Consider the following 142,478-nt stretch of genomic DNA (forward strand, 5'->3'; position numbering starts at 1 on the left):
AGGGAAATTGTCAAATTCACACCCTTATCAAGATAACACCCCTGGTCATCCCCACTGCCTCTGATCTGGCGGACTCACTAAACATATGCTTTGTTTGTAAATGATGTCTTAGTGTTGGAGTGTGCCCCTGGCTATCCTTAAATAAATAAAAGAAAATCATGCCATCTAGTTTGCTTATTTATTACAAGGAATGTGAAATGATTGATACTTTTACTTTTGATACTTAAGTATATTTAAAACCAAATACTTTTAGACTTTTACTCAAGTAGTATTTTACTGAGTGACTTTTACTTGAGTCATGTTCTATTAGGGTATCTTTACTTTTACTTTTAAGTATGACAATTGGGTACTTTTTCCACCATGAGTAGGTATAAATTTACAGACGACTTCCTGAAACATAAATCTTGCCAGGTGATAAAGTGATCAGTGGACGAGAGCTGTGCTTGTTCCAGTGAAAAACTCTTCCTTTATACAAAGTAAAGTAAGTAGGTCAGTGCCTCTTCCTAGAAATTGAACTGCTAAAGAAAATGAGATTCAACCTCTCAATGATGGTGAGACAAGCTTAAATGTTAAGTCCCCTATTTAGGGGACTATGAGCAGTTCTTGGACCGGTTCCGAATGACATGTGTACGAGCGCTCTGAACCGCGCAACATGTACAAGCGGAATCGATGTAAGACAATGCTGAGATCATAGAGATCCTATTAAATTAATTCCTAATTCTATGGCTGAGATGCAGTAGATGAAATATGACACCTAATTTGCATAGAGAGCAACATGTCACATTTTCTGGCCTATCCAGACAAAGGATCGATTTCCTCTGGCTGTGAACCTCGCAGCTCAGCTTACAATATGGCATATGAAACGGGAGAGCAAAAGCAGTGTCATCTTGCTGTGATGATCACAGATGGATTTAGACATCAACATGAAAAAAAAATTTGTTTTTGTAGAATTCAAACAAGAGCACTTTTTCTTGGTCACAGAGGGACTAAATCACTTTGTGCTTAAAGCTGAAGTTGTAATGAGTTAGAAGGCATTTGAATGGTGTCTCTGGGCAGAACATTGGTGTCAGTTATATGAAATGGTGCCAATTTTGTACTGTCTCTAAGTATGATCATATTTATTTTATAGTTAGAAGGTGAAATATTATAGTAAGTCGTTTATAATTTGATTGTTACTTTATTTATAAAGCATTTCCAGCCCTATTCCCCCACTTTTGTTGAATAGGGGGAAAATCATATATGATTTGTCATATTTGTATCATATTTGTACTGTGTACATGAGCTTGTGTCCTCAAAAGGGACTACACCTCAGTAAATTCTAACTATTTTGACCAGAAAGGTGAGATTTTAATCTTTCTGGCAGAATAAGCATTACTTGGTATTGTGTATGGCCCTCTCATGATAAATAATTACTTTTGGTTAAGTCTATTTATGCGGAAATCTACATTTTGATATTACATTTAACTGGTTAAAAATAAACTAATAAATCACAGAAGACCAGCAATGGGTACAACAAATTATTTATAGAAGTAAAAATAGCAATTCAGTAACTGATAAAAGGATATTTCACAATTCTATGATACACAATCTCAATCTACTTTTATCATATTCCAACTTACACTTTGGCCATTAACAAAACCACTCTGGAATCCCAGGATAGACCTTGCGCCCACAGAACTAGCAGGATTTCCATCTCTACCCTAGCAGACCTTAGCAGACATTAGTTCAGTGTTGAATATCATTGTCCAGATCCCAAGGGCATGAGTTGGCTGGGGGTGGTGTCTCCAGACAGGCTCTTGTTGAAATTCAATTAGGATGACCCATGATGTGGCAAGCAGTTGTTTATAACAGACAAGCAGCAGATGGTGTAGATTTGGCATGTAAGACCAGGGGACAGGGTCACCTGTTGTGTCAATTGACTTCAAGCCTCTGTCCTTTCACTAGAACGAGGTCACAGGACGACACAATGCCTCTTCTTCGTACGGTGTTTTGCTCTGCGGCTAGATGCCAGGGCTTTTTTAGTGGCCTCTCTGAAAATGTCCTCCACGTTTTCACGATATTTGGCTGAACACTCCAGATAAAGCTCAGCACTCATGTGCCGCCTGGTCTCCTCACCCTGTGGAACCAAACAAAGAGCATTCATTGGAAGACAGGGGAGTACTGGATCAGAATTGGAGACTGATACACAGGGCAAATCAGAGAAGGTGTACTAGGATCAAACATTTGAGAGGCATTTGAAGGTCATGATCCATAATTCAAATGAAATGGTTAAAGTCAAAGCTGCACACTGCAAGTTATGTGGATAAACCTGTCATCAGGAGGACAAGTTGATCCTCACCTGTGTATAAGTAATGGGAGCCTGGTCCATGGCTTTGAGCCTCCTGGTACGCTCCTTATCCTTTCTCAAGTCAGTCTTACAGCCAATTAGAATGACAGGAACATCGCGACAGAAGTGGTTCACTTCCGGGTACCACTGCGTGAGTCAGCAGATCATAAAAGTGAATGTAGAGGTCAGAGGTCAAGGTAGGAAGGAAGGAGCTCAAAATATCACATTGGGATTTCAAAAAATACTCCATAGACAGGTTGTTTGGTTTGGCTCCACGTCCATTGCATCCCACACCCAGGTATCGGTTCTACAAATAGGTGTGTTTTCTTTTGTGTTTACCACACCCCTCCCTTGCTGTGGTGTTTTATGCTTACAATGTCTCACTCTGACTGCATTCCCCATGTCTTTATCACCCTGTTTGCATTCATGGCTCTGTATTGACATTTCCCTGCTCATTGAGGGAGGCTTCCAGCACAGTCCCAGTTTGTGCTGTGGTTGATTCACATGTAGCAAGGGGAGTCAAAAGAATGTACACCACTATATCAAAGTCAATCATTAACAATCATTCATCAAACTAAATTCTTACCTAGACATGACGTCAAACCACTGATAAGAGGTGAACTCACACAATCCTTTTCCACCTCTCTGTGGTGACTAATGTTGGGCTTGTTGTACAAACCACACTCAGTTAATGTTAGGTTTATTATGCACTGTACTGGGATCCTAGCAACACACACTGGCCTGTCAAATTCACTCTGGTTAGCTGCTTTAGCGTTGGCTATTGTTGGGCAGAATATGAATGTCATTGGCTGTCACTGCATAATGTAATATCGTTGATGAATCATGGTCAGTGAGCTTACTTTGATTAAGACATTTTCAAAACTGGTGGGGTTGGTCACATCATAACAGACTAACAGCAGGTTGGCATTCTGGTAGGAGAGTGGCCTCAAACGATCATAGTCATCTTGGCCTGAAAAAGGTACACAGAAATACACAATGTAAGTGTTTGGTGAACTTTTAAAAAGAAAATAGAGACAATAGTAAACAAGGATATGATCCATTGGGCTTATCCTTGCAGTCCAAGAATGTAAAAAAAGAATAAGGCACATTCATAAAATAACAATGTCAAAAGTATGTCAAATTAAAATGTTCCGCTCTTCTCTAAAACAACCTCTAGTATGGAACAAGTTGATACAGAACCATACTGGGGGTGAGTTATAAAACCACATCCTGGCTTCAACTTCCATTTCCTGTAAAATAAAGTGTCTGGTGCAGCAGTTAGGCTAAGCTGGTGACTCATAGTGGACACTGTGCTGGGACGTGATACTATGTTCCAGGGACAACCTAAGTAGATCATTCTGCCACTGTTATTAGTCAATACGTGTCATTTACATATCTAGAGGGGAGTGGGAGTGCAATATCCAGTATTGATAGAGAACAAGTATAAAGTAATTTCTTAAACTAATTTCTCAGGAAGCCAAGTATCCTACGAGTCTGGATAAAACCCCAAGATCCATAACAAGGAGCTGAAAGAACAGAAAATCAAGTTTGACAATCTTAATCAAAGAAAAAACTTTTCAACAGAGTAAGGCATTATCTAGAAGCGAGTTGCAAGTAAGGAACAATAAAATAAGTGTGTCTGCTAAATGACTAAAATGTAAAACAAAGATTTTCAATTCAATATCTAGCCACTTCAGCTGATAATCAGAGGTTTCGTTGACAATGTCTAGGTAAAAGTTTCAAAGACCACTCAGATGACAAACACAGATAAACAACATTTCTGTCTATAGATGAGCCTCAGCCACATCCTGTCACAACAGCATTCTGCAAAACTGCTGCTTGTCATTGCATCAGTGCTGCAGGAGGGCCAGGTGTAATTCTCTGTGATATGTTGTGTCATACTCATAGTTGACCTTTTTTATTTTTTATTTGATTAACTACAAAGTCAGACAGTATTCTACAATAATCCACTATGACATTTCAACACAACACCTTGTTTGGAAAAAAGGAGCCAGTCATAGAGAAAGTCATAAGACATGTTCAGTGCTCCTAGTCCAATGTTTGTTTTTACTGCTTATTCTCCAGAAAACAAGAGCATATTTTTTAAAACTGATGGCTATATTAGTTTCTAATGGAAACCCTTTCATAATCTCTGTTTTGAACCCATTGTTTTGAATGCATTGACCTCTGACACAATTATATCCTTCTCTAACTTTATGTTCCACCTAGCTGATCAAAGATCTACTATCAGAATACCTCTGCTCAAGCATGACAGGCAAGGTGACTCCACACCCACACCCTGCATACCTGCCCATGTGCAGGAACGTAACCCTCTGTTAGATCTATAGATACTTAATAATACTTGTTGGATAGAGGAACTTACCAGCTGTGTCATAGAGGTTGAGTCTAATCTCTTTCCCTCCATATGTGACTGTGGTGACATATTTCTCAAACACAGACGGAGCATACTTCTGTTAAACAGAAATGACAAAGGGAGAAAGAAATTCCGTATTTCAATCATTTTGCATTTCCTCCACAGGATAATATTAATGCACATAATTGAGACATCAATGCCATAGATTTTGAATACATGTTGTGTTCTATTGTAGGACAATACGCTAATTATGTTACAAATCATTATCTTTGGCGAAGGAAGAAGGCCCTCGAAATTGTCAAAGACTCCAGCCACCCTAGTCATAGACTGTTCTCTCTGCTACCGCACGGCAAGCGGTACCGGAGTGCCAAGTCTAGGTCCAAAAGACTTCTCAACAGCTTCTACCCCCAAGCCATAAGACTCCTGAACAGCTAATCATGGCTACCCGGACTATTTGCACTGCCCCCCCACCCCATCCTTTTACGCTGCTGCTACTCTGTTAATTATTTATGCATAGTCACTTTAACTCTACCCACATGTACATATTACTTCAACTACCTCAACAAGCCGGTGCCCCCGCGCATTGACTCTGCACCGGTACCCCCCTGTATATATAGCCTCCCTACTGTTATTTTATTTTACTTCTGCTCTTTTTTTCTCAACACTTTTTTTGTTGTTGTTTTATTTTTACTTTTTTGTTAAAAATAAATGCACTGTTGGTTAAGGGCTGTAAGTAAGCATTTCACTGTAATGTCTGCACCTGTTGTATTCGGCGCATGTGGCCAATACAATTTGATTTGATTTGATTTATTTTTGGAATAGTGTTACTTCTCTTTTCTCACTTACCATGATTTTGTTTTGGAGAGTTAATGCAGTGAAAAAGGAATATATTTGCCTAGCTTAATTATTTATTCAAAAGGTTCATGTTTATGCTGGAACTTTGGCATTACACGCATTTCAGTCTGAACTTGAATAATGAACTAAACATAAATCTGCTGACCAAAACTTTCAATAATGGAGATGTCAATATAATTGTTTTATTTGTATTAAGAAATGTTAGTAAGATTAACTATATAAACAATATACTTTTATATTAATTTCATGATAGAGGAGTGGAGAAAATCATTAGGCTACTCTTAACATTTTAGTTTCACAGCCAACCTCTGAGTATGGCTTGGTGATGTCACCCTCAAAAGGGCACAAATGAATAATGACTGCATGATTCAATATATATTTTTTAAAGGGTGATTATCTTAATCTAAACAATCAAATTAAAAAACACACTTACTTCCTTATTCTTATACTCTTACATTTCAAGAGATGCCATGCTGTCCTTACCTCTGGAAAGTCTCCTTTGGCATAGACCATTAGAAGGGATGTTTTCCCACATCCCCCATCACCCACAATAACTATTTTGAGTTCTTCTCCCTTCTTAGCAGTGCCATTGCTTGTCATATCTCCTCTGTACGGTTCAACCGGTCGCCGTCAGACAGAAGTCAGGGTAAAGTCAGTTCCTCTAAACTGAGTCTAAACACATGTCAGTGTTGCACGATAAGTTCATTTAAAGAAACTGAGCTTGGCTAAGTGAGAAGAATAAGTGAGTGAAAAAGGGAAAGGAAGAAACAAGTTCAGGCTCATCTTAACCAGGTCTTTCACTCTGCTCTGCTCAACACTTCCTGTTCCTCTCCTAATTGAATTATTTCCTAGTGACCCTGAACACTTCTAACCCGCATCACTTTGTTCACCGGAAGAGTCTCTGTGGTAAGACCTAAGTCATGCAATAGTCAGTCTACAGCTGCGCTCTCTCTCTCGCTCACCCTCCCGCTCTGTAGTCATCTGGCCTGTCCCATAACATCACATCACTAGGTGGGGCTGAGGCTTACACAGAGGCACTGTCTCTATTTAAAAAGGTGTATTGAGTGTGCTTACGCAAAGTTCTGAGTAGTTCGCTATCCTCTGCGCCCTCCTCCTCCCTCTTAGAGAATAAATCAATAATGATCAGTGGTATCTGAGAAGTATTGGTGCTCTGTGATAGAGGGCTATTATTGCAAGGACTCTGATGAAGAGTGGGGTTAGCTGGGGTCAGGGATCACACAGGCCTAGTAACCTTTGACTTGATGGATCTGTGCCACCTTGAATTCTAGAGCTCTCTTATTTTACTTAAGAGTTAGGGATATAACCACCATGGATGAAAAGGCTATTCTATGTCACCCTGTGTGCCTTCACTGGGCCTCTGAAATTATACTGAAAATGTGACCACTAAACCACACTAAATGTAAGTTGGCAGTTTAGCACTAAAGATACTTTTTTTCTTAGCGTAAAGATGCAATTTTCTTTTACAAATCATTGTCTCTTTGATGTCTTCTTCATTTTGACAGTTATCAGTAATTTACACAACCATCAATGTCAAAAACGCAAAGACAACATAAGACAGACATCTTATTGATTTATATTTATTTGCAATTCAAAATTATATTTTGATGAACATTTCAAAAGTAAGAGCAAGTATGAAAGACCATTAGGCAAGCAAATAAAATTAAAACAATTTCTTACAAAAGTTACATGATATTTTGATTAACATTTGAAAGACCATTGGGTAAACTGTTATATATATATGTATGTTTAAAATGTATCATTTTATGTAACTCTTTTCAACCTAGTGCTTCATTGCCACCTACAGGAATGCCACCAAAAGGGATATTTAATTTGGTATTCTGACTGGCAGTGTGTGTGTGAAAAACAATAAGGAGAGAAAAACGATATTAAAACATTATTTGGTTTAGATAGCATAAAGTTTGTGGCAAACTAAATAGACCCAAAGAAAAATAATGGTAATTTCAATATACACACAATATCTACATTTATTACAGTGGATTTTGGCATGTTTTTCTAATCTAAATGATGGGATTTATGTGAAGTGATATGTTATGTGAATAATAACGTTGGCTATATTCTGTTATTATTGCGCCAATATCAATAACAGTTGAACAATTTCTCTTATATTTATTCAGCCCTTTGGAGAAGATAGGCAGCTGCCCTTTTGAAGGACTAGGCCTATAACACTCCTATGCTCTCAGGCGGTTATGGAGCAGGGAAAAGGCTATTCAGAAAAGAGAGTGAACGCATATGAATAATGTAGGCCCTAGATTGAAACACATGCATAAACCTTCAATATTCGCATTAAATTGGAGTCAAATATAGTTGACTAGCGGTACTAAAATGGCCGCTCTCTCTCTTCTGTCCATTTCGTACTGTGTGCAAATGGTGACGCTGCAGTCGAGGACAAACTCGAGGAAATCCTGACAGCCTCCACAGAAAATTACAAAATGAATCCCATGGATAATTTTGATTTGGATAGTGTTGGAGGCGAATACATTTTTTAAGCAACATTTTTGTTTTAATCTTAACAATTATATATGTATTTTCCTGTAACATAGGCCTACGGACTTAAAACCATTTATGAGCTAGAATGCCATTGTGCACTCAACAGAAATCAACAGGAGTAGCCCAATTTGATCATTATAAAGCCCTCCCTATAATCTATTATATTTCTGTGGGTCTGAAATCCAGATTAGAATGGTGAAAATTCGATTATAAAAATAGACGTGTTGAATGTATAGTCTATGTTAAACGTTTATAACGGTAAATATTATACATTTTGTAACATTTAACATTGACTAAATTACCCTGGGTCGATTTATGTTGAAGTCAATTGTATTTTGTCTACAGGTTACAGGCGATGAATGCTGGTTGAATAAATGTTAAATAAATTATTCTAAATGAAATACTAAAAAATGGTGCAGTAGCCTATCAAATGTCCAGAACCTCTCAATGTCCAGTTTTACAAATACATAAAAATAAACTATCGAAAGCAGCATTATCCTATTTTATTTTTTTATGAATTGAGTTATGCTGTCATTTAATAGACTTATCATTTTAACAAAGGCCTAAATAGATCCTCATCTTGCTTGCACAGAACAGTTTGCCGTGCAACGGTCCGAGTATAGGCTCTGTATTTACGAATACGCAAAGATAAATAGTTTAGCCTACTGTACTGCGAGCCGTCGTTGGTCTTCTGCACAAGAGGCCCATTCCCTTTTTTCCCCCTGGGTGTGCGTTTGTGTTCCTTCTATGCTTGCGTAATGCTAGCATTGCACAAAAACAGCTGGCCGGCTTTGCCATACAAATGAACTTTTACTATGATTCAGTCGGATTTTTAACAGTGCTCTGCCTGTCATAGAAAGACATTTGGGTAAAAAAAAAAATACATTCTAACTTCCACTCTAGTTGCTTCTATAATAGCAAAAACACGCCCTGCAAGAATTTGAGCACTGAGGATTGAATGGAATGGTCTGCATGGTTCTATTCTATTCTGCATGTTCTATTCTCTACGAGAAAGGCCCATCAATTGCTGGTATCTGGCATGCCCAACGCATCTATTTTGTTTTCAGAGGGTGTAAACAACACTTTGTTGGATGGCTAGTTTAGCCTCGTGACCTTATGGTTTGACGCTCCTTTTACCCTTGGCCAATTACGCAGCAATTGTGCAATAGGTATTGAACCCTTCCTGGAAAAACCAGCTCCTTTACAGTTTTCTCTAAAACAGTTCCGACATGTAGACTATGCTCTCTGTTTTTGACAGTGAGGTTGTTCAACCGCTGTGTTGATCAAGAGACTAAGATTGATCAACATTATGCATGACATAGCCTACTGTACATATAGCAACTGTAGCCAGGCGAGCTCACCTGGAGACCCTTACTCAGGAAAACACCCTCACACACACACACACAGGTTTGTTCCTATTGTTCTGCTTTACCTATAGGATGGATTACATCTTGCTTGTCTGACATGTAAAATCTTCTGAGTAGCTGATCAACACCTCGAAATACAACATCGAAACATTATCTTGAAGGGGAGATAGAGAGCACGAAGAAGTCTGAAATCCCCTTTGAGTATCCTGAACGAAATACAGCCCTATGTTCGAAATCGTTTCTTCTGACCTTATATGGCTGTGTGGGTGCAGTTCTCTCAGACGCGTGGCAACCGGCCAGATTCTCAAATTACTGTCGTTTGCCAAAACCGGTTTAACTGCCAGCAACTAGACTGAATGTGCAATGTTTCTCCGCTCTGTCGTTTGAATTCTGCTGTAGCCTACACTCTTATACACACACACACACCCGTTGAAGTCATATTTCTTGCGCACCATTGATATGCTACATTTCCAGTGAGCAAACAGAGACCTGTGTGTGAGACTCAGTTATTTTTTGCGACTGACTATTTCACCCTGCAATGGCGCAGCAACAACCAGCAGACATTGATCTCGTTTGTCTGTGAAGAAGCCATTTTGAAATTGAGAACAGAACAGCAGAGAGAGAAGCCATTAGACAACAGTACATATAAAAGCTCGTTTTTGGACAAGGGGGAGCAATGAGATGTCTACAAGATTAATGATCCCTTAAAGCATTTCAGTGCTCCCAATAAGATATATTTCTATTGGATTACATGTTTAATTAACTGTAAGTGTATGATTAGTATTTAATTCCAACAATATAATTTCACGTTTATTTCAATATAATACTTGTTAAGATAAACTTGGATAAATACATCCTTGGTGAACCTGCATCTTAAAACAATCAACTTTCCCATTACTGTTGTTAAGAACTACAGCCTATGCTATGAGACAGCTCAAAAACCATTACCTTTAAAATGACAAGGTTTCCATGGCAGTATGTTATATCGTGTAGCTTCACTTTTAACATCTTCAAATTCGAGGGTGAGGGATTTCACTGCAATTCTGTCTTCAGGAAGAGAGAGGGGAGTTGGTTTGCATACTGCTCTCACTGATGCTGATGGAAGATTTTCAGCATTTGTTATTCGTTGGTCAAATAGCAGTAGACTAAGTCAAAAGCTTCAAGTGAAATAGTTTTGGGCTAATTGTTTTCTTCCTTTTTAGGAGTTGCATCCCCACCCCTCCCTTAAGCCACTATTAGAGGATCAGAAGATGGGAATGAACACGTTCCATTTCCCCCTGCATTTAGGCCTGATAAATGTATTTCATCACAATGTTAAGGTAAATATTTTCATTAGTTTCATTTTTCATCTGCTTCCTGTTGGATTCAGTATCTATGTGGTTAGCCTTTGAGGATACTAATAAGTAGGATTGTGTCTGGAATTCTACAGAAATAAAATATGCCCTTGACGCAAGGTCAGGTACATTTTACCCTCACATTCGTTCTGTCTAATGCCAAAAATAATGTAGGCCTATAGCCTTCTTACTATGAGCTATTAAAAAACATTCATCATTTGACACATTTAGTGCATGAGCCATCATTTGAAAGAAGAATACTTACTGACTTTCAGGGAATTAAAGGTCTCTGTTGTGTAACTAGATGGTGTAGCCTACCATGTGAAAGATGATTAGCAACCACTCTTTAATGTAGAAAAAGTAAAGGGGGTTAGTTGAGAACAAACAGCCAATTTCCAGATTCAGCATTTTTGAGAAAGGCCATTTGCTCTCTGGCCTGTTTTGTGCTGACATTAGAGCAGCAAATATACTTAGCCTCTGATGGATATAGTTAAAACAGCATGCAAATGAATGTATTGAAGAGAGAAGGTGACAATTCTACTGACGCCATTACTCCTAAATGATCAATGTATGATAGAAGTCAATGAATAAACAGAATTGTGATATTTTAATAACAGTAACTGCACATTTCCTAGATTTTTTTTATTTACAAAAGTTAATTAAATGTAACTTACAAATGCTATAATCATACATGGCCATTTACAGTGCAAAATGCCATTACAATGTCATTATACTTATACTTTCTCTTCATAGCAACTTTCAAACTACAAGCTGTTTATTCACGATTTTTTTTTTTTTTTTTTTACTTTAGAATCACAAATACTTTTATATGGGTGTGCCATGACCTAGTTAGGACAAAGATGGATTCCAAGCAGAGGAGAAAAAAGGTTAAAAATGTCAAAGGAATAACATCCAGTATTTTATCTTCCTTCTTCTCAATCCTGTCAATGAGGAATCATTGTAATTTATCATAGTCCATAAAGAGATGAGGAAATAAAGTATAAGATCCCTTTTGGAACAAAGGAAACCCATATTGGCCATTGAGTCCCATTTCAGGAAAATGGCTGCTGAGAACGCGCTCAGCCCCCTCTCTGCACACTGTTGAAGGATTCCTCAGCCGTGCCTCTTAATAGCAGAAGCTAAAATGGTGCTTCGCTCTGATTGGCCAGTGGAACTGCTACTGTTAACCAGCCAATTGCCCAAGCACTACAAAATATCAAGCAATGGATGCCACATCTCCTTAGCCGACTTAACACAAAAGCTCAAAAAGACAATTGAACAGATTAATAATGCAAAACGTGTCGGCTAAAATAAATGGTTACTTTCAAATCTCCCCATATTTGGCCTTTGGATATTATAAGGGTATTACAGACTATAAGTGTATAGGTTATAATGTAGGCCTAGTCTGCAGTCTCAAAATATTTTTGAGTAATGTTTTATTTATTTAATATAGTGTAAACAGACCCAACAGTTTTCCTGAGAAGTTGCCCATTATCACAGCTCTAGGGTCAGGTTTTAACATTCCTATGGTTAACCTTTTCAATCAAGAATTAAAACGTAATACTGACCCTAGATCTGTGCTTAGACAGAACTTGCATCGACCTCCTATGTCCATCTTGTTTGCCGTTTGAGTAAATGTAGGCGGTAGATTCAACACTTAGTACATGCCCAATGTGCGAGCTAAAGAGCCACTATACAACGACTTTTAATATTTACAGTTAAAATGCAATACATATCTTGATTTAGTAATGTGATTTTGTGTTTAAAAATGTCCAATAATATTCCAAAATAGACGCATACGTAAAGAACCTGAATCGAAAGTGCGAATGGTATGAGGAGTAGCGAAGCTCAATAGTGGTGTATTGTGGGAGAGACAGAAACCCCAGACTGGAGGCACAATATGTGTTGGCTCGCAAAAAGGAGGCAGTATCCTTTAAATCATGTAGTGTAGTCAGTGGGAGGTAAACGATCTCGCCGTTTGATTATTAAAATATTGTTCGATCGGATAAATCATGTCCAAGCCAGGGGAAAGAAACAGGTTAAACGAAGACCATGGCAGAAAGCAGAGTTCAAGTAAGCCTGCTCTTTTTTTCCTTTCCTCTGTAATGTCTGTTTCGGTTACTGGGATACTCTTCTGAACCCCATTTTCTTCCTCAGTATTTGCAAACTCAAGCATCTACTACTGTATGCTATCGCTACAATGTAACGAGTGTTCGTGCGTGAGTCTGTGTTGCTTTCATCTTCTTGATATTTCTACACAGGTTTGGCGAACGGCATGGACAACCACCATCCCGTTTGCAGTTCGGGGGAGAAACGAAGTCACCATTGGAGAAGTTTCAAGTTGATTATTGACCCAGCGTTGAAAAAGGGATCGCACAAACTGTATCGCTACGATGGAAATACTTTTAACATGCCGGTAAGCGTAACATCCGTATTCAAAAAGAGGAACACTTTCGGTACATTGTTGCAGAGTGTTCGCCTCAACGATTGACACAATGTACATTGTTAGTGGGCTGGACACGTTACTTTCTGCACCTGACACAGTGCATCAAAAGTGTCACTATCAAGGGTTTATGTAAAAAAACTCCAAACAATTTGATTGATCGACAATTGGCCTGTTATATTATTCCTGCTTGTCATAACTTTGACTTTGTTAGGCTACATTTTATCATTCATTCTACAGAACCCTGGGATGCCACCCGTGGATATCGTCCGAGATCCGAGAATCGGTCGTCTCTGGACGAAGTACAAGGAGACCGATCTGCCGATTCCGAAGTTTAAGGTAGGCTAATCAGTCACAGCCCCTCTAAGATCTTGACAGAATGTGCAATTATTTAGACATTTTGGGGCTGTTACAGCCTTTTTCTAATGTTCCGAAGTTTTAGGGAGCCAGACACACCCCCTCGCCGATGTTGATTGTGTCATGTTTTTTTATTTAGGATGTAGTGCTCCAGGCAGGCAACGAATGCTACTGTCCCTTATAGAATACACATTTTGCATGTTGTAGCCTACATCAACACCATTCTATCATGGTTATTTGGTTTCTCAAAATGTGAACAACAGCTCTCCTAAAAGGATGATATTTAATCAGGTATACATGCACTTTATTTTTGTTTGTCACATTGAAGCCTGTAATTCAGGTTTGAATGGCTAATGGATAAATATGCTGTAGCCTAAATAAATGTAACATTCATCATTTAATGTAACTATTTTCTTTCTCTAGATTGATGACTGTTACATCGGCCGTGTTCCGCCCAAGGAGGTGACCTTTGCAAGGCTGAATGATAACATCAGAGAAGGTTTTTTGACTGACATGTGCAAGAAATTTGGAGACATAGAAGAGGTGGAAATTCTATACAATCCGAAGAACAAAAAGCATTTGGGAATAGCTAAAGTTATTTTTGGAACTGTAAAAGCAGCCAAAGATGCTGTCCAGACTCTTCACAACACGTCTGTCATGGGCAACATCATCCACGTGGAGCTGGATCCTAAAGGTAAGCAATCTTTGCATGGGCTAAATATGAGTATTTATAAATAATGTGCAATTAATTCTCAGTTGTAGAAACTACATTTACGCATATGTGAACTTGATCCTTTATTTATAAGGTGTCACTAATTGAACTTTTGGAGGAGAACGTTTAGTCACGTGTATACATTTACGCTGGTTGCTTGGTTACCAGAGTAATTGCATCTGAATGTCAGTACGATCTACATGAGACGACTAGAATAAAAATTCAAATGAAACGCTGTTAGGCCTATATCGGTTTTGACTTGTTTGGTTTATTTGATTTATATCCGATTATTGCAGTAATCAATGAATTAGTTATACTAGTAGTTGTTTATTTCTTCTTTCTGTGCACAGGGATGGCCTATAATCAACTCCTATAATAACAATTATGCTTGAATTTGTTAAACTATAGCCAAAATATAGTCGCTTCATTTCAGCTTATAATGAAACAATATTTTACCTGTTCATGCTAGCTGCATTTTACAATCTTAATATATTTGGCTGTAGGCCTTAATATAATTTTACATTTTAGTCATTTAGGACTTGTGCATATTTCAAAACGGAATATCATGTATCTTATTTTGAATTGACCCTTATCAAGAACCTGCAACAGTTGTATTCTCTTAAAGAGACAGTGGTTCCTCTCATGTCAGCAGAGTCATGGGGAAGTGCTCAGTGATGCTTTTGATTTATAGGCCTACTGGTAGCCTATTCAACAGCCTATGTAGAGAGGCTGGAGATCAAGCAGAAAATCTTAGGCCTATTGAGTACTGTCAATTTGTTATTATATTTTCACCTGCCAGCAATAGTAGGCATATATCCCTGAAATGGATTTTTCAATTAGGCTAATGACCTCCATGTGTAGCTGCTGATTTAAAATGTATAACTTCCATGAAATGTCACTAGAAAATCTGCCTTGTTATAAATCATGCAGAAACTCCTCAAAACCATCATTTCCTTTTTTCACGTTTTATAAAAAATAAAAAAATGAATAAAACAGTCTTCAGAAAGTATTCATACCCATTGATTTATTCCACATTTTGTGTTACAGCTTGAATTCAAATTGGATGAAAAAAATAATAATTTTCACCCATTTACACACAATACCCCATAATGACAAAGTAAAAACATGGTTTTAGATATGTTTACAAATACCTCATTTACATACGCATTCACACCCCTGAGTCAGTACTTAGTAGAAGCACCTTTGGCAGCAATTACAGCTGTGAGTCTTTATGGGTAAGTCTTTAAGAGCTTTCCACACCTGGATTGTGCAACATTTGCTGATTTTTTTATTATTTTCAAAATTCTTCAAGCTCTGTCAAATTGGTTGTTAATCATTGCTAGACAACCATTTTCAGATCCTGCCATGGATTTTCAAGTAGATTTGAGTCAAAACTGTTACTCGGACACTCAGGAACATTCACTGTGTCCTTGGTAAGCAAGTCCAGTATAGATTTTGCCTTGTGTTTTTATGTTATTGTCCTGCTGAAAGGTGAATTAATCTCCCAGTGTGTGGTGGAAAGCAGAATGAACGGCAGGTAGCTTAGTGGTTAAGAGCATTGTGCCAGTAACCGAAAGGTCGCTCGTTCTAATCCCCGAGCCGACTCGGTGAAAAATCTGTCGGTGCCCTTGAGCAAGGCACTTAACCCTAATTGCTCCTGTAAATCGCTCTGGATAAGAGCGTCTGCTAAATGACTAAAATGTAAATGTAAATTAACCAGATTTTCCCTCTAGAATTTTGCCTGTGCTTAGCTCCATTCAGTTAATTTTTTTATCCTGAAAAACTCCCCAGTCCTTAAAGATTACAGGCGTACCCATAACATGATGCAGCCACCACTATGCTTGAAAATATGGAGTGTGGTACTCAGTAATGTGTTGTATTGGATTTACCACAAACATAACACTTTGTATTCAGGACAAAAAGTGTATTGCTTTGCCACATTTTACTATTACTTTAGTGCTGTTGCAAACAGGATGCATGTTTTGGAATATTTGTATTATGTACAGGCTTCCTTCTTTTCACTCTGTCAATTAGGTTAGTATTGTGAAGTAACTACAATGTTGTTGATCCATCCTCAGTTTTCTCCTATCACAGCCATTAAACTCTGTAACTGTTTTAAAGTCACCATTGGCCTCATTGTGAAATCCCTGAGGTTTCCTTCCACTCCGGCAACTGAGTTAGGAAGGACGCCTGTACCTTTTTGAATTGGCTGGGTGTATTGATAAACCATCCAAAGTGTAATAATTAAATTCACCATGCTCAAAGGGATATTCAATGTCTATTATTATTTTCTACCAATAGATGCCCTTCTTTGCGAGGCATTGGAAAACCTCCCTGGTCTTTGTGATTGAATCTGTGTTTGAAATTCACTGCTCGTCTGAGGGACCTTACAGATAATTGTATGTGTGAGGTACAGAGCTGAAGTAGTTATTGAAAAATCATGTTAAACACTATTATTGCACACTGAGTCCATGCAACTTATTATTTGAATTGTTAAGCATATTTTTACTCCTGAACTTTAGGCTTGCCATAACAAAAGGGTTGAATACTTATTGACTCAAGACATTTCAGCTTTTCATTTTTAATTAATTTGTAAAAAATTTCAAAAAACATAATTTCACTTTAACATTATGGGGAATTTGGGTAGGCCAGTGACAACTCAATTTAATACATTTAAAATTCAGGCTGTAACACAACAAAATGTAGAAAAAGTCAAGAGGTGTGAATACTTTCTGAAGGCACTATATATCACACATTATTGCATATACATTATTGTGTATTTATTGCTGTGAATGATGTTCTTCTTACTCACCTCTAAGGCGTCAACTAAAGGGTAACTGAGAAATATAATTTTATATTTCAGTAAGGTGCCACCAAACCCTTATTTTACCATATCTTAACCTTATCCATCCAGGTGAGAATCGCCTTAGATACTTCCAGCTACTTCTGAATGGCACCTTCACCCCTCGGACACTTCCGGTGGGAGGAGAAGTGTCCCCCCGTAGCCTGGCAGAGGCTCTTCTGGTAAGACCACCACTTTTGTGTTGGATGTTTAGCAGCACTTATGTTGTATTTGAGAAAATTTGCAAGTGTTCCAAAACAGGCTCACAGGAAAGGTAAGCATGTTTTTAATTTGTCAGAACATTCTATTTTATGTACCATTGTAGTACTAATCTCACTGCAGTGCCCACTGAGAGACAAGGCCCTTGTCCCTTGAACAGATTGTAAAATTCTGAGCATAATCCTGTGTCTCCCCACTTTCAAGGAAAACTCCACCCCAACAATTATTTTTGGGTATTTGTTTCATTTGTCAATTGTTGACATAGTCCCAAAATGTTTTGCTTATCAGCAATCAAGTTTTCAAGATATGCAACTTTCAAAATCCAGAAATCATCCCCGAATGTTCCACGGCAGAACAGCCAGTATGAGTTTATTGTATGTCACCAGAAATGTATTTCAGATGAAGACATAGTTAAGTAATTACTGTCAGTAGTTTTTCCAGCTTCAAAGGTTTGTTCTGTGAATCATTTTGCTCTATGCCTGAATCATTTACCCATTTCAGACAGAAGATGTGGTATATTACCTCTAATAAATACAAATATAAGGCAATGTTTAGATGACCCCCTTTCAAACGGCCCCTTTACCATGTTCCTGCAAATTGTAACTAAAATTGTGAGGGGTGGGGTGTGTTGTAAAACCATGGTGGCTGTTTGCATTTCAAATTAGGGAGGTGTTAAATGATGGAAGTGTTAATACATTTACCTACAAAAAAGCACAACCATTTACACAGACCCAATGCCTGTATTTTGGTTACAGGGTCTGTGAAAAGGCAGGAATCATGTCTAGGTCTTTAGGTGGCTTTTCATTTGCCATGTTTTTTTTTACCCCCTACCCCTTTCAGATCTAAAAAGAAGCAGGCATGGTAAATTAGTGGGATTTTGATCTGTGTATGAAAGGGATAATTGTTACTGCCCTGTACTCTAGTGAGTCCCAGTGAACCCCTAGCCAATCTAAACTGACACCATTATCTCTAATCTCTATCAGTGCAGCAGGTGGTAAAATGGGGCCCAGGAAGGAATGTTGTCAAGAACCTCTGCCTGCCTGCAGAGAAAAGGGTCTGCCTGTACTTTGAGCCATAGCCCTACCGCACAGCTGCTCCTGCAAGCACTGCTAGGCTGTCTTTAGCTGTTTTAATTCATACATATTGGGAAGTGTTGCAAAAACTCAAATCTGACCATACATCTTTAGATATAACTATTGGCCTGTTAAGTGAAATCATGACTCTGGCTGTGTGCTCAAGATGCATGAAGTTGCATTATTTTCCCTTTAAAACCTGAACTTGATTGTGACATTAAATGGGCAATGCAGCCATGCTGATAATCTGATGTTATATACAGTCAGGTCCAAAATTATTGCCACCCTTGATTAGCAAAAAAATATTGTATAAAATAAGTAATACATATACTGAGCTATATTGTATGCAAAACATTTTTTTAATAAGGAATATTTCTTTTTAATGGGGGTCAAAATGAATGGCATCTTTGTTTTCAATACCTCACCATGTGAGGATAATGGCACTGAGCCTTTAAAAAATTTTTTTTATGAGTTTGGAGAACACACCTGGTGGGATCTTAGACCATTCCTCTATACAGAATCTTTCCAGATCCTTGATAACCTTCGTCTGCACTTATGGCAGGGATGTCATTTCAGCTAAACCTAGGGTATGGCAAAGTGACGGGGGGGATCCCCCCAATGGAATTCTTACTGTACTTCTACACAATTTAAAAACTCTAAAATGCAATTTGGACAACAGCAAAAACCAGCAAAATTGATGAGACATTATCACCTTGTTGCTGTAGCTTCATTCTACTCAGTCAATAGGGGACTTAAAGGGATGCTTTGGGATTTTAGCACTTCCCCAGAGTCCAATGAACTCATGGATACCATTTTTATGTCTCTGCGTGCAGTTTGAAGGAAGTTGCTAACTAGCACAATTGCTAACTAGCGTAAGCGCAATGAGTGGAAGTCTATTGTATCTGCTAGCATGCAGATACCATAGACTTCCAGTCATTGTGCTAACGCTGGTTAGCAATTGCGCTAGCACTAGTTAGCAACTTCCTTCAAACTGCGCACAGAGACATAAAAATGTTATCCAGGAGTTCATCTGACTCTGGGAAAGTAGATAAGGGCGTTGCCAAAATCTCGAAGTATGCCTTTAACATTCTACAAACACATGCCATACAAGAATTAGCAGCTATGCACTAGCTCAGCACAGGATTCAAACTCTAGTCTACAGCCATCTTTACCTCTTCACTGTTTTGAGAAAAAGTTGCGCTGTTCCCTGCACCTGTGTCAATGCGCTCTCATAAAGCCAGCCGGCCATACAAACAGCCCCCCCACTCCCAGGCATGGTCCTAAAGTCGGCCCGCTAATACGGCTAAACTGCATTTGCCTTTTAATCGGGATTGGAATGATTTTAGTAGCCTATTTTAAATTGTTGGTGTTGAGCTAGGGTATGTTGACTGCCATAACCAATTTACGCCTCTGGCTTATGGACTGCCCTCTTCAATTCAAACCACAGGTTTTCAATGGGGTTCAAGTCCGAAGACTGAGATAGCCATTGCAAAATGTTGATTTTGTGGTCAATTAACCATTTCTTTGTGGATTTTAATGTGTGCTTGGTTATTGTCTTGCTGGAAGATCCACTTGCGGCCAAGTTTCAGCCTCTTGGTAGAGGCAACCAGGTTTTTTGGCTAAAATGTCCTGGTACTGGGTAAAGTTCATGATGCTGTTGGCCATAACGCGGGCCCCAGGACCAGTGGAAGCGCAATAGCCCCATACCATCAAAGACCCACCCCATATTTTACAGTAGATATGGGGTTATTTTCTGTATATGCATCCTTCTTTTGACGCTAAACCCACCACTGGTATGCGTGGCCAAAGAGCTCTATTTTCATGTCATCCAACAAATGTAAACGCCTGGAGATTGCTAAACGGGATAGACACTTGGATTTGAACCTGTGCAATGGTCAGATGACATGAAAATTGAGCTCTATGGCCACACAAACCATGTTATCATCCACAGTTTTTATGCAAATAAACTCATATCGTATTTTTAAAAAATCACAACAACTGTGATGGAAACAGGAGATTTCGGTACAATTTTCTAAATGCCGACAGATTCATTGTTCGTTCGACCTGGGATCTTTTTGTGTCTGTAAAATGAGTTATGTGAGAAATGGCGGTGGAAATGCCTTTATGCGCAAATATAATTATATTGTCCTCCCACTACGACTCGAGAAACCATGCAGTTTATTAGACTACAGATAAAATTAAGTTATGATGAACTTCACAGGGTGGTGAAAGTGCATGGTGATGAGCTTGATGCTCCTTTTTTCCAATAAATATCGAGGGTCTTATTCAGGTGACATGATGATCGATGCTTGACTGCCATTTGACAAATACAAAAATTCTCGCTCTTATCCATAATGATCTCATGTAGACTAGCCTACCCACACTGTATCTGCAAGTTCTTGGCTAGAGCGCACTTGCCATGACCAGACATGAGCTATTTAATGCAACAGTTTTTGTTAAACTATCGGTAGAGTTGAAAATGCGATGGAAACACATTGAACTTTATATATTTCTTCGGTACATGAAAACGTAAGCGAAAAATTACATTTTGTGTGCACTACGTCATCACACTGATTTTTATCCGCAAGTCAGAGGGCAGTCCATAAGCGCAGACTAAGGATATCAAGGATCTAGAAAGATTCTGTATGGAGGAATGGTTTAAGATCCCTCGCAATGTGTGTTCTCCAATCTCATAAAACATTTTAGAAAAAGGCTGGGTGTGCCATTATCCTCGCAAGGTGAGATATTCAAAACAGGGGTGCCAATAATTTTGACCTTTTTGAGAAAAATATGTATTGCTTGTTAAACAAAATATATTTCTCTGAGCAATTGTATTAGTATAAAATAATATAATTACCCAATTTTGTTTTTAGCATACTGCACAATAAAGCTCAGTATTTGCTTTATCAAGGGTGGCAATAATTTAATTAATTTGACCTGACTGTAGGTTTCAGCAGTTGAATGTATGAAGTGTATGCAGTGCCTTCTGTGAGTGTGTTTCCTAAGCAGATTTTGGTGTGTCCCTCCCCAGGCCTATGAACCCTTGCGCCGGCTCTCTGAGAGCAGCTCGTCTGCTGCAGTGGGAGGCACAGTGACCCCCAGCAGCGCCGGCACCAACACCACCCCTCTGTCCCAGGACACGGCTTACTCTAGCCTAAGGCAAGACACGCCGCAGTCCCAGGGCACCCCTCATACCCCTCGCCAGACCAGCACCCCCTTCTCTCAGGACTCCAGCTATTCCAGCAGGCAGGGCACCCCAGCCTACCAGTCTAGCCGGGCTGAAGGCTCCGGAAGCTACAAGTCTCGCAGACACGAGAGCAAATTCCAGGATGCCTACAACCGGAGACCGGAGAGGCGCTACGTCCATGGCACTGGGGGATCGGGATCCTCCTCATCCTCCTCCTCCTCTTACCGAGGCAATTTCGAACAGTCTGCCTTTAAGCAGCACCAACCTGCCCCACCTGAACCCCCTCTCTCTGCCTCATCCTTTGCCCACACACCTCCTCCCCCTACCAGTGCCAGCTTTAAGTCGGCCTTCTCCCCCTACCAGCAGGCCCCCATGCCCCCTGCGTTCCCCCCCTCAGAACCTCCGTTCCACCAGCCCGTCCAGCCCCCCATGGCCCCTGCCACTGACTTCATGCCAGTCAAGGACAAGCCAGGTACTCCACCCATTCCAGAACCCCCACCTGAACCCAAGGCCCAGCCCAGCACCCCCCTTGCCCGGACACCCGAACACTGCCCCCCATCCCCTGGCACCCCCACCCTGGAGTCAGAGCGAAATAGCCTGGACTCCCGTATCGAGATGCTGCTCAAGGAGAAAAGGACAAAGCTTCCCTTCCTTCCTGGAGGCGACTCATCAGACACTGAGGTGCGTATGGAGGGCAGCCCCATCTCCTCCTCTTCCTCTCAGCTGTCCCCCATCCCTCCTTATGGGGGCACCCACACCTCTCGGCCCTCTAGCACGGGCCTGGAGGATGTCAGCCCCACGCCCCTGCCTGACTCAGATGATGAGGAGCCTATCCCTGGAACAGGCTTGCTCCTCGAGAGGGTCATCTCCCCAGACCATCTCCATGGGAAGAACGCCAGTGACCTGAAGGATGGTCGCCTCGGAAACCACACACCCACAGACAAATTGGAGGTAAGAACTAACAGTATCATCCTAACTTTGGGTAGAAGCACAGTTTAGAAAGTTAGGGATGGAAATGGGGAATAGATAGTCCATTCCATACATGACATGTTATTGGCCACAGTAGTATTATTGCTGTGGAGATGTCTGCTTGCAGCTTGATCTATTTGGCAGTTATAGAGGGGGCACAGGAAGTAAACAGGCCTGCGCTTTCTCTTTTGTTTCATTCTTCTGCTATTAGAGGAAATTGTTTATTCTGGTTTCACAGCAAACAGTGACTGTAATTGTATGGGTCAATTCCAAACTTTGTATGCTGTGAAGTTATCAACAACATACAGTGATACAGAATGTTTGAGTGGTTTGTTTTTCCCCTGCCATTGGATCTCTCAAAGATATACACTTCATATGTTTGATTGGCTTTGTGTTTGAAAGCCATGTATTAATAATTTAGAAATAAATGCAAAGCTCCTAAAGTTGCTAGTTAATTCTCTACATGGCACAAGAAAACATTGCACCCAACACTCCGAAGTGTGGACATGTATCAGAGAAACATCAAGCAAATGCTTTAAAACCTGATCCCAGAGCAATTTGACAGTCAAAGTAAGTGGCAGTACAGTTGCGGTACAATTCTAGGGCCTAATAGGCTACCTATCGGTTCAACTAGTCTTTGATAGTCAAGGAAAAATACTTTAGGAAGTAATTCTTCTCTTGATGAGTAAACAGTTATTTTCCTCATGTTTGGTACTCACTGTTTGTAACTAGCCTGTGCCCTGGTAGTAGTAGACTCACACCCAGTGCTGTGACTGGGAAAGAGAAACCTGACTCCTTCTGCTGTTGGGGAATAGAAAACACTTTCACTTTCTCTTTCTAAAGCTCATGGGACTCATTGTCAGGGGAGGAGTAGCCTACATGGCCTGCTGGCCGTTGGTCCCATTCAACACTCACCACATACTGGTTCTGTTGAACCTGACAATCAGGATTGATCACACAGCCCTGTATGTTTCATGTTATCATAAACCAACATTTCAATAAGATGACCAATTTGGCACACACACGCCACTCCTCATGCTTTTTGAGTCTTTGTGATTTTGTTTGTTTCATGAATCATGATTTCATTGCCACCCAGATATGATTTGTTTAACAATGATGGCTAGGATTAATGGGTTGGGGCATACATTTGTAATTTTATTCATTTATGTTACTGGGGCGATTCCAGTGTTTTGGACAATGCATTTTTCGCGCAAAATCACAACTTTAATGTCTCACAGAATGGACAAATATGGATATTTTTGAAAAGATTGCCATTTACATTATTACTATAGAGAGGAAAATCAACCATAATGGATGTTACACCCTCCGCTATGGATGTTAGAGTCTGAAATAGACATTCAAATCGTAAAGATTTCATGATCAAAATCTATCATAGCACATTTGTTGCCATTTGGTATGTTTTTAAAATGTCAGCAGAATGCATAGTAACTCATGACCCCTTGACTTTTTCCACATTTTGTAACGTTACAGCCTTATTCTAAAATTGATTTAAATTTGTTTTTTTCCCCTCATCAATTTACACTCAATAACCCATAATGACAAAGTGTCAAATGGCTGAGGTTAATGTGGTGTGGGAGTCAGGCGCAGGACACCGAAGCTTAGTCCAACAAATTTTACTAGTGCAAACCAAAGCACAATACAATGAACGGCCTCAACAATAAACAGAGGCAAGCGATTACGCAAACTGTGCGTAAACCAATAAAACAATAAACAGAGAAAAAATACGCAGCACTAACGGACAGGCGGATAACAACACACAACCTAACCAACACCAAACAGGCAACTTATAGGACACACAATTAGACACAAACGGACACAGGTGCAACAGACAGACAAAAGCAATCAAACATCGAAACATTCAACGGTGGCAGCTAGTACTCCGGGGACGACGAACGCCGAAGCCTGCCCGAACAAGGAGGAGGAGCAGCCTCGGCAGAATCCGTGACAGTACCCCCCCCCCCTTGACGCGCGGCTCCAGCCGTGCGCCGACCCCGGCCTCGGGGACGGCCAGGAGGACGCGGACCCGGGCGCGTGGGATGACCACGGTGGAACTCAGTCAGGAGGGATGGATCTAGGATGTCCCTCCTAGGCACCCAGCACCGTTCCTCCGGACCGTACCCCTCCCACTCCACGAGATACTGGAGACCACTCATCCGGCATCTCGAGTCCAAGATGGTCCGGACCCTGTACGCCGGAGCCCCCTCGATGTCCAATGGGGGCGGAGGGGTCTCTCCTATCTCATCTTCCTGGAGTGGACCAGCTACCACCGGCCTGAGAAGAGACACATGGAACGAGGGGTTAATATTCTTATAATCAATAGGCAGTTGTAACCTGTAACACACCTCGTACAATCTTCTCAGGACTTTAAAGGGCCCCACAAACCGCCGACCCAGCTTCCGGCAGGGCAGGCGGAGGGGCAGGTTTCGAGTCGAGAGCCAGACTCGATCTCCCGGTGCGTATACCGGTCCCTCACTGCGGTGGCGATCGGCGCTCGCCTTCTGTCGACGGATGGCCCGCTGCAGATGGACATGTGCCGCGTCCCACGTCTCCTCCGAGCGCCGAATCCACTTATCCACCGCAGGAGCCTCGATCTGGCTCTCGTGCCATGGTGCCAGAACCGGCTGATACCCTAAAACACACTGGAAAGGTGTTAGATTGGTGGAGGAGTGGCGGAGAGAGTTCTGTGCCATCTCTGCCCATGGGATATACCTTGACCACTCCTCCGGCCGGCCCTGGCAATAGGACCTCAGAAACCTACCCACATCCGGGTTGACTCGTTCTACCTACCCATTGCTCTCTGGGTGGTAACCCGAGGTAAGGCTCACCGAGACCCCCAAGCGTTCCATGAACGCCCCCCAGACTCTGGAGGTGAACTGGGGACCTCGGTCAGACACTATATCCTCGGGCACCCCATAGTGCCGGAAAACGTGGGTAAATAGGGCCTCAGCGGTCTGTAGGGCAGTAGGGAGACCCGGCATTGGGAGGAGACGACAGGCTTTGGAAAACCGATCCACAACGACCAAAATAGTGGTATTCCCCTGGGAGGGGGGAAGGTCTGTCACAAAATCCACCGAGAGGTGGGACCATGGTCGTTGTGGAACGGGCAGGGGGATGTAACTTTCCCCTGGGCAAATGTCTAGGCGCCTTACACTGGGCGCACACCGAGCAGGAGGAGACATACACCCTCACATCCCTAGCTAACGTTGGCCACCAGTATTTCACGCTAAGGCAGTGCACTGTCCGGCCAATACCTGGATGTCCAGAGGAGGGTGATGTATGAGCCCAATAAATAAGGCGGTCACGAACCTCGAGCGGAACATACGTCCGCCCCACCGGACACTCTGGGGGAGTAGGGTCAGTACGCAGTGCCCGCTCGATCTCCGCATCTACCTCCCACACCACCGGAGCCACCAGACAAGACTCCGGCAGTATGGGAGTAGGCTCAATGGACCTCTCCTCTGTGTCATACCACCGGGACAGGGCATCTGCCTTACCGTTCTGGGACCCTGGGATGTATGTGATCTTAAAAACAAACCGGGTTAGGAACATGTTCCACCTAGCCTGACGAGGGTTTAGTCTCCTAGCTGCCCGGATGTACTCCAGGTTACGGTGGTCAGTCAGAATGAGGAAAGGGTGTTGAGCCCCCTCAAGCCAATGTCTCCACACCTTTAGGGCCTGGACTACAGCTAACAGCTCCCTGTCCCCTACGTCATAATTACGCTCCGCCGAGCTGAGCTTCTTAGAATAGAACGCACAGGGGCGGAGTTTAGGTGGCGTGCCGGATCGTTGCGACAGGACTGCCCCAATACCGGCCTCGGACGCGTCTACCTCAACTTGGAATGGTAAAGCGGGATCCGGATGCGCCAGCACCGGAGCCGAAGTAAACAGGTTCTTTAGTTTAACAAATGCCCTGTCCGCCTCAGCTGACCACTGCAAACGCACCGGACCCCCCTTTAGCAGGGACGTAATGGGAGCTGCCACCTGTCCAAAGCCCCGGATAAACCTCCGGTAGTAATTAGCAAAACCCAAAAACTGCTGCACCTCTTTTACAGTGGTTGGAGTTTGCCAATTACGCACGGCCGACACACGGTCAACCTCTATCTTCACACCAGACGCGGACAATCGATAACCCAAAAAAGGAGACGGACTCCTGGAAAAACAAGCATTTCTCTGCCTTGACATACAAGTCATGCTCCAACAGCCTCCTCAACACTCGGCGCACCAGGGCTACATGCTCGGCTCGTGTAGATGAGTACACTAGGATGTCGTCGATGTATACTACCACACCCTGCCCATGCATGTCCCGGAAAATCTCGTCAACAAAGGATTGGAAGACTGAAGGAGCATTCATTAACCCGTATGGCATGACGAGATACTCGTAATGACCCGAGGTGGTGCTAAATGCTGTTTTCCATTCATCCCCCCTCCCTAATGCGCACCAGATTGTACGCGCTCCTGAGATCTAACTTTGTGAAGAACCGCGCTCCAGCGAATGACTCCGTCATAGTCGCAATCAGAGGAAGAGGGTAACTGTACTTAACCGTGATCTGATTGAGACTACGGTAATCAATACACGGGCGCAAACCCCCGTCCTTCTTCTTCACAAAGAAGAAACTCGAGGAAACCGGGGAAGTGGAGGACCGTATGTATCCCTGTGCCCAAGGACTCGGCTATGTAAGTCTCCATAGCCGCTGTCTCTTCTTGAGACAGGGGATACACACGGCTCCGCGGAAGTGCCGCTCCTGTTTGGAGATCTATCGCACAATCCCCCTGTCTATGAGGTGGTAGCCGTGTTGCTCTCGTTTTGCTGAACACAAGTGCTAAATCCTCATATTCAGGGGGAATGCGCATTGCGGGCACTTGGTTCGGACTCTCCACCGAGGTCGCCCCTAAGGAAACACCTAGACATCTCCCTACACACTGGGCAGACCACTCCATAAGAGCTCTCTGTTGCCAAGCAATGGTAGGATCATGGGCGCTTAACCAGGGAAGCCCCAGCACCACGGGATACGCAGGAGAGTCGATCAGATAAAACTGAATGATCTCCCTGCGTCGTCATCTTAAGTGGTGCTGTGACTTCTCTGATCAACCCCGACCCCAGCGGCCGGCTGTCTAGGGCATGAACAGGAAAGGGGGCTTCTACCGGCCGAAGGGGAATTCCTAACCTATAACAACATTTACGATCAACAAAGTTCCCAGCTGCGCCTGAATCTACTAGCGCCTTATGCTGGGAATGAGGTGCCACCTGTGGAAATCTCACAGGTATACACAAGTGACCAACAGAGAGCTCTGGGTAAGTGGGACGCCTACTCACCTGAAATGACTCCCCAGTGCGTGACCTGTTGTCCCCTCTCCCAGGAGACCCTCCCCAGCACCTAGCCGCAGTGTGTCCTCCACGGCCACAGTTGGTGCAGGGGATGGCCCCCCTCGGGTTCTCTCTCCTCCTCTCCCTAGCGCCAGCACCCCGAGCTCCATGGGAACCGGCTCGGAGGTGCTGGAGGGTGGAATGGACGACCCCACTCGGGGACGTCCGCGGGTAGCCAGCAGGGTGTCGAGACGGATGGAAATGTCCACCAACTGGTCGAAGGATAGGTTGGTGTCCCTGCAGGCCAGCTCACGACGAACGTCCTCTCGTAGGCTACACCGGTAATGGTCGATGAGGGCCCTCTCATTCCACCCCGCATCCGCCGCTAGAGTCCGGAACTCCAGGGCGAACTCCTGTGCACTCCTCTTCCCCTGTCGGAGGTGGAACAGACGCTCCCCGCCGCCTTCCCCTCAGGTGGATGATCGAACACAGCCCTGAAGCGGCGGGAGAACTCCGCGTAGGTGATGGTGGCGGCGTCTATTCCTCCATTCGGCGTTGGCCCACTCCAACGCCTTGCCGGATAGACAGGAGATGAGGGCGGAGACGCTCTCGTATCCCGAGGGCGCCGGCTGTATGGTGGCCAGGTAGAGTTCCACCTGCAGGAGGAACCCCTGACACCCGGCTGCAGAACCATCATATGCCCTCGGGAGCGAGAGCCGAATGCCACTGGGTTCCGGTGCTGGGAGAGGAGGACTGGCCGATGGTGATGGTAAGGTGTGCGAAGGCGTGGGCACCTCTCCCGTAACCAATCGGCGCAGCGTGTTGGACACCTCGTTCATGGCGGCCCCAAGTTGCCGGATCATGGTGTCTTGGTTGCTGATCCGATCCTCCAGCGACTTGGGGCCCGCCGCTGCTCCTGCTGACCTTATAAGAGGTGTGTTGTTCTGTCAAATGGCTGAGGTTAATGTGGTGTGGGAGTCAGGCGCAGGACACCGAAGCTTAGTCCAACAAAGTTTACTAGTGCAAACCAAAGCACAATACAATGAACGGCCTCAACAATAAACAGAGGCAAGCGATTACGCAAACTGTGCGTAAACCAATAAAACAATAAACAGAGAAAAAACACGCAGCACTAACGGACAGGCGGATAACAACACACAACCTAACCAACACCAAACAGGCAACTTATAGGACACACAATTAGACACAAACGGACACATGTGCAACAGACAGACAAAAGCAATCAAACATCGAAACATTCAACGGTGGCAGCTAGTACTCCGGGGACGACGAACGCCGAAGCCTGCCCGAACAAGGAGGAGGAGCAGCCTCGGCAGAATCCGTGACACAAAGCAAAAACTTTTGCACATTTATATATATAAAAAAAAGGTTACATAACATTTACATAAGTAGTCAGACCCTTTACTCAGTACTTTGTTGAAGCACATTTGGCAGCAATTACAGCCTTGAGTTTTCTTGGGTATGACGCTACAAGCTTGGAACACCTGTATTTGGGGAGTTTCTCCCATTCTTCTCTGCAGATCCTCTCAAGCTCTGTCAGGTTGGATGGGGAGCGTCATTGCACAGCTATCTTCAGGTCTCTCCAGAGATGTTCGATCGGCTTCAAGTCTGGGCTCTGGCTGGGCCACTCAAGGACATTCAGAGACTTGTCCCAAAGCCACTCCTGCGTTGTCTTGGCTGTGTGCTTAGGGTCATTGTCCTGTTGTAAGGTGAACCTTCTCCCCAATCTGAGGTCCTGAGTGCTCTGGAGCAGGGTTTCATCAACGATCTCTCTGTACATTGCTCTGTTCATCTTTTCCTCGATCCTGACTAGTCTCCCAGTCCCTGCTGCTGAAAAACATCCCCACAGCATGATGCTGCCACCACCATGCTTCACCGTAGGGATGGTGCCAGGTTTCCTCTAGACGTGGCACTTGGCATTCAGACCAAAGAGTTCAATCTTGGTTTCATCACTCTAGAGAATTTTGTTTCTGATGGTCAGAGTCCTTTAGGTGCCTTTTGGCAAACTCTAAGCAGGCTGTCATGTGCCTTTTACTGAGGAGTGACTTACGTCTGGCCACTCTACCATAAAGGCCTGATTGGTGGAGTGCTGCAGAGATGGTTGTCCTTCTGGAAGGTTCTCCCATCTCCACAGAGGAACTCTGGAGCTCTGTCAGAGTGACCATCGGGTTCTTGGTCACCTCCCTGACCAAGTCCCTTCTCCCCAGATTGCTCAGTTTGGCTGTGCAGCCAGCTCTAGGAAGAGTCTTGGTGGTTCCAAACTTCTTCCAGTTAAGAATGATGGAGGCCACTGTGTTCTTGGGGACCTTCAAACCTGCAGAAATGTTTTGGTACCCTCCCCCAGATCTGTGCCTCGACACAATCCTGTCTCCGCGCTCTAGGACGATCCCTTCGACCTCATGGCTTGGTTTTTGCTCTGACACGCACTGTCCACTATGGGACTTATATAGACAGGTGTGTGCCTTTCCAAATCATGTCCAATCAATTGAATTTACCACAGGTGGACTCCAATCAAGTTATAGAAACATCTCAAGGATGATCAATGGAAACAGGATGCACCTGAGCTCAATTTCTAGTCTCATAGCAAAAGGTCTGAATACTTATGTAAATAAGGTATTTATGTTTTTTATTTTTAATAAATGTGCAAAAATGTCTAAACCTGTTTTTGCTTTGTCATTATGGGGTATTGTGTGTAGACCGTTGAGAAGGAAAAAAACGATTTAATCAATTTTAGAATAAGGCTGTAACGTAAGAAAATATGGAAAAAGTCAAGGTGTTAATGCTTTCTGAATGCGCTGTAATTACAGGTAGCCTGAATAGTATACAAGGCCAGACGTCATAGGTTTTTTCTCTTTATATGTATCAAAATTAACCCGTACCAGTTGAATTTAGATGCACATATATAACAACAATTATATTCAAATTTTTCTGAAATATTGTAACATTATGCAAATGAGACATTATAGATGTGCATACACTGCCAATCCATTTTTCAGGACACTGATGAAGTCAGCATATTTTGGGGTGCTTTCATTTGAAAAAGACACTCCAGGACTATTCACAGATTGTTGAAAAACACTTATCTTGCTATCTAAGAAACAATACTGCCATGTATGAGAAAGGCATTTCAGCATCTATTTTCCAAGAGAATCTTAGCTAGAACACATAATTTTCAAGATATCAATTGCTTCATTAAAAGGCCTGAAGAGTGTCCCAGAACAAGCACACAAAATATGGTGAATGCACAAGCTTCTGAAGCGAAGATATGATACATCAATATCATCACATAATGCTGAAAAAGGATACTGCCAATGAAGAGAAACCAATAGACCATATAAAACCTTGATGAAAGTTTCAAGATGATCCGATGTAAGGTGCTTGTTATACAAAATATTTTCCTAAAAAAAACTTGATGGATGTTAACATTGCCTGTCCCAGTCAACCCCTATCTTTACAAGACTAGAACAAGCAAACAAAACTCAAGACATTTCAATTTGGTCTGTATTGCTTCATTAAAGGTCCAATACAGCCATTTTTTATGTCAATATCAAATCATTTCTGGGTAACAATTAAGTACCTTACTGTGATTTGTTTTCAATTAAAATGGTCAAAAAGAAACAGAAATAGCTTCTAGCAAAGAGCAATTTCGGAAGCAAGAATTTAGCTAGGACTGTCTGGGAGTGTTCTGAGTGGGGAGGGGAAAACTAGCTGTTATTGGCAGAGAGGTTTGGAACGCTCTTTCTTATTGGTCTATTAACTAATTTATCGCCTGGTGATGCCACCAGGCTTGCCAAAACTCCATCCCACCAAATCAGGTTGAAATTTCAGGCGGTCTTTTCAAACACCTCTTACACTAAATGGGCGTTATCATTATTTTCACAATTTCACTGTATTATTCCAACCTCAGTGTGGAAATATTTATAAAACACAGGAAAATGATGTTTTTTTTACATCTCCTCTTCATCACTAATACTGGGGGACAGCTATGAGTGGAAAAACAAACACTCTGTGACTATTCTAAAATTCATTAAATAAGATTACAGTGAGGGGAAAAAAGTATTTGATCCCCTGCTGATTTTGTACGTTTGCCCACTGACAAAGAAATTATCAGTCTATAATTTTAATGGTAGGTTTATTTGAACAGTGAGACACAGAATAACAACAACAAAATCCAGAAAAACGCATGTCAAAAATGTTATAAATTGATTTGCATTTTAATGACGGAAATAAGTATTTGACCCCCTCTCAATCAGAAAGATTTCTGGCTCCCAGGTGTCTTTTATACAGGTAATGAGCTGAGATTAGGAGCACACTCTTAAAGGGAGTGCTCCTAATCTCAGTTTGTTACCTGTATATAAGACACCTGTCCACAGAAGCAATCAATCAATCAAATTCCAAACTCTCCACCATGGCCAAGACCAAAGAGCACTCCAAGGATGTCAGGGACAAGATTGTAGACCTACACAAGGCTGGAATGGGCTACAAGACCATCGCCAAGCAGCTTGGTGAGAAGGTGACAACAGTTGGTGCGATTATTCGCAAATGGAAGAAACACAAAATAACTGTCAATCTCCCTCGGCCTGGGGCTCCATGCAAGATCTCACCTCGTGGAGTTGCAATGATCATGAGAACGGTGAGGAATCAGCCCAGAACTACACGGGAGGATCTTGTCAATGATCTCAAGGCAGCTGGGACCATAGTCACCAAGAAAACAATTGGTAACACACTACGCCGTGAAGGACAGAAATCCTGCAGCGCCCGCAAGGTCCCCCTGCACAAGAAAGCACATACAGGGCCGTCTGAAGTTTGCCAATTAACATCTGAATGATTCAGAGGAGAACTGGGTGAAAGGGTTGTGGTCAGATGAGACCAAAATCGAGCTCTTTGGCATCAACTCAACTCGCCGTGTTTGGAAGAGGAGGAATGCTGCCTATGACCCCAAGAACACCATCCCCACCGTCAAACATGGAGGTGGAAAACAAGGGGACAGGACAACTTCACTGATTTTTTTGTTGTTGTTGTTATTCTGTCTCTCACTGTTCAAATAAACCTACCATTAAAATTATAGACTGATCATGTCTTTGTCAGTGGGCAAACGTACAAAATCAGCAGGGGATCAAATACTTTTTTCCCTCGCTGTGACTGAAAAGCCCTTGACTCTTGGCCAAAATTAATGCAATTTCCTACTTAAACCTTTCAAATTAAGTCTGAACAACATATAGACCTTTTTAGGAAAGTTATGGATAACGTGGTTTCATTTGGAAATTTGTGCATGCTCAGGTTGACTTTTACATGAATCGATCAATTGGTAGAGCATGGCGCTTGTAATGCCAGGGTAGTGGGTTCGATCCCCGGGACCACCCATACGTAAAAATGTATGCACACATGACTGTAAGTCGCTTTGGATAAAAGCGTCTGCTAAATGGCAATTATTATTATTATTATTATTATTATTATTATTATTATTATTTACTCATAGCCTGTTTTCTTGTTTTTGCCTTTTGATGTAGATTTTAGATTTATTTGTATGAGTTAGTTTCACAGCTATTCAAGGACATTAAATCAACAGCTGTGTTTTGTGTACTTGACTTAAAGTCAAGGGTATATTTGATCATACTTGTGCTAACACTTGGGGTGAACAGTATTTAGACTTGGCTCATCCATCAAATGCTTGAAGTACAGTGAGGGAAAAAAGTATTTAGTCAGCCACCAATTGTGCAAGTTCTCCCACTTAAAAAGATGAGAGAGGCCTGTAATGACAGACAAATTGAGAGAAAAAAATCCAGAAAATCACATTGTAGGATTTTTAATGAATGTATTTGCAAATTATGGTGGAAAATAAGTATTTGGTCACCTACAAACAAGCAAGATTTCTGGCTCTCACAGACCTGTAACTTCTTCTTTAAGAGGCTCCTCTGTCCTCCACTCGTTACCTGTATTAATGGCACCTGTTTGAACTTGTTATCAGTATAAAAGACACCTGTCCACAACCTCAAACAGTCGCACTCCAAACTCCACTATGGCCAAGACCAAAGAGCTGTCAAAGGACAGCAGAAACAAAATTGTAGACGTGCACCAGGCTGGGAAGACTGAATCTGCAATAGGTAAGCAGCTTGGTTTGAAGAAATCAACTGTGGGAGCAATTATTAGGAAATGGAAGACATACAAGACCACTGATAATCTCCCTTGATCTGGGGCTCCACGCAAGATCTCACCCCGTGGGGTCAAAATGATCACAAGAACGGTGAGCAAAAATCCCAGAACCACACGGGGGGACCTAGTGAATGACTTGCAGAGAGCTGGGACCAAAGTAACAAAGCCTACCATCAGTAACACACTACGCCGCCAGGGACTCAAATCCTGCAGTGCCAGACGTGTCCCCCTGCTTAAGCCAGTACATGTCCAGGCCCGTCTGAAGTTTGCTAGAATGCATTTGGATGATCCAGAAGAGGATTGGGAGAATGTCATATGGTCAGATGAAACCAAAATATAACTTTTTGGTAAAAACTCAACTCGTCGTGTTTGGAGGACAAAGAATGCTGAGTTGCATCCAAAGAACACCATACCTACTGTGAAGCATGGGGGTGGAAACATCATGCTTTGGGGCTTTGGGGTTTTTCTGCAAAGGGACCAGGACGACTGATCCGTGTAAAGGAAAGAATGAATGGGGCCATGTATCGTGAGATTTTGAGTGAAAACCTCCTTCCATCAGCAAGGGCATTGAAGATGAAACGTGGCTGGGTCTTTCAGCATGACAATGATCCCAAACACACCGCCCGGGCAACGAAGGAGTGGCTTCGTAAGAAGCATTTCAAGGTCCTGGAGTGGCCTAGCCAGTCTCCAGATCTCAACCCCATAGAAAATCTTTGGAGGGGAGTTGAAAGTCTGTGTTGCCCAGCGACAGCCCCAAAACATCACTGCTCTAGAGGAGATCTGCATGGAGGAATGGGCCAAAATACCAGCAACAGTGTGTGAAAACCTTGTGAAGACTTACAGAAAACATTTGACCTGTGTCATTGCCAACAAAGGGTATATAACAAAGTATTGAGAAACTTTTGTTATTGACCAAATACTTATTTTCCACCATAATTTGCAAATAAATTCATTACAAATCCTACAATGTGATTTTCTGGATTTTTTTCCCTCATTTTGTCTGTCATAGTTGACGTGTACCTATGATGAAAATTACAGGCCTCTCTCATCTTTTTAAGTGGGAGAACTTGCACAATTGGTGGCTGACTAAATACTTTTCCCCCCCACTGTATTAGGAAATAACCACATGCTGCAAAATGCTAGTAAGGATTTTTAGACACTAATGTCAATGTTTGTGTTAGACAGCCTAGGGCCATACTTGCGAACATTAGAAAAAGTTGACGTTTTATTTCAAGTTTAAGCATTTGCCAGTTTAAAATAATTTACGTAGTTGCACGTGATCAAAGGCTACATGTTAGCTGTTCCCATTACATAACCTGGAACATTTAGCTCTATGCTAAACTCACCAGTTGATAGTGATTATTTCCTGTTTCAGCCTATCAAAGATCTTAAACTTTTTATCCACAAAACAATGGCATTCCTTAAAATAGGTATACTTGGCCACCAGAAGGATATATTTAAACCTCAAAATTCAAGGTTTACTTTTGCTCCCCTTCAGACTTTTTTGCTTATGACAAAATCCCATGTTTTTTCCTATCCGTTTCACATACATTCATGTTCTTTCACAGCAATAAAGATGTAGGCAGATTATACAACATGTAAATTTAATTCGTACATCGTAAAAAAAAAGTAGAAGACGCTCGTGATGTTGTCAAATAGCTGTAATTTACCCTAGTGCATCACGCCACCAATTAGTGATAGCCGTATGTCGGTAAGCCCAGAGACGGCGAGATACAACGGGCGCAAGTTCGAATTCCCCTCGGGCAATGTTTTTAAATTGTTTATATATATATATATTTTAATGCTCCACTGTTGATCCTCGTCAAATAATGCATATGTGACAAAGTAGATGATTATCTCGGATGAGGACAAACTTGCCGCAAATGGCGAAAATCACCAGGGACAGGCTTGCAACACTGAGCTAATCGTCCAGTTTAAAAATTGGTGTATGTTTTAGCGACTTCGATTAGCATATGGTGCCGTGTAGCTCAGTTGGTAGAGCATGGCGTTTGCAACGCCAGGGTTGTGGGTTTGATTCCCACGGGGAGCCAGTATGTAAAAAAAAAAAAAGAAAATGGGGGGAAAAATGTATGCACTCACTAACTAAGTCGCTCTGGATAAGAGCGTCTGCTAAATGACTAAAATGTAAAATGTTTGACTGCTGTTAAGGACGCTCTAAGGAAAAAGTGTTCTAACACGTCCAACTACATTGGCGATTGTAATTGGCTGATATGGAATTTGAACCGGATATACAGTGGATTCGTAAAGTATTCAGACCCCTTGACTTTTTCCACATTTTGTTTTGTTAAAGCCTTATTCTAAAATGGATATATATTTTTACATCTACATACAATGCCCCATAATAACAAACTGAAAACAGGTTTTAAGATTTTTTTTGCAAATGTATTAAAAATAAAAAACACACACTACCGGTCAAAAGTTTTAGAACACCTACTCATTCAACGGTTTCTCTTTTATTTGTACTATTTTCTACATTGTAGAATAATAGTGAAGACATCAAAACTATGAAATAACACATATGGAATCATGTAGTAACCAAAAAAGTGTTAAACAAATCAAAATATATTTTATATTTGAGATTCTTCAAATAGCCACCCTTTGCATTGACGACAGCTTTGCACACTCTTGGCATTCTCTCAACCAGCTTCACCTGGAATGCTTTTCCAACAGTCTGGAAGGAGTGCCCACATATGCTGAGCACTTGTTTGCTACTTTTCCTTCACTCTGTGGTCTGTCTCAGCCCAAACCATCTCAATTTGGTTGAGGTCGGGGGATTGTGGAGGTCAGGTCATCTGATGCAGCACTCCATCACTCTCCTTCTTGGTCAAAATTTGGACTCCAGACCAAAGCACAAATTTCCACCAGTCTAATGTCCATTGCTCGTGTTTCTTGGCCCAAGCTAGTATCATCTTCTTCTTGGTGTCCTTTATTAGTGGTTTCTTTGCAGCAATTCGACCCTGAAGGCCTGATTCACACGGTCTCCTCTGAACAGTTGATGTTGAGATGTGTCTGTTACTTGAACTCTGAAGAATTTATTTGGGCTGCAACTCTGAGGCTGGTAACTCTAATGAACTCATCCTCTGCGGCAGAGTTAACTCTGGGTCTTCCATTCCTGTGGCGGTCCTCATGAGAGCCAGTTTCATCATAGCGCTTGATGTTTTTTTTGCGACTGCACTTGAAGAAACTTTCAAAGCTCTTGACATTTTCCGTATTGACTGACCTTCATATCTTAAAGTAATGATGGACTGTCATTTCTCTTTGCTTATTTGAGCTGTTCTTGCCATAATATGGACTTGGTCTTTTACCAAATAGGGCTATCTTCTGTATACCCCCCCCTACCTTGTCACAACACAACTGATTGGCTCAAATGCATTAAGAAGGAAAGAAATTCCACAAATTAACTTTTAAGAAGGCACACCTGTTAATTGAAATGCATTCCAGGTGTACCTCATGAAGCTGGTTGAGAGAATGCCAAGAGTGTGCAGAGCTGTCATCAAGGCAAAGGGTGGTTATTTGAAGAATCTCAAATATAAAATATATTTTGATTTGTTTAACACTTCTTTGGTTACTACATGATTCCATATGTGTTATTTCATAGTTTTGATGTGTCCACTATTATTCTACAATATAGAAAATAGTACAAATAAAGAAAAACCCTTGAATGAGTACTTTTTAACAGTAGTGTACCTTATTTACATAAGTGTTCAGACCCTTTGCTATGAGACTCGAAATTGAGCTCCGGTGCATCCTGTTTTCACTGATCATCCTTGAGATGTTTCTAGAACTTGATTGGAGTCTACCTGTGGTAAATTCAATTGATTGGACATGATTTGAAAAGGCACACACGCCTGTCTATATAAGGTCCCACAGTTGACAGTGCATGTCATAGCAAAAACCAAGCCATGAGGTCGAAGGGAGTGTCCTAGAGATCCAAGACAGGATTGTGTCGAGGCACAGATCTGGGGAAGGGTACCAAAACATTTATGTAGCATTGAAGGTCCCCAAGAACACAGTGGCCTCCATCATTCTTAACTGGAAGAAGTTTGGAACCACCAATACTCTTCTTAGAGCTATCCACCCAGCCAAACTGAGCAATCGGGGGAGAAAGGCCTTGGTCAGGGAGGTGACCAAGAACCCGATGGTCACTCTTGACAGAGCTCCAGAGTTCCTCTGTGGAGATGGGAGAACCTTCCAGAAGGACAACCATCTCTGCAGCACTCCACCAATCAGGCCTTTATGGTAGAGTGGCCAGACAGAAGCCACTCTTCAGTAAAAGGCACATGACAGCCTGCTTGGAGTTTGCCCAAAGGCACCTAAAGGACTCTCAGACCATGAGAAAGAAGATTCTCTGGTCTGATGAAACCAAGATTGAACTCTTTAGCCTGAATGCCAAGCGTCACATCTAGATGAAACCTGGCACCATCCCTACGGTGAAGCGTGGTGGTGGCAGCATCAAGCTGTGGGGAGGTTTTTCAGCGGCAGGGACTGGGAGACTAGTTAGGATCGAGGGAAAGATGAACGGAGCAATGTACAGAGAGATCCTTGATGAAAACCTGCTCCAGAGCGCTCAGGACCTCAGACTGAGGTGAAGGTTCACCATGCAACAGAACAATGACCCTAAGCACACAGCCAAGACAATGCAGGAGTGGCTTTGGGACAAGTGGCTGAATGTCCTTGAGTGGCCCAGCCAGAGCCCGGACTTGAACCCGATCGAACATCTCTGGAGAGACCTGAAGATAGCTGTGCAGCCATCCAACCTGAGAGGATCTGCAGAGAAGAATGGGAGAAACTCCCCAAATACAGGTGTGCCAAGCTTGTAGCATCATACCCAAGAAGAAGCGAGGCTGTAATCGCTGCCAAAGGTGCTTCAAATAAGTACTGAGTAAAGGGTCTGAATACTTATGTAAATGTGATATTTCAGTGTTTTCTTTTTATAGTTTTTTTGCAAACATTTCTAAATACCTGTTTTTGCTTTGTCATTATGGGGTATTATGTGTGTGTGTGTGTGTGTGTGTGTGTGTGTGTGTGTGTGTGTGTATATTGATGAGAAAATATTTTTTCACAAAAATCTATTTTAGAATAACATTTACATTTAAGTCATTTAGCAGACGCTCTTATCCAGAGCGACTTACAGTTAAGTATAAGGCTGTAACGTAAGAAAATGTGGAAACAGTCAAGTGGTCTGAATACTTTCCGAATGCACTGTAATTATGGGCGGCCACCTGGTGAGTGAAATCGGGCTAAATGGGCCATGTTATGTAATGGGAACAGCTAACATCACGTGCAACCTAATTTCTAATGTTCGCAAGTTTCCATGGCCGAGCAGCCGCCCATAAGCCTAAGATCACCATGTGCAATGCCAAGCATCAGCAGGAGTGGTGTAAAGCTCGCTGCCATTGGACTCTGAAACAGTGGAAACACGTTTTCTGTAGTGACGAATCATTCTTCACCATCTGGCAGTCCGACGGATGAAAATAGGTTTGGCGGATGCCAGGAGAACGCTACCTGCCCGAATGCATAGTGCCAACTGTAAAGTTTGGTGGAGGAGGAATAATGGTCTGGGGCTGTTCATGGTTCGGGCTAGGCCCCTTAGTTCCAGTGAAGGGAAATCTTGATGTAACAGCATACAATGACATTCTAGACGATTCTGGTCATTTAGTGTATCTGCAATGTTGTAGACCAGTGTTTCCCAAACTCGGTCCTGGGGACCCCAAGGGGTGCACGTTTTGGTTTTTGCCGTAGCATTGCACAGCTGATTCAAGTAATCAAAGCTCGATGAGGAGTTGATTATTTGAATCAGCTGTGTAGTGCTAGGGCAAAAAACAAAACGTGCACCCCTTGGGGTCCCCAAGACCGAGTTTGGGAAATGCTGTTGTAGACGATAACCATTTGATAAAGTGTTTGTTAACTTGCACAAGCTGCATTTGAAGTGGCATGGGATCGTATCCACTGCTAGGTAAACAAATATGTTTCTGATGTCAAACTGCACGTGCAACATTTCATGACACGGCCGGGAAACGGGTCTGTAGGGATGAGTAGAGAAGCTGGAACCTGTGCTTATTGTGTGGATGCTTTCCATTTGACTCTATCAGGTCATGTATTGTATAGAGATATCCTGACACCTTGTCCTTTCCATCTCCCACAGAGCCATCAGTCCTCTGGGGAAGACATGGAGATCTCGGATGAGGACGACATGCCAGGCACGCCCACGCACAGTGGCGACTGTGCCAAAGGCATCGTGGTCAACTCTGCTGTGTCCCCCATGCAGTCCATGCCCCTCCCACCCCCCGGCTTCCACCCTCTACCCCCTCAAGCAGGTTTCGGTCTTGCACACCACCTCTCTGCCGTCCCAGGCCCACACCTGGCACCTGGAGTGCCCCACCCCATGCTGCCTCAACTCTACCCCCATGGCATGGTGCCCATGATGCAGATGGAGCTGATGAGCTGTCTGCCTCAATGGGGCAGCGTTCACATGTCCTTCCAGATGCAGACTCAAATGCTGAGTCGCATGGCCCAGACCCGGGGGCCCTACCCCTACCCACACTTCATGAGCACAGGAGGGACGGCTTCAGCTGGGTCAGCAGCCATGCAGTTTGGGGGTCCCTACCCACCCTTGTCCATGAGTAGCACCCCAGCTGCCAGTGCAGGGGGCCATGGGCAGCAACCCTGGCCCCACCCCAGCATGCCCAAGTTCAACCCTGCCGTTCCTCCACCGGGCTACGAGGCTAAGAAGGAGGATCCTCACAAGGCCACCGTGGAAGGGGTGCTGCTGGTCATCGTCAAGGAGCTGAAGGCCATCATGAAGAGGGACCTCAACCGTAAGATGGTGGAGGTGGTAGCCTTTAGGGCCTTTGACGAGTGGTGGGATAAGAAAGAACACTCAGCCAAGGTGAGTCATACTTCAAATCCAGCTCCTATCTAGTCTCACTTCAGTCTCATGTAAACAGTCAATTCTGAGATTATGTGGAATTTCTTTTACATTTAATGAAGCACAGGCCTGTCAATGTTGGTTTAGCTCAAATATATATCCCTCAGTCTTTATGCATATTTCTAATGGTAGAATATGGCCATTGTTGCTTGGATACAAAATAATGTTTTTGAGGAAAGCCTCATTTAAAACTCCTGGAATGTTTTGTATCAGAAAAGCTCAACTAACCTTGAATTTTTGCGAAGTTGAGGTTATGAGTGAGAATTTATTTGAATGTGTTGAAATTATGGACTCTATTGACAACAAGGTAGGCATATCAGAGTGATATATTTAGAGAATTTGGTTAGTTGAATGAGTTTGGTTAATTAATATGGGTGAAATTGTTGAGTACAAAGGACATTGCTGTGTGAACTGGCTAGGTTGTTGTACTTTGCTATTTCACAAACTCTAGCTACCATTTAATTGTAATGACATGACTATTCTAGCCAGCTATTCTCCTGCGTTAACTAGCCAGATAACAACCAGGCTTTCATATGAGTACCATGTTGTTGTTCGTCCCCAAGGCGTCCCTGACCCCGGTGAAGCATGGAGAGGAGGAGAAGCCCAAGCCCAAAGAGACCATTGGCTCCAGTCTACTGGAGAACTGGAACAAGGGAGAGGGCCTAGGCTACGAGGGCATGGGCCTGGGCATCGGCCTCCGAGGAGCCATCCGCCTGCCATCCTTCAAGGTACCTCCAGACACTTTTAGGATTGACTAAGAAGGGCTCTGGCGCTTTGTAAAATAGTTCTATCATTTTATATTTGGCAAAATGTATTTGTCACAACTCATTGGGAGAGATTATTAATGTGTGTGTGTTCAGGTGAAGAGGAAGGACCCTCCTGATGCTACCTCCACCGGGGACACTAAGCGAGCGCGGCCCTCCACGCCTGTGGATGATGAGCTAGCGGAGCTCCCAGAAGATGGGTCCAGGATGGACGAGGACAGCGCGGCGTCACGGAGACGACATGCGCGGCCGCTGGAGCTGGACAGCGAGGGAGAGGAGGAAGTAGAGACTTCTGGGAAGGAGGAGTCCCTGTCCGATAGGGAGGAGGAGCCTGACGAGACGGAGGCCTCTGAGAGGTTGTCGTCGGGCAAGGTGAGCTGTCAATCAAATGACCACATGTCCTAGAATGGGAGATGAAGTGTTGACCATCACAACCTTCAACAGGTGCTTCAGCTCATTGGGAGAAGGCAACCTGAGGCATCATACTGTAGAACAATGTTTTTAATAATAGCTTTTAACATCTGGGATTGGACCTTTCAGGAGAGTGGAGAGGATGAGGACGAAGATGAGGCGGCATCATCCAGTGATGGTGAATCATCTGAGTCGTCAGATGAGGGTAAATCCACGCTGATGATGTCAATGACTATAGTTATTTGCTATTCTGGTGTGTAAACTCCTCTGTAACTTGTCCTATTCTCTCTCCTCCTCGCTCCCACAGACGTTGCCAGTTCAGCGTCCTCTAAAGTCGACTCTGACTCCTCTGCGAGTGGGGACTCCTCTGACTATGAATCCAGTTCAGAGGAAGAGGCAGAGGAGGAAGAGGAGGAGGAGGAGGAGGAGGAGGAGGCAGTGGTAGACGTGGAGAGTCTACCGGATAAAGACGAGGACCGGGTTCGGACCTCTTCGTCCTCATCCTCCTCTTCATCTTCCTCATCTGAGGAGGAGGTGGAGCCTAAGGCGCCCAGCACGCCCCTAGGTCCTCCCCCAGAGGACGAGCCCTCAGAGCTGGCTGGTTTAGAAGAGGACCAGACGCCTAGGGAGGGGCTGAAGCTCAAGCCCAACCACAGATGCCTCAGTGAGGTGGAGGGGGCAGCGGAGCCTGGCCGGACCAGCCTGGAGGACCTCAGGCCCCCTTCACCCAAAGGAGTCCCAGGTCTTAACCCTCTCCTGTTACCTAACCACACAAGCCTTGTGTTTCAGATGCCATTTCAGATGTTACACTCTGCATATTGCTTTTAACTGACCGATTGTCTTGACATGTTGGTTGTCTTTCAGCTGAGGAGCCAGACATTGACCTGGAAGTCACCATCCCTGTATCGAAGACGGAGCCCCAGGACGATGTTACTAACCTGCGGCCGCCCACCCCGACAGGCTCCCTGGCTGACAGCGACCAGGACTCTCGACCCAAGGCCCACACAGAGGACAAGGATCTGCCCTGTACACCAGGTAGAGGGGCTTCCATATCCCTGGAGCCCGACACAGCCCTCCCTAGATCCCTAGTCGTCCCACCTATGCTCCTCCCCCCTACCCTAGCCATGGGAGGCCACTCCCTCCTGCTGCCGCCTCCCGGCCCCATTCCGGACCTCCCCCTCCCCTTTAGGGCCAGGCTGTCCACAGACGAGGATGTGCCCCGCACCCCTGGCAGAGACCTAAGGGGCCTGGGCAAGTCCCAGAACAGCACAGAGAACGTGCCCGTCACGCCTGGCAGCGATGCCCCTCTGACTGGCAGCAGCCTGGCCAGCCTCAGCTCCCCCCACATATCCGGCAGCCCCTTCTCCTACCCTGCCCAGTCCCCCATCCTGAGTACAGGTATCCCCCGAACCCCCGGCAGAGATCTGACCTTCACCCCTGTCTTCCCAGACCACACAGCCCTGGCTGCTGGCCTTCCCATCCACCGGAAAGCCTCTTCAGAAAGCCCGCTGTTCAAGGAGCCTCCACTCAGCACCTTGGCCAACCAGACCCTGCCCCCCGGCTCCCTCCAGGGACAGGCCTTAACCAGCGTGCAAAAAGACCTGCCTGCTGTCCCGGCCTTAGACCTCCCGGTGCCCCCTGACGCATCCCCGCCTAAGAGGAAGCCTGGGCGACCCAAGAGTAAAAAGGCTGCAGCACTGGCAGCTCTGGCAGCACTGACTTCTCCTAAGACTGAGTCTATGGAGCTCTCGGTGACTCCCACCTCCATGCCCCCCTCTTTGCCTCACGATGCCCAGCTCAGAGAGCTCTCTGCAGACACGGCTGCTGCAGCCACTCTTCCTGACATCCCCAGGTGCGCTGGGCTAGACACCTTCACTGTGGGCCTGGACTTCCGGGAAGGGGCGTCAGAGCCGCAGACGGCTCTGCCCCATGACGACCGGTTCCTCCCCTATGAAGAAGAGGAGCGCGTGCAGAAGCCAGCCCGTAAGGCGCGGCGAGGGTGGGAAGAGCTGCTGCTGGCCAGCCACTCGCCTGCGACCACGCCGCCGCGGCCCCACTACGTTCCGCGCTCTGAGTTTGAGGAGATGACCATCCTGTACGACATCTGGAACGACGGCATCGATGAGGAGGACATCCGGCACCTGCAGGTCACCTACGACAAGATGCTGCAGCAGGACAACGGCAACGACTGGCTCAACGACACGCTGTGGGTCCAGCACCCTCATATCCTTTACTACTGGCTGTTGATAATATTACTGCCCATTTTTGCTAGAACATTCATTTTTGCCTGTAGCTGTATAGCAACTATAGCAATGAAAGGGCCCTCTACTGCCTCTACTCGATTACAAACAAGTTAGTCTCTTTTTGTCCTAAAGTGTTGTTCCTTTGTTGTTCTTTTTAGTATTGCTTAGTCATCAAGCATTTTAGATAGTAGTAAATTAGAAATGTTTGGTCATGGTTCTACCAACCCACGGTTTAGCCTTCTCCAAAAGCCTTTTGGAATGATTTCCCTTGACTCCCCTGTACCTACCAACATCCCGGCGGTGAAGAGGAAGAGGAGGGACGATGGCATGAGGGATCACATGACTGGCTGTGCCCGTAGCGAGGGCTACTACAAGATCGACAAGAAGGACAAGATCAAATACCTCAACAGCAACAAACACCTACTGGAGGAGGGGCCTATAGACATGCAGGTGGGTTTTAGCAGAGAGTGGGCTGATGGGCTTAAGTTCACATCAGCAAGGGTGTCTGTTCATCTGTTTGTGTCTTGATGCGTCCGTTTGCCTTAAGGTGTAGTAGGAGCTTGTGGAGTAGAAGCTCATTGTGTTTTCTTTCTTAATTTCCCCTCTCTCTGTCACTATCTCCTTCTCTCCCTTCCTCCGTCTCTCTCTGCAGGGCATGAGTATTCCCGCACAGCCCCTAGTCTCCACCAGAGCTGGCTCTGAGCGTCGGTCTGAACAGCGCCGCCTGCTGTCCTCTTTCAGCTGTGACAGCGACCTGCTCAAGTTCAACCAGCTGAAGGTACCAAAGGCCAAATACAGCCCACACACAACCACTATGTTCGTTGACACTGAATGTCAGTGCAATACTGTCACTTCAAAAAAAAAAATGTTTTATTTGTATTACTCTTCCCCAGTTCCGTAAGAAGAAGATTCGGTTCTGTAAGTCGCACATCCACGACTGGGGCTTGTTCGCTATGGAGCCAATTGCTGCTGATGAGATGGTGATTGAGTACGTGGGGCAGAACATCAGACAGGTGAGTAGAACACAACTGTCTTCTCAGTCTGAGGGAGGTTATGTGCAGACAGGAAGCATTATAGAGATTATCCAACAGCAAAAACATGTACTTTGTGCGGGCTGCAAATCATAATGTCATACAGGTGAGTGGTAACAGGCTGAGTGTAAACCTATCCAATCCTGTGACCAGGTGATTGCTGACATGAGGGAGAAGCGTTACGAGGACGAGGGCATCGGGAGCAGCTACATGTTCCGTGTGGACCATGACACCATCATAGACGCCACCAAGTGTGGTAACTTCGCCCGCTTCATCAACCACAGCTGCAATGTAAGTGTCTCCTCTCAATCAAAACGTATTCTAGTCAATGAATTGACCCAATTTCACATTGCTAGGCTAGCAAACACATTGATGCTAACACCGCTGTTTTGTTCATCTTCTCAGCCCAACTGTTATGCTAAGGTGATCACAGTGGAGTCCCAAAAGAAGATCGTCATCTACTCCCGACAACCCATCAATGTCAACGAGGAGATCACCTACGACTACAAGTTCCCAATTGAGGACGAGAAGATCCCCTGCTTGTGTGGGGCAGAGAACTGTAGAGGAACGTTGAACTAACGTTAGTCCCTGGCCAAGGGGAAAACCTCCCGGAAAACAACAAGCACTGTCCCAACCAACGTTGTCCCCATTCCCTGGACACGCACACAGAGACACCATGCTAAAAACACAAGGACAAAAGAGTAGGGGTGGAAGAACCAGGAGATGGAAAACAACCCATCATCTGGATACAGCGCAGCTACCTGTCTGGGACTCTTTTTATACATGCAGATGTTAACTCAAGATTGTTTACGATTCCAGGTGCTCTTTAAAACGGACATAAACTTGGGTTTTCTACTACTCTGCCAGTGACCCTTGAATTTCCACAATGCTGTATAGCATCTGGCTTCCTGGTGCAGCACTCTTAATTGTTTGTCTTCCATTCAGGATGGTTCCTCCCAGGTCTGGTCTTGGCTTGTACAGTTTTACCTACTCCCACTTTCTCATAAGCTTTACGGAGACCACACGTGGTACGTAGCCCCCCATTCTATTTCTATATATATAATATTACACACACACACACACTTCTAGCTGCTCATTAATACTGTTGACACTCACAATTAAAACTCTTGGTCGTGAGAGGGACACCGCTTCCCCCACGGAAGATTACACTATTCTCACCCTATGGTGGTCATAGTGGCACAGACAGGAAGTAGGTTTGGGGTCCTGAGAACTGGGTTTGCTACCCAAGGAGAAGCCTGCGGGGATGCCTCCATTTGCTTAACCCCCCTTTGTTTTTATAGTAAATGCAGAAAACTGATATAATTGAAGAGACAGAATGGTTCATTGTGTCCTCAATTCACAAACGTGGATATCACTGGAGTGCAGATTAATCCACACCTGCTCATACCAGCAAAGAATATAGAGTATACTGCTGTCTGGTACTTTATTTAAACATCAAGGAATACCCTTTCAGAGATTTATAAATGGTTATTCCAGTGGTTTTGCCATCCTTTCTGTTGTCACTCAGAAATTACCCTCCCCCAAAAACACTATTGTATTTTGTGTGCATGAGTGAATGTGCTGCCCTCTGTAGGCCATACTGTAGAAATAGTGAATTGGAAAATAATGCAAGATGGGGACTTTTTAGAAATGTAACACAATTGAACCTTTACACCATAGTGTAGTATAGTGATTCCAAAAGCAACCATAGGCACATCATTCCTTCCATAACAAACTTTATCACTGCACAGTAAGACTGCTGATGCAGATTGTATTGAAATGTTTTTGACTTCATGATGCCTTCTCACCTCCAACATGACATCCATCCATGTCAAGCTGCTTGCTGAGGTTACCATGTAGAAGGGTTATAGAAGTGATTCACCATTTAAAAGACTGTGTTCTAAGAAAGGGTTCAGATCAGTACAGCTGATGAGTGAATAGCAATTCAAACTAGTATTATTAGGTTTAGGCATTTCGTCATGCTTAGATTTATTCCTAAAGCGCATCCAATGCTGTCTGGAAACCATACAGATGTCCATTGCATTTCCAGTGTTAAATCTTGAGAAAAGCATTTATTCAATGCACTATAAAGTTGACAACAGGATAATGATAGTAAATATAGGTGAAACCTAGGTAAATGTAACTCCAAGGTTCTCACATGACTGCAATGAACAGGAACTTTTTACATGATAATTACCTTGACAAAAGCCTTGGAATGGGGGGGGTGGCTAGAAAAGAAGGCAGTTTATACATTTAAGTTCAATCACAAGTGCCATATCCATGTCTAGGCTTCTGGGGTTTCCATGACTACAGGGCAAAAGTGTTTCTGAAATCTGCCGCTTGCAACTGTGTTAATGCGCATGCACTATTATGAAATGCTGTCTATTTTCGCCTGTGTGAATGTGTTAGTATTGTATGACATTAATGTGTGTGGTGTACGTGATATTGTTTTCCTTCACTGGCTGGTGGTGTGTTGGTGATGACTGGTTTTGGTGTTCTCACCCCATGGTGCTTCTTTGTAACATGTAAGGGCCCTCACCGTACAAGTTAGCTCAGTATTCTAGTCACCATATAGAAGTGTTTCTAATCTAAAACAACCCAACAGACCTTGCACTATCACCACCACACTAAGAACCCCAAGCGTCAAGCTTCTGTTTGTGTATGTTTGTCACGTGGGTATTGTCTCTTGTCATTCAGTTTCATGAATCATTGCTGTTTGTGAATGCACTGGAGGCTTGCACTTCTGCTTACGCCCTTCCTAGCCAATCAGATGTCTGACAACCAAGTAATTCATTGCTTCTCATTCAGTTGGATAGCTCATAGTAGTTTTTTTTTTTTTTATACAGTGATGTTTATATTGTACAGGATCACTTGTATAGAAAAATACCTGAAGCTTTTTTTTATCGTCACAGGGAATACTTAAAATGATGCATCTTTTTTTATTTTTTAACAAAAAAGATTGAGTATTTGAAGTGGTATTTTCAGGGATCAGTAAAAAAAAAAAGGAATCTTTAAAAAGTATATAAAAAAAGAAACATGGGTTGAATTGTTTATTTAAAGCAAAGGTGCATCTTGTACAGAAAAATAATCTCCACTTCCCTTTGAAAGATTGTTTCTTGTAGAAACTTCTTCATTTTTTCTGCCCATTTCCTTTGTAATCTTAAAATGTATAAATACTTTAACTGTGAATATATTTTTGTTCCTGGGGATTTGCTACAGAAATACAGCTGAGAGATCTGTGTCAGACAGAGCTGGTGAACGTGAAGCTGGTGGCAGTATTTTCAGCTTGTGTCAAGCTTTATTTTGTATTTTCTGTTGTAAATTCTATGAAAACTTGCAGTGTGGAGAAAGGAAAACAACATGGTGCAGAAATGACATGGGAATGGGGTGGAATCATCAGCCTGTTTCTCATGTCTATTTATTACACAACAAATGTATGAAAAATTAAATCTGAGAAAATAAAGGATTTTATTTTCTTCGAATTATTGAGTTAATTGAACTAAATTGGAAGAATACATTACATTTCAGTGTTCAGACAGAGCAATAACTGGATGATCCAGTTTTATGTACAGTCGTGGTCAAAAGTTTTGAGAATGACACAAATACTAATTTTCACAAAGTCTGCTGCCTCAGTTTTGATGATGGCAATTTGCATATACTCCAGAATGTCATCAGATGAATTGCAATTAATTTCAAAGTCCCTCTTTACCATGAAAATGAACTTAATCCCCCAAAAACATTTCCACTGCATTTCAGCCCTGCTACAAAAGGACCAGCTGCCATCATGTCAGTGATTCTCTCGTTAACAGATCACGCTGTCATGCTGATTGAGTTAGAATAACAGACTGGAAGCTTTAAAAGGAGGGTGGTGCTTGAAATCATTGTTCTTCCTCTGTTAACCATGGTTACCTGCAAGGAAACGTGCCGTCATCATTGCTTTGCACAAAAGGGGCTTCACAGGCAAAGATATTGCTGTTAGTAAGATTGCACCTAAATCACTGACTGATATTCTGCAAAAGGTACAGGGATTGGACTGCTGAGGACTGGGGTAAAGTCATTTTCTCTGATGAATCCCCTTTCCGATTGTTTGGGGCATCCGGAAAACACCTTGTCCAGAGAAGACAAGGTGAGTGCTACCATCAGTCCTGTGTCATGCCAACAGTAAAGCATCCTGAGACCATTCATGTGTGGAGTTGTTTCTCAGCCAAGGGAGTGGGCTCACTCACAATTTTGCCTAAGAACACAGCCATGAATAAAGAATGGTACCAACACGTCCTCCGAGAGCAACTTCTCCCAACCATCCAAGAACAGTTTGGTGACAACCAATGCCTTTTCCAGCATGATGGAGCACCTTGCCATAAGACAAAAGTGATAACTAAGTGGCCAGGAAACTCCCCAGACCTTAATCCCATTGAGAACTTGTGGTCGATCCTCAAACAAAAACCCACAAATTCTGATAAACTCCAAGCATTGATTATGCAAGAATGGGCTGCCATCAGTCAGGATGTGGCCCAGAAGTTAATTGACAGCATGCCAGGGCAGATTGCAGAGGTCTTGAAAAAGAAGGGTCAACACTGCAAATATTGACTCTTTGCATAAACTTCATGTAATTGTCAATAAAAGCCGTTGACACTTATGGAATGCTTGTAATTATACTTCAGTATACCATAGTAACATCTGACAAAAATATCTCATAACACTGAAGCAGCAAACTTTGTGAAGACCAATACTTGTGTTATTCTCAAAACTTTTGACCACGACTGTACAGTAAACCATTAGTATCAACTGACATAATTGAATAAATAACATTTCAAGTTTGAAACCTCAATGGAGAATGCCTGCATACCTTCACCCATGATAAGCAACATGAATAAACCAACATTCAGAAATGGAGAGCAGCTGTCCTTGGATAAAACAATGCCCTACTGTCTGTGTCAGTGTGTAGGCTACAGTTTGGTTCAGGACCAAATCATGTGATTTCTCCCCAATTTCAAGCAGTCAGGCAGTGTCAATTCTAGGGATCCTAATGACTCCAACAGTATTACATCAATAGCATCAACCACTTAACAGGTATGGTCAGTAAAGAAATGTAATAAAACTACATATGATTGAGGCCCCCCATGATGCCAGTGATCTCATTCTCACCCAGCCAAGTCCTGATAGTCACACTCCACCATCCGGACAGACACAGAGTGGCCTCTGTGTGTTTGCCCTCTGCCACACCAAGTCAGTGACAGGAGGTGGATGGTGTGACCAGCAGTATGGGGACAATACAGTCAGCATGGATACACAGGTCAGGCTGTCAGGCTACCCGGGATCACTATTCTCTTTATCATATTGGATTTGGTCAACCGCCAGAACTGGACAAAGTGTCCGATTTTGTAATGCCACTACTTTATCAATCTTCATCTCACTCGTACAACCCCACAGTATAAGCATGTCACACCAATCACTCTGAGTGAGTCACCCCTGGTAGTTGCAGAGCAGTGGTGTGGCGTGGGGAAGTTCTTCTGATGACAGTTTCAAGTGGATCAAATTCATGCAAAATAAAGGGAAGGCAGGCAGGGAAATAATATCTCTGCTACTTGCCCACAGCAGTTGCTGAGGGAATATACAGCAATGTCATATGGCCACCAGGGGGAATGTAAACACAGAGTTCAAATTCAATTATTTGTTTAATTAATACAGTAGGTCAGGTAGTGATTGAATGTAGTACAATCAGAGATGCATACACAGTAGCATTGATGAACTACATTTTAGTACTGTTACCAGTACTAGATCTAGTCTACACAATGTTATGAATTGAACTGTTAAACATGTAATGAAACATTAAACCATTTCTAATTGAATGCAATGACAGTAATGTGATGAAAACATACAGTGGTCAATCACCGTAAACAGTACACTTATTTTTCACAGTATTTTATGTATCCTCTGTAAAAAATATATATATATTCTACGGCATTGGTTTCTTGGCCTTGATGCTGTCTCAAGTAGAGAGTGTGAAGCTAGCATCAACAAAACAGCCCTGCGCAAAGAGCTAGAGCCCGTAGATGAGCCCAACAGTTGAAGTCAGTTGAAGGAGAAGTATTGAGAGTGCTGGGCTATAGAGGTAACTGGCCGTCGCTGTAATCAGCTTGGCATTTTTGGAGGCGTAGATGCTGCGACTGAAGGTGGGATGGATGTGTCGGAAGTTGTCATGGAGATGTGCGACAAGTTTTTCATCCTCCTCTGTGCCGAAAATCCCAGTGGCAAACTGTTCAAACTAGGGAAGAAAAAACACATTTATGGGGTGGTTATTTATCAACTGTGATGTAATTAAGCATGATCATTCATCAGATTCATCAGATCATTCATGGTATTGTTTTTCATCACTAGTAAGAATCCTAGTATAGCTGTTCGCCCAGGGTTGTTCCATGGTGACAGTATCCTGGTGGAACCAGCCTGATCACTACGTTCACCATTCTATTTAATAGAATGGTGAACACAGCAATCAGGTTGGTTCCACCAGGCTATGGTGAAAGCACTTGAACTTGAAAATAGATTCAGGACTTTTTCGCTAGCACAGACTGGAATATGTCCCGGAATTCATCCGATGGCATTAAGGAGTTTACCACATCAGTCACCGGCTTCATTAATAAGTGCATCAACGACGTCGTCCCCACAGTGACCGTACGTACATATCCCAACCAGAAGCCATGGATTACAGGCAACATCCGCACTGAGCTAAAGGCTAGAGCTGCCACTTTCAAGGAGCGGGACACTAATCCGGACAATTACAAGAAATCGCGCTACACCCTCAGACAAACCATCAAACAGGCAAAACTTCAATACAGGACCAAGATCTAACCATACTATACCGGCTCTGATGTTCGTCGGAAGTGGCAGGGCTTGCAAACTATCGCGGATTATAAAGGGAAACTTGGCCGCGAGCTGTCCAGTGATGCGAGCCTACCAGACGAGCTAAATACCTTCTATGCGCTTTGAGGCTAGCAACACTGAATTATGCATGAGAGCACCAGCTGTTCCGGACGACTGATCTCGCTCTCCGTAGCCAATGTGAGTAAGACCTTTAAACAGGTTAACATTCACAAGGCCAGACGGATTACCAGGATGCAATCTCTATTGCACTTCACACTGCCCTTTCCCACCTTGACAAAAAGAACACCTATGTGAGAATGCTGTTCATTGACTACATACAGTACAGCTCAGCATTCAACACCATTGTGCCCTCCAATTTCATCACTAAACTGACCCTAGGATTAAACACCTCCCTCTGCAACTGGATCCTGGACTTCCTGACGGGCCGCACCCCGGTGGTGAGGGTAGGCAACAACACATCCGCCACGCATCCGACCACAAGGCGCTACACAGAGGGTAGTGCGTACGGCACAGTACATTGCTGGGGCCGAGCTCCCTGCTATCCAGGTCCTCTATACCAGGCAATGTCAGAAGAAGTCCCTATAAATTGTCAAAGACTCCAGCCACCCAAGTCATAGACTGTTCTCTCTGCTACCGCACGGCAAGCGGTACCGGAGCACCAAGTCTGGAACCAACAGGACATCCACCAAGCTATAAGATTGCTAAATAGTTAGTTAAATAGTTAACCAATAGCTACCTGGAATATCTGCATTGACCCTTTTTGCACTAACTCTTTTTGACTCATCACAAACACTGCTGTTACTGTTTATTATCTATCCAGTTTCCTAGTCACTTTATCCCTACCTATATGTACATATCTACCTCAATTACCTCGTACCCCTGCACATCGATGCAGTACTGGTACCCCGTATATATAGCCAAGTTATCGTTACTCAATGTGTATTTATTCCTTGTGTTATTATTTTTCTATTTATTCCTTGTGTTATAATTTGTATATTTTTCTACTATTTCTCTTTTTTTTCTCTGCATTGTTGGGAAGGGCCCGTAAGCAAGCATTTCACTGTTAGTCTACACCTGTTGTTCACGAAACATGTGAAAAATACAATTTGATTTGATTTGAGATTAAACCCATTCCATGACTGTCCTTCCTTTCAGTAGTGCTTGCTTACCTGTGACCATGAGATATAGATGGGGACTTCATACAGGGTCCATAGAACGGCTTGAGAACAAGGTGGAGTGGTGAGGCTCCCATGGTAGCGGTAGTACTGGGACAAATGGCTCTCAGGCAGAAGGCCGATCAATGGGAATGGCTTGACTGTCGCCGTTTGACCTAGAGGAGAGGGAGAAAGACCTTTATTAAACGTTTATTAAACCCTACACAGGACTGAATCATGTTCACAGTCACCACACTATATCTATACTGTACAAAAATATAAACGCAACATGCAAAAATGTCAACGATTTTACTGAGTTACAGTTCATATAAGGAAATCAGTCACTAGGCCCTAATCTATGGATTTCACATGACTGGACATAGGCCCACCCTCTTGGGAGCCAGGCCCACCCACTGAGGAGCCAGGCCCAGCCAATCAGAATGAGTTTTTCACCACAAAAAGGGGACAGAATTACTCCACAGTTTCATCAGCTGTCCGGCTGACTGGTCTCAGACGATCCCGCAGGTGAAGAAGCCGGATGTGGAGGTCCTGGGCTGGCGTGGTTACACGTGGTCTGCCGATGTGAGGCCGGTTGGTCGTACTGCCAAATTCTCTAAAACGACATTGGAGGCGGCTTATGGTAGAGAAATGAACATTCAATTCTCTGGCAACAGCTCTGGTGGACATTCCTGCAGTCAGCATGCCAATTGCACATTCCCTCAAAACTTGAGACATCTGTGGCATTGCGTTGTGTGACAAAACTGCACATTTTAGAGCTGCCTTTTTTGTCCCCAGCACAAGGTGCACCTGTGTAATGATTGTGCTGTTTAATCAGCTACTTGATATGCTACACCTGTTAGGTGGATGGATTATCTTGGCAAAAGAGAAATGCTCACTAACAGGGATATCAACAAATTTGTGCACAAAATTGGACAGAAATAAGGTTCTTGTGTTTATGGAAATTTTCTGGGACCTTTTATTTCAGCTCAGGAAACATGGGACCAACACTTTACATGTTGCGTTTATATTTTTGTTCGGTATACATTAGAGCACTAATGTTTCTACCGACCTTTGTAGGCAACGGCGGGAAGTAGTCGTGATATGCGTCCAAAGTGTACATTTTCAATGTAATTAAGCTGCAAGAAGAAGTTAGAGGTTTAGAATATATGACTTCATCATGACCAAATAAACGGATAATTTTATAAATATGCTCCAAAATGAACAACATAAAGTATTTAAATATAGTTTACATCAATAAAGAATCCAAGAACTGCAAGGCCAGTTGGGTCATCCAAGGCAGATGTCAAATTGGGGTGACTCGACTTCATGTTGACTATGTGCATCTGCAAAAGAAAATGCACTGTCAATTAAAGAAATAGCAGCAGTCAGTGCCTGCATCCTAGTTTTATATTTTGTTCACCAAAGATATCCACCCTTCAGTGTAACGTTGACTGGATGTAGAGGCGCCCATCACCCACCTCCATAGGATACCTGTGCCTGTCCACAGTGTGCTCTGAGCCGTTAGTGTTGAGGCTTCCCCAGTGAAAGTGGAGCTGGATTGTGTGGTACGTCCCTGGAAGACCTCCACCACTCACAGACATCCCATTCCCAACCTCCAACACAACTGCATACAAAACACACAGACCACTTCTAAACGTATACACAAAATGCACAACCCATTCACCCATACATTCTCACAAGCACACACAGAGTTGTCCTGTGATTAAATAAGAAACGGGACACGAAGGCTAAAGTCTCTAAGTAGAAAATAACTACTCAGTAGATACACCTCCTCACAAATCTATTTCTATGGTAATGATATGGGCTACTCACCAGAGTGCCCATTGTTTTTCAGTTTCCAGTGTCCTGTATGAACAGTATGAAAACCATCCAGATGTAAAGCCTCCAATGACTCATTTCTGGTCATATGATGATCCAGGTTGATTGGAGAGTGATGCTCTTCAAGTATTGGGTGGCAGGATGGGAACGTGTCTCCCCATGCATATGGATCTGAGGAGGACACAATAATGCATGCTGATGACATTCAAAGTGTGAACTAGTCTACAGTCACAGTCACCATAGAGTTAACACGATAAGAACAGTACTATATTTTTATTACAATATCAATTTAAAATCAACCTAAATAATTTGAGAAAAAGCAACATTTAAAAGTACATTGTCTCTACTTATGATACATTGAATAAACATTGACACTTACCACAATGACCCTCATCATAACAGAAGTCCTCTGAAATAGTAAAAAAAGGAGGATATCAATTGTAAAGCATTCTTACCCTCCATGACATAATACACACTCAAACAGAATGTGAGCAGAAATAACAATAACAGCTGCCTACCTTGGAAAATATCAAGGACAAGCCTGATACTCACCGGTGTGTGAACCTGTAATAAACATCACTAGGAAAGTTATGATTGCCAAAATCATTTTTGTGCCAGTAAATGAGCACAGCACTTCAATAGGTCTAATTAATGTCTAAATAAAAATCACAGAGGCAGGCCTAATCGGTGCTTAGGGATCTGTGCAAATGCCAAGCTTAAATAGGACTGGGAAAGTGAATGCTGAGCGCTTTTTTCCCCTTCTCTGTTTGGTCAGTGGAGTGTGTCATTGCCAGTGGTCTTTACTGATGAATGTCACATAACGGGACATTGATGCGAGGAAAGCTTGCCAACTCTCGGCTGAGCACCGATGCCCCCAAGCGGGCAGGTCAATATTTTTTATTTATTTTAATTTTTTATAAAAACGATTAAGTAGCAGGTTGGAATATATCTTATTAAAATGTTAGCACTGTTTATTTTTTCAATGTATCTCCTATATAAGTCGCTCTGGATAAGAGCGTCTGCTAAATGATTTAAATGTAAATATACTCTTGCCAAGTGGTCTGCCGATATAGGGTACCTGTCGAAGGAACGGACAGGTATAGGTGTATAGGCCTAAGATCATGGGCAAACATATGCTGCAATAGGCTACTGATGCTTGACATGGTCTGACTAATACATCTCTTTTGGTTTCAGCCTCACTGCTAAGATAAGTTGCCTTTTTGGAGCGAAGATGGATAAGCCCATCTCCTATAGCCTGGGAGGGGAATTCATTAACTTACAGGAATCCCCTTCTCTGTCAGCAACACACAACTGACCGTTTAGGGATTTCCCACATCTCATCTTAATCCCCCTGACATTTGGTTACAGCGGCTGAGGGATTTCCTTGACAAATCAAGAGAACTCAGTGAAATGCCAAGACTGATGAAACACATAGCGTAGGCAGACACAGGTAGCCCTATTCACCCACTGCGGTCAAGCGTGCAGTCATCCATCCTAAGGTCTCAAGTTCTCTGCTACTACTAGGGGCCTAACCATCCCAGAGTCCTTCCCCAAATTGAGACACAACAGGCATCTGTCCTTCATGATACAATTTATTTGGCATTTGATTAGATGTACATCTACCTCAGAAAAATACATAAGAGCCCCCTGCAAAAGAAGCAAAAAAAAATACAATTTAAAAGCTATGAACTTAAAGAGAATACAACTAAATGTATCAACTGTTGCATTTTACATACATCATGTTCTAACTCATTGAAAGTTTATTTTACACGCCACCATTGTCTATCATAACAAATCAACTACAGTGCAAATCCAGCAGTTGGGGTTGGAGCAGGGGTTCCAACGCATTTATCTACATCAACCTGTAGGTAAGCCTCTGGGCTAAGCCTGGGCCAAGATGAGTAGAACTGTTTAAAATTATAAATCTGTTGGAAATATGTTCTCTCAGCATGCCTAAAGACTAAAACATGCACTATAGGTCCTAAAAACACACTCAAACCAAAGATGGAGAGCTGACCACCAAACACACATGCACACACACCAAAGTTTAAGATACATTTTTGTAACAATTCAAGACATGATTTCCTTGGATAATCCCCAAAAGGATTGTCTATGCTAAAAAAAAATGTAATACAAAACAACTTGAGACCTACCAAAGAAAATAAAAAAACAAATGTAATGCTACATACATACAACTGTACACAAACACATGGTACACACAAAGCTGCAATTCTCAAGATGGATCTTCAGCCATTTCAGTGCTGCTGGTGATAGACTAAAGCCATATAGATGAGCATGCTATGCAGATCCTGGCTGGTAAGGGCTTGGACCAAACTGGCTCCAAAATCCTTATAGGGGTCTTTGTGCTTTCATAGGCCTTCCATTGTAGCCTTCCAACTCCTTTGACCTTTCAACGCCACAGGTGAACAAATAACAGGGCTCTCACAGGTCTAGAGTATATACCTCATGACTGTATATAATGATTGTCATAATGGGATCAAATTATGGTTTTCCTAGTAGTTTTCACACTACTGCATTAGACTTTCCTGTCTGTCATCATGAAACAGGAGAAATGGGGTTAACCACCCAATGCCATTTAGGCTACTGTTAAAATCTAAACAGTTAAATCTCCAATGTCATGTTATAGTCTGAATCTTAAATACACTGAGATGACAATGTACATTGGTAAGAAAAGAAATACAGCGGATTCAATGATGGCTTCCAAAAATGACAATTGATGAATTTGTGTACATACAAACCCTCACACATACGTACAGTCAAGTAACAGACAGTTGAAGACATAATTAATTTAGTATTAATTGTTAATATGATTTCATGAGGAGAACACTATCTTAAGAAGTTTACTTTTACACATTTCATGATGGGGTATAAAACAGTAAGTAACCATTACACATTGCTACGAGCTACAAATGAAAAGCTAACCTTAATTCACACTCATCATTCATTGACATTCTCTTCATGAGGTGAACTCATTGACTAAGGTGGGGGACCCATCATCAATGTTCAGATCCCACAATAAACAATTCACAGCCTACTTCCTCCCCAAGAAAAGGGCACAATACTCAACCTTATTCAATTAGAACTCATAAATGAAATTCAATATTGTAGCAAGATTATTTGAAAAGTTGTAGCATTTATTTCAAAAAACACAGTAAGTTCGAGTGTTAGTTGGAGTTAACACTAACCGTACCTAAATATTTTTGCAAGGTTAAAAAACCTTTTGTAGCAGAAACTTTAATTTTCATATTCAAATTTGTGCCATCAATCTGGAAGACGTCTTAGCATATCAGATTGATTGGAGAGTGCAGAAATCCCAGTTCGGAGGCGGTGCTTGTGATGGAAAATTAATGCATTTCATTCATGGAGGAGACTTGGAGATGTAGTTGGGAGGGAGAGCAGAAGCACACGGCGCTTCGAGTCACGCGTCATGCTGTAAATCCAACAAACAATAATCCAAGCTCTGTCTCAGCCTCTACCTCCAGGACATAAGCAGAAAGACGCAAGCCATCTACCGCCTCCGTCATTATTACCTGCTGTAATGCTTGAGGGAGTATTTACATTGGGGGCAATCTTGAGCATGAAGCTCAAACAATACAATTCAAAAGCTTTGTCCAATGACAACTAGAAGCAGAAGCTCAGCCTCCTCGGCCTGGTGTAGTGTTGTTAGTTCTCTGTACAGAATCAGTCTTCCAGGTCCTTATTCGCTGGTCTGTGCTCACCTGTAGGAAAGTGATGTGCTCCACTCCATTTCTCCAAGTTCAAATGTAGAGGATACGTTTCTGACAGACACCCGACCAGTTTCAATTCACCTGTTTAAGAAACATACCAGTCCGATTCTCCTCACCGCTGCCCACCTCAAGGAGCAGACTGGTCCCGCAATCCATCCTGATACAATCTCTACCCTCTGTCTTTTGCCATTCCAGTCTCTTCTCACCCTCTCCTCTAACTAATGGACCAGTCCGCTCCAGTCCATCCTCCATAGTCTGCCACTGTCCACCTCTCTCAATCTGTGGGTCCAGACCATAGCAGCTCCCCTCCCCCTCCTCTCAGTCCTATACCATGGTGCTGAGGGAGGAGCTGCTGCTGCAGTCTGCAGGCATGGAGTCAGGGGCGTGGCCGTCAGTGGGGGTGTCAGGCCCCACCAGGAGGGTACTGCTGTCGATGGAGTCCTCCCGCTCCTGGGAGGACATTGGCACAGACTCTGGCTCGGGGACAGGTAGTGCTGGGGCGTCTGTCATGGCATCTACCACATCCCTCATCTGACTTGGGATCATCTGAACCCCATGGCGTGCTGTGGAGAACAGTGAGGACAGGGTTCAGAAACAGCTAGATACTTAACATAGTATCTAGTAAAAATCACAACTGTTCTATCACAGGAAGTGAGTAAATCACGGAAACATTAAGAACACAGGGTGGTCCATAAGTTATTTTGGGCCTACCCAGGTCCATATAGAGCAAGCTGTTGGGGTTGATGGAGGCTTCGTAGGGAGGAGGGGGGTCATCTGGGTGCTGGATGTCAGGGTATTTGTAGGCAGCGTAGGGTGGGGGAGGTTCCTGGAAATGAAATGCGCCTCCCTCTCCATCATCAGAGAGGTGAAGGGGAGTGAGGCCAGTGCCAAAAGCGTCCGGGCCATAGTCAAAGCCTGGGACTCGCCGTCCAAGGTTGAAATGGTGCACTGAGGATAGAGAGTGCCAAGAAAAAGTGAGACAACATTTCCGCTAATTGAAACCAATGTAGACGGACACTCACAAATGAAACACAAATAAAATGTGAATACACTGAAGTACCTGAGGCTAGAGGCTAATACAGGCTAGCTAGGAGAGGTGTTCCCTGTGTTTGTTAAAAGACCAAACAGGGCTGTTTTTTCAAGGGATGGCAGTGAGCTTGGTGACATTCGTTGTTTTGCATGAGTGCGATTATATGACGCTTACGGTTTCCTCCAATGAGTGTTTCGATGCGCTCACGTCTGCGCTGCCGGAGCCTGTGCACCATGAAGAGCAGCAGAGAGAGGATGAGGAAGGAGGAGATACAGCTGACGATCAGACGCATCCCACTGGCCATGGAGTCAAACAGGCTGCTGCCTTCTAAAAGACAGCGGGTCCACATTTTAATACAATTCAAATGTTTTTTTTAAATATACTTTTGTCCATTTACTTCCGTCTTCTGAAACTAGTGCCAAACATTGAGGCGCATGACAAGTGAGATGTGTTAAGAGCTCCACCTTGTGGGACATTCACAAACATCCATTGTTTCTAGTTTTTTTTTTTTATAGGGAATTGTGTGTGTTTAGGCAGTACCTGGGTCCAGGCAGGTGAACTTGCAGCACTCCTTGGGGTCCTTGCCGAAGTGCTTGCAGCCCTCTGGCCGATTACACAGCGCGGCCACACACATCTCTGGCTCGCCGTCGTGACATGTGCAGCTCAGGCACGGGTCTTCCCCCTTAGGGGTGAAGTAGTACCCCTCGGTCACCACCTGGTCCTTTATGTCCACACATGTCTGCCCTGTTAAAGAAAATCAAAGGTTTACAACCAGAACCAAACAAAAAACTATACCTACACTAACATAGAACGCTGGACTTCCCTAATTTACGTACACATTACAGCACCCAAGACTTTTGATAAAGAATTTATTGAATCTTATGACTCAAACAACCAGGTTTCAACTGAGAATCTACACTTGTTACAATCAAGCTACTTTGATCTCCTGTGAAGCTGCATAGGTCATTGGGTTTTAATAAGAGCAGACATACTCCTCTTGCACAGGAAGGGGAACTTTTTGTAACAGTTCTCGGCATGCCAGCTATGAAGGCCGCGCTCGTTCATGCTCTTGATCTGGAAGCGCTGCAGCTGGGCACAGAAAACGTTGTCCTGGGTCGGAGATGCCTCTCCAAAGTTAGTCAGGCCCTCCGGGGGCAGGAACACCTGCATCGACCCTGTAAGGGAACAGAGAAGGGAACAAGATTAACCTTAAGCCAAATACAGGTTTATTGCTTTGGTGGTTTGAGCATGACAATGAGTGCTCCTTGAGTTGCAACTGCTCCTTTTCATTCAAATTAACTGCACCCACCTTTATAAGCCACCTCCCAACGGCCCTCCAGTGAATGGTTCCGATTGGTTATGACATACTGGTATCCCACCCAGAACCTGAATCAGAGAGAAAGTGGATGAAATAATAACAAATGACTCTGGGACAGTAAAGCATCAGCCTTCAAGCATTCAGATCAACACTATATCACTTCACGTAACCCATCCTTAGCAAACACATACTCACTTGCACTGGTCTCTGCGCTCGCACACTTTCTCGTCGAAATCAACCTCGATCTTGAGGATGAACTGCAGTTCCTCGTTGGTAACGAAGGTCGCCAACGAGCCATTGACTTTCTGGCATGTGTCCACAGCCTGCCAGTAGTTCTCATTCCTCAGGTACACTTTGTAGCAGCTGGCTGTCTTCTCGTAGTGATGCCACCCACTAGGGCACTTCTCTGTGGAGGTAAATGTGCTTTAGTGCTCTTACAGTAGGCCTATGTCCAGTAACAAAGCTTTCCATCTGTTCTTTTAGCAACAACACTTCCAGTAGTTTAGATATTGTTTTAAAATCTCTCTAGCTCATCTTTTTGGATGAGTACTGAGTGAATGAATGATGGAGGTAGTTAGGTGGGGTCTTACTGTTAAAGCGCATAGGCTGGGCCACGCCGATTACATCTTCCACTTGGTCAAACCCATTGGCAAAGTGAAACGTCTCCTCCTTCATGGCTGTGAGGGAGGATCCGAGCGAGAGAGAAATATAACAGAGTGTAAGCAGTGTTTCAATAAAAGGAATGTACAGTGGCTACTGGCTGCAGTTCATAAAAAAACCTTCTGAAGACAACTTTGTTTGTACTCAAGGAACTTATTAGGGGATGGAGAAACTGCCCTTTCAGCCCATTCACAGGTCATCAACTGCAAAAACATTACCGTATTTTCCGCACTATAAGGCGCACCGGATTATAAGGCGCACCTTCAATGAATGGCCTATTTTAGAACTGTTTTCATATATAGGGCGCACCGGATTATAAGGCGCATAGAATAGAAGATACTGCAGTCAAACGTTTGACTGGGGTTGCGTTATGCATCCACTAGATGGAGCTGTGCTAAAGGGAATGTCAACAAAACAGTCAGATAAAGTCAAACTTTATTAAGCGTTTTGACAACAATTTTGGGGTCTTTATACACACACAAGTGGTGTGGGACTGTGAGTAAGCACAGTACCTGTGTTTACTGACTACGGTAGCCGTAATGCTGCAAGCGGTGCGGCTTTGTAGTTTACCAGTCGTACTGAAACATTTCATTATTATTAAATTGTTTTTATTGGTTTTTCATACTGAAACATTTTGACAGAGCGCCTTGAGCGCCGTGTACAACCAGTATGGATCAACCAATTAACCAATTGATCCATATATAAGGCGCTCCGGATTATAAGGCGCACTGTCGTTTTTTGAGAAAATTAAAGGCTTTTAAGTGCGCCTTATAGTGCGGAAAATACGGTAGTTGTTTCTCATGACAAAAAATTAAGTCAAATGTTTTGACTGCTTTTGCCACCATTTATCAAATAATGTAATATGCACACAGTCCAGATGAAACAAGATGGCCGTGTTATGGAGGTCAGATGCTGTGTGTGTACCCAATCCTTTCCATAATTCCTATAACGCAGCCAGCGATCCAGGGATCAGCGCTAGTTCAGGAATTAAGAAGCGGAAACAATAGGATTTCCTTAAAATCGCTTACTACTGCAATATCTAACCACATTGCAGTTCTACAGCTGCACCATTGAGAGCATATTGGCTGGCTGCATCACAGCTTGGTATGGCAACTGCACTGTCCTCGATCACAAGGCATTAGAGGGTGGTGCGGACGGCCCAGTACATCACTGGGGCGGAGCTCCCTGCCATCCAGGACCTCTATACCAGGCGGTGACAGAGGAAGGGCCGGAAAATTGACAAAGAGCCCAGCAAACCAAGCCACAGACTGTTTTCTCTGCTACCGCACAAAAAGTGGTACCGGAGCACCAAGTCTGGGACCAAAAGGCACCTGAACAGCTTCTACCCAAGCCATAAGACTGCTGAACAGTTAATCAAAATGGTTAACCAGACTATTTACCCTTTTTTTGCACCGACTCTCTTACACCGACTATGCACATTCACCGGACCCTACCCACATGCTCACACACACACTCTCCACATACACTGCTGCTACTCTGTTTATCATCTATCCTGATTGCATAGTCACCTTTACTCCTACCTACATATTACCTCTACCTCGTAGCCCTGCACATTGACTCAGTACCGGTACACCTTGTATATAGACTTATTTATTGTGTAACTATTTTCTATTTTTATTTGCAAATGTTCTTACATTTTTTACTCTGCATTGTTGGGAAAGGACTCGTAAGTAAGCATTTCACAGTAAAGTCTACACCCATTATTTTATTGTCACATGCGCCGAATATATGTATCACCCCAAAACCGATTTTTAAAAACAAAGCTCTCAATGAAAGACGTTAAGAAAACATACAGTGGGAAAAAAAGTATTTAGTCAGCCACCAATTGTGCAAGTTCTCCCACTTAAAAAGACGAGAGGCCTGTAATTTTCATCATAGGTACACGTCAACTATGACAGACAAATTGAGGGAAAAAAATCCAGAAAATCACATTGTAGGATTTTTAATGAATTTCTTTGCAAATTATGGTGGAAAATAAGTATTTGGTCACCTACAAACAAGCAAGATTTCTGGCTCTCACAGACCTGTAACTTCTTCTTTAAGAGGCTCCTCTGTCCTCCACTCGTTACCTGTATTAATGGCACCTGTTTGAACTTGTTATCAGTATAAAAGACACCTGTCCACAACCTCAAACAGTCACACTCCAAACTCCACTATGGCCAAGACCAAAGAGCTGTCAAAGGACACCAGAAACAAAATTGTAGACCTGCACCAGGCTGGGAAGACTGAATCTGCAATAGGTAAGCAGCTTGGTTTGAAGAAATCAACTGGGAGCAATTATTAGGAAATGGAAGACATACAAGACCACTGATAATCTCCCTCGATCTGGGGCTCCACGCAAGATCTCACCCCGTGGGGTCAAAATGATCACAAGAACGGTGAGCAAAAATCCCAGAAGCACACGGGGGGACCTAGTGAATGACCTGCAGAGAGCTGGGACCAAAGTAACAAAGCCTACCATCAGTAACACACTACGCTGCCAGGGACTCAAATCCTGCAGTGCAAGACATGTCCCCCTGCTTAAGCCAGTACATGTCCAGGCCCGTCTGAAGTTTGCTAGAGTGCATTTGGATGATCCAGAAGAGGATTGGGAGAATGTCATATGGTCAGATGAAACCAAAATATAACTTTTTGGTAAAAACTCAACTCGTCGTGTTTGGAGGACAAAGAATGCTGAGTTGCATCCAAAGAACACCATACCTACTGTGAAGCATGGGGGTGGAAACATCATGCTTTGGGGCTGTTTTTCTGCAAAGGGACCAGGACAACTGATCCGTGTAAAGGAAAGAATGAATGGGGCAATGTATCGTGAGATTTTGAGTGAAAACCTCCTTCCATCAGCAAGGGCATTGAAGATGAAACGTGGCTGGGTCTTTCAGCATGACAATGATCCCAAACACACCTCCCGGGCAACGAAGGAGTGGCTTCGTAAGAAGCATTTCAAAGTCCGTGTTGCCCAGCGACAGCCCCAAAACATCACTGCTCTAGAGGAGATCTGCATGGAGGAATGGGCCAAAATACCAGCAACAGTGTGTGAAAACCTTGTGAAGACTTACAGAAAACGTTTGACCTGTGTCATTGCCAACAAAGGGTATATAACAAAGTATTGAGAAACTTTTGTTATTGACCAAATACTTATTTTCCACCATAATTTGCAAATAAATTCATTAAAAATCCTACAATGTGATTTTCTGGAGAAAAAAAATCTCATTTTGTCTGTCATAGTTGACGTGTACCTATGATGACAATTACAGGCCTCTCATCTTTTTAAGTGGGAGAACTTGCACAATTGGTGGCTGACTAAATACCGTACTTGTTTTCGCCACTGTATGTACTCAGTGAGTTTGGTGTTTCCCCTGACATTTAGAAAGTTGTTTTCTTAGAAATTTAGAGCTGCTCTGAGCTGTTCAAGATTAGCCTAATTTATAGTATTTTGGGGATGTACGAAGTCTCTGTCCTTTACAATAGAGCATGCAATAATGAAAGTGTACTTACAGTATCATGATTATTTGGGAAGGGGACTAGAGTTCAGGTTGAGGTCTAGGTAAAGGGATAAAGAGGTGTTACTCACGGGGGCAGTCCAACTCATCGCTCTTGTCCTCACAAGCAGTCCAGCCGTCACACTGCCAGGACAAGGGGATGCATTGCATCTTCCCACTGAGGCAGGCAAACTGCCCAGGGCTGCAGCGCAGCTCTGAAACACAGCACAGAGGGAGGCTAACATCACACAGCACCCCCTGTAGTCTTAACATGGCCACTGCAACACAGCTTTTGTTCTCTCAATTTTGCTTACCAACACTGAAAGACAAGTCTATGAAATATTGAGCATTTCCAGCTTTTAGTATCATTACTTAGATACATACCCCTGTCTAGTGATAGTTTTCACAATTGATCATGAACATTACAATAACAATGCACCCGTTGCTTTAAATAATGAACATTTTCTGGGAAACAAATGAATAAAAGAAACCAAGGGAAAAACAAAGGGAAAATATTTCTGGGAATTCAGTTATGCAGCAATATCTCTCAAGTATTCTGACTGAGTTCAATTCAGGTCTGGTGCTTAAAATCAAATCAGAGTAGCTACTAAACAAGACTCAAATCCTTATAACTAAAACAACAAACAGGGGTCATCATTGTGAGTGTTATTGAGAACTGCGCTTACAAACAAAAATATGAGAAACATGCATTAGGGCCTAACAATTTATCTAAAATAAGCCTCTATAAAAAATAAAAATAAAGAAGAGGTAGCCTAAAGGGGTCATGACAAGACATAGGCCTACAGTAAAACCTTATTTTAGTGTCTAGCCATAAATGTAAGTGCCAAAATAAAATACAAACGTATGAGGGATACAAAGTATATTGAAAGCAGGTGCTTCCACACAGGTGTGGTTCCTGAGTTAATTAAGCAATTAACATATCATCACGCTTAGGGTCATGCATAAGAATGCCCAGTTATTTGGCTACAATGGCTAGAAGAGCTCTCAGTGACTTTCAAAGAGGGGTCTCAAAGGAGCATAGGTGGTTTAAAGGGTGTGTCTCTCAGTCACCAGATCTCAACCCAATTTAACACTTATGGGAGATTCTGGAGCGTCTGGGACGGTTTTTCACCACCATCAACAAAACACCAAATTATTGTGGAAGAATGGTGTCGCATCCCTCCAATAGAGTTCCACACACTTAGAATCTATGCCATGGCGCATTGAAGCGGTTCTGGAGGCCCAACGCCCTATTAAGACACTGTTGGTGTTTCCTTTATTTTGGCAGTTATCTACAGTGAGGGAAAAAAGTATTTGATCCCCTGCTGATTTTGTACGTTTGCCCACTGACAAAGACATGATCAGTCTATAATTTTAATTGTAGGTTTATTTGAACAGTGAGAGACAGAATAACAAAAAAATCCAGAAAAACACATGTCAAAAATGTTATAAATTGATTTGCATTTTAATGAGGGAAATAAGTATTTGACCCCCTCTCAATCAGAAAGATTTCTGGCTCCCAGGTGTCTTTTATACAGGTAATGAGCTGAGATTAGGAGCACACTCTTAAAGGGAGTGCTCCTAATCTCAGCTTGTTACCTGTATAAAAGACACCTGTCCACAGAAGCAATCAATCAGCCAGGGCATTGAAAATGGGTCGTGGATGGGTATTCCAGCATGACAATGACCCAAAACACACGGCCAGGGCAACAAAGGTGTGGCTCAAGAAGAAGCACATTAAGGTCCTGGAGTGGCCTAGCCAGTCTCCAGACCTTAATCCCATAGAAAATCTGTAGAGGGAGCTGAAGGTTCGAGTTGCCAAACGTCAGCCTCGAAACCTTAATGACTTGGAGAAGATCTGCAAAGAGGAGTGGGACAAAATCCCTCCTGAGATGTGTGCAAACCTGGTGGCCAACTACAAGAAACGTCTGACCTCTGTGACTGCCAACAAGGGTTTTGCAACCAAGTACTAAGTCATGTTTTGCAGAGGGGTCAAATACTTATTTCCCTCATTAAAATGCAAATACATTTATAACATTTGACATGCGTTTTTCTGGATTTTTTTGTTGTTATTCTGTCTCTCACTGTTCAAATAAACCTACCATTAAAATTATAGACTGATCATGTCTTTGTCAGTGGGCAAACATACAAAATCGGCAGGGGATCAAATACTGTTTTCCCCTCACTGTATATATACACACCTTAGTAACACAGAAGCAGTGTTAAGTGGGTCAGCGTCTCAGTGCCATGTGTGATTAACATGAGACGTCACAGCATCAGGGGTTCTCCTGTGAGGAGGGAGTATTAGGCCTAGCTTTCTAAAACAGATAGAACTCATCTCACTCTATGGCACGGAACAGATCTAGGCCTAGCGTCTAGACAATCACACTGGATTCTTTGAAAGTAGTTTAATATTGTTGAAGGAGTTGATTGTATAAAAACTGTTACAGAGTAAATATCTGAGTTCAATGGAAAAACAAAGCACTGCTGTGAATGGGAAAATTCAACAGAGGCACAAGCTGAGGATAGAGCAGAGTAACCCAAATAGCTGGAGCTTGGCAGACCTATACATCCACTGCACTAACAGAGGAGATGCTGCTTACCTGACAATAATCTTGCCAGAGCTAGCCGTGGACCTGAAACAAAACAAAAAAGCAATTTCTGATGAACTAACACTTTGAACCTCAAAATTCCGAGTTTGGAATGTTCCACCACATAAAGGGAAGGGAAAAGTTGGGAGTGAACCATATGATGACAGAGCAATGACAACTAATGTGTGAAAAAAATGTTTTACAGAAAACGTTATTTGTATTTTTTCACCCAAAAAATATTCACTTGTAAAAAGGAATCACATCGCACTCACTAGATACATTGGTCTTTGCTCGGCAATGGTAACAGGAAACTCTGGGTATTTAACCATCTGTTCTTTAGATACAGGTGTTTGAGTTCACCCAAATGTCACCAGGACCACCTACTCTTCCAAAAATGCCACTGTATCTGATTGTTCTCAAATGTAGACATTTTTTGTTCTGTCTTTTTATAATAACAGCCCGTTTACATGGAAGCATAGAATGTAGCCTAGGTTGGGTTGGAGCCATAGACTGTATATGTATGTATGTAGCCTAGGCTATTCACAACTAAGCAAGTTTGCCAAAATCACCCTTGTGTTTGTATTTATTAAGGATCCCCATTAGCAGCTACTCTTTCTGGGGTCCAGCAAGATTAAGGCAGTTATATACAGTTTTAAATATTACATTACATGACATTACATTTCATAACACTTTACCCAATACATTTAGTGTGTTCCCTCAGGCCACTACTCCACTTTCACATATTTACAATACAACGTCCATGTGCACGTGTGTGTAGAGTGCGTGTCTTATGTGTATGTGTCTGTGTGTGTCTCAAAGTCCCCGCTGTTCCATAAGGTGTATTTTAATCTGTTTTTTAAAATCTGATTCTATTGCTTGCATCAGTTACCTGATGTGGAATAGAGTTCCATGTAGCCATGGCTCTATGTAGTACTGTGCGCCTCCCATAGTCTGTTCTTGACTTGGGGATTGTGAAGAGACCTTTGGTGGCATGTCTTGTGGGGTATGCATGGGTGTCCGAGCTGTATGCTAGTAGTTTAAAAACAGACACCTCAGCGCATTCAGCATGTCAACACTTCTTACAAAAACAAGTAGTGATGAAGTCAATCTCTCCTTCACTTTGAGCGATGAGAGATTTACATGCATATTATTCATGTTAGCTCTCCGTGTACATTTAAGTGCCAGCTGTGCTGCCCTGTTCTGAGCCAATTGTAATTTTCCGAGGTCCCTCTTTGTGGCACCTGACCACACGACTGATCTTAGGCTTGTGTGCGGCTGCTCGGCCATGGAAACCCATTTCATGAAGCTCCCGACGAACAGTTATTGTGCTGACGTTGCTTCCAGAGGCAGTTTGAAACTCAGTAGTGAGTGTTGCAACCGAGGACAGACGATTTTTACGTGCTTCAGCACTCGGCGGTCCCGTTCTGTGAGCTTGTGTGGCCTACCACTTCGCGGCTGAGCCGTTGTTGCTCCTAGACGTTTCCACTTCACAATAACAGTACTTACAGTTGACCGGGGCAGCTCTAGCAGGGCAGAAATTTGACTAACTGACTTGTTGGAAAGGTGGCATCCTATGACAGTGCCACGTTGTGAATCCTCTACAGATCTCAGGTGTGCAAAAGCAATACCCCAAATCAGTGCATGGGTTCAGGGCAGGTCCAGGGAGACAACAGCATCTTCCTGCAGATAAAGGATCAATAGCTAACTAGGGTAAAGTGGAGGTGGGTGGTGCCATTTGATTAGAAAACTACCACAAATCTGAAAGTTCTGTGTTCTCAACCACAACCAGTCAGACCACACACAATCACGGCATTATTGTTAGCATCTAGGTAATGACGATAATGCGGTGACGTCTTACTTGATGGTCACATGCATCATAAGAGACCATAAACTAGAAGGTCAATGCAGTGATGCAAGTTGATGTAGCAGCAAATACCCTGCTTCTTCATATTTCAGGCAGATTGAAATCAGATTAACTACCCAAGTAATGCCATGATGTTAGCTAGATTGCTAGCTATGGCTAATATAAAACAGCAGATGGCCCAGTCTTGTGTTGCTCCTGCGACGTAGCAATCTAACGTTAGCTTTGCGTGCCTGTTTGCTAGCTGAAATGCAGCTTGCGAACTACACTTAACAAAAATAAAACGCAACAATTTCAAAGTTTTTACTGAGTTACAGTTCATAAGGAAATCAGTCAATTGAAATAAATTCATTAGGCTCTAATCTATGGATTTCACATGACTGGGAATGCAGAACTGCAGTCAGGTCAAGACCCTGGTGAGGACGTCGAGCACGCAGATGAGCTTCCCTGAGACGGTTTCTGACAGTTTGTGCAGAAATTCTTCGGTTGTGCAAACCCAGTTTCATCAGCTGTCCGGTTGGCTGGTCTCAGACGATTCCGCAGGTGAAGAAGCCGGATATGGAGGTCCCGTGCTGGCATGGTTACACGTGGCCTGCGGTTGTGAGGCCGGTTGGACGTACAGACAAATTCTCTAAAACGACATTTCTCTTATGGTAGAGAAATGAACATTCAAATTGCACGCTCCCTCAAAACTTGAGACATCTGTGGCATTGTGCTGTGTGACAAAACTGCACATTTTAGAGTGGCCTTTTATTGTCCCCAGCACAAGGTGCACCTGTGTTATGATCATGCTCTTTAAGCAGCTTTTTAATATGCCACACCTGTCAGGTGGATGGATTATCTAGGCAAATGAGAAATGGTCACTAACAGGGATGTAAACAAATTTGTGCACAACATTTGAGAGAAATAATCTGTTTGTGCGTATGGAAAACTTCTGGGATCTTTTATTTTAGCTCATGAAACATGGGACCAACACTTTACATGTTGCGTTTATATTTTTGTTCAGTATAGCTAGCTAGTAGTGTTGCACAGTATAGCGAAACGTATGTACTTTTCGTTACTAGATCATGAAAAACAGTTTGTTACTCGAATTCGTTACAGTCGGTACTTTTGTCAAATTTCTCATATCTATCAGTGCTGTCGTCCCTTATTGCGCGCACCGTGCCTGCTCCACTTACTCATTGCTAGCCTGCACTGGGAGTCTGGGCTGTATCATGTTAGCTCCTCACTCATGCTACGCAGAAGTTAACACACTTGAATAATGCAACACGGCATGTAAAAATGTTGAAACTGTTAACAAAACAATATCCATACAGACTAGAACACTAAAACGCAAGAAGATACCGGTAGCTTCCAGCTTTGTAGGCTAACTTTCCTAGTTAGCTGACAGCTAAAATCAATTCACTACCCTAGTACTTTGTGATAATATGCAAATCATAGCACAAAACATGCTGATTTCAAAGCTGATTGACAACAAAAAAACATTAATTCACTTATTCTGCCTCTCAAGTTTCTCCCAAAGATTATTGCTGACCCCCTCTTGCCTAGTGAATAACATCATTACTGGTTAAAGACACAACGCACATTTTTATAAAAGAAGCTATTCAAATGTTCTTTCTCAGTATAAAGGACAAAATAAGTCCCAAATGGAAGGGAAACTGATTGTCATCTGTAGTCCATGAAATCAGCCAAAACAAGCTCAATATGTCAATGCATGCACGCACTCCTATTGAATATGCATTCACCTGTATTGTGGATAGGCCTAGACTAAATCTTGATTTACCTAGTTTATCAATAGAGATTTACCATTCAAATAAATGCTTACCACATTGTTATGTAGTTAGATTGGTAAAAACAAAGTCAAATGTATTGTATGCTTTCATAATTGATTCATTAATGCATACATGGCTGTCTCTGAAAAATGTTGACGCAAAAAATGTCCAAATCTTTTTTTTTTTGTAATGATATTGAACTCAAAAGATGCCCAACGATTGAACAGGGCCCAGCTTCTTGACAGCGATGTAATTTAGGCTTACGATTGTTTTAACGATGCCTCGTTCCAACAATGGCCTAAGATGTAACATGCGTTTGCCAAAACACCACGCAGGGAGAACATTCACTAAGCGCGTCGTTGAGGCATACAGTAGATCCTGATAGGATCGAAAGAAAGTCAGCGCTGCTCTCAGATCAGCTTTCTCATTTCAAATCTTACCTTAACATTAGAATTATTCCACAATACTGACGACGGGTCAGCTCCTACAAAGATATTATCACAGCTGCAAATTTCGAGGCGGCTTATTCTAATGCTTTGCTTACCCTATAATAATGCACTAAATCAAGATTTGGCACATCATTGCACACGCTGTTACACATCATGACACATATTGAGGCAAAGTGACAGACAGTAGGCAGCCTACAATTAGCAAAATATAACTAAATTGAATGAAAATGAAATAGATTTCAATATTGTTGAGTTAAATGCCTATGTAGCCTCTTAATGCAGTAATCTCTGTTCTCAGTTGAAACATATTTTTATCATTCGCTTCTAGGGCAGAGCGATTAACTGAAATTGCAGTTATTTTTGGGGTTTTAAACAATTTATTGACTTAAGTCAGTTCAATTATTTGAATTCCATTTAGTTTTTTGTTCATTTTTCTGTGAGCTCAATGCGAACATTGCATAGTTTCTCTAAAGATAAATCAGACCTAGCCTGAACTGGCCCATATTCTACATAGTTTTGCGCATAAACCGTGGTAATTAACTACAATGACCATAATCCATTGAGCATCTACTTGTCCGGTCTGTTTTTCTTTTAGAACTGCTACGGAAGAGACAAGAATGTGCGATTGTGAGGGGATATAGAGAGCAGCTGTTGCTTCGCCAGGTATCGCTACCTGAAAATACATGATCAAAGTGATAGATAGTTGGTATTCAGCAGTCATAAAAGTATGCCTTATTTACTTTGAACTACAAAATAGCGATTTTGTCAAACAGCAGTTCTATAGAGATGAGATTACTTGAAATGAAATAAAGTAATCAAATAAAACAAATGTAATATACAAAACTGAAATATTTTATTAAAGTAAAGTAATGTGAATAAATGGTTAATAAGTGACAAGCAATAATGGGCAGTCACTACCATCATGGGACTTTTAATTGTTTTATTCTGTGTTACAGCATTAAACCCAAATAATCGAAGAGCATCTAAGGACGCGTTTAGCTAGTTATTCTACTAGTCGTCTGAGGCAGTCGGTAAATAACGAGCGTTTTCATGTGCAACTTTAGTAACGATGTTTTTGGGAAACAGCTCGGAGATTTAGCGATAATCGGGCCCAGATCAGTAGCTAATTTACAAACTGAGTTTTTCTGTCTGGATCTCAAGTGCGATTCTGTGACTAATATTATTTTTTCCCCCGTGGTATTGTTTTGGTATCGAGTATTGTGATACTAAACCTATTATCGTTATCGAAGTCAAAATGCTGGTATCGTGACAACACTAGCTAGTACTGGGTTCTGGAAATAAAGTAGAGCACCCACATTCACGCATCTACAACTAAAGCCGCTAACTAGTAATGCTAGACTTTCAGCAGGCTAGCTATAACTTGTAAACGTTCTCTCGAGCAAAGTGTAAACCACACCGACGATGGAACGGCAAAATATAGCTAACTAGTTACAGCTCAATATTGAATCATGTCCCCATAGAACTCATTTTCTAAAAATAAAATAATTTACGTTAAAGTTAGCTAGCTACGCAGTAAGTGAGCTAGCCAGCGAGCCATAACAACACCACGCGCTATTCAGCAAAGGCAGCGGCAAACATTGAGACCAGTGGATAAGCTAGCTAGAAACGCCATCTACACTAGCTAAATTACCGTACAATTAGGCCTACCATAGCACACGGGTATACATACATAAGCAAGCTAGCTGACAAAAATGACCACCAATTGCATTTCACCGGTCTTACCTGTTCGTGGTGGGTCTGTTAAAGTGAGGACGAAGAGCAAAGAGAGAAGGACGTAACTGCTGCTGTCAGCCTTTGGCAACATTTATCCTCCATTCATAGTAACTCCTCTACTCAGAAATAAAATAAACCGAGACCTGATCCAACGTTTGCTTCGAACCTATCAGCGCCAAAGATAGGTCCTAGCCATTCAAAGAGGTGGAAATATATGATAGATAACGAGCTACATCATTATTATTATTAAGCCCTGTTTTTCATTCGGCCTGTCCAATGTATTCCAGAACGGAAATAAAACAAGATGGCTCCGTCCTCCCATCACAACAATCCCAAACGGCCACAAAGCCTATCAGCTGGTGGGTTGGAGGCGGAGTTTTCTAAAGTTATTGTCATACAGTCATTGGTTATTGTATACAAAATGTGTTTGTCAATGACTGTATATATGAAAGTCACAGTAACATAATTGTGTCCAGAGAGTGATACAATATTAATTTCGTATTAATCGGTTCGTTCTGAGTCATTGCAAATAAGACTACACTTTAATTTCAACACAACTTCATGGACAGCAGCTTTTTTTCCCCTTTCTTTTATCAGGGATTCATACTGAGACCAAGGTCTCTTTTACAGATGAGCCCTGAATTACATAAAATAGAGACATCAAAGTATAACTGCAAGCAGTAAGAAAAACACGGTCATAAAAAACGAACACATTGATCAGTAGTATGGTCCTCAATCAGCTTTCTGAATTGCCCTAGTGGCACCAGAACATCAAATTTAAGATTGTTTTTAAGATTGTTCCACAAATAAGGTGCTAGACCAAAGGAATTTCCACAGTTGGCCATCCCTGAGACCGGATTTGGTAACTCGTATGTCTAAAGTTTAGTAATGATGTTGGGTACAGTGGGACTTTATGTAATAGGGCTCTATAAATGAAAACATAGCAATGTATCAACCTACGTGACATCAAAGTGGCCAACCAACTTTCTGGTAGAGAATGCAGTGGCCAAACTAAAATTGCAACCTTTATAATACATATGATAAAAATATTTATCATGGGTATTAAAATGTCATGAATCATTAGGAAAATGGATGATGCCCGAGTTTCCGATTAGTAATTCCAAATTGGATGATCGTTCAAAAGTTTTTCCCGATCGGAGCAAATTTTTTCCCGCATGGAGTTGCTTTGAACGCACCATTATGGCATAAATAAATGGCTCTGCTTTTGAGGAATTAAACGTTCCATTATGACACAAATTGATGTAATAGAAATAAACTTCATACGTAATTGCCCACGTTTATGACAAAATATGGAATGTTAGTAACATTGACCCCATGTGTATCTTTGATATTCAACTATGAACGGAGTTCAATATGGTGTCGATCATGGTGTAATAACACAATCACCTAAATAATTCGGGTCGGGACTAGCCATGGATGACTCACTGGTGCTGAAGAAACGGGGATATACACTGGGCATCAGTTTAGGCGAGGGGTCGTACGCCAAAGTAAAATCCGCTTATTCGGAGCGTCTGAAGACCAATGTTGCAATTAAAATTATTAACAGAAGAAAGGCGCCGGCAGATTTTTTGGAGAAGTTCTTGCCCCGGGAAATGGAGATCCTTGCATCCCTAAATCACCGCAACATCGTCAAGACCTTCGAGATCTTCGAGACTTCAGAAGGCAAGGTGTACATGATTATAGAGCTTGGTGTGCAAGGGGACCTACTAGAGTTCATCAAATTCAGGGGTGCTTTGCCCGAAGATTTCACCAGAAAACTGTTCAAACAGCTGTCACTTGCAATACAATTTGCACACGACCTAGATGTTGTTCACAGAGACTTGAAATGTGAAAACCTGCTATTGGACAAAGACTTCAACCTCAAAGTGTCGGACTTTGGATTTGCCAGGAGGATCAATTATGATGATGTTGGACAAATGATTCTCAGCAAAACATTCTGTGGCTCTGCAGCCTATGCAGCACCAGAGGTATTACAGGGGCTCCCATACAATGCCAAAGTGTATGACGTTTGGAGTATGGGGGTCGTTCTATTCATCATGCTCTGTGGGTCTATGCCCTATGACGACTCCAATATAAAGAAGATGCTGAAAATTCAGAAAGAGCATCGCATTGACTTCCCACGCAGCAAAACTGTCCCTACAGAGTGCAAAGACCTGATGTATCGCATGCTTAACCCAGATGTGGCCCAGAGGATAGAGATTGATGATATCCTTGAGCATGTATGGGTGCAGTCAAAATCCAAATCACATGATGGTAGTAAGAGACAAGAAGATGTACCTTCCACATCTGAAGCTGCTTGCTCCAAAAAGGAAAGGAAGGGTGAAAGTAGTACGCATGAAAGTAAGCATCCTCATGGTAATGAGGACAAGAAACGGGCGAAAGTGGAGGCTGAGGCCGAATCGGACCCTAAACTTTCTGTGGAGAGCAAAGAGGCAGCTGGACCATCTAAGCGTACCAAGAAAAAATCATCCCCGGATGCAAGGAATGACTTCCCTGCTGATTCATTCCACCTAATTAGTTAAGAATAAATTAAGCATACATCTTTGTCAAGATTAACCATATAGACTTATAGTTACATTTCTTCACATGTTGAGTCTGCTATGATAAAAGGTGAGTGTTAACATTTCAGGTTTACAAACAAATTCTATAAAACAAAATCACTCGAAGGCATTTTTTAGATTGACTGAAATATTATATTGCAGATAGAGGCATACAAAATAGAGGCTTACATTAACATATTTACAAAAATCTATGAAGCCTCATCGTAACATCCACCAAAATTCAAATCATATCAGTCTAGGCTATGTACAATTATAGGATCTCTCTGGAACCCACAGATTTCAGTAATCCAGTCTTGGAAGTTTTTCTAACGCAGTACATACTATGCCTTTCTTTCCAACACCCTAAGAAGAGTAATGACCTGAGATTTGCAACTATCCTTTGTGCACAGGCTGTTCCAGTCATAAAAGGCAAGTCCATAAAATCCAGAAGGAGGGCATGAGGTGGGGTAGAGAGAGAAACACCCCATGGCCAGTAATTTGCTTGATGACAACTTGCATGATGTAGGAGTTCACTTCCTCAAGATAACTGTTCTTTCTCAGTTTTGCTTCACCCCGGTCAGAAGAAGTCAGAGGCTTTCCTCCTCTTGGGAAGCTGCAGTAGGTCGTCTGTGATGGACGCTGGGTCCTGAGAGGCGGGGGTCCTGGCTTTGCTTGGTGTCGGAGTGCCTGAGGGAGTGGCTGGACCACCCAGGGGAGTTTTGGAGCCTGCTCCTCTGTGTGTGGGCGATGGTGTGTAGCTTGCCCTTAGAGCTTTATCTGTGTATTTGCTGGAGGTCCTGTTTACAAGCCTCTGAAGGGCAGGAGTCAATGCTGGGCTCAGGCCTTTTGGTGTGAGACTGCAAGACAGAAATGAGGTTCAAAATAATTAATACAATCATTTAAAAATGACTAAGAATTGTGTATAACAAGAGGTCATAGGAATGAGCTATGAAAGAAACATGAGCTTTTGTATTTAGACCAAAGCAATGCAGTTATGTAAATCATCCATCAGTTTTTACCTTGCAAGGTTTTCTGTGACCTTTCGCAATGCTTCTTTCTTCTTTGCCCGGTTTTTGGCTGCAGCCTCATTGGCCATTTTCAAACCCAACCGCTCTCTCCTTCCTGGTTCGGGAATCTGTGTGTAAAATTCTCAGGTTAATCAACTACCTAATCCGAGCAAATGCAGCAAAACAAAAATTAAGAACAGTACCTTAAATGATGGGCCGATGTTCCGCTCTTGAAACGGTGAGTCAGACCCATCCAAGCGAAAGGGGGTGCTCTCTATCTCTCCCCAGGTCATCAGGGGGGACTCAGCCATACCTGACAGGACAATATCAGGTTAGAGGAGTTTGGTTTTTATGTAGTCGAGTTATTTTGTAGTTGAGAATATTGAAAGTGATCTATACTTCAACATAACATACATACTTACTTACCTGGGGAAGGGCAGGGAGTTCCTTCAAACCCATATCCGTTAACATTAGGGGAATCCTGGGCATTAAGCTCTTTGCCATCTGGGCCTACTTTACCCTGTTTGAACTAGAGAAACACTCGCAATGTCAGATAAATAATTCAGGAACAATCCACTTAATTTGATCTTTAGATACCCGACCTTAAAGTTTCTCTACTTTAAAATCCCTTCACTAAAAATAGGATAAAACCATTTACTTAAAACCAATAACATGTCAGACAAGGACTTTACCTGTGCATTGAGGGCTGCAGCCTGCTGAAGCTGGCATTTGTTAAGGGCTTTGCTGAAGGGGTCTCCCACGAAACGAGTGTTCTTGTGAATCACCTCCCTAGGCTTCTTGAAGAGTGTGTCATCATCCTTGACACCTTATTAAAATAAGATCATGAAGGTGTTCAACTCAATTAATTCACCTCAAACACAATTAATTCAATCATGTAGGTACTAGCTTAGCCTACACATACAGTGAATTCGGAAAGTATTCAAACCCCTTAATTTTTCACACATTTTGTTACGTTACAGCCTTATTCTAAAATGGATTAAATACAGTGGCTTGCGAAAGTAGTCACCCCCCTTAGCATTTTTCCTATTTTGTTGCCTTACAACCTGGAATTAAAATAGATTTTTGGGGGGTTTGTATCATTTGATTTACACAACATGCCTACCACTTAGAAGATGCAAAATGTAAAACAAACAAGAAATAAGACCAAAAAAACAGAACACTTGAGCGTGCATAACTATTCACCCCCCCAAAGTCAATACTTTGTAGAGCCACCTTTTGCAGCAATTACAGCTGCAAGTCTCTTGTGGTATGTCTCTATAAGCTTGGCACATCTAGCCACTGGGATTTTTGCCCATTCTTCAAGGCAAAACTTCTCCAGCTCCTTCAAGTTGGATGGGTTCCGCTGGTGTACAGCAATCTTTAAGTCATACCACATATTCTCAATTGGATTGAGCTCTGGGCTTTGACTAGGCCATTCCAAGACATTTAAATGTTTCCCCTTAAACCACTTGAGAGTTGCTTTAACAGTATGCTTAGGGTTATTGTCCTGCTGGAAGGTGAACCTCCGTCCCAGTCTCAAATCTCTGGAAGACTGAAACAGGTTTCCCTCAAGTATTTCCCTGTATTTAGCGCCATCCATCATTCCTTCAATTCTGACCAGTTTCCCAGTCCCTGCTGATGAAAAACATCCCCACAGCATGATGCTGCCACCACCATGCTTCACTGTGGGGATTGTGTTCTCGGGTTGATGAGAGGTGTTGGGTTTGCACCAGACATAGCGTTTTCCTTGATGGCCAAAAAGCTCAATTTTAGTCTCATCTGACCAAAGTACCTTCTTCCATATGTTTGGGTGTCTCCCACATGCCTTTTGGCGAACACCAAACGTGTTTGCTTATTTTTTTCTTTAAGCAATGGCTTTTTTCTGGCCACTCTTCCGTAAAGCCCAGCTCTGTGGAGTGTACGGCTTAAAGTGGTCCTATGGACAGATACTCCAATCTCCGCTGTGGAGCTTCGCAGCTCCTTCAGGGTTATCTTTGGTCTCTTTGTTGCCTCTCCGATTAATGCCCTCCTTGCCTGGTCCGTGACTTTTGGTGGGCGGCCCTCTCTTGGGAGGTTTGTTGTGGTGCCATATTATTTTCATTTTTTAATAATGGATTTAATGGTGCTCCATGGGATGTTCAAAGTTTTGCATATTATTTTATAACCCAACCCTGATCTGTACTTCAACACAACTTTGTCCCTGACCTGTTTGGAGAGCTCCTTGGTCTTCATGGTGCCGCTTGCTTGGTGGTGCCCCTTGCTTAGTGGTGTTGCAGACTCTGGGGCCTTTCAGAACAGGTGTATATATACACTGAGATCATGTGACAGATCATGTGACACTTAGATTACACACAGGTGGACTTTAACTAATTATGTGACTTCTGAAGGTAATTGGTTGCACCACCTGTGGTAAATTCAATTGATTGGACATGATTTGGAAAGGCACACACCTGTCTATATAAGGTCCCACAGTTGACAGTGCATGTCAGAGCAAAAACCAAGCCATGAGGTCGAAGGAATGGTCCGTAGAGCTCCGATACAGGATTGTGTCGAGGCACATATCTGGGGAAGGGTACCAAAAAATGTCTGCGGCATTGAATGTCCCCAAGAACACAGTGGCCTCCATCATTCTTAAATGAAAGAAGTTTGGAACCACCAAGACTCTTCCTAGAGCTGGCCGCCCAGCCAAACTAAGCAATCGGGGGGAATGGCCTTGGTCAGGCAGGTGACCAAGAACCCGATGGTCACTGACAGAGCTCCAGATTTCCTCTGTGGAGATGGGAGAACCTTCCAGAAGAACAACCATCTCTGCAGCACTCCACCAATCAGGCCTTTATGGTAGTGGCCAGACGGAAGCCACTCCTCAGTAAAAGGCACATGACAGGCCGCTTGGAGTTTGCCAAAAGGCACCTAAAGGACTCTCAGACAATGAGAATCCAGGTTCTCTGGTCTGATGAAACCAAGATTTAACTATTTTGCCTGAATGCCATGCATCACGTCTGGAGGAAACCAGGCACCGCTCATCACCTGGCCAATACCATCCCTGTGGTGAAGCATGGTGGTGGCAGCATCATGCTGTGGGGATGTTTTTCAGCGGCAGGGACTGGGAGACAAGTCAGGATCGAGGGAAATATGAACAGAGCAAAGTACAGAGAGATCCTTGACGAAAACCTGCTCCAGAGCACTCAGGACCTCAGACTGGGGCGAAGGTTCACCTTCCAACAGGACAATGACCCTAAACACCCAGCCAAGACAATGCAGGAGTGGCTTCGTGACATGTCTCTGAATGTTCTTGAGTGGCCCAGCCAGAACCCGGACTTGAACATCTCTGGAGAGACCTGAAAATAGCTGTGCAGCGACGATCCCCATCCAACCTGACAGAGCTTGAGAGTATCTGCAGAGAAGAATGGGAGAAACTCCCCAAATACAGGTGTGCCAAGCTTGTAGCATCATACCCAAGAAGACTCAAGGCTGTAATCACTGCCAAAAGGTGCTTCAACAAAGTACTGAGTAAATGGTCTGAATACTTATATAAATTAGTTTTTTAAATAAAATTGCAAACATTTCTAAAAACCTGTTTTTGCTTTGTCATTATGGGGTATTGTGTGTAGATTGATTAAGGGAAAAAAAACGATTTAATCAACTTTCGAATAAGGCTGTAACATAACAAAATGTGGAAAAAGTCAAGGGGTCTGAATACTTTCCGAATGCACTGCATGGTGTTGGTAGGTGTGACTCCATGGCTTCATGCACCCCATACAGCGCACATTATAATCAAGCAAGATAACAGGAACATTTCTCATGCAGGAAAACGTCAATCCTCACCCTCTGGATAGTACATAAGGGCATTCTTTGCTTTGTACTCCCAGGTCTCTAGTCCTGCCTTCACACACTCAAGGGCCTGCTTCTCTGATGACGGCAGGGCAAGGTTTTCTTCATGCCGCTAAAAACAACAAACAGGCAGGTTATAATCTCTGCTAATTGAAGGCAAAAAATATTATCGCTTTCAAATCAAGACATTACACTCCATAAGCATTACATACTTAAACATTTGAGTAGTGTACAATTCACATCAACCAAACGAGAGTTCAAACTATCAAAGGAGAGATTACGCCAAGTGTACCTGTTTAAATTCAGCCTCTGCCTCATACAACCACGAATGCCTCAACTTCTCCTTGTCTTCTGCTAGAACCATGATCTGCTCAAAGGATGCATTATCCTCGCTTGTGTTCTTAGCCAGGAAACGATCAAGACATGGCAGCTCTTTCTCCTCCTCATCTCCTTCCTTATTCACTACAAACACAATATCAACAAACACAGGGATGAAGTATTATTGCTGTAATTAAGTTATTTACATCGATAGATGGGAGGGGTTGAGTGGAGCTGAAGGGTGGGATTAAAAACAACAAGATACTAATGTAAAATATACTGTGTCTGTAAAATATATATGTTCAGAACTTTTGTGAAACAGCACAGTTTAAAATATATGGCAAAATAGAAATCAAACTGGTCTTCAGAGATAGATGGGAGGGGTTGATGGTAGCTGAAGGATGGGATTAAAAACAAACAAAAGATAACTATTGTAAAATACATTGTGTCTGTAAAATGTATATAGTATGTATAAGGTGGAAGTAGAAGCCTAAGTGTTGTTGTCTATTAGTTTACTCCAATTAGGGAAGAGGTGGTAGAGTTAGGGGGAAATAAAGGAAAAAAAATCTATTTTTAAATATTAAAAAAATATATGGTGGATTAGAAATGATGCAGACAATTACATTAATGGAAGCTACAATCTGCAGTATTAAAGCTGATCTACCCCCTACATTTTTTGGTTATATATATATATATATATATATATATATATAAACGCTAATAAAAAAAGTTATTTTCATAGTACTATATAATAAATCACCTTTACATAGTACTATGTCCCGTGTGGCTCAGTTGGTAGAGCATGGCGCTTGGAACGCCAGGGTTGTGGGTTTGATTCTCACGGGGGACCAGTGCGGGAAAAGTACTAAAATGTATGCCCTCATTTATTTTTTTATTTTTTTTATTTCACCTTTATTTAACCAGGTAAGCCAGTTGAGAACAGGTTCTCATTTACAACTGCGACCTGGCCAAGATAAAGCAAAGCAGTGCAATAAAAACAACACAGAGTTACATATGGGGTAAAAAAACAAAGTCAAAAATACAATAGAAAATATATATACAGTGTGTGCAAATGTAGCAAGTTATGGAGGTAAGGCAATAAATAGGCTATAGTGCAAAATAATTACAATAGTATTAACTCTGGAATGCTAGATGTGCAAGAGATTATGTGCAAATAGAGATACTGGGGTGCAAAAGAGCAAAATAAATAACAATATAGGGATGAGGTAGTTGGGTGGGCTAATTTCAGATGGGCTGTGTACAGGTGCAGTGATCGGTAAGGTGCTCTGACAACTGATGCTTAAAGTTAGTGAGGGAGATAAGAGTCTCCAGCTTCAGAGATTTTTGCAATTCGTTCCAGTCATTGGCAGCAGAGAACTGGAAGGAATGGCGGCCAAAGGAGGTGTTGGCTTTGGGAATGAAAAGTGAGATATACCTGCTGGAGCGCAGACTACGGGTGGGTACTGCTATGGTGACCAATGAGCTAAGATAAGGCGGGGATTTGCCTAGCAGTGATTTATAGATGGCCTGGAGCCAGTGGGTTTGACGACGAACATGTAGTGAGGACCAGCCAACAAGAGCGTACAGGTCACAGTGGTGGGTAGTGTATGGGGCTTTGGAGACAAAACGGATGGCACTGTGATAGACTACATCCAATTTACTGAGTAGAGTGTTGGAGGCTATTTTGTAAATGACATCGCCAAAGTCAAGGATCGGTAGGATAGTCAGTTTTACGAGGGCATGTTTGGCAGCATGAGTGAAGGAGGCTTTGTTGCGAAATAGGAAGCCGATTCTAGATTTAACTTTGGATTGGAGATTCTTTATGTGAGTCTGGAAGGAGAGTTTACAGTCTAACCAGACACCTAGGTATTTGTAGTTGTCCACATACTCTAGGTCAGACCCGTCGAGAGTGGTGATTCTAGTCGGGTGGGCGGGTGCCAGCAGCGTTCGATTGAAAAGCATGCATTTAGTTTTACTAGTGTTTAAGAGCAGTTGGAGGCTACTGAAGGAGTGTTGTATGGCATTGAAGCTCGTTTGGAGGTTTGTTAACACAGTGTCCAATGAAGGGCCAGATGTATACAAAATGGTGTCGTCTGCGTAGAGGTGGATCTGAGAGTCACCAGCAGCAAGAGCGACATCATTGATATACAAGAGAAAAGTGTCGGCCCAAGAATTGAACCCTGTGGCACCCCCCATAGAGACTGCCATAGGTCCAGACAACAGGCCCTCCGATTTGACACACTGAACTCTATCTGAGAAGTAGTTGGTGAACCAGGCGAGGCAGTCATTTGAGAAACCAAGGCTATTTAGTCTGCCAATAAGAATGCGGTGGTTGACAGAGTCGAAAGCCTTGGCCAGGTCGATGAAGACGGCTGCACAGTACTGTCTATTATCAATCAGCGGTTATAATATCGTTTAGGACCTTGAGCGTGGCTGAAGTGCACCATGACCAGCTCGAAACCGGATTGCATAGCGGAGAAGGTGCGGTGGTATTCGAAATGGTCGGTGATCTGTTTGTTAACTTGGCTTTCAAATACTTTCGAAAGGCAGGGCAGGATGGATATAGGTCTGTAGCAGTTTGGATCTAGAGTGTCACCCCCTTTGAAGAGGGGGATGACCGCGGCAGCTTTCAATCTCTGGGGATCTCAGACGTTATGAAAGAGAGGTTGAACAGACTAGTAATAGGGGTTGCGACAATTTAGCGGCTAGTTTTAGAAAGAAAGGGTCCAGATTGTCTAGCCCAGCTGATTTGTAGGGGTCCAGATTTTGCAGCGCTTTCAAAACATTAGCTGTCTGAATTTGTGTGAAGGAGAAGCGGGGCGGGGGCATGGGCAAGTTGCAGCGGAGGGTGCAGAGTTGGTGGCCGGGGTAGTGGTAGCCAGATGGAAAGCATGGCCAGCTGTAGCAAAATGCTTGTTGAAATTCTCGATTATTGTAGATTTATCGGTGGTGATAGTGTTTCCTAGCCTCAGTGCAGTGGGCAACTGGGAGGAAGTGCTCTTATTCTCCATGGACTTTAGTGTCCCAAAACTTTTTGGAGTTAGTGCTACAGGATGCAAATTTCTGTTTGAAAAAGCTAGCCTTTGCTTTCCTGACTGCTTGTGTATATTGGTTCCTAACTTCCCTGAAAAGTTGCATATCGCGGGGGCTATTTGATGCTAATGCAGTACGCCACAGGATGTTTTTGTGCTGGTCAAGGGCAGTCAAGTCTGAGGAGAACCAGGGGCTATATCGGTTCTTAGTTCTGTATTTTTTGAATGGGGCATGTTTATTTAAGATTGAGAGGAAATTACTTTTAAGGAACAACCAGGCATCCTCTACTGACGGAATGAGATCTATATCCATCCAGGATACCTGGGCCAGGTCAATTAGGAAGGCCTGCTCGCTAAAGTGTTTTAGGGGAGCGTTTGACAGTGATGAGGGGTGGTCGTTTGACCGCGGACCCAGTCTAGGACGCAGGCAATAAGGCAGTGATCGCTGAGATCCTGGTTGAAGACAGCTGAGGTGTATTTAGAGGGTATGTTAGTCAGGATGATATCTATGAGGGTACCCATGTTTACGGATTTAGGGTTGTACCTGGTAGGTTCGTTGATAATTTGCGTGAGGTTGAGGGCATCTAGTTTGGATTGTAGGATGGCCAGGGTATTAAGCATATCCCAATTTAGGTCACCAAGCAGTACGAACTCTGAGGATAAATGGGGGCAATCAATTCACATATGGTGTCCAGGGCACAGCTGGGGGCTGAGGGGGTCTGTAGCAAGCGGCAACAGTGAGAGACTTATTTCTGGAAAGGTGGATTTTTAGAAGTAGAAGCTCAAACTGTTTGGGCACAGACCTGGATAGTATGATAGAGCTCTGCAGGCTATCTCTACAGTAGATTGCAACTGCACCCCCTTTGGCAGTTCTATCTAGACGGAAAATGTTATAGTTGGGGATGGACATTTCAGAATTTTTGGTGGCCTTCCTGAGCCAGGATTCAGACACTGCTAGAACATCAGGGTTGGCGGAGTGTGCTAACACAGTGAATAACTCAAACTTAGGAAGTAGACTTCTGATATTTACGTGCAAGAAACCAAGACTTTTGCGATTACAGAAGTCAGCAAATGATAGCGCCTGGGGAGTAGGAGTGATACTGAGGGCTGCAGGGCCTGGGTTAGCCTCTACATCACCAGAGGAACAGAGGAGGACTAGAATAAGGATACGGCTAAAGGCTTTAAGAACTGGTCTTCTAGTGCGTTGGGTACATAGAATAAAGGGGGCAGATTTCCGGGTGTTGTAGAAAAGATTCAGGGCATTATGTACAGACAAGGATATGGAAGGATATGAGTAAAGTGGAGGTAAACCTAAGCGTTGGGTAACAATGAAAGAGATAGCATCACTGGAGGCATCAATTGAGTCGGTCTCCGCGTGTATGGGGGTGGGACAAAGGAGCTATCTAAGGCAGGTTTAGCTGGGCTGGGGGATCTACAGTGAAATAGTACAATTAGAAATAACTCGAAACAACAATAAGCTAACCATGTTTGGGCTGAGGCTAAACATAAACAGGATGTAGTACCGTAAAAAGGAACCGTCCAGCAGACATCAGCTGTATAGCTGAGTTATCATAAGGTCCGGTGAACAGCAATAGGATAGTTCGGAGGCTGCTAAAGCACTAGCGAGTAAGAGGCCACGGCTAAGCGTGTGCTAGCGGGCCGGGCTAGCAGATGGAATCTTCGTGGTTGACGTCGTAACCACATCAGACGATTTCGTCGGCAGACCAGTCGTGTAGGATCGGCGGGGCTCCGTGTCAACACTAGGTGGTCCCGTCCGGTTGACAGAGAGGTAGATAGCCGGGAGATGGGCCTAGCTCAGGATGATTAGCCAGACCACAGCGTCCATTTTGTTGCAGCTAGCTGGTAGCGATGAATCCGGAGTTAAAGGTCCAGTGATTCAGGCAGAAAAACTGATATGTTCTGGGTCGATAACGCACTGTGCAGACTGGCCGAATATCCGGTGATTAATGTCCAGTGATTAAATTAATCCCGCAGAAAAAAAAATCCAATGTTCTGGGTGAAATACCGCTAACTGTGGCTAATAGCAAGTAGCTAGTTAGCTGGCTAGCTAGTTTCAACTGGAGATTCTAGATAAAAGGTAAGTCAATAATAGAATCCGTTCCACATTGAGTGAGGCGGGTTGCAGGAAAGTATATTTTGTAGAAGGATGAAAAGTCTGATAGGGAAATATGTACGAAAAATACAAAAAAACAGGGTATTTACAGGCTATTTACAGACACACGACAAAAACAGAACTGCACTACTACGCCATCTTGGAAACAAGATGTAAGTCGCTCTGGATAAGTCGCTCTGGATAAGAGCGTCTGCTAAATGACTAAAATGTACTATATAATAAATCAACAATCCAATGACCACTAGATCATAACAGCTGGAAAAGCTACTTTCTACATAGTCTTGAGAGCCAAAGTAATGGTGTTCATATTTAAAGTTCGGTGTCCTCAGACTGAGTAGTGCTGTGATTTGTGCCATTCTCAGTCACAATAGTGAACAAGAACTTACCGCTGTCTGCTCCTTTCTTGGTTTTGCCCAGTACAGAAGAGGGAGATCCAGGACAACCCTCTGGTGTCTCAAAGGAAGCTGGAGTAACATCTAAACAATCAAGTGGTGGGGATATTAGTATAACACCACTGCTGCATTCATAGACAACCAGTGCATTATGTGAAAAAGACTTTAGTGGACACAGTTGACTTTTCATCTTACTCACATGGGGCAGTGGAGAGTGGTGTGGACTTGGCTAAAGATGACCCATATTTAATGGATATCTCCCTCATCTTCCCAAGATCACCATTTTCCTCAGCTTCGAGGTAGTCCTTCTGCGCTTGTAACTTTGTCACATCTGGAAAAAAGTCCCTCTGGATGATCTTCTCTAAATTCTGTTGAAAGTCATACAAACACATGTAAACAAGTTAGGAAGTCATTGGCAAATATCAAAATGGCCTAGCCACAACGCACATACAACAATGGGGCTGTCGATACACTACATGACCAAAGGTATGTGGACACCTGCCCGTCGAACATCTCATTCCAAAATCATGGGCATTAATATGGAGTTGGTCCCCCCTTTGCTGCTATAACAGCCTCCACTCTTCTGGGAAGGCTTTCCACCAGATGTTGGAACATTGCTGCGGGGACTCGCTTCCATTCAGCCACAAGAGCATTAGTGAGGTTGGGCACTGATGTTGGGCGACTAAGCCTGGCTCGCAGTCGGTGTTCCAATTCATCCCAAAGGTGTTCGATGGGGTTGAGGTCAGGGCTCTGTGCAGGCCAGTCATGTTCTTCCACACTGATCTCAACAAACCATTTCTGTATGGACCTCGCTTTGTGCAAGGGGGCATTGTAATGCTGAAACAGGAAAGGGCCTTCCCCAAACTGTTGCCACAAAGGTGGAAGCACAGAATCGTCTAGAATGTCATTGTATGCTGTAGCGTTAAGATTTCCCTTCACTGGAACTAAGGGGCCTAGCCCGAACTATGAAAAACAGCCCCAGACCATTATTCCTCCTCCTCCAAACTTTACAGTTGGTACTATGCATTGGAGCAGGTAGTGTTCTCGTGGCATACGCCAAACCCAGATTCATCCATTGGACTGCCATAGTGAAGCGTGATTCATCACTCCAGAGAACGAGTTTCCGCTGCTCCAGAGTCCAATGGCGGCGAGCTATACACCACTCCAGCCGACGCTTGGCATTGCGCATGGTGATCTTAGGCTTGTATGCGGCTGCATGGCCATGGAAACCCATTTCATTATGCTCCCTACTAACAGTTCTTGCTGACATTGCTTCCAGAGGCAGTTTGGAACTCAGTAGTGAGTGTTGCAACCGAGAACAGATGATTTTTACGCGCTTCTGCACTCGGCGGTCCTGTTCTGTGAGCTTCTGTGGCCTACCACTTCAAGGCTGAGCCGTTGCTGCTTCACAATAACAGCACTTACAGTTGACCGGGGCAGCTCTAGCAAGGCAGAAATTTGATTAACTGACTTGTTGGAAAGGTTGCAATTTATGATGGTGCCACGTTGAAAGTCACAGCTCTTCAGTAAGGCCATTCTACTGCCAATGTTTGTCTATGGAGATTGCATGGCGGTGTGCTCGATTTTATACACCCGTCAGCAACGGGTGTGGCTGAATAGCCGAATCCACTAATTTGAAGGGGTGTCCACATACTTTCGTATATTTTGTGTATAACATCACTAGTATGTGTGTTTAATCACCTTTATCTGTATTGACCTTAAAACTCAGATTTGCAACAACACTAAGTTAGGCTTACTGTATTATAAGCCAGCTGCAGGTAACGTTAGGGTAGAATCTGCACTGGCTAGCTACCTACTGTACTACTATAACTTAGCTATCTGTTCCACAACGGTACGTTACCTCTATGTAGTTCTCTTCATCGAGCACCTTTCGATTTGTTTTCTTTGTTTCCTCGGGAGGTTGTCGAAGAGCAACTGTTGTTACAGGATTAGCTGGGACAAGGGTTCCAGACATCAGCGCCTTTCCAAATCCTTCCATTGTCGGTGGCTACTAGAAGCTAGCGAAATGCTCTGGGGGCCTTCGCTTCTGTTTGTTAGCTAGACCAAACCTCGCTGGAAAAAAACGGAATGTAAAAATATATAAAAATCCCGTTTTAAACTCAAAAGAGCCCCTGAAAATAGATGTGTAGGAATACCGTCCTTTAATTCGCGTAGTTATAATATCAAGAGTTCTTAGTTCATGTTTTGCTAATCAAGGAACCTCATGCGAACAACGTACACAACTCGACTGCGTGACTTCATCGGAAATTCTTCTTCTTCTTCTATGAGGTTTAACGGTGGTTGGCATCCAATTCATGTTGCATTACCGCCACCTACTAGACTGGATATAACTCCCTTATACTTTGCTTGAAATAAATAAATAAAACAAATACCCTACCATCTAACACTACACTCACAATTTACATAAATAATAAATAAATACTCCACTATTTATATCTATTTAGTCCTACTTCAGGCCAACACCACTTAACACACCCTGTAACTCTTCTGACGTCAAAAAAAAAAAAAATCTCGCACAACCAAATACCTCTCTGCAGCTGCCACCACAACCTCTATTTTCTGCGACTTACGTTCCATCCCTGCAGTACAGTTGATAACCATTGCTATGAATACCAAAAATCCAATCTTACTGAAACATATATCACTTGTTGGTTTATCCCTCTGTACTGGTACAGATCACTACTCACACCACTCCTCTCAGGATCCCTCCACCCTGACCCATCTTCCTCTACTTTCTTCCCTGCCTCAACATATGACAACTTCTGCACTGCTCTAACCCTGGAAACCTCAACCTGCCTCTCTCGCACGGGACATTTCTGATCCCCAGCCCCATGGGCACCCCTACAGTTGACACACACAACTTTATCCACCGAAACTACACAATCCTCTATCCCATGCCCTCCTGCACACTTCCCACATCTTGTAATCTCCCTCTTACACACTGCTGCGACATGACCATAAACATTGCACCTGAAACAGTGCAGTGGATTCGCCACAAAAGCTCTAACAGGATAACTGATATATCCTAATGACCTTGTCGGGTAAAGATTCAAAAGGACTGAGTGACTCCTCTGTTTCACCACACTCACTACCGGGTCTGGGTCGCACCAAACGGCAGGCGTCACAAACTCCGGGAATCTTCAACTTCAATTTCTCCATCTCCACACTACCCCAGAAACCACTCCTTTCAATGGTGCCCTGTCCCTAAGATCAAAGCAGGAAACCGATCTTGCCCCAAGTTGCGTGACACGGAGTGCCCGCTCCCTCTGGTCAGAAGAAACACAAACATATATCACAAGTCCACTACAGGTTACCTTCACTGATTCAACTGCACTCAACTCCTTTCCCACCCACCCTGAAACCACAAATGGATCCGCAAAAAGGCAAGTATCCACTTTTTACAAAAATGTCACTCCTACTGGACCAAACATATCTTTATCATAACCATGTCCATCAATACAAGGCTCGGGCTCCGAGCTCCTCACAACACCTTCTACCCCTTCCATTTCACCTCCAGAACTAGAACTGGCGTCCAGCTCACTCTGTTTGAACTTGACACCAATCTTCCTCGACATACCTTCGCCCTTCTTTTTGAGAGCTTCAACAGATTCAAACCCATCCTCTGCCTCCCTCAGTCTTTTCAACCTCCTCTCTCTTTCCCTCCAATCATCCTCCCTTAACCAACTACCCGACTCTTTAAAATGTGCAACTTTTCCAAGCCAAAATCTATTTTTAGCCTCCTCGAGAGACATGCAAAACCCTGTACTCCCTCCACTTCAAACTCGATCCTCTTTTCTACTCTCATTCTCCAGCGACAACTTCTCCGTCACCGGAAATGTCTGTCAGTGACGCTTTTAAAATTATTCTAGCCTTCATCATTGCATTGGATAAATTATCCAAAAATGTCTAGCAAATGTCTACAACGGCATAATACGGTACACCATTTTCTAGTCTTCCAGGTCTTCCACACCAAATGCTGTTCTTTTTTGTCGCCTCCACTTAGCTCTTCGGTTTTTAAACCACACCTATCGAAATAAAAGTAAATTAGGCTACATTGACAAAACTTTTTAAAACTTAATGAAACAAAAATATTTTTTAAGCTGACAAAAAAAACACAAGTAGCCTACCTCTACTCGCTCTTCGCGTAAATGAGTGCGTTGTGCTAGTTTTTCCCTCGTGTTCACATCTGGATACTGGTTCTGAAGGAACAGCTCCTCCAGAGCGTCCAGTTGGTCCTCAGTGAATATGGTGCGGTGTCGCCGTGTGCGCCTCTGGACCTGACTGAAGGACTGCATCTCTTCGTGAGTGTTTCCTCCTGGCCTGCATGGCTCCTGCAACATTCTTCTGGACCATGCATACTGGCATGCTGAATTAAAATAACGTTACATGTAAGTGTTTGGCACACTGATTTCAGGTCAACGCATGAACATCTATATACCTACCTGGCCAATGGGAAAAACAACTGACCTGCTAGACATCATCATTAAACAAACATGAGAGAGAACAATTAAGAGTGCTCATAGTGTCGAAATTGTCATAGGTTTAGGTCTTACTTTCAGGAGGATAGTCAGCCTGGAATACCTCTCCACAGTGGGAGCAGTAGCAGCAGCATGAGCAGGTGTGCTGTGGAGCTTCGATGTGGCTCCCAACAAGAATATTCTCTGATCTTACTCCATCCTCACCTGGTACAGGGTTGTGGGTCACACCAGACTGCCTGCGCTCCTCATTGTTAATTGGAAATCTGTTCAGTATATTGTCAATGGTGAATGGAAACTTCTGTCTCTCCATCCTACTTGACCCCTCCATGACAAGCTTTCTGCCCAAAGAATTCACTTCAAATTCAGTGTTTAAAGTGACAGCCAAGGCAGCCAGTTAATGCTTTTGGGTGAAGCGTATGCCTTACAGTGTGGCTCATCCCTCCCTTCTCCACTGTGCTCAACCTCAGACCCACTCATTCTGATTTTATAACAGAAATTTGAGGAAGAAAAAAAAGAGAGCAAAAAACATAATCCCCCTATAGACTAGACACATACAAAATGGTTGAACTTTAATTCCCAGCTAATCTAGGCAGTTTTGTGAGGGGTTAGGGAGGATGGGACTTCAGCTAATCTGGCACCATTGCTTTGCTTTCTGAAAAATACATCAGAATTCCCTGTATTAAATTAGGGGTAGAGAGCGTCTAAGATCCTTATTGTTGTGGTTTTAGAGAAAAATAGATTGCTTGGTATTAGAAACCTGGATTTAAAGATTAACCCTTTGGTGTAACCAAGGACCTATTGGGGATTAGCCCCTGAATTTGAACACTTGCAGTCCTTGTTGATTTGTGCTCTGAGTTTATTCCTAGACATGAGGCTACACATCTGGTTTTCAATCAATCTGAATCATACAGTTCCAATACAAAGGTCTACATGTTTACAATCTTTATTTATTCATTATATAGAGACAATGGAATTTGGTAATATTTTGCTTTCACAGTACCAATCCTCACCACATAACACACATGACAGGCTGGGAGCAGCACAGGGTCAGCTGTAGAGCAGCGGGCTTTCAGCATGTTTGAGCATTACAGCCATTCACAAAGGGAACATATTCAGAGGTGAAATACGGTGGGGGAAAAAAGTATTTAGTCAGCCACCAATTGTGCAAGTTCTCCCACTTAAAAAGATGAGAGAGGCCTGTAATTTTCATCATAGGTACACGTCAACTATGACAGACAAATTGAGAAAAAGAAATCCAGAAAATCACATTGTAGGATTTTTAATGAATTTATTTGCTAATTATGGTGGAAAATAAGTATTTGGTCACCTACAAACAAGCAAGATTTCTGGCTCTCACAGACCTGTAACTTCTTCTTTAAGAGGCTCCTCTGTCCTCCACTGTCCGTTACCTGTATTAATGGCACCTGTTTGAACTTGTTATCAGTATAAAAGACACCTGTCCACAACCTCAAACAGTCACACTCCAAACTCCACTATGGCCAAGACCAAAGAGCTGTCAAAGGACACCAGAAACAAAATTGTAGACCTGCACCAGGCTGGGAAGACTGAATCTGCAATAGGTAAGCAGCTTGGTTTGAAGAAATCAACTGTGGGAGCAATTATTAGGAAATGGAAGACATACAAGACCACTGATAATCTCCCTCGATCTGGGGCTCCACGCAAAGATCTCACCCGTGGGGTCAAAATGATCACAAGAACGGTGAGCACAAATCCCAGAACCACACGGGAGGACCTAGTGAATGACCTGCAGAGAGCTGGGACCAAAGTAACAAAGCCTACCATCAGTAACACACTACGCCGCCAGGGACTCAAATCCTGCAGTGCCAGACGTGTCCCCCTGCTTAAGCCAGTACATGTCCAGGCCCGTCTGAAGTTTGCTAGAGTGCATTTGGATGATCCAGAAGAGGATTGGGAGAATGTCATATGGTCAGATGAAACCAAAATATAACTTTTTGGTAAAAACTCAACTCATCGTGTTTGGAGGACAAAGAATGCTGAGTTGCATCCAAAGAACACCATACCTACTGTGACGCATGGGGGTGGAAACATCATGCTTTGGGGCTGTTTTTCTGCAAAGGGACCAGGACGACTGATCCGTGTAAAGGAAAGAATGAATTGTGGTCCTCTGTAGCTCAGCTGGTAGAGCACGGCGCTTGTAACGCCAAGGTAGTGGGTTCGATCCCCGGGACCACCCATACACAAAAAATTTATGCATGCATGACTGACTGTAAGTCGCTTTGGATAAAAGCGTCTGCTAAATGGCATATTATTATTATTATTATCGTGAGATTTTGAGTGAAAACCTCCTTCCATCAGCAAGGGCATTGAAGATGAAACGTGGCTGGGTCTTTCAGCATGACAATGATCCCAAACACACCGCCCAGGCAACGAAGGAGTGGCTTCGTAAGAAGCATTTCAAGGTCCTGGAGTGGCCTAGCCAGTCTCCAGATCTCAACCCCATAGAAAATATTTGGAGGGAGTTGAAAGTCCGTGTCTCCCAGCGACAGCCCCAAAACATCACTGCTCTAGAGGAGATCTGCATGGAGGAATGGGCCAAAATACCAGCAACAGTGTGTGAAAACCTTGTGAAGACTTACAGAAAACGTTTGACCTGTGTCATTGCCAACAAAGGGTATATAACAAAGTATTGAGAAACTTTTGTTATTGACCAAATACTTATTTTCCACCATAATTTGCAAATCAATTCATAAAAAATCCTACAATGTGATTTTCTGGATTTTTTTTTTTCATTTTGTCTGTCATAGTTGACGTGTACCTATGATGAAAATTACAGGCCTCTCTCATCTTTTTAAGTGGGAGAACTTGCACAATTGGTGGCTGACTAAATACTTTTTTCCCACACTGTATAATTCAGAATGTACAGGTATGGATAGCCAAGGCTTCTGACAATCTCTGTTAGTATTCACAACATGAGAACTGGGCCTTATCTATGAAGTGCAGTCATTCAGTCTGACTTTTCTGACAATGTGCACGGCTGAGGTAAAGCTATTACAGGTTGTATTTATTCTCCAACAAATCCTTTGATTTCATATAAGGCAACACAACACCTTTTTTATCAAGGAATTAATGGATTTTCAAAATCTGTCCTAAGCTCCTCAGATAAGGGTTTTTTGAAAACAGATAACAATAAACATCACCTCATCCCTTTCACTGGGGTTTAATGACCAGCAGATTGTTGATGTATAGTTTTTATAGCTGTTGAGATAGCTATCTATGATCTTTGTGATTTTTCAATGGAAGACATTGTATCACATCCACATTGGTTTAATGGTTTTAAATTCATTACTGGGGATTAGTATGATAAAAGCACCTTATATTATTGTTGTCAAAGGCAATTGGTTTGTAAAATCTTAGAATCCACTTGTAGAAAACATACAAAAACATATAAAACAACATGTCCTTGCCCAACGGCACAACCTAATGGTGCAAGATATAGCTGGAAGATTGGTTTGACCAAGATTATTTTCTAGACTGCAAGAGGATCAAATATGTTAAGCATCACTTCTGAACTAAATAGCTGAGAAATGACATATGGATGTAAATTAAATAATACTCAGTGCTTGCAGTGACCAGCAGCCAATTGTTAGGAGGATCAGGGTTATTTATAAACTCTGAATGTGGTGCCAAATGATTGAAATTGTCACACATTTTCAAGTGAATGCGGAATGGTTTGCATACGGTTCAATAAGCCTAACCTATAGTAAAACAGTGTGAGGCAGAGTACGAAATTGCTGCAGTGCCACCTAAGCGTTATTGAACGAGTTGGATAATACTTTCTTTAACCCAAACTTGAAAATCAAAATAAGTTTTGGCCAAACATGTGTCCTGAGATGTGGAATGTGAGTGAGTACAAGGACTTGACATTGCTGTGTGGAATGTGTTCAAAGTTCCTTCCCCTATGCTGAGGGGAAAAATGACCATTCTGCTCTCTAGAGATGCTCAAGCCATGGGACTGATTTCTTAAACATTTTATAGAATAGAAAGGGGAATAGGGTGGCTATATGTGAGGCTATACACTATTATGTAGGCCTAGGGGTGCCTTTAGTGGAATTTGGGAATTAAACAACGGTACACTGTAAAATGTCATTAGTTCTGCAAAAAAAAATTTGTGGAAACCTGTTGCCTAGAAGCATTCGGAGTAACCCAACTCAAAGTATGCAGTGTTCAATACTTAAAGTAATAAAGTGACATCATCACGCATATTTTTAAGTTGTAAATACTTACAGTGGGGGAAAAAAGTATTTAGTCAGCCACCAATTGTGCAAGTTCTCCCACTTAAAAACATGAGAGAGGCCTGTAATTTTCATCATAGGTACACGTCAAATATGACAGACAAATTGAGAAAAAGAAATCCAGAAAATCATATTGTAGGATTTTTTATGAATTTCTTTGCAAATTATGGTGGAAAATAAGTATTTGGTCACCTACAAACAAGCAAGATTTCTGGCTCTCACAGACCTGTAACTTCTTCTTTAAGAGGCTCCTCTGTCCTCCACTCGTTACCTGTATTAATGGCACCTGTTTGAACTTGTTATCAGTATAAAAGACACCTGTCCACAACCTCAAACAGTCACACTCCAAACTCCACTATGGCCAAGACCAAAGAGCTGTCAAAAGACACCAGAAACAAAATTGTAGACCTGCACCAGGCTGGGAAGACTGAATCTGCAATAGGTAAGCAGCTTGGTTTGAAGAAATCAACTGTGGGAGCAATTATTAGGAAATGGAAGACATACAAGACCACTGATAATCTCCCTCGATCTGGGGCTCCACGCAAGATCTCACCCCGTGGGGTCAAAATGATCACAAGAACGGTGAGCAAAAATCCCAGAACCACATGGGGGGACCTAGTGAATGACCTGCAGAGAGCTGGGACCAAAGTAACAAAGCCTACCATCAGTAAAACACTACGCCGCCAGGGACTCAAATCCTGCAGTGCCAGAAGTGTCCCCCTGCTTAAGCCAGTACATGTCCAGGCCCGTCTGAAGTTTGCTAGAGTGCATTTGGATGATCCAGAAGAGGATTGGGAGAATGTCATATGGTCAGATGAAACCAAAATATAACTTTTTGGTAAAAACTCAACTCGTCGTGTTTGGAGGACAAAGAATGCTGAGTTGCATCCAAAGAACACCATACCTACTGTGAAGCATGGGGGGTGGAAACATCATGCTTTGGGGCTGTTTTTCTGCAAAGGGACCAGGACGACTGATCCATGTAAAGGAAAGAATGAATGGGGCCATGTATCGTGAGATTTTGAGTGAAAACCTCCTTCCATCAGCAAGGGCATTGAAGATGAAACGTGGCTGGGTCTTTCAGCATGACAATGATCCCAAACACACCGCCCGGGCAACGAAGGAGTGGCTTCGTAAGAAGCATTTCAAGGTCCTGGAGTGGCCTAGCCAGTCTCCAGATCTCAACCCCATAGAAAATCTCTGGAGGGAGTTGAAAGTCCGTGTTGCCCAGCGACAGCCCCAAAACATCACTGCTCTAGAGGAGATCTGCATGGAGGAATGGGCCAAAATACCAGCAACAGTGTGTGAAAACCTTGTGAAGACTTACAGAAAACGTTTGACCTGTGTCAGGGTATATAACAAAGTATTGAGAAACTTTTGTTATTGACCAAATACTTATTTTCCACCATAATTTGCAAATAAATTCATTAAAAATCCTACAATGTGATTTTCTTGATTTTTTTTTCTAATTTTGTCTGTCATAGTTGACGTGTACCTATGATGAAAATTACAGGCCTCTCTCATCTTTTTAAGTGGGAGAACTTGCACAATTGGTGGCTGACTAAATACTTTTTTTCCCCACTGTAAATGTTTAGTGTTTTTTAACTTTTTGTCACTAAATTGCATTACGTAACGATTTAAGTTACTTGAATATTCATTGTAGTGAACATAAACATTTAAGGTCCCTTCTACTTAAATTCTCAAGTGTAAGTAGTTCTGATTAGTAATTTTCAGTGGCTGTGTTTAACAGTTTTTTATGTATTTGACCATTTGTCATTTTAACCCACCTTAGCAGGCATTGTTGAGCAGAGTGCTCATTCCTCTAGCAGTAACTAGAGGTAGAGTTGTTAACATTACAGGATTCTGCATTTACCAATGACATTAAAAGTGGTAAAGATTAACTATTTCATTGTGGGAATGGATTGTCTCATTATTGAACGTCAATTTGTCTGACGATTTTGATATCTGTTTATCATGATCAATTACACATCAACAAACTGCTTAATAATATTTTAGAAATATACTTTTCTTTCTTCAAATATGCATACAACATTGTGTAGAAGTATAAAGTCTAAAAATGTTGAATTACCCACAATCCTCTAAAAACAGAGTCAGTGGCACTATTAAGTATTCATAAATTGCAAAAACATAATTCTATATCTGCACAACACAGATAAATCAAGTGTTTTTTACTCATATCGGTCTGACTACTACTTTATTATTTTAAGTAATTTTGTAAAACCTAATAGAATCAAGCAAGAACGTATTTAATTAATGTTAGATTGACTGTTAAATAATCATAACTTGTAAAAACTCAATAACTTTAGATTAGCAGAACACAAATACATAAAGTTATATTTACTCAATAACCTAATATTTGTTAACAGTACTCAAAAACATTGTCACGTGACGGGTCAGACCAAGGCGCAGTGTGATATATATACATGTTTAATAAACACACGAGACGAAACGTGAAGTCCAAGGTACAACACGCAACATACCTTACAAGGACCAAGATCCCACAACTATACAGTGCCAATAGGCTGCCTAAGTATGATCCCCAATCAGAGACAACGAGCGACAGCTGCCTCTGATTGGGAACCACACCGGCCAACATAGATCTATACATACTAGAATACACATAGAAAAAGCACAACAAGGAATATACACACCCTGACTCAACATATAAGCGTCCCCTGAGTCAGGGCGTGACAAACATAAAGTGATAAGAAATCTTATTGACATCTGAGTTAGTACCACTTTTATGATTTTAGTTCTACTGACTGTTGGAGATGGTCAATTTATTTAAGAGTGGCAAGCGGTCAGCAATAATATACCCAGGCCACCGAAAGATGACGTGAACATATGGTTTCTACAAACAACTGGTGAACAGTAGCCTACTGGAGACCTGCCTGGTGTAGTAATTCTAAGTACCGAATCATTTTTGCAAGAGGATCTTGACCTTAACTTCATCGATAGCAAAGGAGCTGTTTACCCAAGAAGTTGGACAGTTTGCTAGAAAGCTCATGCATGAAAGAAAAAAATGCTTGTGAACGTACAGCTCTATTTTATGCGCTATAGATAGTTTATTCGTAAAATGTTCCCACTTGAATTTCCAGCTTCATATATTGGAAAATGTCTGTCTAGGAACATTTTATTTTGATCGCCGCAATCGCAGGTAGTGCAACGAGTGTTCAAGTAAAAAAAAAATACAAAAAATTACTTATATATAAAAACAAATGTTTTAAATTGTTTGAATAGCAATATAATTTTGTCTGGATCCGTTATTGTTGTGTTTATCGTCTGTCGTTGATGTGCACCTCCAGCTTTGATCTGTTTTAATCTAGTTTATATTTTTTCTAAGGCTATAATGATAGGCTGTACTTAAATTATCTTATTAATATTTTGTAAACATAGGCAGGCCTAATATGTTGTATTGCCTCACAGGTGATATGGATTATTACATTTATTTCAGGGTCTTTGTTATACTCTCTGTAATCTTAACTTTCTAAATTGATGCTGCAGGCTATAACGTTAATGTTGTCTGTTGTGTACCTCGTTAGGATGCCTTCTTTTCAGTGGGGCTCAATATTCCAACAGGTTTTTATTTAGTATACAAGCTGAGATACAAATACATGAGCGGTATCAAGCCATTTGCAGTTTCAACTGTAAACGTTACAATCTTTGGTGAATTGATGGAATGTAAAGGGAAGGTGTGAACTGCAGAGATCATGCCTGCTTCTCTCTACACTGCTTAATGTCAACATTTTGTGCCCCTTGCTTTTTGGGGCTACTTTGCTTTAGAAGTCTATTTGAAAAGTGCTTTTTTAATTCCTGGTACATCCCACATGAATAGCAATAGTGAGAAACAAGGAAGGACGTTTATAGAAACAAGCAAGGAATCGGAGATACAAATGACTGCAACTTTCAACCGGCATAGAGGCTGTCTCACAGCACATTATTAGGGTATTAGATGTCACTGCATGAATCTGGACATCTATATTTAGCCATCTAATCTGATTAACCCTCTGCTTGTCTATTTATGATCTTAGGTCATCATAGCATTTTATATAACAGGGGGTTACTCATTTCTTATAGAAGGATTCAGTTGTTATCATTCTAATTAGTTAGGAGAGTGATTGGCAGTAGACAACAGTTTGGAGACAAATGAAGCAAAGTGAGATGATCTATGCAGCAATGATGTGAATGGATATTAAACAGGGACCTGTCTTGTGTCTTTATACCCAGGGGACAGAAGCTCAGGAGGCAGCAGGAACAAAAGGCAAGTGAGCAGGAGCTGCAGTGGATCAACTTGCTTCTCTCTGCCTTCTGCAACCCAGCATGTGAAATGGTGGATGAGAATACGGTGGCAGTCTGTGTCCAACAGACACCTGCTGAAGAGGAGGACAGGGTGCAAGAGGAAGCGGAGGGGAACATGGTGGTGGAAAGGTTGGGTGGACAAGGGAGGTGGAGGGGGTGGGTGGGGACCCCTTTATGGACCAGGCAGGTACCCCTGAGATGTGAGAGGAGCAGGGTGGACAGATGTGTTGTGGAATTATGCCATTTCTCTTTTTTTTCAAATGTACCATTCTCATTCAAATAATGGGAATGGTACAGAGGTCTCGGGACTGCTTGAGTTGTAGGAGCAATGGAAGATGTATCTACACAAGGTGTAATTATGGGTCTCCAGTGGTAAAGGCTAGTACTATGTTGAATACATGCTAGTAAAGGCCTACAGTATTTATACTGAACAAAAATATAAACACAACATGCAACAATTTCAACGATTTTACTGAGTTTCAGCTCATATAAGGAAATCAGTCAATTGAAATAAATAAATTAGGCCCTAATCTATGGATTTCACATGACTGGGCAGGGGCGCAGCCATGGGTGGGCCTGGTAGGGCATAGGCCCACCCACTGGGGAGCCAGACCCAGTCAATCAGAATACGTTTTTCCCCACAAAAGGGCTTTATTACAGACAGAAATACTCCTCAGTTTCATCAGCTGTCCGGGTGGCTGATCTAAAACGATCCTGCAGGTGAAGAAGCCGGATGTGGAGGTCCTGAGCTGGCGTGTTTACATGTGGTCTGCGGTTGTGAGGCCGGTTGGACGTACAGCCAAATTCTCTAAAATGACATTGGAGGCGGTTTATGGTAGAGAAATTAACATTCAATTCTCTGGCAACAGCTCTGGTGGACATTCCTGCAGTCAGTATGCCAATTGCATGCTCCCTCAAAACTTGAGACACCTGTGGCATTGTGTTGTGACAAAACTGCACGTTTTAGAGTGGCCTTTTATTGTCCCCAGCACAATGTGCACCTGAGTAATGATCATGCTGTTTGATCAGCATCTTGATATGCCACACCTGTCAGGTGGATGGATTATCTTGGCAAAGAAGAAATGCTCACTAACAGGGATGTAAACACATTTGTGCACAACATTTGAGAGAAGTAAGCTTTTTGTGGGTATGGAACATTTCTGGGATCTTTTATTTCAGCTCATAAAACATGGGACCAAGACTTTACATGTTGCCTTTATATTTTAGTAAACTGTAGTAAACTGTTACTTTTTTATTAACATTTAGATTAAATTATGCTTTCTAAATTAATTAAACATCCCATCGCATTATATTTTATAATTTTCCTGTAGCTCTTGTGATGAGTAGGCATATCACAGATGACGTGAGACGGGTAGCGCAGGGACATGCATGCGGCAGCGGATCGGCTCGCGATATTCTGTACATACCGCTTTGACGTAACCACGCGCCATACAGTCGGAAAGGCGGGAGACCGTTGCTTCCGCGTGTGTCAAGAAGTCAAGATGGACGAAAAGTTGATATTGTCCGTTTTTAATTTTCCTGAGCTGTATAATAAAACGTTGCCAGATTACCGCAATGGTGACACAAGATCACTTGCTTGGGGGAGAATCAGCGCATTGACAGCTCTTCCAGGTGAGCTATGGTAGCCTATTTCTACAAATCATCAAGTCACGTTGACACAAATGTTTTAGCTTGCTAGTTGTAAGCAAGCTGACTTGTTTGTCAAGTTTGTTTATATTATATGTTTTCAATCACGTGAGTAGCATATGAGTACGGTGAGTTAACAGCACCTCACTGCAAGAACCGCGTGAATCGTATTGTAGTCAATGGGGAGGCAGCGGCCGACGAAGTCGTGAGCGCAGCGCAGACGGCAGACACCGCCGCACAGGGAGGGACTTTTTTTTCCGTTCCCAACAGCTCGATGAGACACGAGTAACATTACTTGAGGCATCGTATTTTCCACGATTAATGACATTAGCTACCAATTAATCACTGATAGAAAAAATGTCGAAGTAGCCTGTGGACATTTTGATATCAAATGGAGAGCACTACAAATTAGTACCAACTCAATGGTAGATCCTTCTATTTAGTTTATAAGTAGGAACCCGATGAGGCTCCATCAATGGGATAGAAAGAGGTGTTCAATCACCTCTTAACGTTATCTGAATATTTTTTTCAATAAATAGTTATATTCATAGTACTTTAGAAAGATTATTTAGTGTGGTCAAATATTCTGCATGTTTAGCTTGTTCGATATCAAATGCATAAAACAATATATTATTTTGAGTATGATGAATCTATATTGATTTATCCCTTTAGCTGAAGAGTGCAAAAGGAAATGGAAGAATCTGAGAGACCGATACTTCAAGGAAGTACGACAGGAGAAGAGGATTAAGGAGGAAGCAGGGGAGCTCACCCCCAGCCGATGGAAATACAGACAACTTCTGATCTTTCTTCAACCATTCATTAAACCCAGAAACAGCAATGTGGACCCTGCCAACCTGGAAAGCCCTGATACAATCAATAAAAGCACACAGAGTGAAATAGAACCTGTCAAAACACTCAACACAGCCCTGGAGAACGACATGAAAACCCCTAGCACCCAGGTTGGCACCATGTCACAGCTAGCTTTTGTGACCCAGCTGTCCCCAGGGCAACAAGGAACCCAGATGGCCCAGCTGTCTTTTCTGGCCAAGCTTCCACCAGGCACCCAGATATTCCCAGGGCCCCAGACATCTGCAGCGCTCCAGTCATCAACATACACAACCAGGAAGAGGCCTCAGACAAGACAACCTGCTTCACCATGTTCCTCAACCACTCCCTCTAAGCGCTCCGCTAAGAACAGGAGGCTGCTGGCCAAAGAGAAAGATCTCAGATCAGATTCCACGATCCCTAACCGGCAGTGTGACGAGGATGAGATGTTTCTCCTCAGCTTCGTTCCTGCTTTGAAGAGGCTTGCCCCACAAAAAAGATGTGAGACCAAAATGAAGATCCAACAGATTATGTATGAGGCCGAGTTTAGTATGGATCAACCAGTGACTGTCAATGACCCACCGGTGACAGTGTCCCTAGATCAGCCAGTGACAGTGTCCAAAGAACTGCCAGAGCAAGAGACGTCGTAACTCATTAATTATTGTAGGTCGACAGGGGTTGTTCTCAGGAGGTTTAGATATTCTTTCTTTTGTCCGAAAGTATTTTTTCTAAAATATATATATTTTTAAATCTCTCTCCTAATGAACATGAAGAGGCAAGTTATTCATGTTCTGTTTTTGGAATATCGCATTTTTGGTGGTATCAGAGGTACAACAAATAACCAAATATATATTTTTTTACAGATGATCTAATTTTGCTGTTATGAATGCAAGTTGTTAACCCAATTGAAAATAAAATGGGCTGTTATTCTGTTTCTAATTTTGAACGTTAATTTGTCTGGCATTTAGTGGTCAAAGCCTGATGAGAAACACATTGACTACCCATATAAAGGTGGAATTAATGTTTAGGTAACGAGCTCTCTCAGTAGGTTATGAGGCAAACAGTCTTTATTACAGATGCTAATGCTATTCTAACCATCCATTGTTAATCTAATAATCCACTATATATATTTTACAATATGTATTTTAGAATAAATTAGTGAGAAAAAGTTGTAAAGTAAACAAGACAACAAATGAAATAGAAATTAGAGGGAGAACACTAAAAAATAACTGCATCAGTTACTCATGCATATTATCATGACCGTCACCTTGCTAGTTGTGTCAGGTTAAAGAACTATATCCATTTGATACCTTTTGCATATTTTTTTCCCAAGCTCTTTACTATGTATGCTATAGAAGCATTTGCATTAGAATTCTGCATTTTCCAAATAAATAATAGTCTTACAAGTGGCAGACAATGACAGTATCATTCAATAAAAAATAACTCCTTTAAATTGTCTCAACTTTCATCCTTCAATTTTATAACCTTAAGAGAAGGTATCCACTTATTTTCTGAAACATAAGAAATAGTTAACAAAATAGCTCCTAGGGCAACTGAGGACATACTGGTATAGTATGTCATTAAAGAACTTAAACCCATACCAATACTGCTCTTCTGGACTATTCCCCTGCTGACACCACACATAAAAATGCACCACTATTGTTTATATGGCTTCATACTGGTAGTGGTACCCAAAAGGCAATTGTTGTGTCAATAATTTAAAAGTATCACCAATGATACATCTCTTCCTGAATTGATATATCATATTTAGTTCAGAAACAGGACATACCACTTGTAATCTATATCCATACAAGCACAGAGGGTACATCTGGTAGCTTACATTTACCGATTTGCCATCTCTCTTTTAGTATCTGGTTCTATATTGCCAACCAGGTACACTTAAATGTCTATTGAAAACATAATAACCTTGATGGAAATGAGAGGCAGGGCCATTTTAAGTTTACACCATTAGTTGTTCGAACAAAACTATTTCAGACTTCTGTAGGATTCATAGTACAGGTGTAATCAAACAGTAGTTATCTCGATTACTAAAATTAAATAAATGGCTAATCAAGTCAAGAAGTCAATACTTAAATGCGGAAAATGACAAAAATCAAACAAGTATCTGGAAACAGAGTATTAAGAACTGTCCAACTTGAGCCTTGGTCCTGACCGCACAGACATTTATGCGATTAGCAGCCAAAACATGATCACCAGAGCCACAAATAGAAAGAGTCGAGACAGGAACTGTTCATCCATGTGTTGGGGGGTCCCAGGGGCAGCTGTGTGGGGGGGAACAAGTGGAGAGAGATTACTTTAACAGGTGAACAACTGCTTTTCAAGGTAGAGGGGGCCATTCACAATAATTTTGATCAAACATTGTTACAATACACAATGGGCAAACCTGCAGAACTAAAGTACCTGGGGGTGGTCTTCCATCATTGATGTTAAAAGCTGTAGCGAAAATGCCAAATGGAAAGGCACCAATGCCAAAAGACATCTGGAATCCTCCATCGCCAAAGCCGAAACCCTGAAATCCCTGTAATGGGAAAAAAGATAACCTTACAGTAACATTGCATTGACAGGGTTATAAAATGACTATGCAATATGTACAAAAAAACATGATTTTAACATGTGTTTCGAGGGAGAGTTGATGCAATCGTTAGTGCCGTGTTGTCATTCTCAAGGGGTCATAGAGAGCCTTTCTCTCTTACTCCTCAGATAGAGCTTAATAGGTCCCAGTGGAAAAGGTAATTCTGCTAATGAATTAGGCTATGGGCAGGATTGCACTACAGCAACTACACAATCCCATGTAATAGTTTCATCATGAATGGGTAGTGCAATACAGCAGCCAACATTGCAAACAGGTGGTACACAGTAGAACCAACTGGTTGAACTTCTCACATTCTTGCTAAATAATTACACAGTCTGAAAAGTGAGAGTATAGGCTTGGTGATGATAGAGCTGTTGTATTACACAGTACTTACACCACGATTTTCAGGCTCTGGCCTCTGTCCTTGTGGTCGAGGAGGCGTTCGCTCCCTATAACAATGAGAGATAAGTTGTTTACAGCAGTAGTTTGGGATGTAAAATTCAGAGTAGAGAACTGAGGATTGTATGGAAACTGTGCCCCTTGCTTTCATGTTTTGAGTGCATCAACCCACCTTGGGTCTTGTTGGCCCGTGCTTCCCCTGCCATATAGTGGGATGACTTTGTCTCGACTGATGCCTGCTTTGCACACTGGACATACTTGTCTGTTTGGTCTGGTCTCCAACCACTGCATAAACATGGGGGGTGGGGGCAATTCAGACATCCCTGGTTAAGATTGCATGATACATTCAGAGAAGCAGTCAAACATCCCTTGGGAAAGGGTCAGGTGACAGCTGATCATGACAGTGGTTGTGTAAAATAAATGAGGTATCAACTGACTTACCTGATGTAAGCAGGGCCAACTAGATGCGCAAGGGGACAGGGAAGGTAAGGGATAGAATAATTAGATGACAGTCAAGTCATAGCATCTCATCATTCATCCTGAAATCTGAAGATTGCACTACGAAAATAAAAAATGGCATCAATAACATTTCCCCATATGCAACTAACATGACGTGAAATAACAAGACCACAGAGATACATTAAAATTACTATATTTAATTATGTGAACAAGACCCTCTCCCGAGTACAGGCAACCAGATAATAAGGATGAATGCCCCTCAATCAATCACAAATACAGAACACTGTCAAGACAAGAGGGTGCTTACCAAAAGAGATGCCCACACAGACTGATCACTGCATCCTTGGAGGTGTCCAGGCAGATGTTGCATTCAAATGTGCTGTCCTGATTGCCACCCTCCCCCGCTGTCGAGCTGCTGGAACCGGGGCTGGGGTTCTCAGTGGCAGTCGAGGCAGCGGCTGTTGGAGGGGCAGCGCTAGCCATTGTCTCACAGATCAGGATGTAGAGTGAGGTGATGTAACTAGCCGACCCCCTTGCCTGTAAATTAGCATGTGTAAATTAATCCAAACAGATGAGAATCAATATTTCCGAAGTCGAACTAGGTTACAATAGCTAAATGTTCAGAGAAATGTTGCTCAACAATGCTCCAACGGCGTTAGTAACATTACCACATAGACTGACGCAGCAGATAGATCCAGTGGCTAGCTAGTTCAGCAAAACATGTATGCTAATGCTAGCTAGCGAGAAGAATGTAGCAGTAGCTATTAGTTTAGCTAACGTTACATAGCTAGCTATATCAACACCAAAAGACAATTGACTACCTCCTTGCTTTCATCAAACAAATCCTCGGTGTCGTGGGTAGAGTTATTTAGCTAGCTATGTAGAAAGCCACCTATTCACCCAAGTTGCCAAGTTAAATTCCACTTTTAGTTTCAGATGATTGCGTCACTGTATTATTCGGAAGTTGTGTGGTGATGATTAGGGATACACAGATTGGTTGCCCTAGTCTCAGGTCGTCACGAGTTCTTATTATTCTTCTTCTTCTTCTGTGGATTTTATATGGCGGTTGTCAACCAACTTTAAGGTGCATTACCGCCACCAACTGGAGTGTGGATCAGAGACGGTGAAGGTCTCAATCCGACCCAATAATCTCGTCTCCCTAAGGAAACGAAATACTTAATTAAATACTACACCCCCTGCCCCCACCTTTTCCTGGATCTTATACAGGTGTCGTCCCTTACTCTCCCTGTTCCACAACTCTTGCCACTTATTTTTAACCACTGTTCTTATTAATCCCTTGGTTTCTGCTTTACTGATTGACAATTCCATCTCAATATTAGGATGTTTAAAAGCCTGTTTGGCAATAATATCCACTTCCTTGTTCCCCTCAACTCACACATGAGCTGGTACCAAGAGGAACATCACAAATACCCCCATCTGTTTCACCCTATACAAACACTGCAAAACTTCATACAATACATCCTGTCTGCTCTGAGACACACATGAATTTAAGCTCATCATTGCTGCACTGGTGTCAGAGCAGATGACTACCCTGTCTGGCCTTACCTCCTCCACCCACTCTGCAGCCAATAGTATGGCCGTCACTGCCACCTTAAACTCAGGAACACTAAAAGCTGGTCCTGTCCTCCCTGTTTTAGGGTCCTTAGATCCATCTGTGAATATATTCAAGAAAGCATAGTATTGTGTTCTTAAATGTTCACTTACAACTGAATCTACTCCTTCCTCAACATTTCTTACCCTCTCAAGCAATCCCAGTTCTATCACTGGTTGAGGGAGAAACCAAGGTGGGATAGCAGGAAGAACCACAGAGGGGCTAAACTCCCTCCAAAACAACCCCTTCTCTCTCGCCATGCAATTGCCTATCCACCCAAAGCTTGTATTCAGATTTTGTTCATGTTTCCAGCACTCTAGGAACACCTTTTTTTGTAGAATGTGAACCTTATGTCCTTGTAGATTTACCCAATATGTCATGGCTAGCTGTTGTCTTCTTAACTTTAACGGCATCTCTCCCAACTCTACCTGTATCACTGCTACTGGGGAGGTCCTGAGTGCTCCACAACATATTCTTAGGACTTGGGCCTCGATAACATCCAGTTTTTTAAAAAGACGTCTGAGCTGCTGATCCATATGCTATACTTCCATAATCCATTGATGACCTTAACAGCGCTATACAGTGCCTTGCAAAAGTATTCATCCCCCTTGGCGTTTTTCCTATTTTGTTGCATTACAACCTGTAATTTAAATTGATTTTTAATTCGATTTCATGTAATGGACATACACAAAATAGTCCAAATTGGTGAAGTGAAATGAAAAAAATAACTTGTTTCAAAAAATTCAAAAAAATAAATAACGGAAAAGTGATGCGTGCATATGTATTCACCCCCTTCGCTATGAAGCCCCTAAATAAGATCTGGTGAAACCAATTACCTTCAGAAGTCACATAATTAGTTAAATAAAGTGTCACATGATCTGTCACATGATCTCAGTATATATACACCTGTTCTGAAAGGCCCCAGAGTCTGCAACACCACTAAGCAAGGGGCACCACCAAGCAAGCGGCACCATGAAGACCAAGGAGCTCTCCAAACAGGTCAGGGACAAAGTTGTGGAGAAGTACAGATCAGGGTTGGGTTATAAAAAAATATCAGAAGCTTTGAACATCCCACGGAGCACCATTAAATCTATTATTAAAAAATTGAAATAATATGGCACCACAACAAACCTGCCAAGAGAGGGCTGCCCACCAAAACTCACGGACCAGGCAAGGAGGGCATTAATCAGAGAAGCAACAAAGACACCAAAGATAACCCTGAAGGAGCTGCAAAGCTCCACAGCGGAGATTGGAGTATCTGTCCATAGGACCACTTTAAGCAGTACACTCCACAGAGCTGGGCTTTACGGAAGAGTGGCCAGAAAAAAGCCATTGCTTAAAGAAAAAAATAAGCCAACACGTTTGGTGTTTACCAAAAGGCATGTGGGAGACTCCCCAAACATATGGAAGAAGGTACTCTGGTCAGATGAGACTAAAATTGAGCTTTTTGGCCATCAAGGAAAACGCTATGTCTGGCGCAAACCCAACACCTCTCATCACCCCGAGAACACCATCCATGCATGGTGGTGGCAGCATCATGCTGTGGGGATGTTTTTCATCGGCAGGGACTGGGAAACTGGTCAGAATTGAAGGAATGATGGATGGCGCTAAATACAGGGAAATTCTTGAGGGAAACCTGTTTCAGTCTTCCAGAGATTTGAGACTGGGACGGAGGTTCACCTTCCAGCAGGACAATGACCCTAAGCATACTGCTAAAGCAACACTTGAGTGGTTTAAGGGGAAACATTTAAATGTCTTGGAATGGCCTAGTCAAAGCCCAGACCTCAATCCAATTGAGAATCTGTGGTATGACTTAAATATTGCTGTACACCAGCGGAACCCATCCAACTTGAAGGAGCTGGAGCAGTTTTGCCTTGAAGAATGGGCAAACATCCCAGTGGCTAGATGTACCAAGCTTATAGAGACATACCCCAAGAGACTTGCAGCTGTAATTGTTGCAAAAGGTGGCTCTACAAAGTATTGACTTTGGGGGGGTGAATAGTTATGCACGCTCAAGTTTTCTGTTTTTTTGTCATATTTCTTGTTTGTTTCACAAAAAATATATATTTTCCATTTTCAAAGTGGTAGGCATGTTGTGTAAATCAAATGATACAAACCCCCCAAAAATCCATTTTAATTCCAGGTTATAAGGCAACAAAATAGGAAAAATGGCAAGGGGGTGAATACTTTCGTAAGCCACTGTATATATCATTTTCAACGCCATTCTCTCTGCCCCCACTCCATTCCTGACAAGCAACACATCACATTCAATATTTCCTTTCATTTGACAACTACTCTGTTAATATGCTCCAAACCAGACCCCCAGGAGTGTCAAACCAGACCCCCAGGAACCTAAATCCTCCCACCCTCTCCAGATTCCTTCCATACAACTTCAATTATATTTCCTCCCCAACCTTCCTTCTAGAAAAAAACACAGTCTGTGTTTTCTCAACTGAAAACTTGAAGCCCCACCTGAGGGACCACTGCTCTACTTCACTAATCGCTTCTTGAACTCTTCTGGCTGTATGGGTAATATTTCTCCCTTTTTTCCACAGCACTCCATCATCCGCAAACAATGGCCTCCCAATATCAGGTCTCACCTGAGAGAATACATCATCAATCATAATGGAGAACAACAAAGGACTAATGGTGACATTAGTCCTCTACTCTCCAGAAAGTAAGTCAGCCTTTCCGTTATCATCCTTTCCATAAATTTACATACGTGAGATGTCAACGCTATCGGCCTATAGCTTGAAGTACTAGTAGGGTCTTTCCCAGGTTTCCGTATTGGCACCACTACCGCCTTCTTCCAGTTTCCCTTCCTGCCACACCTTATTGTAAAGGCCCAATACTTTCCCCATTGCAGTGTCACTGAGATGAGCCATCATGATGTAACACATCTCATCCTTCCCAGGAGATGTTACCGCAGATTTATCTAATGCTCTCTTCATCTCAGCCAAGGTAAAAGGGGCATTCAATGCATCTCCCACCATCTCTCTCTAATCCAGGACCCCCGGATGTTCTCCTCTGACCCTCTCTCTCCCATGCTACCCCTCTTCTGTCAGATTATTTGAGCTGTGCACCTTCACAAATGCCTGGGCTAACATCTCTGGAACTTGTCTGTCGGCCCTGCATTAAAGAACATAATTGGTTAAAGAAAATGTTCATTTAAGGACCAAAGGATTGACAGTCGTCCCATATAGGTTGCAAAATAGTTTGGAAGAGATTTTTGACGTACCGATTCCATGGCATAGTGTTTATGAACTGATACGCAAAACGACGCCGGATTCAAAACTTACAATTTTTCAATTTACATTATTATACAAAATTCTTGCTACCAATAGAATGGTATTTATATGGTGGATACAATCTTACCAGCTCTGCAGATTGTGCTGCGAAGAGACAGGATCATTAGATCATTTGTTTTGGTACTGTCCATTTGTAGCTTGTTTTTGGACACAGGTCCAGGAATGGCTAAAGGATTGCAATATTTACCTGGAGCTAACCCTGTAGATAGCACTACTGGGTGATCTGAAAAGTCATAGTCAATCGATCAATAATATAATAATACTTTTAGCAAAAAAAAATATTTTCAATTTACAATCTGTAGAAACAATGAGAATAGAAGGGTTCAGAACTTTTGTAAAACATCACAGTACAGTTGAAAAATATATGGTGTGACGTCACGAGAGGCTACACAGCTTTCAGCGGGATTGCTCAAGTAGTGCAAGGAGACAAGGTTCAAACAAAACAAGGATTTTATTATAGGTCTTGGGAAATTAACGAAAATATAACAAAATTCTGTTCTCTTGTGGCTCTTTAAGGGTTAACAGTTCAGGGATGTCTCTTCCACATCCAAAATCATAATTCTCACTCGCTCAGATAACTTTTCCCCAGCCTTACTGTAGTCCACGTTGCAGCTAGTGGCCAACCCAGCAAAAAGTCCTTCCAAATGTCTCTCACGTATTTCCACAGGTGCATATATCCAAAGGTGAGTATTTCCCAAAGGTAAGTATCTCCAAATCCTTATATTCCTCATGGAAGTGGACGTGCAGCACTCTTGTCCTCCAGAGAGCCCAGGTTGGAGACTGTGTCTCTTCACCCCCCCACACCCTCCCTCAGTGTGTCTCTTCCCTTCCCAAACCTTCAGCTCATCAGCTCCTCATTTGTTTCAGCTGCGTGGGAAGATTGGCCATAGAGGGGTGGAGTTCCCGACCATACCAGCAGATGGAGCCATAGCTGTCTGGGTTTGCAGCCACCTCAGGGGGATGTAACGTCCCTCCAGGACACAGCCTCTCGTGACATCACACATCCCCCTCCTCGGGACCGACGTCCTCGTCGGGTAAAGGCAGCGAAGAAGGCATCACGCCGGGAGAGGGCGTCCGCATTGCCGTGGTGCTTGCCAGACTGCTCTCTCTTCAACTCCTCCAACTCTAGGACCAGGGACTCAGCCTCCTGTTGTCTCTCCTTGAGTTTCTTACTGAACGCATCAGCCTTGGTTTTAGCAGAGTTTAGCTTCTGTTGAGCAGCTTTCAGTTCCTTCTCTCTCTCTGCCTCCGCATTCTTCATCTTGTTCTCCAACACCTTGTACTTCTCCTCTGCCTTCTTCTGGACCTCCTTACTACTGCGCAGGGTCTCCTCACACTCCTCGATGGTCCTGCGCAGCCTCTCCAGCTCCTCCTGTTGCTTAGGGAAGGAGCTCTGTTGGAGTTTAGCCTGGAGGATATCTAACTCTTCTGTCTTCATGTCTAACTGTTGCTTTAACAAACGATACCTCTCAGCGGTCCCCTTCAGACCAGACAGTTCTTTGTCCAGATTCTGTAGCTCCGTCTCTGTGTCGGTCTGGGCACCTGCCATCCCTAACAGAGCCCGGGCGGGAGTGAGTAACTCGGAGGATTGCACCGGAGCCTTCCCAGGATGAGTCTTGCCTCTCCGTTTCCGAGGTACTCGGGTTATCCTCTCCTGAGACTCTCTCCAGAGTGGGTAAAAGGCTGGGCAGTCTCGTCCAATTAGGACAGGGACGGGAGGGAATCAACCACCCCCGCCGTCGTGTGTATGGTTCCCCGTGTGCTGGTCATTGTAAGTTCAGTAATGGGGTATTCTCTGGTGTCCCCATGGACACAGGAAACTGGGAGGACTTTCCCCGGGGTCAGACACGTTGGGCCCACCAAATCCTTACGCACCAGGGTGGCCCGGCTACCAGAATCCAGTAAGGCCTCCACATCATGGTGATTCACAGTTACCGGGCAGGTGGGGGGGTCGATCTGGGCCGCCATCTACGACTCCCAAGAGCGAGGCAAAACGGTGTGTGGGTGCTGAGCTGGAGGACTCTGCAGTGGGCATAGGTTCATCGGCTGGTTTCCCACACTGCCAGGAGATATGTCCCATCTCCCCACACCGGTAACACTGTCGAGTTTCCCCCTCCTGGTGTACTCTTCTTGGACCCGCCTGGTTTCTGGCTCCCCCTGGAGCCGGGATAAGTCCTGACGTGGCTGGGTTCGAGACCTTGGGGTCCTTTGGACGGGTTCTTCCCATTTGTGGTGGGGCCGCACTCCTGGGGTCTTTTCGGGAAGCATTCAGCATCTCCGCTGTGGCCTGGTACTTTTCCACAGCTTCCACGGTCAGATCAGCCGTGGTCAAGGCCTGTTGACTGATGAACCGTTTTGCCTCATAAGGCAGGGCGCGTAGGTAACGATCCACCACAACGGCCTCCACCACCGCCGCTGCTGTATTCCTCTGCGGATCCAGCCATTTCCTTGCGATTCGGACAAGTTCATGCATCTGCACCCGAGGAGGTTGGTCTGGTTGGAAGGTCCAGCTGTGAAAGCGCTGGGCCATACCAAACTTTGTGAGTCCATATCTGCTGAGGATCTCAGACTTCAGGGCATCATAGTCAGTCACCTGGTCAGGGCCCAGGTCCCGGACAGCATTCAGCGATTCCCCGGTTAGAAAGGGGGCTAACAGACCAACCCACTGTTGCTTGGGCCAGGCTTCCCTAGTGGCCGTGGCCTCAAATGCATGCAGGTATGCCTCAATGTCATCGGTAGCTCCCATCTTAGATATAAAGTCACTTGCCTTTATTGGGCGGGTATTTTGGACCACCCTCTGTCTCTGCAACTGCAATTCCTCTGCCTTCAGAAGGTTGGCTTTCTTTTGCTCCTCCAAGAGAGCCACGTTTGCTTGCATCTGGGCTTGCTGGCCAGCAACAAGGGCTTTCAATATGTCCTCCATTTCAGTCGGCGGGAGCCTACGGCCAACTTGGAAAACTGGGTGATCAAACCTTCGGTATCCTCCTCTGACATGCACTATTAACGCTTGAGCGTGCCCGTATTCTCCACCATCTGTGACGTCACGAGAGGCTACACAGCTTTCAGCGGGATTGCTCAAGTAGTGCAAGGAGACAAGGTTCAAACAAAACAAGGATTTTATTATAGGTCTTGGGAAATTAACGAAAATATAACAAAATTCTGTTCTCTTGTGGCTCTTTAAGGGTTAACAGTTCAGGGATGTCTCTTCCACATCCAAAATCATAATTCTCACTCGCTCAGATAACTTTTCCCCAGCCTTACTGTAGTCCACGTTGCAGCTAGTGGCCAACCCAGCAAAAAGTCCTTCCAAATGTCTCTCACGTATTTCCACAGGTGCATATATCCAAAGGTGAGTATTTCCCAAAGGTAAGTATCTCCAAATCCTTATATTCCTCATGGAAGTGGACGTGCAGCACTCTTGTCCTCCAGAGAGCCCAGGTTGGAGACTGTGTCTCTTCACCCCCCACACCCTCCCTCAGTGTGTCTCTTCCCTTCCCAAACCTTCAGCTCATCAGCTCCTGATTTGTTTCAGCTGCGTGGGAAGATTGGCCATAGAGGGGTGGAGTTCCCGACCATACCAGCAGATGGAGCCATAGCTGTCTGGGTTTGCAGCCACCTCAGGGGGATGTAACGTCCCTCCAGGACACAGCCTCTCGTGACATCACAATGGCAAATAGAAATCCAATATGGATGGTGTAAAGAGATAGATGGGAGGTGTTGAATGGAGTTGAAGGATGGGACTAATAACTACTAACAACAACTAATAACAACAAGATAACTAAAGTAAAGCATACTGTGTCCATAATAAGTATATACAGTTGAAGTCGGAAGTTTACATACACTTAGGTTGGAGTCATTAAAACTTGTTTTTCAACCACTCCACAAATTTCTTTTTAACAAATTATAGTTTTGGCAAGTCGGTTAGGACATCTACTTTGTGCATGACACAAGTAATTTTTCCAACAATTGTTTACAGACAGATTATTTCACTTATAATTCACTGTATCACAATTCCAGTGCGTCAGAAGTTTACATACACTAAATTGACTGTGCCTTTAAACAGCTTGGAAAATACCAGAAAATGATGTCATGGCTTTAGAAGCTTCTGATAGGCTAATTGACATCATTTGAGTCAATTGGAGGTGTATCTGTGGATGTATTTCAAGGCCTACCTTCAAACTCAGTGCCTCTTTGCTTGACATCATGGGAAAATCAAAAGAAATCAGCCAAGACCTCAGAATATTTGGGGAGCAATTTCCAAACGGCTGAAGGTAGCACGTTCATCTGTACAAACAATAGTACGCAAGTATAAACACCATGGGACCACGCAGCCGTCGTACCGCTCAGGAAGGAGACGCGTTCTGTCTCCTAGAGATGAACGTACTTTGGTGCGAAAAGTGCAAATCAATCCCAGAACAACAGCAAAGGACCTTGTGAAGATGCTGGAGGAAACCGGTACAAAAGTATCTATATCCACAGTAAAACGAGTCCTATATCGACATAACCTGAAAGGCCGCTCAGCAAGGAAGAAGCCACTGCTCCAAAACCGCCATAAAAAAGCCAGACCTTTTGGAGAAATGTCCTCTGCTCTGATGAAACAAAAATAGAACTGTTTGGCCATTATGACCATCGTTATGTTTGGAGGAAAAAGGGTGATGCTTGCAAGCCGAAGAACACCATCCCAACCATGAAGCACGGGGGAGGCAGCATCATGCTGTGGGGGTGCTTTGCTGCAGGAGGGACTGGTGCACTTCACAAAATAGATGGCATCATGAGGAAGGAAAATTATGTGGATAGATTGAAGCAACATCTCAAGACATCAGTCAGGAAGTTAAAGCTTGGTCGCAAATGGGTCTTCCAAATGGACAATGACCCCAAGCATACTTCCAAAGTTGTGACAAAATGGCTTAAGGACAACAAAGTCAAGGTATTGGAGTGGCCATCACAAAGCCCTGACCTCAATCCTATAGAAAATTTGTGGGCAGAACTGAAAAAGCGTGTGCGAGCAAGGAGGCCTACAAACCTGACTCAGTTACACCAGCTCTGTCAGGAGGAACGGGCCAAAATTTACCCAATTTATTGTGGGAAGCTTGTGGAAGGCTACCCGAAATGTTTGACCCAAGTTAAACAATTTAAAGGCAATGCTACCAAATACTAATTGAGTGTATGTAAACTTCTGACCCACTGGGAATGTGATGAAAGAAATAAAAGTTGAAATAAATCATTCTCTCTACTATTATTCTGGCATTTCACATTCTTAAAATAAAGTGGTGATCCTAACTGACCTAAGACAGGGAATTTTTACTAGGATTAAATGTCAGGAATTGTGAAAAACTGAGTTTAAATGTATTTGGCTAAGGTGTATGTAAACTTCCGACATCAACTGTAGGTTATAGGTTGAGAGCTTTTGTGAAAGAGCATAGTTATAAAGATATGGCATATCGAAGCAAACTGGATGGACATCATGAAAATGATCGGAGAGGTTGAGGGTAGAGGAAGTTCAGGAGTAAAAACAAACAAAATAGAATTATTGTAAAATTCCCTGTGTCCATAAAATGTATATAGTATGTATAAGCTGGAAGTAGAGGCCTAAGCATTGTTGTTCATTAGTTTACTCCAATTAGGGAAGGGGTGGTGGGGTTGGAAAGTAATTAAGGGAAATATATTTTACAAAAGGATATGTATATATATATATATGTATTTATATGTACAGTGGGGAGAACAAATATTTGATACACTGCCGATTTTGCAGGTTTTCCTACTTACAAAGCATGTAGAGGTCTGTCATTTTTATCATAGGTACACTTCAACTGTGAGAGATGGAATCTAAAACAAAAATCCAGAAAATCACATTGTATGATTTTTAAGTAATTAATTTGCATTTTATTGCGTGACATAAGTATTTGATCACCTACCAACCAGTAAGAATTCCGGCTCTCACAGACCTGTTAGTTTTTCTTTAAGAAGCCCTCCTGTTCTCCACTCATTACCTGTATTAACTGCAACTGTTTGAACTCATTACCTGTATAAAAGACACCTGTCCACACACTCAATCAAACAGACTCCAACCTCTCCACAATGGCCAAGACCAGAGAGCTGTGTAAGGACATCAGGGATAAAATTGTAGACCTGCACAAGGCTGGGATGGGATACAGGACAATAGGCAAGCAGCTTGGTGAGAAGGCAACAACTGTTGGCGCAATTATTAGAAAATTGAAGAAGTTCAAGATGACGGTCAATCACCCTCGGTCTGGGGCTCCATGCAAGATCTCACCTCGTGGGGCATCAATGATCATGAGGAAGTTGAGGGATCAGCCCAGAACTACACGGCAGGACCTGGTCAATGACCTGAAGAGAGCTGGGACCACAGTCTCAAAGAAAACCATTAGTAACACACTACGCCGTCATGGATTAAAATCCTGCAGCGCACGCAAGGTCCCCCTGCTCAAGCCAGCGCATGTCCAGGCCCGTCTGAAGTTTTCCAATGACCATCTGGATGATCCAGAGGAGGAATGGGAGAAGGTCATGTGGTCTGATGAGACAAAAATAGAGCTTTTTGGTCTAAACTCCACTCGCCGTGTTTGGAGGAAGAAGAAGGATGAGTACAACCCCCAAGAACACCATCCCAACCGTGAAGCATGTAGGTGGAAACATCATTCTTTGGGGATGCTTTTCTGCAAAGGGGACAGGACGACTGCACCGTATTGAGGGGAGGATGGATGGGGCCATGTATCGCGAGATCTTGGCCAACAACCTCCTTCCCTCAGTAAGAGCATTGAAGATGGGTCGTGGCTGGGTCTTCCAGCATGACAACGACCCGAAACACACAGTCAGGGCAACTAAGGAGTGGCTCTGTAAGAAGCATCTCAAGGTCCTGGAGTGGCCTAGCCAGTCTCCAGACCTGAACCCAATAGAAAATCTTTGGAGGGAGCTGAAAGTCCGTATTGCCCAGCGACAGCCCCGAAACCTGAAGGATCTGGAGAAGGTCTGTATGGAGGAGTGGGTCAAAATCCCTGCTGCAGTGTGTGCAAACCTGGTCAAGGCCTACAGGAAATGTATGATCTCTGTAACTGCAAACAAAGGTTTCTGTACCAAATATTAGGTTCTGCTTTTCTGATGTATCAAATACTTATGTCATGTAATAAAATGCAAATTAATTACTTAAAAATCATACAATGTGATTTTCTGGATTTTTGTTGAAGTGTACCTATGATAAAAATGACAGACCTCTACATGCTTTGTAAGTAGGAAAACCTGCAAAATCGGCAGTGTATCAAATACTTGTTCTTCCCACTGTATATATGTGTATTTGTATGTATATGTATATATATACATATTTGCGAGGAAAAAAACATATGGGGGATTGGAAGTGATGCAGACAATTACATTGATGGAAGTTACAATCTCTCTGCAATATTAAAGCTGATTTACCCCCTGCCCCCCGCCAAAAAAACTACAAAAATTAAAATTGTAAACAAAATAAAAAACATACATTTCTAGAACTTATCTTCTTAAAATCTAATTTTAAACCTTACCCTAACACTCAACCATAACCACAATGCTAACCTTATGCCTAACCTTAAATTAAGACCAAAAATAAAATTGTTGTTTTCAATAATTATTTCCGACATGAATTATTTCCATGTCGGAAACTCGGGCATCCTTCTAGAGCTCTGACTGTCTGAGCTGAATATTATTAACGTCATGATTTTACCTCGTTTTTTCCCTGAGTTCCCAGTTGTCTTGAAAGCACCATTATATTCCGCAACAGTGGACGAGTCATGATATCCATTCAACCTAGCGGTCAAATACAGAAATGGTTCCAATCGTTTCTCCACCATTCATTTTTCACATAGTGAATTTTACAAACACTTCAAATTAAGTATTTGTGTTTGGTCGTTTTGATGAAGCTCCTGCACGTCGCTACCGTTCACCAGCGTGATCAGATCCATGATGAATCCATGTGCGGTTTAGAAATTAATTGAGTAAAGTGTTGAACTTCTTACATCCCCTTTCTCTGTCTTAGCTAGCCACTGACTACACTTTAGCTAGCTAGTTAGCAGAGCAATAGATCAAAACATCATGTTGTATTACTTAGCCTAGATAAATGTTTGTACAGTATGTCGACTTGTGTCTCAGACCTTACTGCATTTCTCAAGGATGAGCATAAGAGCATTAAAAGGGGAGAAGACCATTATAAGTCTGACCATGTGGAGAAGTGCAGCTATAGTGAGGGGCAACTTACCAGTTTGGTCAGGGCCAGCATGAGGGATAAAGTTTATCCTGTGTCGGTGAGTGTAGTTATTAAGTTAAGTTTGAGCATCTTAGAAATACAATGTGTTCTATAAAGCTGTCATTCTACAAAAGCCACTTAATCAATTCTATAATCATTAACCAGGTTATCCTGGATACCAGACTTAGATGAGTGGTAGCTCAATTCTAGAATGTTGTCATTGATGAGAATGAATCAAAAAAATCTATTGACATTCAGAATTGACTGTTAAGACATCCAGCCTGTATTGTGGTTTCATGACCAGAGACAAATCTTCAAAGGCACAGTATTTAATTATTCGGTGTGGTACATGCATTCACACAGTCTTGATTTATAGGATCCTTCCCACTATATGATTGATATGTCAAGTGATAAAATCCCAAGCTATCAATTAAAAGTTTATGGAAAAACTGCACTTGTCCTCATGTGAAAAATACAGTTGATTAAATATTCTACAGCTGTAATGTCATCAATCAAATGACACTTTATTTATATAGCACATTTCTTTCAACAAATGCATTTCAAGGTGTTCAAAGTCATGCACTGAAAGGCATGTGGCACTTGATATCCATCGTCTTGGTAGGTCTCTATAGGTGACCAGGGGATTCTCTCTACCACATGTGAATGCCTCAGTGGAGCTCATAAGTGTAGCCATGCAGCCTATTTTGGCGGTTCACTATGTCAGCCGTAGGGCTGTGGAATGTGAGTGGAGGAAGCCAGCCGTGCCCAACCAGGTGCAGTCAGTGGAGGACCTGTACACGGCTGAATACTTCAACCCTATATCCCGAGAGCCCACAGAGGACCCATCTCGTCCAAAAAGTTGACTCAAGTTTGCCAAAAAGCACCTGGATGATCATCAAGACTCTTGGAAGAACGTTCTATGGACAGATGATTCAAAAGTATAACTTTTTGGAGGACATGGTTCCAGTAATGCCTGGCGAAAACCAAACTTTGCATTCCACAGTAAGAACATCATACCAAAGGTCAAGCATGGTGGTGGTGGTGTGATGGTTTGGGGATGCTTTGCTGCCTCAGGACCTGAATGACTTGCCTTAATAGAAGGAACCATGAATTCTGCTCTGTATCAGAGAATTCTACAGGAAAATGTCAGACCATCCATCTGTGAGCTGAAGCTGAAGCGCAGCTGGGTCATGCAGCAAGACAATGATCCAAAACACACAATCAAGTCTACATGAAAATTGCTAAAAAGCAACACATTTGAAGTTTTGGAATGGCCTAGTCAAAGTCCAGACCTAATCCCAATTGAGATGTTGTGGCAGGACTTGAAACGAGCAGTTCATGCTTGAAAACCCACATGTCACTGAGTTAAAGCAGTTCTACATGGAAGAACTCCTCCACAAATTCCTCCACAGCGACGTGAGAAACTGATCAACAACTACAGGAAGCATTTGGTTAGAGTCATTGCAGCTAAAGGTGGCACAACCTGTTATTGAGTGTAAGGGGGCAATTACTTTTTCACACAGGGGAATTGGGTGTTGCATAACTTGGTTTATGAAATAAATATGTAATTGTTGTGTTATTTGTTCACTTATGTTCCCTTTATCTAATATTAGGTTTTGGTTGAAGATCTGATAACATTCAGTATCACAAATATGCAAAAGTAGAGAAAATTAGAAAGGGGGCAAATACTTTTTCATGGCACTGTAATTGTCCATCCAGGATGAAAATGTTTGTTTTGGCATCACCATACACATTCACATTTACATCACACACATTAAGAACAGTCAGTCCGCCAATCTACATACATAAACACATAAAACACCTAATACCTGCGTATTTTGTCGGCGTATTTCATCAGCCTCTGTCTGGTGAAGGGGAACCCATGGCTGGCGCAGTAGATACAGTACTCCACCAGAGAATTTTCATCCTCTGGTGCAAGCAATGTAGGTGGTCCACTGCGACAACCATGGGTCACCAGACCGCTCAGCCTGTCCGCCAGGGTCTGCCGAGGTACACCATGCACCTTGGTAAATAAGAAAAGAAAACTGTTACTAGCAGATACAATTCACATACACATGGTAATCTCCTAAAAATAAAAGATGCCTAACCTTGGCAGCCTGGCGGATAGTCATCTCTGCCACGCAGTCCTCCATGGCATGGAACATGTCCACCTCACTCCACTGCTTCCTCTTGACTTTCTCCATGCTGTGGTGTTAATACATGTAGCTAAATAACTTGGCATACACATTTTAGAAAGATAACTCAATCTGAATATGTATAAACATTTACATTTCAAAGCTAAGGCATTGAAAGGTGATGAAAGTTTTCACAATAACTGAAAGTGTACCCACGTTTTTTGTTTGATGTTATCTGTAATGAAAATTAGTGTCCCAATTAGTTTAATATTGATGCATACATTGTAACATTTGACTAAATACTGCCTCTATGTAGCTGTTGTAAGATGAAACATAGCCAACAGTGATAGGTGTCAAAAAGTTAATGGTTCAAAGTTCCAAATACATTTTTGCAGATTGTGCAAAACGCCTCCGTCAGAGGACTCCAATTTTGATACGGTAAAGCTTGACAACATTCAGCTGTTTTCGTGATATGTATTATTTACATTTACATTTTAGCAGACGCTCTTATCCAGAGCGACTTACAGTTAGTGAGTGCATACATTATTTTTGTATTTTTCATACTGGCCCCCCGTGGGAATCGAACCCACAACCCTGGCGTTGCAAACGCCATGCTCTACCAACTGAGCTACATCCCTCTGACGCTTACAATTTCTTTCCTTTTTGCCTACTTAGCAGTTCTATCAACATTTAGCAACTAAGCCAGCAACATTAGAAAATCCGTTAGCTATATTTCAGAGGTAAAAAGTTGGATATTAAATTATTTGTGGTCTGTCATGCAGTCACATTTTACAATATGCAGCGTGTTCCACAAAATGTATACATATATAACTTTTTTGAAAACTCTCAAAACCTAACTTACATAAATTGCACTGAAAATCGGTGGTCAGCTAGCTAGAAGGGTGTCGTTAGTCGCAAAACTTACCGGTATTTTCCAGTCCATTTAAATGTTGAGCTCGAGGTGATTTAGAACCTCGATTTAGTCCTCCAACCGCTAGAGAGTGTCCGAAGTTAGGGGGTGTCCGATGCTGTGGGAAAATTAGCTATGGCTGCCATTATACCAATTGATGGAGGTTAAATCACGTGTAAGTATGAATATTGTAGATGAGAGGCATTTTTTCAGATTAGTGTACAATACATAAAGACTGTTCCGGTGTAAATCAATTTGATTCTGAATCAAATATGGCCAACATGATTACACTCAAACGCCTTCATCTGCAGATAAGTAGCACTCGTTTTTTTGTATTGTGTTATTCTGTCTTTAAAAGGGTTTAATAAGGCTGTTGGTATAACTAGGACTATACAGTGGGGAAAAACAGTATTTAGTCAGCCACCAATTGTGCAAGTTCTCCCACTTAAAAAGATGAGAGAGGCCTGTAATTTTCATCATAGGTACACGTCAACTATGAAAGACAAATTGAGAAAAAAAATATCCAGAAAATCACATTGTAGGATTTTTTTTGAATTTATTTGCAAATTATGGTGGAAAATAAGTATTTGGTCACCTACAAACAAGCAAGATTTCTGGCTCTCACAGAACTGTAACTTCTTCTTTAAGAGACTCCTCTGCCCTCCACTCGTTACCTGTATTAATGGCACCTGTTTGAACTTGTTATCAGTATAAAAGACACCTGTCCACAACCGCAAACAGTCACACTCCAAACTCCACTATGGCCAAGACCAAAGAGCTGTCAAAGGACACCAGAAACAAAATTGTAGACCTGCACCAGGCTGGGAAGACTGAATCTGCAATAGGTAAGCAGCTTGGTTTGAAGAAATCAACTGTGGAGCAATTATTAGGAAATGGAAGACATACAAGACCACTGATAATCTCCCTCGATCTGGGGCTCCCACGCAAGATCTCACCCCGTGGGGTCAAAATGATCACAAGAATGGTGAGCAAAAATCCCAGAACCACACAGGGGGACCTAGTGAATGACCTGCACAGAGCTGGGACCAAAGTAACAAAGCCTACCATCAGTAACACACTATGCCGCCAGGGACTCAAATCCTGCAGTGCGAGACGTGTCCCCCTGCTTAAGCCAGTACATGTCCAGGCCCGTCTGAAGTTTGCTAGAGTGCATTTGAATGATCCAGAAGAGGATTGGGAGAATGTCATATGGTCAGATGAAACTTTTTGGTAAAAACTCAACTCATCGTGTTTGGAGGACAAAGAATGCTGAGTTGCATCCAAAGAACACCATACCTTCTGTGAAGCATGGGGGTGGAAACATCATGCTTTGGGGCTGTTTTTCTGCAAAGGGACCAGGACGACTGATCCGTGTAAAGGAAAGAATGAATGGGGCCATGTATCTTGAGATTTTGAGTGAAAACCTCCTTCCATCAGCAAGGGCATTGAAGATGAAACGTGGCTGGGTCTTTCAGCATGACAATGATCCCAAACACACCGCCCGGGCAATGAAGGAGTGGCTTCGTAAGAAGCATTTCAAGGTCCTGGAGTGGCCTAGCCAGTTTCCAGATCTCAACCCCATAGAAAATCTTTGGAGGGGAGTTGAAAGTCCGTGTTGCCCAGCGACAGCCCCAAAACATCACTGCTCTAGAGGAGATCTGCATGGAGGAATGGGCCAAAATACCAGCAACAGTGTGTGAAAACCTTGTGAAGACTTACAGAAAACGGGTATATAACAAAGTATTGAGAAACTTTTGTTATTGACCAAATACTTATTTTCCACCATAATTTACAAATAAATTCATAAAAAATCCTACAATGTGATTTTCTGGATTTTCTTTTCTAATTTTGTCTGTTATAGTTGACGTGTACCTATGATGAAAATTACAGGCGCCTCTCATCTTTTTAAGTGGGAGAATTTGCACAATTGGTGGCTGACTAAATACTTTTTTCCCCACTGTAAGTGGCACATTGAATAGCTGAAGCTACGCATTTACAGAATATTATCAATGGGAAATTCTGCTAAATATAATAACAAGCCTTTCACGACACAAGCATATACACAGAGTGTACAAAACAGTAACATTAAGAACCCCCCCAATCTGTTCACCACTTGTTAGTACGTGCCTAATCTTTTCATTCAGGCAATATCAAGGCTTTACGGTTAGTGCCAGGTACCTCTTGAATGAAGTGTCTGTAAATACTGTTCCTGTCAATCCCAGCATGCATACCAGCAGGGCTTGACCTATAAACCTTCTATGAACACATGCATACAGTAAGTAATTTGATGAACATAGAAGCTCCTGTTTCCTGTCTCAAGCTATCCAGGTAGACAGGGTCTCCTTAAAAAAACTGCAAATCTTAATTTTTTCTATGTGTTTTCACTTGCATATTTGGTTTCATTTGGATATTTCATGATGGTTTCTGCCGACTATTGATGGAAGTATGTTGTTTTCTGACAGTAGGAACCACTGTTATAAGGATGCCCTCTGTGAGTGATTGCTAATTGCTAGACAGGTCTTTGTATTCACTATATATACAAAAGTATGTGGACACCCCTACAAATTAATGGATTCGGTTATTTCAGCCACACCTGTTGCTGACAGGTGTATATAGACTAACATTGGCAGTAAAATGGCCTTACTGAAGAGCTCAGTGACTTTCAACGTGGCATCATCATAGGATTCCACCTTTCCAACAAGTCAGTTCATCAAATTTCTGTCCTGCTAGAGCTGCCCCGGTCAACTGTAAGTGCTGTTATTGTGAAGTGGAAACATCTAGGAGCAACAACGGCTCAGTCGCGAAGTGGTAGGCCACACAACCTCACAGAACAGGACCGCCGAGTGCTGAAGCCCGTTGCGCATAAAAATTGTCTGTCCTCGGTTGCAACACTCACTACCGAGTTCCAAATTTCCTCTGGAAGCAACGTCAGCCCAATAACTGTTCGACTGGAGCTTCATGAAATGGGTTTCCATGGCCGAGCAGCCGCACACAAGCCTAAGATCACCATGCACAATGACAAGCGTCGGCTGGAGTGGTGTAAAGCTTGCCGCCATTGGACTCTGGAGCAGTGGAAATGCGTTCTCTGGAGTGATGAATCACGCTTCACCATCTGGCAGTCCGATGAACGAATCTGAGTTTGGCGGATGCCAGGAGAACGCTACTTGCCCCAATGCATAGTGCCAACTATACAGTTTGGTGGAGGAGGAATAATGGTCTGGGGCTGTTTTTCATGGTTCGGACTAGGTCCCTTAGTTCCAGTGAAGGGAAATCTTAACGCTACAGCATACAATGACATTCTAGACGATTCTGTGCTTCCAATTTTGTGCCAACAGTTTAGGGAAGGCCCTTTCCTGTTTCAGCATGACAATGTCCTGTGCACAAAGTGAGGTCCATACAGAAATGGTTTGTCGAGATCGGTGTGGAAGAACTTGACTAGCCTGCACAGAGCCCTGACCTCAACCCCATCAAACACCTTTGGGATGAATTGGAATGCCGACTGTGAGCCAGGCCTAATCGCCCAACATCAGTGGCCGACCTCACTAATGCTCTTGTGGCTGAATGGAAGCAATTCCCCGCAGCAATGTTCCAACATCTAGTGGAAAGCCTTCCCAGAAGAGTGGAGGCTTTTATAGCAGCAATGGGGGGACCAACTTCATTTTAATGCCCATGATTTTGGAATGAGATGTTCGACGAGCAGGTGTCCACATACTTTTGGTCAGTGTAGCTTGGTGTGTGTCGGATGAAAAGGCGAAGGACGGGTTATCTTATGGAAAATACATAACCTCCGTTTTTTGTCTTTGTGTTGACAAGTATTTGTTTTTTAAATGATCTATCTCCTGCTGTCCAACCTCCTGGTTGCTACATTGACAATTCACAGAAGAGGACCCATAGAGGGGTGTCTTTCTTTGATGACAAGAAAATGGCAGTCCTCCAATGTCAGGACAACTGTGCTTGAAGGTACAGTAGGTCACTGTCCTTCCAGTGGTAAGGAGGGAGAACTCAACAGATATCTCACTCACTCACTCACTCACTCACTCACTCACTCACTCACTCACTCACTCACTCACTCACTCACTCATTCACTAATACAACTGATACATTCACATTTTCCACAGGGTTGTGCTCTACTACTACCACCTCATCACTTAGTAACAGCTATTCAATTGTTCCTTACTTGTATTGATGATTGCTATGTCTTTTTTAAAGCTTTCTTGTCAGTATACCCAGGGGTAAAAGTAATTCATGCTGGTGTCCTCTGCATCAGAGGCTACCTGTATGCAAGGCTGGAATTTGGAGCTGAGTGCTATTGTGGCCATAAGGTCCAGGCCCCTAATGCCTCAGAGACTGTAACATGGACTGCAAGGGGGACCAGAGCATCATCTGTGGAGGACTTGATCGGCTCTCCATCTACCTCCTAGAACCAGCTCCGGACTCTGTTGGACACAGTGAGTTGTTTCTTTTTCTATACATATTCTTGATAATGTTAACTTGTTAAAGTTAGCTTGGTGAGCAGTTAATCTACTAGCTAGCCCATTCTCTCTCTACACAGATGTAAGTTACATTTTTAAAGGGTGCTTCAAGAAGCCAGTGAACGTAACAGAGGCTTTCCCCATCAGGGCTGACATCCTGAATTTGTCTGTGGAGAAATGTGGGGATTTCTGCACTGATCAGGTCAGGAAACCTCTATCTTCATTCTATTTTAAATGGAAAATGTATTTAGCTAACAGAAAACATCACCAAAGAGACTTCATTATCTGCATCAGATCTTGTCACTCAGTTGAACAGGGAGTATGTATGCTCCCCCAGGTGTTGTCTCTGGCTGTTCTTGGGACAAGTGGTGCTTTTGTGGTTACCCTACATTCCTGTTCCCCCTGCATGAGCAGGAGGATGAAGAGATGTGTCTGCAGAGCTGCCCTGGAGAAGAGCTGGAGCACTGTGGCACTCAGGACTACTTCATGGTGTATCAGACTCGAATCAAGAGTGAGCATTCCAGTAGGGTCATACAAACAAAAACGGAACATCAGTCCCAAGATGTCATTTTCACTTTGCACACCATCACGCCATTATTATGCAAGCTTGCCTGCTGAGTGGTGGTGAGTGACTTGTGAAATTTATTGGGGGAATTTCATTTCCCAAAAGCCCTATGCACTGCGTCATTGATGGGAACAGGGTACTGACTTCCTCGTATTTTTGTTTAGGTATTTTTTGTTGTTGTTCTGCATGTGACCCATGTTTCAACATGTAGGTAGGTCATCATCTCTGTGCTGATTTCTACTTCTGCTTTACACTGGTCGAATATTCCACTTTAGCTAATCTCGGACCAAAGCTTGTGTACGAGAGACTACACCTTGGCTAACATAATATTTCTGTTGTGGGAGTTTTTCATTTAGAGTTCGGAGAAACATTTAAAACAGGGTTGTACATTTCAAGTCCTCTCTATTCCTCTTTTAATGCCACCTTCCATGTCTGTTCCTGTTCAGACAGCTGATGCATAGACAGGTGTTTCCTGCTCTGCCTGCCAAAAAAGCTGACGGCATTAGCCAGCTTCCCAGGGACAGGAAACACCTAGGCACGTCACCTGATAGAATTGGCCACAGGATTCTACACTGGCAGCTACTACTTTGATGGTCCCCTCTACCACAAAGGTAAATACCCAACTAGCAGGCTTATTAAGTTAACCTATGAACACCCCACCACACCAGTTAAGTCAATGGCCCACTGTCCATTTTGTGACTGTAACTTTAAGTTGTAAAATACTGAAACGTCCCCTTTAACATGTTTCAAAGGAGAGAGAGATGAATGGTGCAATGGCAGGACTATCTGCATAAAGACCCATGAGAGTGGCAGGGAGGCGATCCATGCCTTTGACTCCAGCATTCGAATGATCTGCAACCCCTACAAAGCCCTGATGCTTGAGTTCTATCGCAGGTATGGAGGCCATGTTGGATTTGCCCCCCCTCGATTTGTGGAGAGGAAAAGGTGAAAAGGATGCCTTTCTTATAGGTTTTGAGAAGTGAAACAAATTGCAGCAGACCTCTCACTAAAAACATGACTGAGATGTTGTTCTCCATCTCTGTGCAGTGTGGTTAGAGTTTATATAGATTTATGCCCCTTGGTGGGCATCTCACACCCTGGACTGGCTGAGGTTTGGGAAGCAGGTGCATGTGGTACATTATGAGGCTCTGAAGACTTATTTTCCCAGCTGATGGACATGGTGCTATTCCTGGGGCACCGCAGGCTGGTTTACAACCCCCTATTCATCCCCCTTGGCGTTTTTCCTATTTTGTTGCATTACAACCTGTAATTTAAATGGATTTTTATTAGTATTTCATGTAATGGACATATACAAAATAGTCAAAATAACGGAAAAGTGGTGCGTGCATAAGTATTCACCCCCTTTGCTATGAAGACCTTAAATAAGATCTGGTGCAACCAAATACCTTCAGAAGTCACATAATTAGTTAAATAAAGTGTCACATGATCTGTCACATGATCTCAGTATATATACACCTGTTCTGAAAGGCCCCAGAGTCTGCACCACCACTAAGCAAGGGGCACCACCAAGCAAGCGGCACCATGAAGACCAAGGAGCTCTCCAAACAGGTCATGGACAAAGTTGTGGAGAAGTAAAGATCAGGGTTGGGTTAAAAACAAAAATCAGAAACTTTGAACATCCCACGGAGCACCATTAAATCCATTATTAAAAAATTGAAAGAATATGGCACCACAACAAACCTGCCAAGAGAGGGCTGCCCACCAAAACTCACGGACCAGGCAAGGAGGGCATTAATCAGATGAGTCAAAAATTTAGCTTTTTGGCCATCAAGGAAAACACTATGTCTGGTGCAAACCCAACACCTCTCATCACCCAGAGAACACCAGTGAAGCATGGTGGTGGCAGCATCATGCTGTGGGGATGTTTTTCATCGGCAGGGACTGGGAAACTGGTCAGAATTGAAGGAATGATGGATGGCGCTAAATACAGGGAAATTCTTGAGGGAAACCTGTTTCAGTCTTCCAGAGATTTGAGACTGGGACGGAGGTTCACCGTCCAGCAGGACAATGACCCTAAGCATACTGCTAAAGCAACACTCAAGTGGTTTAAAGGGAAACATTTAAATGTCTTGGAATGGCCTAGTCAAAGCCCAGACCTCCAATTGAGAATCTGTGGTATGACTTAAAGATTGCTGTACACCAGCTGAACCCATCCAACTTGAAGGAGCTGGAGCAGTTTTGCCTTGAACAATGGGCTAGATATGCCAAGCTTATAGAGACATACCCCAAGAGTCTTGCAGCTGGAGTAGTTTTGCCTTGAACCAGTGGCTAGATGTGCCAAGCTTATAGAGACATACCCCAAGAGACTTGCAGCTGTAATTGCTGTAAAAGGTGGCTCTACAAAGTACTGACTTTGGGGGGGTGAATAGTTATGCACGCTCAAGTAATTCTTTTTGGTCTTATTTCTTGTTTGTTTCACAAGAAAAAATATTTTGCATCTTCAAAGTGGTAGGCATGTTGTGTAATTCAAATGATACAAACCCCCCAAAAATCAATTTTAATTCCAGGTTGTAAGGCAACAAAATAGGAAAAATGCCAAGGGGGGTGAATACTTTCGCAAGCCACTGTAGGTAAAAAATAGTACTACTTAAGTCGTTTTGTTGGGTATCTGCACTTTACTTTACTATTTATATTTTGGACAACTTTTACTTTTACTCCACTACATTTCCAAAGAAAATAATGTACTTTTTACTCCATACATTTTCCCTGACACCCAAAAGTACTCGTTAAATGTTGAATGCTTATCAGAACAGGGAATTGATCCAATTCACACACTTATCAAAAGAAAATCCCTACCGCATCTGATCTGGCGGACTCACTAAATATTGTAAATTATGTCTGAGTGTTGGAGTGTGTCCCTGGCTATCTGTAAATAAAATAAAATAAATAAAATTGTGCCATCTGGTTTGCTTAATATAAGGAATTTGAAATTATTTATACTTTTACTTTTGGTACTTAAGTGTCACACCCTGATCTGTTTCACCTGTCTTTGTGCTTGTCTCCACCCCCTCCAGGTGTCGCCCATCTTCCACATTATCCCCTGTGCATTTATACCCGTGTTCTCTGTTTGTCTGTTGCCAGTTCGTCTTGTTTCGTCAAGCCTACCAGTGTGTTTTTCGTACTCCTGTTGTTGAGGTTTCCTGGTTTTTATCTTTCTGCATGCCTTGACCATGAGCCTGCCGTTCTGTACCATTTGACACTGCCCTGGATTACTGACCTCTGCCTGCCCCGACCCTGCCTGCCGCTCTGTACCTTACGGACTCCGAGTCATTTTCAATTAACGTAACTTTACTTTTACTAAAGTATGAAAATTGGGTACTTTATCCACCACTGCAGTGGACTACCGCCCAAGATGATACTCCCACACTGTTATATGGAAACATTGTGTCATTTTGTGTCATAATGACTGTAAAGCCGAGTGTACACTACATGATTTTGGCCCTGATTTTGAGATCGGAGACAGAATCCCCATGTCGTTGCCTACACGGGGCGCGTGGCCGTCACCAATGCTTGTTTAATGTGAGCGGGTTCGAGACACAATCTGAAGGCTACCGATCCCGTCTAAGAGGAGAAATCTATTTGTACGTTTTTAACCTCAACCTTTTCCTATGATTCATGACATTATTTTCAGTCATTGCACAACCCCAGTTCCTGAACGGTCACGTGTTGTAGCACACAGATGCTTAATTGTCAAGGCCTGGGAAGGTTTCTTTTTTTTTGTTACCCAAATATACTGAACAAAAATATAAACACAACATGCAACAATTTCAACGATTTTACTGAGTTACAGTTCATTTAAGGAAATCAGTCAATTGAAATAAACAAATTAGGCCCTAATCTATTGATTTCACATGACTGGGCAGGGGCGCAGCCATGGGTGGACCTGGGAGGTGAAGAAGCCGGATGTGGAGGTCCTGGGCTGGCGTGGTTACACGTGGTCTGCGGTTGTGAGGCCGGCTGGACGTACTGCCAAATTCTCTAAAACGATGTTGGAGGCAAATTATGGTAGAGAAATGAACATTACATTCTCTGGCAACAGCTCTGGTGGACATTCCTGCAGTCAGCATGCCAATTGCTCACTCCCTAAAAACTTGAGACATCTGTGGCATTGTGTTGTGTGACAAAACTGCACATTTTAGAGTGGCCTTTATTGTCCCCAGCACAAGGTGCACCTGTGTAATGATCATGTTGTTTAATCAGCTTCTTGATATGCCACACCTTTCAGGTGGATGGATTATCTTGGCAAATGTGAAATGCTCACTAACAGGGATGTAAAAAAAAATTGTGCCCAGAATTTGAGAGAAATCTTTTGGGGATCATTTATTTCAGCTCATGAAACATGGGATCAAGACTTGACATGTTGCGTTATCAGTAGATACTTTAAGAAAACATGAGTGGCCATACCTGTGACAAATAATTTTATAGAACTAACATAATAGATTTCCAACAGACATGTTAATCAGACATGCCTTTTGATATTCATTAAAACTCATATGTACACAGTAACACCTTGAATGAATACATTACAAATCATATTACATCGATAGAAGCAGTACAAAAAGGTACCATCATTACAAACTTACAAACAACCTCAATAAAATGACACAATCTTAAACCTCAGACGTGTGTTAATGCTTTACTCTCAAAAGACCCAGACTTTGAGAGGTTACGTCCACCTGTACGTCCATCTTCTGCCATTGCATTCTCTATCTTCCACAGAACAGACCTCTTTAGGGTTTGCCGAAAGTCATGACCCATGAACACATACAGTATGGGGTTAAGGAAACTGTTTGCTGCAGCCATTGTGCCGCCCACCTTCAGCCCAGTGTCGAGCATATCAAGGCTGTGGTTCCCCAAGTTCAACTCCAACAGGACAAAGGTGTGATAGGGCACCCAGCAAACGAAGAAGGACACGATGAGGACAGTCATTATCTTGACAGGTTTAGTGGATTTCATGGGGCGACTCCTGAGCTGCACAAAGATTACTGAGTAGCATAAGACTATAATCAAAAGAGGAATCACAAAGCCACAGACAAATCGACTCAGAGCCACTGCCTTGTGACCAGTCTGGTAATCAGTGTAGCACAGTGTATCAGCCCCGTGTGTTTTGATCTGACGGTGGACCAGTGAGGGTACAGTCAGGGCAGCAGAGAGGGCCCACACGAGGACGACCACTCCGGATGCTCTGGGCACTGTCCGGTTGTTCTGTGCCCAGACAGGAAAAGTGATTGACACACAGCGGTCAACACCGATCAGAACAAGCAGGAAGACGCTGCTGAACATGTTGAGGAACATAGTGGAGGAGGTCAGCTTACACATGACCAGCCCAAAGGGCCAGTGTGAGGTGGCCATGTAAACAATGTTAAAGGGCAGACAGACACAGAACAGGAAGTCTGAGATGGCCAGACTGAGGTACCAAGTGGTGTTGACCGTTGTCCTCATCTTGAAGCCAGAAATCCAAATTACTATAGCATTTCCACTGAGACCCAGTAGTGATATAAGGATATTGATTACCATCACAGTTTCCACCGAAAAGGACCTGGGACGGTTGAAAGTCACTGAGCCACTCACAGAGATGTTTTCATATGTTCCATTGTCAGCAGTATAATCTTCTCCATATTCTTTATATTCAAAATCCTCCATGTTACTGTAAGACTTTTCTAGTCAAAGACTCCTAAGACTTCCTGTTGATATACGCACAAATGATCAGCCAACACATTGAAAGCATACAATTACAGCTAGTCCTGTGCTCAAATAACTTCTCATTATGTGCCTTTTGTCAAACTTCAGACTTTACCACTTTGACATAAAAAAGTGTAAAGTAAAAAACTCACCTTGTGTCAGTGAGAAATGACAGCAGCTATCACAGCATACTGAGAGTGTTCTCTGAGTTTAAATAGCCCTGCCTTTTGACCAATGGCTCACTTCTCCTTTCTTTTCAAGCCACAAAACCATAAAGGGGAACCTAGAAATAAGTAAAGGAACGAGGTGGGTAGATAACTAAGCATGTAATTGTAGCTGGATTTCCAACTGCAATAATTAAAAGTTGACAAATATCGTCTTCTTGTGTTAAACTTAGGAAATGAAATAAACCTGCACGGTTGGTTTGTTTTGTATGTTTTTTAGATTGCTGATAGGAAAGGTCAAGGATACCTCTCTTCACCATGACCACGAACACTCTTCTGTCACACAAGGGCGAAAATAACATACAAATCAAATCAAAGGTTATTTGTCACATGCTCAGAATACAACAGGTGTAGACCTTACCGTGAAATGCTTACTTACAAGCCCTTAACCAACAATGCAGAGTTTTTAAAAAGTAACAAAAATGTGCTAAATAAATGAAAGGAAAAATAGTAACAGAAAATGACAATAATGAGGCGATATACACCGGTACCGGTACCGAGTCAATGTGCAGGGGTACAGGCTAGTCAAGGTAATTGAGGTAATATGTCCCGTGTAGCTCAGTTGGTAGAGCATGGCGTTTGCAACGCCAGGGTTGTGGGTTCGATCCCCACGGGGGGCCAGTATGAAAAAATTTATGCACTCACTAACTGTAAGTCGCTCTGGATAAGAGCGTCTGCTAAATGACTTAAATGTAAATATGTACAGTACCAGTCAAGAGTTTGGACACACCTACTCATTCAAGGGGTTTTCTTTATTTGTACTATTTTCTACATTGTAGAGTAATAGCGAAGACATCAAAACTATGAAATAACACATATGGAATCATGTAGTAACCAAAAAAGTGTTAAACAAATCAAAATATATTTTAGATTTTAGATTGTTCAAAGTAGCCACCCTTTGCCTTGATGAAAGCTTTGCACACTCTTGGAATTCTCTCAACCAGCTTCACCTGGAATGCTTTTTCAACAGTCTTGAAAGAGTTCCCACATATGCTGAGCACTTGTTGGCTGCTTTTCCTTCACTCTGCGGTCCAACTCATCCCAAACCATCTCAATTGGATTGAGGTCGGGTGATTGTGGAGGCCAGGTCTTCTGATGCAGCACTCCATCACTCTACTTCTTGGTCAAATAGCCCTTACACAGCCTGGAGGTGTGTTGGGTCATTGTCCTGTTGAAAAACAAATGATAGTCCCACTAAGCCCAAACCAGATGGGATGGCGTATCGCTGCAGGATGCTGTGGTAGCCATGCTGGTTTAAGTGTGCCTTGAATTCTAGTATGTGTGGGTGTGTGGTTAGAGTCCAGTGAGTGTACATCGAGCCTGTGCAAGAGAGTCAGTGCAAAAAATAATAATTGATAAGAATAAAATAAGGGGGTCAATGCAAATAGTCCGGGTAGCCATTTGAGCTTATGGCTTGGAGGCAGAAGCTGTTAAGGAGCCTTTTGGTCAGAATCTTGGCTCTCCGGTACTGCTTGCCGTGCGGTAGCAGAGAGAACTGTCTATGACTTGGGTGGCTGGAGTCTTTGACAATTTTTAGGGCCTTCCTCTGACACTGGTATAGAGGTCCTGGATGGCAGGGAGCTTTGCCCCAGTGAAGTACTGGGCCGTACGCACTACCCTCTGTAGCACCTTGCAGTTGCCATACCAATTGGTGATGCAACCAGTCAGGATGCTCTCGATGGTGAATCAATCAATCAATCAATTTTATTTTATATAGCCCTTCTTACATCAGCTAATATCTCGAAGTGCTGTACAGAAACCCAGCCTAAAACCCCAAACAGCTAGTAATGCAGGTGTAGAAGCACGGTGGCTAGGAAAAACTCCCTAGAAAGGCGAAAACCTAGGAAGAAACCTAGAGAGGAACCAGGCTATGAGGGGTGGCCAGTCCTCTTCTGGCTGTGCCGGGTGGAGATTATAACAGAACCATGCCAAGATGTTCAAAAATGTTCTTAAGTGACAAGCATGGTCAAATAATAATCAGGAATAAATCTCAGTTGGCTTTTCATAGCCGATCATTAAGAGTTGAAAACAGCAGGTCTGGGACAGGTAGGGGTTCCATAACCGCAGGCAGAACAGTTGAAACTGGAATAGCAGCAAGGCCAGGCGGACTGGGGACAGCAAGGAGTCACCACGGCCGGTAGTCCCGACGTATGGTCCTAGGGCTCAGGTCTCTCAGTTGGCTTTTCATAGCCGATCATTAAGAGTTGAAAACAGCAGGTCTGGGACAGGTAGGGGTTTCGTAGCCGCAGGCAGAACAGTTGAAACTGGAATAGCAGCAAGGCCAGGCGGACTGGGGACAGCAAGGTGTCATCATGCCCGGTAGTCCTGACGTATGGTCCTAGGGCTCAGGTTCTCAGAGAGAAAGAGAGAACGAGAGAATTAGAGAGAGCATACTTAAATTCACACAGGACACTGGATAAGACAGGAGAAGTACTCCAGGTATAACCAACTAACCCCAGCCCCCCGACACATAAACTACTGCAGCATAAATACTGGAGGCTGAGACAGGAGCGGTCCCGGAGACACTGTGGCCCCATCCGAAGAAACCCCGGACAGGGCCAAACAGGAAGGATATAACCCCACCCACTCCGCCAAAGCACAGCCCCCGCACCACTAGAGGGATATCCCCAACCACCAACTTACAATCCTGAGACAAGGCCGAGTATAGCCCACAGAGGTCTCCACCACAGCACAAACCAAGGGGGGGCGCCAACCCAGACAGGAAGATCACGTCAGTAACTCAACCCACTCAAGTGACGCACCCCTCCCAGGGACGGCATGAAAGAGCACCAGCAAGCCAGTGACTCAGCCCCTGCAACAGGGTTAGAGGCAGAGAACCCCAGTGGAGAGGGGAACCGGCCTGGCAGAGACAGCAAGGGCTGTTCGTTGCTCCAGCCTTTCCGTTCACCTTCACACTCCTGGGCCAGACTACACTCAATCATATGACCTACTGAAGAGATAAGTCTTCAGTAAAGACTTAAAGGTTGAGACCGAGTCTGCGTCTCTCACATGGGTAGGCAGACTGTTCCATAAAAATGGAGATCTATAGGAGAAAGCCCTGCCTCCCGCTGTTTGCTTAGAAATTCTAGGGACAATTAGGAGGCCTGCGTCTTGTGACCGTAGCGTACGTATTGGTATGTACGGCAGGACCAACTCGGAAAGATAGGTAGGAGCAAGCCCATGTAACGCTTTATAGGTTAACAGTAAAACCTTGAAATCAGCCCTTGCCTTAACAGGAAGCCAGTGTAGGGAAGCTAGCACTGGAGTAATATGATCAAATTTCTTGGTTCTAGTCAGGATTCTAGCAGCCGTATTTAGCACTAACTGAAGTTTATTTAGTGCTTTATCCGGGTAGCCGGAAAATAGAGCATTGCAGTAGTCTAACCTAGAAGTAACAAATGCATGGATTAATTTTTCTGCATCATTTTTGGACAGAAAATTTCTGATTTTTGCAATGTTACGTAGATGGAAAAAAGCTGTCCTTGAAACAGTCTTGATATGTTCGTCAAAAGAGAGATCAGGGTCAAGAGTAACGCCGAGGTCCTTCACAGTTTTATTTGAGACGACTTTACAACCATCAAGATGAATTGTCAGATTTAACAGAAGATCTCTTTGTTTCTTGGGACCTAGAACAAGCATCTCTGTTTTGTCCGAGTTTAAAAGTAAAAAGTTTTCAGCCATCCACTTCCTTATGTCTGAAACACAGGCTTCTAGCGAGGGCAATTTTGGGGCTTCACCAAAGTACAGGAGGGGACTAAGCATGCACCCCTGAGGAGCCCCTGTGTTGAGGGTCAGCGTGGCGGATGTGTTGTTGCCTACCCTCACCACCTGGGGGCGGCCCGTCAGGAATTCCAGGATCCAGTTGCAGAGAGAGGTGTTCAGTCCCAGAGTTCTTAGCTCAGTGATGAGCTCGGAGGGCACTATGGTGTTGAACGCTGAGCTGTATTCAATGAACAGCATTCTCACGTAGGTGTTCCTTTTGTCCAGGTGGGAAAGGGCATTATGGAGTGCAATAGAGATTGCGTCATCAGTGGATCTGTTGGGGCGGTATGCGAATTGGAGTGGGTCCAGGGTTTCTGAGATGATGGTGTTGATGTGAGCTATGACCAGCCTTTCAAAGCATTTCATGCCTACAGATATGAGTGCTACAGGTGGTAGGCTCGTTGAGTGCGGTCTTAGTGCCAGCATCGGTTTGTGGTGGTAAAAAGACAGCTACGAAGAATATAAATGAAAACTCTCTTGGTAAATAGTGTGGTCTACAGCTTATCATGAGGTACTCTAACTCAGGCAAGCAAAACCTCAACACTTTCTTAATATTAGAGATTGCGCACCAGCTGTTGTTAATAAAGCGACACCGCCCCCCCCCCTTGATCTTACCGGAGGCTGCTGTTCTGTATTGCCGATGCACGTAAAACCCAGCTAACTGTATATTATCCATGTCCTTGTTCAGCCACGACTCTGTGAAAAATAGGAAATTACCGTTTTGAATGTCCTGTTGATAGGATAGTCTCGAACGGAGCTCATCTGATTATCCATTCGCTGACGCAGTCTCGCCAGGCATCTGGTTCGCCGACCGCTGTAGTGGCGTCTCCTCTTACTAGTGACAGGGATTTTGGGTCTGGTCCGGGAAGAGCAGTATATCCTTTGCGTCAGACTCATTAAAGAAAAAATCACAGTCCAGGTCAAGGTGAGTAATCGCTGTTCTGATGTCCAAAACCTATTTTCGGCCATAGGAATCGATGGCGGAAACATTATGTACAAAAAAGTTAACAGTGCTAAAAAACACACAAAATAGCACAATTTGTCAGGCGCCTGTAAAACGGTGGCCATCCCCTCCGGTGCCATTCTTATTCCTGGTCTAGGGATGACCTTTTACCTTTTATATGACCTTTTAACCTTTAGTTAGATGAACATGGATGTTTTTCACTTTAGGCTAATTTAGATAGGCCTCTATATGTAACATTTATTACATAGCTTCCGCCGCAGTCACTCCATGGTCAATCACTCCATTGGAGCCACTCCTCTGGTACTGGTCCTCAATTGCCAGGAATGTAGTACACACCTGGGTGATGCCAGTTCACTTGCAGAAGTGAAGTATTCTTTACATACATTTCCTGGTCTACCCTTTCAACCTTTAGTTAGATGACCATGTATGTTTTTCACTTTAGGCTAATTTAGATAGTGTACGAAAGACTATTGAGAGTAAATATTAGTTCATCATAGGAGAGCTGTAGCTCCGCCCACCGGTGATGTGGAGCAGAGCATGCTGGACGATCTCTGAGGAGAATGAAGTAACTAGAGAAAGCACACAAGCCGTGATAAGTTCCAGCCTTCTCCTGTGATTACCTTTAGTTAGCATTGTTTGTTTTAGCCAAGGCCAGTGTGTGTCCATTAGAAATGTGTGTTCATATTTCTTACAATTAATGTGTTGTGGATGCACTCCTTTGTTATACTAATTAGCATTTTTATCGCGAGATAGAAACTGTAAGCTTTCTAACCCTGTTGTTTCTGTCATCTCATTTCAGACATTTAGCAGTTCAGTGTCTAGTCTTATATGCCCTGTGGTTATATGGATGTATACTGTATAGATTATGTGGGTATTTTGTTAGCAATGAGCCTTGTGGATGCATTATACATTCAAATTCATGCAGTTGTGTGAGGATGATGGTGCTGCTCAGTAGTGCTGTGTAGTTGCACTCCTCTGATCATTCATTAGTGAAGTCACAGCCATGTTGTTAGGTTGTATTGCCCTGTGCAGCAGATAACCTATTGTAGCCATATTATGTATAGCTTATGTAATTGGAGGTTGTATTAAGCCTATATCTGCAATTTACTATTGTATTTAATTTCCCCCTTTTCAGAACCACACACACTCTTCGTTAACACAGTTGTCAAGCCATACACTGTGCTGTGCTGTTACCTCTCCATGTGAATCATCATCATTAAACAACCTCAACTGGAATCCTACCGGTCTGTCATCTGTGCCCTTACAAGCACCTAGGAGAGAACACATAGTGCTAAGTAAAACCTAAACCTACAGAATATACAGTCCACTGTAGTGTATTGACAATATGATGGTGTTAAATGTTGTTTAAATGGAACTGAAAGAAGGTTGATTTTTGGTATCAAGAAGGAAGGCTTTAGCGTGACGCCACATATGACAGACAGGAAGTGGGTTGTAAGATACGGGGATTGAACAGTAGAGGGAGCCATTCAACTCTTGGAAGGCTATATAAAGGGGGGAAGAACGGCGGAGAGTTAGAACGGCCATAGCAATCGGGGAGCCGTTCTCCGGACATCGCGGGTCTGTACCTATACTGTAAACTCGTGGTTTGAATAAACCTTATGATCAACGTTCAGTATGAGCAGACTCCTTTTGTTCATCAGCAATAATTGCCACCATTCATCATATACGACACCACCAAGTCCTTAACTACATTGTGGTCCATTCGAGATGGATCTTCAGTGCTTTTTCCCGGAGCAAGATGCAAGACTACTAAGTGAGTGAAGCTTTCACACAGCCAGCAGTTCATCCGAAGCGTCAGACACGGTCACCACAGCATCTACAAGATTACGAGGTAGGCTATGTGAGCCATAGACGGCATGCTTCACCACACCATAGCACAACACGGTATGATGTACATGGGCAAGAAGAGGAGTGGTATTCTCATCATGAAGGAGCAGCCAAGATGGCCCCCTTCACCTCGCCATGTGCAACCTCATCCACTCGCCAGGTTCAATGGGATGCTGCCCCAGAGAGGGACCATCAGAGCTATCACCACAGTGGGTATGGTTCAGAACCCCAGCTAGCCCACAGCCTGCAGAGAAAAAGAGAGCACATGAAGGTAAGCAGAAAAGCCTCCACACCGTACGCTTACCGGAAACACAGGAAGCTACCAATAGCTTACCAAGCAGAGCTACAGGAGATCCGGAAAGAGAACAAGAAGCTACGTGTCTCTTAACCAGCCGTACAGAGAGAATTTGCCAAGTTTGACGGAGTTAAACAGGAAATGAGGACGCTTGTAGATAAGGTCTGCAGTCTCCAGCCACCCCTTGACCCGACTGCAGCCAGCTACACCCCCACAAAGTCTACTCAACAACAATCTGGCCCCGCTGCACAAATTGAATCGGTTCTCCCAGTCCACCTCATTCCCCCACCTGAGCTAGAGGAAGAGTTCAGCGAGGAGTTCAGCGAGGAGTACGATAATGATGAAGAGGAATACAATGATGTTGAGTGGCCTGATCCACCACCAAGAATCAGAGCAGCCAGAGAAAGAACAAATGGTACACCTCCTGGATAAGATGATGAGTGAGCTCAAAGTCATGAGGGATCAGGCTACTTCTGCTGCTGCTAAGCAGAGCAGACCAGCATCAGTAGTCAAGACTCCAGGCCACCCTCCAAGAGAGGCTACACCTTCACCGTGTCCCAGAGAGTCAAGTTACCACCCTGATGTGGACTATAGCCAACCTCCTCACCAGGCCAGTGCTGCACCTTCACAGCGCTACGTCGGTGCAGTGACCCGGCAGTCTTTTCCTCCTATGGCTCACCCTCATGCAGCAGCCTATGAGCTACGAAGAGCCGCCAGCCAAAGGCAACCAGAGCACTCACCAGGTCGTCAAACCGGTCAGGTTCCATGGATACCTAGGCCAGACCATCAACCCCATCCACAGCCCCCTAGAGGCTTCACCGCCCCAGCAGCAGTGCAGACCTACAGAGGGCCTAGGCCAACCATCCCTAACTTCAACAGCCGACACCCAAATGAGTTCGCTCGCCTGAAGATTGAACTAGGGAACCTCCTGCCAGCTGACGGGAACGAGCTCTTTAAGTATCAGATCCTAGTGGATCACTTAAAGCTAGAAGAAGCCTGCCTAGTGGCAGATTCATATCTCAACTCCCACATGCCTTACTCAGACACCATGGCAGCCCTGAACGAGAAGTTTGGACAGCCACACCATGTTGCCCTGAAGAAGATAGCCAGTGTCATGGACTCTCTCGATGTATGCCATGGAGATACAGCTGCCTTCGAGAAGTTCGCACTACAGGTCCAGTCCTTAGTGGGCATGCTCCGGACACTGGGTACAGATGGCTACGTGAGAATGCTGTTCATTGACTAAAGCTCAGCGTTCAACACCATAGTGCCCACAAAGCTCATCACTAAGCTAAGAACCCTGGGACTAAACACCTCCCTCTGCAACTGGATCCTGGACTTCCTGACGGGCTGCCCCCAGGTGGTAAGGGTAGGCAACAACACGTCTGCCACGCTGATCCTCAACACTGGGGCCCCTCAGGGGTGCATGCTTAGTCCCCTCCTGTACTCCCTGTTCACCTACGACTGCGTGTCCAAACACAACACCATCATTAAGTTTGCTGACAACACAACAGTGGTAGGCCTGATCACCGACAACGATCAGAGCCTATAGGGAGGAGGTCAGAGACCTGGCAGTGTGGTGCCAGGCAACAACCTCTCCCTCAATGTGTGCAAGACAAAGGAGCTGATCGTGGACTACAGGAAAAGGCGGGTTGAACGGGCGCCATTAACATTGACAGGGCTGTAGTGGAGCGGGTCGAGAGTTTCAAGTTCCTTGGTGTCCACATCACCAAAGAACTATCATGGTCCAAACACACCAAGACAGTTGTGAAGAGGGCACGACAACACCTTTTCTCCCTCAGGAGACTGAAAAGATTTGACATGGGTCCCCAGATCCTCAAAAAGTTATACAGCTGCACCATCGAGAGCATCCTGAACAGTTGCATCACCGCCTGGTATGGCAACTGCTCAGCATCTGACCATAAGGCGCTATCACGTTTCAGGAGAAGACCCAGATACAGACAGTGTCGAAGTAACAAAAGTTTATTACAAATACAGGGGGCAGGCAAACGACAGGTCAATCGCAGGCAGAGGTCAGTAATCCAGGGTGATGTAACGAGGTACAGAACGGCAGGCAGGCTCAGGGTCAGGGCAGGCAGAATGGTCAAGACCGGGAAAACTAGAAAACAGGA

At 43.1% G+C, this 142,478-nt stretch overlaps 9 protein-coding genes, 1 non-coding gene and 1 pseudogene across 18 annotated transcripts; 5 read left to right on the forward strand and 6 right to left on the reverse strand.

The window, feature by feature from the left end:
• Positions 1-1,502: 1,502 nt before the first annotated feature.
• LOC121582372 (rho-related GTP-binding protein RhoF) lies at positions 1,503-10,660 on the reverse strand. Of its 3 annotated transcripts, none has more exons than XM_041898111.2 (5): positions 10,400-10,660; positions 4,710-4,797; positions 3,187-3,296; positions 2,339-2,473; positions 1,503-2,116 (listed from the first exon to the last, which is right to left on the reverse strand). In XM_041898111.2, exons 1-5 carry the CDS (start codon positions 10,457-10,459, stop codon positions 1,952-1,954), a joined length of 558 nt encoding a protein of 185 aa, XP_041754045.1. In that variant the 5' UTR covers positions 10,460-10,660; the 3' UTR covers positions 1,503-1,951. The 3 variants fall into 3 exon arrangements, with proteins under 3 accessions (XP_041754045.1, XP_041754043.1, XP_041754044.1); XM_041898109.2 differs by lacking the exon at positions 10,400-10,660 and adding an exon at positions 8,751-9,509; XM_041898110.2 differs by lacking the exon at positions 10,400-10,660 and adding an exon at positions 6,039-6,985.
• Positions 10,661-10,683: 23 nt separating this feature from the next.
• LOC121582371 (histone-lysine N-methyltransferase SETD1B-A-like) lies at positions 10,684-48,967 on the forward strand. Of its 3 annotated transcripts, XM_045225174.1 has the most exons (18): positions 10,793-12,858; positions 13,047-13,201; positions 13,469-13,567; positions 14,009-14,279; positions 17,212-17,321; positions 21,463-22,569; positions 40,254-40,997; positions 41,600-41,764; positions 41,897-42,172; positions 42,341-42,416; positions 42,519-42,953; positions 43,076-43,246; positions 43,661-44,434; positions 44,738-44,904; positions 45,107-45,232; positions 45,348-45,467; positions 45,639-45,776; positions 45,891-48,967. In XM_045225174.1, the coding sequence occupies exons 1-18, from the start codon at positions 12,798-12,800 to the stop codon at positions 46,062-46,064; spliced, it is 5,169 nt and encodes a 1,722-aa protein (XP_045081109.1). In that variant the 5' UTR covers positions 10,793-12,797; the 3' UTR covers positions 46,065-48,967. The 3 variants fall into 3 exon arrangements, with proteins under 3 accessions (XP_045081108.1, XP_045081109.1, XP_041754042.2); XM_045225173.1 differs by lacking the exon at positions 10,793-12,858 and adding an exon at positions 10,684-10,770 and having other exon boundaries at positions 43,076-44,434; XM_041898108.2 differs by having other exon boundaries at positions 43,076-44,434.
• A 1,251-nt stretch (positions 48,968-50,218) lies between these two features.
• On the reverse strand, positions 50,219-55,523 carry LOC121583285 (carbonic anhydrase 4-like). Its single transcript, XM_041899465.1, has 6 exons — positions 55,355-55,523; positions 55,000-55,145; positions 54,772-54,864; positions 54,591-54,657; positions 53,537-53,697; positions 50,219-51,750 (listed from the first exon to the last, which is right to left on the reverse strand). Exons 1-6 carry the CDS (start codon positions 55,446-55,448, stop codon positions 51,526-51,528), a joined length of 786 nt encoding a protein of 261 aa, XP_041755399.1. The 5' UTR covers positions 55,449-55,523; the 3' UTR covers positions 50,219-51,525.
• Positions 55,524-56,934: 1,411 nt separating this feature from the next.
• Positions 56,935-74,353, reverse strand: LOC121582369 (integral membrane protein DGCR2/IDD). 3 transcript variants are annotated; one of them, XM_041898104.2, is made up of 11 exons: positions 74,034-74,353; positions 68,221-68,253; positions 65,710-65,832; positions 62,048-62,134; positions 61,653-61,863; positions 61,449-61,525; positions 61,132-61,314; positions 60,680-60,883; positions 60,314-60,466; positions 59,821-60,057; positions 56,935-59,672 (listed from the first exon to the last, which is right to left on the reverse strand). In XM_041898104.2, the coding sequence occupies exons 1-11, from the start codon at positions 74,113-74,115 to the stop codon at positions 59,434-59,436; spliced, it is 1,629 nt and encodes a 542-aa protein (XP_041754038.1). In that variant the 5' UTR covers positions 74,116-74,353; the 3' UTR covers positions 56,935-59,433. The 3 variants fall into 3 exon arrangements, with proteins under 3 accessions (XP_041754038.1, XP_041754040.1, XP_041754041.1); XM_041898106.1 differs by lacking the exon at positions 68,221-68,253; XM_041898107.2 differs by lacking the exons at positions 65,710-65,832; positions 68,221-68,253.
• A 313-nt stretch (positions 74,354-74,666) lies between these two features.
• Positions 74,667-76,645, forward strand: LOC121582360 (testis-specific serine/threonine-protein kinase 1). The gene has a single exon (XM_041898094.1). It carries the CDS (start codon positions 75,458-75,460, stop codon positions 76,565-76,567), a length of 1,110 nt encoding a protein of 369 aa, XP_041754028.1. The 5' UTR covers positions 74,667-75,457; the 3' UTR covers positions 76,568-76,645.
• A 117-nt stretch (positions 76,646-76,762) lies between these two features.
• LOC121582358 (splicing factor ESS-2 homolog) lies at positions 76,763-89,601 on the reverse strand. The gene is made up of 10 exons (XM_041898091.2): positions 89,161-89,601; positions 87,499-87,667; positions 87,294-87,383; positions 81,716-81,885; positions 81,418-81,535; positions 78,285-78,418; positions 78,019-78,121; positions 77,796-77,905; positions 77,605-77,720; positions 76,763-77,442 (listed from the first exon to the last, which is right to left on the reverse strand). The coding sequence occupies exons 1-10, from the start codon at positions 89,296-89,298 to the stop codon at positions 77,163-77,165; spliced, it is 1,428 nt and encodes a 475-aa protein (XP_041754025.1). The 5' UTR covers positions 89,299-89,601; the 3' UTR covers positions 76,763-77,162.
• On the forward strand, positions 82,519-82,601 carry trnap-ugg. The gene has a single exon. It is a non-coding gene; the product is annotated as a tRNA-Pro (tRNA).
• A 12,023-nt stretch (positions 89,602-101,624) lies between the features above and the next one.
• Positions 101,625-103,798, forward strand: LOC121582361. The gene is made up of 2 exons (XM_041898095.2): positions 101,625-102,024; positions 102,712-103,798. The coding sequence occupies exons 1-2, from the start codon at positions 101,778-101,780 to the stop codon at positions 103,512-103,514; spliced, it is 1,050 nt and encodes a 349-aa protein (XP_041754029.1). The 5' UTR covers positions 101,625-101,777; the 3' UTR covers positions 103,515-103,798.
• An 809-nt stretch (positions 103,799-104,607) lies between these two features.
• On the reverse strand, positions 104,608-107,318 carry LOC121582366 (E3 ubiquitin-protein ligase RNF185). 3 transcript variants are annotated; one of them, XM_041898102.2, is made up of 7 exons: positions 107,216-107,318; positions 106,623-106,852; positions 106,298-106,316; positions 106,029-106,141; positions 105,852-105,906; positions 105,286-105,403; positions 104,608-105,146 (listed from the first exon to the last, which is right to left on the reverse strand). In XM_041898102.2, the coding sequence occupies exons 2-7, from the start codon at positions 106,796-106,798 to the stop codon at positions 105,049-105,051; spliced, it is 579 nt and encodes a 192-aa protein (XP_041754036.1). In that variant the 5' UTR covers positions 106,799-106,852; positions 107,216-107,318; the 3' UTR covers positions 104,608-105,048. The 3 variants fall into 3 exon arrangements, with proteins under 3 accessions (XP_041754036.1, XP_041754034.1, XP_041754035.1); XM_041898100.2 differs by having other exon boundaries at positions 107,137-107,317; XM_041898101.2 differs by lacking the exon at positions 107,216-107,318 and adding an exon at positions 106,984-107,124.
• Positions 107,319-120,160: 12,842 nt separating this feature from the next.
• LOC121583469 lies at positions 120,161-131,226 on the forward strand (annotated as a pseudogene).
• A 650-nt stretch (positions 131,227-131,876) lies between these two features.
• Positions 131,877-133,469, reverse strand: LOC121582362 (chemokine-like receptor 1). The gene is made up of 2 exons (XM_041898096.1): positions 133,406-133,469; positions 131,877-133,255 (listed from the first exon to the last, which is right to left on the reverse strand). Exon 2 carries the CDS (start codon positions 133,212-133,214, stop codon positions 132,189-132,191), a length of 1,026 nt encoding a protein of 341 aa, XP_041754030.1. The 5' UTR covers positions 133,215-133,255; positions 133,406-133,469; the 3' UTR covers positions 131,877-132,188.
• Positions 133,470-142,478: the final 9,009 nt, after the last annotated feature.

The sequence above is a fragment of the Coregonus clupeaformis genome, chromosome 15 (assembly GCF_020615455.1).
Source record: "Coregonus clupeaformis isolate EN_2021a chromosome 15, ASM2061545v1, whole genome shotgun sequence".
Classification (NCBI taxonomy): Eukaryota; Metazoa; Chordata; class Actinopteri; order Salmoniformes; family Salmonidae; genus Coregonus; species Coregonus clupeaformis.

What these genes read in the sequence shown, in the direction of transcription:
- LOC121582372 (XM_041898109.2), bottom strand. Translation starts at nt 8,882, where the DNA reads ATGGCAAAGCCGGCCAGCTGTTTTTGTGCAATGCTAGCATTACGCAAG. An exon ending in TTGAAAATGTCTTAATCAAA is followed by an intron (nt 2,474 to 3,186) that starts GTAAGCTCACTG and finishes TGACTCACGCAG; the next exon opens with TGGTACCCGGAAGTGAACCA. An exon ending in CTCCCATTACTTATACACAG is followed by an intron (nt 2,117 to 2,338) that starts GTGAGGATCAAC and finishes TTGGTTCCACAG; the next exon opens with GGTGAGGAGACCAGGCGGCA.
- LOC121582371 (XM_041898108.2), top strand. Translation starts at nt 12,798, where the DNA reads ATGTCCAAGCCAGGGGAAAGAAACAGGTTAAACGAAGACCATGGCAGA. An exon ending in GCCTGGCAGAGGCTCTTCTG is followed by an intron (nt 17,322 to 21,462) that starts GTAAGACCACCA and finishes GTCCCTCCCCAG; the next exon opens with GCCTATGAACCCTTGCGCCG. An exon ending in ATCTGAGTCGTCAGATGAGG is followed by an intron (nt 42,417 to 42,518) that starts GTAAATCCACGC and finishes TCGCTCCCACAG; the next exon opens with ACGTTGCCAGTTCAGCGTCC.
- LOC121583285 (XM_041899465.1), bottom strand. Translation starts at nt 55,448, where the DNA reads ATGACCAGAAATGAGTCATTGGAGGCTTTACATCTGGATGGTTTTCAT. An exon ending in GAAAAACAATGGGCACTCTG is followed by an intron (nt 55,146 to 55,354) that starts GTGAGTAGCCCA and finishes TTTTGTATGCAG; the next exon opens with TTGTGTTGGAGGTTGGGAAT. An exon ending in TCTATATCTCATGGTCACAG is followed by an intron (nt 51,751 to 53,536) that starts GTAAGCAAGCAC and finishes TTTCTTCCCTAG; the next exon opens with TTTGAACAGTTTGCCACTGG.
- LOC121582369 (XM_041898104.2), bottom strand. Translation starts at nt 74,115, where the DNA reads ATGTTGCCAAAGGCTGACAGCAGCAGTTACGTCCTTCTCTCTTTGCTC. An exon ending in AACAGACCCACCACGAACAG is followed by an intron (nt 68,254 to 74,033) that starts GTAAGACCGGTG and finishes GTTTTGTTTCAG; the next exon opens with GTCCACGGCTAGCTCTGGCA. An exon ending in TCTGGCAAGATTATTGTCAG is followed by an intron (nt 65,833 to 68,220) that starts GTAAGCAGCATC and finishes GCTGTGTTTCAG; the next exon opens with AGCTGCGCTGCAGCCCTGGG.
- LOC121582360 (XM_041898094.1), top strand. Translation starts at nt 75,458, where the DNA reads ATGGATGACTCACTGGTGCTGAAGAAACGGGGATATACACTGGGCATC.
- LOC121582358 (XM_041898091.2), bottom strand. Translation starts at nt 89,298, where the DNA reads ATGGAAGGATTTGGAAAGGCGCTGATGTCTGGAACCCTTGTCCCAGCT. An exon ending in CCTTATGTACTATCCAGAGG is followed by an intron (nt 78,419 to 81,417) that starts GTGAGGATTGAC and finishes TATTTTAATAAG; the next exon opens with GTGTCAAGGATGATGACACA. An exon ending in AACTCCCTGCCCTTCCCCAG is followed by an intron (nt 77,906 to 78,018) that starts GTAAGTAAGTAT and finishes TTGTCCTGTCAG; the next exon opens with GTATGGCTGAGTCCCCCCTG.
- LOC121582361 (XM_041898095.2), top strand. Translation starts at nt 101,778, where the DNA reads ATGCATGCGGCAGCGGATCGGCTCGCGATATTCTGTACATACCGCTTT. An exon ending in CGCATTGACAGCTCTTCCAG is followed by an intron (nt 102,025 to 102,711) that starts GTGAGCTATGGT and finishes TTATCCCTTTAG; the next exon opens with CTGAAGAGTGCAAAAGGAAA.
- LOC121582366 (XM_041898102.2), bottom strand. Translation starts at nt 106,798, where the DNA reads ATGGCTAGCGCTGCCCCTCCAACAGCCGCTGCCTCGACTGCCACTGAG. An exon ending in CAGAGCCTGAAAATCGTGGT is followed by an intron (nt 105,404 to 105,851) that starts GTAAGTACTGTG and finishes TTCCCATTACAG; the next exon opens with GGATTTCAGGGTTTCGGCTT. An exon ending in TGATGGAAGACCACCCCCAG is followed by an intron (nt 105,147 to 105,285) that starts GTACTTTAGTTC and finishes CCCCCCACACAG; the next exon opens with CTGCCCCTGGGACCCCCCAA.
- LOC121582362 (XM_041898096.1), bottom strand. Translation starts at nt 133,214, where the DNA reads ATGGAGGATTTTGAATATAAAGAATATGGAGAAGATTATACTGCTGAC.